The following is a 116,279-nucleotide window of genomic DNA, read 5'->3' on the forward strand; positions in this document are numbered from 1 at the left end:
ATCTCTCCCTCCACCTCAACCCCCCCCCCCCGCAAAGTAGCAAACTTTGATTTGTTTTACATAATCCGTGGTTTTGGATTACTTTTACTTCGATTTATTAATATGAGGTCAAACGTTACCAAAGATTGCAATGATGACCTTGACACACGTGGCATTCAGGATTAAGTGCTTCCCCTGTGGGAGACTTCAGTAGTGTGACCGATAATTTGGCTAAATATAGAATTCAAGTCCAAATTTCTTTCTCTTCGGCACTTGGAAGATATTGCTCTATTATTTTTATGCATCTAGTATTACAGTTAAATTATCTGTTACAAGTAGACTTCCAGCTCCTGAAATACGACGTTAATCCTGGTTTCAGGCGAAGCAGAATTAACATGGGCTACAGGATCCATCGGCCAAACGACGGTGAGGATGTCACAGAACTGAGACATAGAAGTGAAATTGTTGGAGAGCAGAAAATAACAAGAGTTGTGGGAAACCCCCAGTGAGACAGAAGGAGCCTGCAACCTGGTGACAGGAAGACAGACTAAGCGGGGATGAGGGCCAGGCATCTTCAGTAGGGGGTGGGGCTAGGGAGAATTTTCTACTTATGCCGTCCTCTCTGCAGGGACTGCAGGCAGGAAAACAGCCCCTCAAGGCCAACAGAAGTTTTCGAGAGTGGTGCTGGACCCTGGCCAGGTTCGGAAGTGGAAACAACAGGTTCTTTCCTCTGCCCTGAGGACCAGAGTACTATGACCTAAGGGGAAGTTCCTGCCTTGACAGAGGAACATGGAGACTCCCTAATGGGTAAGGACCCACGGTTGAGGGTAGGTAGGAAACAGAGAATGGATGAGTCCAGATTTTAACGTCGGAGTCTCTCTCCACTAAGGTATGAGTCTCCCACCATCCCCACCGCCCCCTTATCTTTGGCCGGTACACACCCCTTAACTCAACAAAAGGGGCACATCCTGGGGAATAGGCTTTCATCCCCCTCCCAGGTCATGACCAAGTAGAATTTATCCCAGGAAAGTAAAGTTGGTTTAATACTCCAAAATCAATCAATGAAATTTGCCATAACTAAGAAAAATGGTATGATCTCTCATTACATGCAGAAAGATCATCTGACAAAATCCAACCTCCATTATTGATTGATTATTTTTTTAAAAAAATGTGGAGAAAAGGGAACCCTCCAACACTGTTGGGGGGTGAGGGGGATGTAAACTGGTGCAGCCACTACGGAAAACAGTATGGAGGGTCCTTAAAAAACGAAGAATAGGGAATTCCCTGGCAGTCCAGCGGTTAGGACTCGGCGCTTTCACTGCCGGAGCCCAGTTCAATCCTGGGTCAGGGAACTAAGATCCCGCGAGCCTCGAAGTGCAGCCAAAAACAACAACAGCAACTAAAAATTGAGTTACCATATGATCCAGCAATTCCACTCCTGGGCATACATCCAGAGAAAACCATAATTCAAAAAGTTACATGCACCCCAATGTACATTGCAGCACTATTTAGAATAGACAAGACATGGAAGCAACCTAAATGTCCATCGACAGATGAATGGATAAAGAAGATGTGGTATAAATACACCACGGAATATTAGTCATAAAAAAGAATGAAATAATGCCATTTGCAGCAACATGGATAGATCTAGGGATTATCATACTAAGCCTGAAGTAAGTCAGACAGAGAAAGACAAATATCATATGATATCACTTATCTGCTGAATCTAAAATCTGATACAAATGAATTTATTTGCAAAACAGAAACAGACCCACAGACATAGAAAACAAACTTATGGTTACCAAAGGGGAAAGGGAAGAGAGGGATAAATTAGGAGTTTGGGATTAACCTATACACACTACTATATATAAAATAGATAACCAACAAGGTCTTACTGTATAGCACAGGGAACTATATTTAATATATTGTAATAAACCATAATGGAAAAGAATCCAAAAAAGAATGTATATATATATGTGTGTATATATATGTATATATATATATGTAACTGAATCACTTTGCTATACACCAGAAACTATTACGACATTGTAAATCAACTATACTTCAATTAAAAATAAATTAATGCTGATTCTTTTTTAAAATTTATTTATTTTTATTGAAGTATAGTTGATTTACAATGTCGTAATAGTTTCAGGTGTACAGCAAAGTGATTCAGTTATACATACATATATATCTATTTTTTTCAGATTCTTTTCCCTTATAGGTTATTACAAAATATTGAGTAGAGTTCCCTGTGCTATACAGTAGGTTGTAATTGATTATCTATTTTATGTATAGTAGTGTGTATAAGTTAATCCCAAACTCCTAATTTATCCTTCTCTCCCCTTTCCCCTTTGGTAACCACAAGTATGTTTTCTTTGTTTGTTTTTTTTTAAAATATATTTATTTATTTTTGGCTGCGTTGGGTCTTTGTTGCTGCGTACGGGCTTTCTCTAGCTGCGAGGAGCGGGGGCTACTCTTCATTGCAGTGCGCGGTCTTCTCACTGCGGTGGCTTCTCTTGTCGCGGAGAACAGGCTCTTGGCATGCGGACTTCAGTAGTTGTGGCTCGCGGGCTCTAGAGCGCAGGATCAGTAGTTGTGGTGCACGGGCTTAGTTGTTCCGCGGCATGTGGGATCTTCCCAGACCATGGCTTGAACCCGTGTCTCCTGCATGGCAGGCGGATTCTTAACCACTGCGCCAACAGGAAAGTCCCCATAAGTTTGTTTTCTACGTCTGTGAGTCTGTTTCTGTTTTGCAAATAAATTCATTTGTATCAAATTTTAGATTCGGCATATAAGTGATACCATATGATATTTGTCTTTGTCTGACTTACTTCAGGCTTAGAATAATAATCTCTAGGTCTATCCATGTTGCTGCAAATGGCATTATTTCATTCATTTTTATGACCAATATTCCATTGTGTATGTGTACCCCATCTTCTTTATCCATTCATCTGTTGATGGACATTTAGGTTGCTTCCATGTCTTGGCTACTGTAAATAGTGCTGCTGTGAACATTGGGGTGCATGTAACTTTTTGAATTATGGTTTTCTCTGGATGTATGCCCAGGAGTGGGATTGCAGGATCACATGGTAACTCTATTTTCGTTTTTTAAGGAACCTCCATACTGTTCTCCATAGTGGCTGCACCAATTTACATTCCCGACAGTGTAGGAAGGTTCCCTTTTCTCCACACCCTCTGCAGCATTTATTATTTGCAGACATTTTGATGGCCAGTCTGACCGATGTAAGGTGATACTTCATTGTAGTTTTGATTTAATGCTGATTCTCTTTAAAACAAACAAACAAAAAAAACCTCTCTACAAACGAGGGATAGAAGAGAACTTCCTCAAACCCAGCAAAGGGCATCTACCAAAAAAACCCTATCACTGACATCATAACAGTGAAAGACCGAATGCTTTCTCCCTAAGACCAGGAACAAAGCAAGTGTGTCCTTTCCTGTTATTTCTATTAAGCATTGTACTGGAAGTTCTATTGGTGCAGTGAGGCAAGAAAAAGAAATTAAAGGCATCAAAATTTGAAAGGAAGAAGTAAAACTGTCTTTGTTCATATACAATATGACCACATACGTAGAGAATTCTAAGGAATCCATAAAAAAGCTACTAGAACTAATAAGTGAGTTTAGTAAGGTTGCAGCATACAAGGCCAAAATACAAAAAACAGTTGTGTTTGTGGGACTTCCCTGGTGGCACAGTGGTTAAGAATCCGCCTGCGGGGTTTCCCTGGTGGCGCAGTGGTTGAGAATCTGCCTGCCGATGCAGGGGACACAGGTTCGAGCCCTGGTCCGGGGAAGATCCCACATGCCGCGGAGCAACTGGGCCCGTGAGCCACAATTACTGAGCCTGCGCGTCTGGAGCCTGTGCTCCGCAACAAGAGAGGCCGCGACGGTGAGAGGCCCGCGCACCGCGATGAAGAGTGGCCCCCGCTTGCCACAACTAGAGAAAGCCCTCTCACAGAAACGAAGACCCAACACAGCCAAAATTAAATAAATAAATAAAATAGGTTGCAGTTTCTTTAAAAAAAAAAAAAAAAAAAGAATCCGCCTGCCAGCGCAGGGGACATGGGTTCGATCCCTGGCCCGGGAAGATTCCACATGCCGCGGAGCAACTAAGCCCGTGATCCACAACTACTGAGCCCGCGTGCCACAACTACTGAAGCCCTTGCGCCTAGAGCCCGTCTGCAACAAGAGAAGCCACCGCAATGAGAAGCCCGCACACCGAAACGAGGAGTAGCCCCCGCTCACCACAACTAGAGAAAGCCCGCACACAGCAACAGAGACCCAACGCAGCCAAAAATTAATTAATTTAAAAAAGAAAAAAAAATCAGTTGTGTTTCTATAGTCTAATGACAAAGAATCAGAAATTGAAATTTAAAGTAATAATACCATTTATAATAGTATCAAAAATATGAACTAGTTAGGGATAAATCTGACAAAAGATGTACAAGATCTGTACTGAAAACTACAAAACATGGCTAAGAGAAATTAAAGACACAAGTAAATGGAGAGATAGACTTTGTTCATAGGTCCACATGGTTCAAATGTCAATTCTTCCCAAATTGATCTGTTTGTTGAGTCTTGTCTCCTTGCCTTAGTAGTTGAGAGTCCCTGCAAAACAGCTGGGTGGGTACTGCTGCTGACTTGGAGGGTTTCAGTAAGAGAGGGATGGGGGCACGCTGTGTTGCACTTTGACGGCTCCTCACCCGGGCAGTGATGCTTTTTGCTTTTGCCAGGTGTTGCCAGCCATTTAAAGTACCACCTGGTCTCTGATCCAAGCTGCCACTCCCACTGTTCTCATCTAAGGGCAGCCATCCTCACCTTTGCCCCTTGGCCCATGGAGAAAAGGAGAATGTGCAACCATCGGCCTGGTGGTTCCCCACATAGAACCCCAACTAATCACGCTGTCACGGCCCCTGTGGTCCTTCTGCTGTTTGTGCCACCTCTGGGCATGGAGCTCTGTGCAGAATTCTCCCACAGGTGTCCTGCTTTGATGTTTCTGAGTGCGATCTCCCATCTGTTTTCTGTCTTTTCTGAAATCCTGCTGTTTCTAGTCTATTGGGTGTCCCCCTTCTTCAAATGGAACTATGTATGTTGTTTATTTGCATGTTTGGCTGGGTTTTTTTACCTCTATTATTCCTATGAATTTGCCCCAGGAGAATCAAGATTGCAGTATGTCATCAGTTCAGTCCACCACCTTGAAACAGGTGCCTTCTCTCTTCCTGTCTCCCCACCCCCTTCCCAGGTCACTTTCCTCCTCCAGGACCCTGACCCAACTCCAAACACCTGGCCCTGCAACCAGGAACTCAGGAAGCTGCCAAACCTTCCTAGGAAGAGAATTCCAGAGCTGCTTGGTCTTCGTGGTGTTCATTAGTTTTACCCCAGTCACCCTCAGACGTTAACCTGTGGGTTCTAAGGTGGAGTCCAAAGCCGACCATGACCCGCCCCTCAGGAGTCCTTCATCCCAGGTAGAGCCCAGCATGGGTGTTGTGAAAATAGACTTTATTATAATAAAATGTCTCTTTAAACAAATGCCCCCACCATTCCACACCCCTGGGGACCAAGGTGGGGGGGGCATTCAGTCGAACAATCTCCCACCACAGCAAAGGAAACATGCAGAGACACTCACCCAGCCGGAGGGGGAGGGGGAGGGAGGTGGCTAGGGTAAGGGGGGAGAGCCCCCCACCCCAATCTGAACAGGGAATGTATGAAAATAGCTGCATAAATCCGTCCTCTTCCGCAGGCCCCCGACTCCAACAGGGGCCAGAGGAAAACGATGCAAAAGAGAAGTTGAATCTGATGAGCAAAATAAGGCAAACCCAACTCCTGCTTTCTGCCCGCTGGCCCGGGTCTCAGGCCAGGAGGGCAGCTGGCAGGAGGGGAGCGCTATGGGGCGGGGTCAGGCCCGCTTTGGCTTGGCCTTTCTCCTTCCTGGGCCTGTGCAGTGGAAGGGAGACGGAGGAAGCTGGGCTGAGGCACTGAGTATGTACATATATACACGGCTCCACCCCCCTGCCCGCCCCGGGGCTGGGGGGCTCGGCAGAATCCAGTGCAAACTCTCCTACTCGGAGGGAAGACTTGTTGAGGATGGCCAGCGCCGTGGAGGGAACAGGGTTCCCGGGCCAGGCGTGTGGAGGCCAAGAAGGGACTAGCATTGCATGCTGGACACCAGGCGGAGGTGGGAGAACCAGGAGTCACGAGTCCACACCCAGGCCTGGCTCTGTGACCCAGGTGCTCAGCCCTGTGGCCGACTCGCTTCCGCACGCTGCGGCTCAGGCTGCCCTCCTGTCAGAGGAAGATGCCCATCCAGAGGATTCATCCACAAGGGCTCATCTAGCTCTGACCTTCACCGAGTATAATTCCCTTCCGAGTGCCAGCGCGCTGGCTCGGGAGAACGAGAGTCCAGGGCCTTCCCCAAGCAGCCAGGACAGTGCGCCGGGGCCTCGGGCCTGCAGGACGGGCCACAGCGTCACTCCTTCTTCCCAGAGCCCAGTTTCCTGAGGAGCTGCCTCCCCTTGGAGAGGAGACCCCACACCGTCTTGCTCGGGCCCTGTGGCACCCCCCATTCAATCCCGGCGAAGCGGCCAGGGCCAGGAGCACAGGGCCAGCCTGGGGGCGCTGGGGGCCCTTGTGTTGAGCTGGCCCAGTGCTAGAATGGGAGAGAAAAGGGGCAAGGTCAGGGCCTGACCCCCAACCCAACCCGCCTCCGTTCCACCACAACCTCAGGAGCCTGCAGACCCCAGGTCACGGAACCACAGTCGCGAACCAAAACCCACCGCCTGGCTAGTGCCCCACACAGAGCACAGAGAGGCAAACGGGCACGATGATGCTGAGGGAGCACTAAGCTGGGAGTCGGAAGGGACAGACGTGGAGTCTCATTTCTGCTCTGCTCACTTGGACCTGGGCAAGCCCCTCCCCTTCTCTGGGTTTCTCTGTAGGATGCTGGGCTCAAGAGTCCTTGGACTTGACCCTCGGGTTGGGTGCTCCAAATCCCCCACGTCATCCCCTCCCAACCGAAGGGAGAGCGGGGACAGGGATGCTGGAGGGAGCCATACACTCCAGGAACGATGGTTCCTGCACCAGCGCACGGACGGAGGGAGCAGGTCCGCACAGGCCAGCAGACGTGGTGTCCGAGGGCCTTCAGGGAGTGGAGGAGCGCCCACCCCATGGGGAGGAGATGAAGACTCTTCCTTGAATGGCCCCTGAGAGGGCTGCAGGGAGCCTGGGGCCAGAGGGGACCCGCGGTCGGGCAGCGCTCAGCGCCCACCACAGCTCTGGAGGCTGCTGCCCCTCCCTTAGCACGTCTCCCTTGCAGAACCTCCTCCTCGCTCTCTTTGCCACCGTGAATGGCTCCCTCTGCCACAGGCCCACCCAAACTGTGCTGTTAGTGGCCTAAGAACAGCGGCTGGGCAAACAAGAGAGCCACGAGCAAGCCTCCCCACTACCCGCCAAATTCCCACATCCACTCTGCGACCTCCTGTGTCTGGTACAGCCCCACCAGCTCCCGCCAGCCTGTGTGTTCTCCATCCCCTGCCCCCCACTCCCTTCCTCAAACCCCCTCTTCCACCAGAGCCTGGCAGTCTGCTGGCAGGTGCTGGCTGCCCAGCCTGGGGCCCGCCCTCACCTAAGACCCTGGTGATGTGGCAGGGCCGCCCACAAAGAGCTCTGCTAGCACCCAGAGGTCAAAGAGTCTCTTGCCAACTAGCCAGGGCTGATGGCTGGCTGGGGTGGGGCGGAGGGGGGTAGGCCCTTCCCACGCGCTCCCAGGGCTCCCAGGAGGGAGGGGTTGCTGGGGAAACAAATGGAGGGAGCGTCTGAGCCCCAGAGATGAACGGTCTGGGGTTATCTACGGACTCCAACTGTTTAAGCCTCCCCTTTTATGCCCCCCCAGTGGAGAAAATGGAGAGTTGGACAGAAAATCATGCATCTGATTCCCTAACAGGCCATGATACAGAGGAGACTGTGTGGGGGAGACGGTTATTACTGGTGGCGTTAGTGTCATCCTTCTGCCACCAATAATAATCACCATATTATAATACCATAGTCATATAGTATCATAATATACTGATGAGCCATATGAATGTCACATAATATTCTATAAGCTGCATGTGCTATAGAATATGAGGACTCGGCTAATATGGGACATTATATCCTAGGATGACATGTATTCCTGTGGCAGCTGGCATTGCCCAGAGTAAGGCAAGGGGAGGGCCTGACCCTAGGCCCAAATCTGGCTCACGGCAAGAGCTCCCTCCCCGTTCCCTGGAAGAAGGTGGAAAAGCCAGGTCAGCTCCGGTGTCTGAGACAAAGGAGCGCCGTCTGATTATGGTGACACGAGGAGTAGGGTGACACGGACATAGGGGGTCAGTCCCCACTTACATGTCGCTTTCTCTACATATATCTATCTCCATCTAGCACTGGACTCTTCTCCTCCTCGTTCTCTGAAGAACAGGGAACAAAGAGAGGGGATGGGTTACGGCCAGACCATACGCTCTCCACCTGGTCACCAGGTCGCCCAGGTCACCAGGCCTCAGGGGCAGGTCCTGCTTTGCAGAGCCCCTGCCTTTGGAACGATTGCACATGGAGACCCAGGGCTTTCCCGTTGGCGCCTGGCCTCCTCACCCTCTCCCTGCCCCGTGAACCTGGAGCTTAATTGTACTCCACCCACCCAGGAAGCTGGGCCTTCCTGAGCATCTGGCTTTAAAAGGCACCTGGGAGACAGAGAGATGCAGCAGAGGGGTGGGGAGGGTCCCTGTACCCGGGGCTATGACGGCTAGAGGTGTGGGAGGCTTGAGGGTCCTTTTCCACAGGGCCCCTCACCCGCACTGGCCGGGGGTGTGGGCAGCTGGGATCAAGGTCTCGGCCTCACCCCACCGCACAGAGGGGCGCACACCGGGAGGGAGCCACCCCGGCTGGGCTCCCTCTGGCGGCAGCTCACAGCCCCGCCCTGGGCGCAGTGCGCACCTGGACCACTGCCCGGCTGCACTCCTCGCACGACGCCGTCCTGCCCACCCCTGCCCCCCTCCAACCACACCAGCAGCATAGAGACCCAACTGCTGAACCGGGAGCCCAGGTCCTCACTGACCTGCCCCTCGGCCTGGGGTGTCCCGGGCTCCCTGTCTGAGCCGCCTGCCTCAGGCCCAGGGCCCTCCAAGAAGTTGGATGGAACCAGGCCCCGCTGTCCATTCAGTTCCCCCTGGGGAGGAGATGCTGAGACTAAGACCAGGAGAGGCCTCACCCCCACCCCCTTGACCCTGAAGCCCCAGGGGACGGCCTGGGGTCAACGTCACTATCATGGGAGGCTACCTGGTCCATCCCTCCGGGCTTCGATCAGGAACCCTTGCTCATCCCCCTCCCTGGCTCTGGGAGAGCCCTCTTGGGCACACCCCCCCACCCCCATGTTCTCACATAGTAGAAACCATCATCGTCCATGCCCCCGAACACAGTGATGACGTCCCCTGCCCGGAAGGGCAGCTCTGCCTATGGAGAGACCAAGAGGCACGTGTCAGGGCCAGGGAGGCCCTGCCACCACCCAGCTTGGCTGGGCTCTATCTGAGGGTCCTCACCTCCACGTCCATGTTGGGGGAGCTCTCCCGGGGGTTGTAGTCAAATGCAGCCACCATGGAGCGGGGAGCTTTCAGGCCAGTAGAGGAGACCGGCTGGGGGGCGCCTGGAGGGGGAGGGGGAGAAGACTCAGGACTCTCTCTAGACCCTCCCCCACCCCCCTACTATCCTTGGCACTGGAGGCCTGCTGACCCCTATTCACCACCTCCCCGCTAGTTGTAGCCCCTGGGGAGAGGTCAGAGGGGCTGCCCCACCCCACCTCTCTCCCCAGTCTCCACTGCACAGGGATGGCCCCTCACCTGCACAGGGCTGGGCAGGGCCTTCCGACTCAGCTGTGGAGAGAATATGACTGTGAGCCCCGCCCCTCACATCCCTCTTCTTTGGGGGCAGGGGAGGGGGTGCTGGCGCAGGGCAGGCAGGATGCTCAGCCTCACACAAGGGATGCAAGAGAAGGACGCTCGGAGAGCACATCAGCCCAGCCCTTTGGTTTTCGTAGTGAACTAAGGCCCAGAAAGGATAAGTGACTCACTCCAGCTGGCATAGAACTTATAGTCGGGTGCTTTCTGGAACAGAGGTCCCAGCAAACCACTCCGCATCTCCATTAGAATGAAGCTGCCCACTGGAGGGGTGGCTGGGGATGAAGGTCTGGCCCGATTTCCTGAACCTGCTCAAGACCTCCCATGTGTCTCCCCAGGGAGCCACGTGGTGTCCCCACCCTCCCGTCCTCACAGGCCCCCGAGGGAGAAGGGGGTCTCACCCACCTTTCTTGGAGCGGCGGGGCTTGGGGGGAGGCCCAGCTGTGCGAGCTGTGGAGTAGACAAAGGGACCGTTCCCTGGTCCAGGAAGGCAAGCAGATGTTAGAGAGAAACCCAGGCGAGGGAGGGAGATGGACAGACTTCAGTCTTCTCTCGGGGCTGTACCAGGGCTCCTGCACTAGAGCGTCTAAGGGCGTTCCTCTCTCATCCCCCACCTCCCGGATCCAAAATACAGGGCCGGTCCCCTCGGCAGTGAACCCCCATTCCAGGAGGCAAGCTCACTGCCACGGCCACACTGGCCTCGGTCTCTGAGGGCCCCAGTGGCTCTGCCAGACTCTGGACCAAGCAGGCACCTCGGCCACTCCAGACATACAAACTGCTCTGGGCGCGGGTGGTGTTGGAGTTGGCACTGTGGTGGCAGGAAGTGGGTGGGGGACAGGAGCAGGTCATACCTGAACCCTCAACGAGAACATCTGGGAACAAATAGCCCCGCTGGAGCAGCTGCTGTCTCCCTGCAGGACTGTCCGCAGTCACCTCGGACACCATGTTGCAGGGGATGTAGCCCATCCGGCCCCCGCCTTCACCCCGATAGAAGCCATCGGCATCCTTGTCCCCAAACACCTGGACGCAAAGAAGACCCGTTGTGTCGGGAGGCCAGTTCAGCTTGCTCCCTGCACCCGAGGCCCCGAGCTCACAGCACCACACTTGGGACTGCAGAAGAATGCTCTACCTTTTGTGGAACAGGAGATAGGGGGAAATAGCCAAGAACACGGATCAGAGGGATGACAGAAGATAGCCCTTTCCGTGTGGTCGTCACCCACTATCTGCACATCCATCCCCCCAGTCCGGCCCAGACTAGATCTCCCTGACCTCAGAGCAATAGCCGAAAGCCTTCAATAAATACTTGGGAGGCACGATAAAAGTTACAATGCTAACAGCAGCAGTTGTCACATTGTGATATGCGCCAGGCAGTTTCAGGGCTCTATGGGTACTGAATCATTTCATCCTCAAACAACCCTGTGAGGTAGACACTTAACATTATCCCCATTTTACCAATGAGGCCCAGAGGAGTTAGCTAATCTACTCAAGGTTTCACAGCTAGATGTGGCAGAATCAGGACCCAACCCCACATCACCTGGCTCTAAAACCATCACCTGGTTCTCACCCACGCGCGGCTACCATACCCCCAGCGCAGGAAAGGAGGGAGGAAGGATGACCAGACAGTGAGTCAGTCACCTTCAGGATCTGGCCCTCCTGGAAGGGGAGCTCTTCTTCCCCGGCATCAGGGTTGGGAGACATCGACACGGGGTCATAGTCAAACAGAGCCACAAAGACCCTGACAGGTAGGTCCTGGTAAGCCAGTGCTTCTTCTGGAGGGCTCCTCGGAGGGGCTGTTGGGGAGAGCAGTGGCAATAAGCTCTGGCCAAGGGGGCAGGAAAGCCCCCTCAGCCTGGCCCAGCCCCCCACAGGTGCTCACCCAGCTCCGCGGAGCCTGGCCTGGGGGCCCGGCCCCCTCTCCGCTGGGGGCCCCTCCGCCCAGAGCCATCCTGCCCTCTGGGCTCCCCAGTCTCTGTTGCCTGCAAAGAGAGGGCAACAGACGGCAGAAGTGACACACCGCCCCTCTGGCGGGCACCTCAGCAGGGGCAGGACCCCGCAAGCGTTCCCCCAGCTCTGCCCCGTCAGCGAAAGCGGCACAGCAGAGCAGGGACACACGTTCCTCTCCTGGAGCCGTGGCCCAACCTCACTGGAGGCATCAGACACCCCCACGTGGGGAGGAAGGGCAGGAGGGGAGGCCCAGCTCTGGCCACCTTAGTAGAGGAGTGCAGTAGAGGGACTAAGGTTAGATCTGAGAGTTGGCCGAGGAGCGTGGGAGAGGAGTGCCTCTTCTCGGTGGCAGGGCTGGATGAGGCCGGACATCACGGTCAGTGTCCTGAAGTTGTAACTAGCTAAGCGGAGGAAGGGGCCCCCCGGCCCAGAGGCAGGGGGCTGGCTGGCGGCAATTGGCGACTTATGGCCACAGAATATTGTGCGTCCCAGTTCCGACTGGCAGAAGCAGCAAAGCAGTGGAATGTGGGTGGGAAGAGGCAGGTGAGGGAGCCCGGAGGCCCAGCCCCACCTCTGCTGATGGAGACGGCAGCGTGGAATGGGAGCGGCCGGTGGGCAGCAAGCAGGGCCACCAGGCGGCAGCAGGCAGGGGGCGGCCCAGGGTGGGGAGAGGGCACGGACCCGGGAGGGTGGCTCCTTGGCTCTGCCAGTTGCACTGCAGCCTCTCCGCTCTGGCTCCCCTTTCTCCCAGGCCGGGAGGCGTGGGTAGGGGTTGGGGCCTGAATTGGCCTTCGGAGGCCCCCTGGGCCTTCCCGTGGGTGCTGCGCCCCACGCCTCCCCATCTCCGAGGTAGCAGGAGCTGGTGACGCTGATGCCCCCGCCGCCCGTCTCTTGCTCATCCTCAGAATCATATTCGATGCTGATTTCCAAGCACTTGGGGGAGAGGCAGCTGGCCAGGCCTGATTCTGGGGCTGGGCCACGGGGGCACCTCCTCGAAGGGGCCGGCCGCCCTCTCCCACCAGCCTCTGGTCCAGCCCTGGTGCCCTCGCCCACGGGGGGGCCGCCCCTCTCCCGGGCGGGGCCTGGTCGTCCAGAGGCCTGGGACCCGCCGTTGCTGAGAAGTCGGCTGCAGTGTTCACGGGGATCTGGGGACCGCCTGCGGTTGGGGGGCTTCTCGGGGGAGCCACTTCCTTTTCTCCAGCTGCTTCCGCCAACTAGTCCAGGCATGTCCTCCAGGCGGTCCCCAGCCCTGGAGGGCTCGGGAGACAAAGGACAAAGGCCAGGTCCTCGGGGCCGACCGCTGTCACAGCCCAGCCCCAGGAAGGCAGGCTCAGGTGGGTCGGGGTCTCGGGAAGAAGAGCCCGCCCCTGGCCTCTTCCCGTCCTCCTCGTCCTCCTCGTCCTCTCCTTCCTCCTCCTCAGGGATGCTAAAGAGCTTCTTGCTGCAGAACTGCTGGAGAGGCAGCTCCAGGATCTGCTCCAAGACCTCCTCGTCGCTGTCAGTCTCACAGAAGGGGTCGGGCTGGGGCTGGGGGGAGGGGGGGAGGGCGGCAGGGAAGAGAGGTCCGTGGGAAAAGGACAGAGTTGTGACCTTTGCCCTCAAATGAGGGCAGGGGTTTCAGGTAACCCATAGCCCTCTCTCAGCTTCCTCCAAGAGGAAAGACCAGAGAGAGAGGCTGGCCCAAAGCCACACAGCATGTCCGGGGCAGAGCCAGAGGAAGGATTAGGGAGCACACCCAAGAACGGGCTGCCCAGATGCTGGGATCCCGAGCGGCAGAAGTGTCAGGGAACAGGCCATGCCTGTAACAGCAGGGAGGCCTCCCACCCCCTCCTTGGAAGCTCCCATCACGAGCTCTCAGATGGCCAGGGCGCTGCGTCTGGTGGGTTTGATGGGGAGAAGTTACAGAAAAGAGCGCCTCATTCTTCCCTTTCTTTCCAGGAGGGCAGAGGCCAAGCCTGAGTCACTTCCTATCTGCTGCTCAGGACAGGGCCCAGGCCACACACCTAGAATGTTGCTGGCACTCGGTGGCATTGGAGCAGCTGCTGACACGTGGGGCAGAGGCCCCCAGAACCCGAGGTCTAGGGCCCACCAGTCCCTCCTCACCCCGTTACCTTGGCCCCATCGTCCCTGAGGCTGTTGCCAGCGACCTGCTTCTGGAAAGAGCAAGTCCTGACACCCAGCTCCTCTTCCTCTTCCTCCTCCTCCTCTTGGATGTCTGACAGATCTGAGTTGCGGCCATGGTCCACAAGGGAGTTCCCCAGACGGACCCCAAGCTCGGCCGTGACCTCTCTCTGCAAGAGGCCAGACAAAGGAGGAGAACAGGGAGGTGAGGGAGGGCATACGGGGGGTGGGGGGTGTTGGGGGGGGCTTTGGCAGGGTCAGCCTCAGCCAGAATGAACGGGGTCCCTTGGCAGAGGGAGACAGGGTCATGCCCCAAACGGGGGGTGTGCATAGTAGGGGGTGGGGAAGAAGAAGGATGGCAGCCAAAAAGGAAAGAAACCTGGAAGACAAAGTGTGACAAAGAGCTGGCCAGACATACAGCACAGAGCCAGAGCAGAGCAGAGAACAAGCAGAGAGGACAGCCAGATCTGGGCTGGCAGAGGGCAGGGACGGGGGCCTCGATTCCTTGAGGTGGCCCAGTGTCCCCAACCCCGTACCTCAGCCCTGGGCCTCAGCCCAGGCCCTGTGTCTCCTCCACGGCAGGCCTCAGCACAGGGCAGCCTCTGGGCCAGTGTTCCCTGGGTGGAGCCAGGGGCCGGGCAGGCCTCTGCCGCGGTCCACTGAGCCTCCTCCTCGGCCAGGGAGGAAGCTGCAGGGCCAGGAACTCGCTCTCCCAAGGCTGGCTCACTGGCCTTGCTGTCCCCTGGGGCACCCAGCACAGCTGGCCCAGCCTCCTCCTGGAACGGCAGGCACTGAGGAAGCGCCCAAGCGCCAGACCCTTCTCCCAGTCTCCACCTGCTCCCCTTCTCCCCAGCAGGGTACCTGAGAGCCAGGCACTGGGGGCTCCTCTGAGGATCCTTTTGGTGTCTCTCCGGGAGAGCTTGCTGGGGAGCCCCCGGGGGGCTCTCGAGTTCCACGGGGGTTGGGGCACCGGAGGGGAGAGCTGGGGTCTCCAGGCCCCGGGGAGGCTGGAGCAAGGGGCGGTCTGGCCTCCGAGCCCAGTTGTGGGGAGGGGCAGGAGACCCTGGCTGGCGAGGAGGCTGCAGCCAGGGTGGGGGCGACGGGAGCCGGGATGGAGTCGGCCGACTCGCCGTGGGGCGACATGGTGCGCACAGCCACCGCGCGGCACGCCTGCAGCAACTGCAGCTGCGACAACTCCACCAGCACGCTGCCTGCCGTAGGGGAGGCCACCTCCATGATCTGCAGGGTGGAAGGAGCACAGCACAGGAAAGGGAGGCTGAGGTGGCCAGGTGTGAGGACTCCACGACTACCACAGTGACTGGCATCATGCCAGGCACGGCGCCCTTGGCGTGCCACATCTCATCTAAGCCTCCTGGCCACGTGCTTTCAGTGGTGGAATCCCAGTCATCTGCTACCAGAGCCCATGCTCTTAACCAATCTGCTACTTAGTGCCCAAATGCCAGGGCCAGGCAGCCTCTGTGCCAGGTTGGGGAGACTAGGCCTCTGCGCATGGCGAGGAGAGACCCACATCTCGATCCCAGGGTACAGGTGGGCAGTCCCTAGGCCATACCTTCTGCCCATCAGCATAAATGGCATAGCCTGTGACCCGGACGCCGTTGGAGGTGCCAGCAGCATCAATTGTTACCGGGAGCCAGCTGATGATCCAGATTCCAGGGGAGGGCCCTGGCTCAATCTGCACATCCAGGGGGGCATCAGGTGGGCCTAGGGGGAGGGGGCACAAGACCCAATAATGCAGCACACTCACTGCCAGACATAACAGACCACTTCGCCATTTCTCTAAAAACGCAAGTAGCAACAGCCTCCCCTTCGGCCGCCCTCCGTGGCCTGACCTCCCAGGTGTTAAAGACACCAGGTGCCCAAGCTCACCTACCTGCTGGGAGTGTGGTGAACTGCAAGGTGGCAGCCCGCTGCTCTGGCCTCTCCAAGCCTGGTTCCCAGGACCCTCGAGACGGGAGCTGAGCCTCCACTCGGGCCTGATAGACTGTACCAGGTCGCAGGTGGCAGAAGGTGGCCCAGTAGGTGCTAGGGCAGGCAGAGGGGCACTCTTCCCCATTGAGGTAGATGGCATGGGCCAAGTTGCTATTGCCGGGCGCCCAGGTGATCTCAGCGGACGTGGCTGTCAGTCGACGGACCCGCAGCTGGCTAGGTGCCACCCCGACCCGGGCCCCTAGCACCAAGCAACAGCGCAGAGGGTCAGAGCCGCCCCAGCTGGTCAGGGCCTGAACAGAGACACGGAGGGGCGCGGTCTGCAAGTCCAGATTCTCAAGCACAGCCGTGGGGGGTGTCCCGGGCCCCAGGGCCTGCCGCAGCTCCCCATTCACACAGACGTGGTAGCCGCACAGCTGCACGCGTTCAGGAGGCGGCTCCCAGGCCAGCACCACGCTGTGGGCCAGCTGCTTGAGGACAGCCAGACAGCGGGGGTAAGGCGCGGCCGGGGGCTCACCCAGGCCCTCGGGCGAGGGGCTCAGACTGAGCTCGTCCCCTGCAGCCTCTTCCTCTGCTCTGGGCTGGCTGCGTCCCCCGCTGCTCTGGCCCCCGCTACTGCTGCCGCCTGCGCCTCCACTCAGGAAACTGAGTTCAGGGCCTGAACTGTGGGACAGATCAGCCAGCTCTGGAGGCAGGGAGGTCAGGAGGTCGTCGTCGGACACACGCTCTACAAAATTGGAAGGGACCAGGCCCCTTCGGCCATCCATGAGCTCCCCTGGTGGAGGGAGGGCAGGGGAGGGGAAGACAGAGAGGACGTAGAGAAAAAGCAGTCCAATAAATGCATTTGAGCAATGGTTAGTGGGTGATCTTAAGCATCTGATTCAGATCCACATTTACCTGTCACCGCTTTTTAAAAGACAGGAGCAGTCAAGATCTGGATTAGGGAGTTACTGTTAATTCTCATTGGTGTGATAACAGTATTGTAGATACATAGGACAGGCATCTTAAATTTTAATGTGCATATGAATCACCTGGAGATTTGTTAAAATACGGATTCTAACTCAGCTAGGTCTGGATGGGGCTGAGATTTTGCATTTCTAACGAGCTCCCAGGTGATGCTGCAAGGATGTAGAAGAACGTCCTTAGAAGGAGATGCATGTTGAAGTATGTCTGGGTAAAATACCATCTGTCTACAACTTGCTTTTCAATCATCTTTTTAACCTGCATACAGAAAAGGCAATTATGGCAAAATGTTAACAACTGTTGAACCTAGGTGGTGAGTACATAGGTATTCACTGTACTACTTAATTTTTCCGTATGTTTGAAAACTGTCATTTTACACAGGCCTGAGGAGTGAGGGCGGGGGTGCCCCTCAACTTCCCTGGGTGGAAAACAGACATCCTCAAAGGGAGAGGGACGCCCATCTGGTCAGAGTAAGGGAAGGAATCTTTAGACACAAAAGACATACCTGCCAGAGAAAAGAATCCCCTGTGGGTTCTAGAAGGGGTTGAGACCCACAGCAGGCCTGGGTCCAGAAGCATACTGGCAGTCAGTTCAGACAGCGACTGAAGGTAAGTTCTGTTACCCTGTGCCAGTTCCCCTGAACACTTGGCAACAGAGTATCATAAAGCGTTTGTTTTTTGTTTGTGAGACATCAGAAAAACAAGAAATCGGACACACAGTTTGTCGCGCCACAGCTAATTTGGGAAAAGGAGAAAGATTCCTGGGGAACAGATGAGAGGGCAGCTGGTGTGCCTTACTGGGAGGAAGGAGGAGCAAGGGCCAGGGTTTAGGGGGGTGTAGGCAGGCCTGAGCTGCAGGAAGGCGTGTAAGTTTCCCCAACACCCTCTCTCTCTACTTATGCTAGGAGGGAAAAACAAAAAGTAAGGAAACTTGAAGAAGAAACAAAAGGGACTTTCAATAAATTAGATAACATGAGCACTGCAGTGGGTTGAAAGGTGGCCTCCCCAAAATATGTCCACATCCTAAACCCTGGATCCTACGAATATGACCATATTTGGGAAAAGTGTCTTTGCAAATGCAATTAAGTGAAGGAGCTTGAGATGAGATCATCCCGGATTATCTGGGTGGGTCCTAAATCCAATGACAAGTGTCCTTATAAGAGACACATAGGGAGAGACACTGAGAGAAGAAGAGGAGGAAATGTGACCACAGATGCAGAGACTGGAGTGATGTGGCCACAAGCAAGGGACACCTGGACCCACCAGAAACTGAAAGGGACAAGGAACAGACTCTCCCCTAGAGCCTCCAGGGGGAGTGTGGCCCTGCCAACAACTTGATTTCGGACTTCTGGCCTCCAGAATTGTGAGAGAACACATTTCTGTTGTTTTAAGCCACCCAGTTGGTGGAAATTTGTTACGGAAGCCCTAGGAGATTAATATAAGCACTAACACTATGGGGTGTGAGGTTAACGGTAGGAACCATCACACTAAGCAGATCCACAGCCCTGAGAGGCTGGTGCTGGAGCCTGGGCCAGAGTCAGTCTCGTGCTCCTGAAGCTTGAGCCACTGAGAGCAGCCCAGGTGGGACCAGACACAGATGAAGCAGTCACTTAGCTGAAGCATGGGGAGGAGGAATAGGGCATCCTACACCCAGTTGTCTACATGCCTTTCAATCTATCCCAAATTGCATAGTTCAAATTCTAGTAACCTGTGGTTAGTTAATATTTATGTTTTAGCTGCCCCCCTCCAAAAAAAGGTGTTGCTGTTTTTATTTTTATTTTTTTATTAAAAAAAGCGTTTTCCCGGGAGCTATTTAATCCTGCTCTCCATTATCCATCCTTATAGAGAATTTAGCTGTTTACCATCATCCCCAGCACCTACTCAAACAGCAGGCGTGGGGCCCAAGGAGGAGTTGCCCAGTCTCAGTAATGGGGCATCTGCCGCGGTTGCCCCATCCCACGGGCACTGTAGAACTGCCTTGAAGCTCACGCCCTGCCTGGGCCCTGACACCTGCTAACCACTCGTTAACACCCTTTCCTGGGCTCTGGACCCTGATTCCTCCTCCCCACACTGATTGGGGTCCAGCATCAGATCTATGCCACATGGCTGACCTCGAGGTCACTAGTGCTAAGCGCTGCCATGCCCTGTCTGCCAGCACAAGAGTGAACTTAGCCGAAATTCCCTGTGACATTCTGTCTGCCACCTGGACCGTCATAGGCCCTGTCTTGCTCTGGGCAGGTCTGGAGTCAGACCAGCTGCTCCCACAGCCCTTCCTTTCCCTTTCCCTTTCCCCGTGGGCTGCCGGGTCTCTGGATGCCTTTCAGCTGAGTCTGAGAAGTTACAGTGGGCTTAGAGGATACAGATGGGTGGAGGTCTTCAGGAAGAGGAGCTTAAAAGCAGGCGAATGGACAGAATGATCCCCACTACCTTCCTACCTTCAAAGAAGCCATCCTCGTCCATGTTGCCATAGATGTAGATGTACTCGCCAGCGGTAAGCGGAAGCTCTGCCTCTGGGTTCTCATTGGGGCCCTCGAAGGGGTTGTAGCTGTTGGGGGAGGTGCAGAGGAGGAGAAAGAGAAGGACAGCGACTGACGTTCCTCTCCGTGTCCTGTGTCCTCTCCCCCAGTGCACTCGGCCTCTACGGAGACTTGGTTGTCCCCCTTTAACCACGTGGAGCACCCACTGCACCCACCCCAGCCCAACGAGGCTAAGAGGACATGTCCCGCTGGGTCCCTGCTCCACCCCCATCGTCTCCAGAGGCCACGCTCTTCACCGGCCCCTCCTCCCTTACAGCCCAAGTGCTGGGGAAATGGGGAGCAGGGGTGAGGGCCCACCTGTAGCGAGCGAGGAAGACTTGGATCCTGGATCCCCCCCGGCTGCCCTCCGGTGCTGCTGGGGGCAGGGAGACGCTGTCTGCCTCCAGCTCCTCCACCTCGCTGGCTGTGTCCACCTGCGGACACGCAGAAAGGGCCAGTCCCCTCCAGGACCCAGGGGCCAAAGGCAAAGCAGGCAGAGGAGGACCCACCGTTTTGAGAAGAGAAACTGAGCAGATGCTGGGCAAGGCCGGCAGCGACGGGCCCCGATGTTTTCTAACTCAGCACCTGAGCCGGCAGGGCCTGGCGGAGCCCAGATGCCCTGGCTCAAGGGACGGGGGCGGGGGTGGTAAACTGGATCCCTCCCTGAGCCCCGGCCTCTTATCTGCACCAGCCCAGTAAATAAGACCACTTTCCCCATCGGAGAGAGGGCCAGCCACACCGGTGGGGTAGGGGCGGGGGAGGGTGTCCCACGACAGTCTGTCTCTTTAAGGTAAAAACGCCGCCAAGGGCTTCCCTGGTGGTGCAGTGGTTAAGAATCTGCCTGCCAATGCAGGGGACACGGGTTCGAGCCCTGGTCTGGGAAGATCCCACATGCCGCGGAGCAGCTGGGCCCGTGAGCCACAATTACTGAGCCTGCGCGTCTGGAGCCTGTGCTCCGCAACAACAGAGGCCGCGATAGTGAGAGGCCCGCGCACCGCGATGAAGAGTGGCCCCCGCTTGCCGCAACTAGAGAAAGCCCTCGCACAGAAACGAAGACCCAATACAGCCATAAATAAATAAATAGATAAATTTTTTTAAAAAAAACGCCGCCAAGCACTCCGATGGTGAAGAGCTGGAGGCCAGGAGGCAGACGGGGCTGAGAAGTCCGTGACGAGGGTACTGGGAGCGGAAACTGGGGCATCCAAAGCCAGCACCACCGCTCCATCCCACAAGGGGGCAGTAGAGGCCGTGGCCGGGTTCTACCCCTTGAAACAACCCGGGACGGCAGGGCTGCTCCTGACCACCCTCCCACCCCACGCACTTTCTGGGGTTTGGAAGGTAGAGAGAGGAATGAGGTGATCGGAGGGGTTGTGAGTGATACCAAAGAATTTGGTAGTAATAACAGCTGCCACACGTTAAGCGTCTACGGTGTGTCCGGCACTGAGAGAGGTACCACCCTTGTATTTTTTCACGTAATCCTCACAGCAGCCTCACGAGGCAGGGTTATTAGTTCCAAATGCAGACAAGGAAACCGAAGCCCAAGAAAGAGGCAGCGACTTGCCTAGGACAAAGCTGGGACCTGAATCCCGGAACCTGTGCTCCTCCTCACACGACCGCCTGCTTCAGCCACAGACACTCAGGACCAGCCTCATTAGGTGGATCCTGGCGCCAAAGTGTCTGCCTCCATCCAGCCCAGGACTCCAGGGCCTCTCTGGGCCCCAGAGGGGTGGGGCTGGGCGGCCCCAAGGGAGGGCTTGCAGGAGGGTGGGATGGGCCCCACCTGAGCTCCCCGCCCACCGGGAGGAATCCACGGGCCCCTCTCTCCCGCAGCCTGGCTCCACTTGGGACCCCACACGGGCCAGCGGCCACCCAACTCCTGGGTCACCTCCTCACCCCCCTCCCTCCAGGCCCCGCCCCAGCACTGACCTCGGGCGTAGGGCATGACTTGGGGCTGCTGTGGATGGACTCGGAACGAGAGGAGTTGGAGAGAGACTCTGCCTTCCTGGCCGTCCTTCGAGGGCCCCCAGCAAGGGTGGCAAGGGCAGGCTCGGAAGACTTTGGGGTGCAGCGCCCTGGGGAGCCTGGCGGGAGGTCAAGGTCTAAAGAAAAGATGACATGTAGCCTTGGGGTCTGTGGCCTGAGGAGCGACCAGGGACCAAGGGTCCTCTTGGATCTAGGGGTCAGGCCCTCCACGGCCAAGTTTCCTTACAAGAAGGGAAATACTGGGTGGGGGGGAACTTACTAAGTGGAGGTGGAGGTGATTTACATATATTATTTCATAGGCTCCTCAGAGCTGCTTGATGAGGTGCATTGGATGCTCCTGTCTTACAGCTTAGAACACACGGCCCACAGAGCATTAGCAGCATCGTGAACTGTTAAGTGAGTGGAGCTGGGACCACGAGATCTGACTGAAGCCCAGCTGGCTCTTCACCAGCCCATACTGCCTGCTACTGACTCCTAGTGCCCACCTCCCAGCCATGGCCACAGAGATCTTGTTGAAGGGGGAGGAGCAGCAGGTCGAGATGCTCCTGCGGGCTTGTTTTTTTCCCCATTGGAGCCTGGTTCAAGCCAGACCTGGCTCTAACTTGCTGTGTGATTTTGGGTGCGTTGCTAGCCTTCTCTGACCCTGAGTTCTGCTCTATACAAAAAAGCCCAGACCTGGGGATTCCAGGCTAATGTCACTGGGGTCTACCTCACCTTTGGGGCCAGACCGCCGGCAGGGCTGGGGGGTAGAGCAGCAGCATGGGGGTGGCGGGCGGTCCCCAAGGGTACTGTAGCCCAGGGCGGAGGTGAGCAGATCCAAGGGGCCCGGGTGCAGGCGGAAGGCCTGGAGCTCCTGCGCCAGGAGGCTGAAGCGCTCAGTCTGGCTGCGGCACTGCTCCTCCAGTTCTCGAACCCGGACCTGGGCCAAGACGCACGATAAGCCACAAGACCCACCAAAGCTGCCAGATCCAAACTGTGCCATCTCCACACAGCCCCGCACTAGGCTTCAGATCACATCTGCCCAGCCCCTAGGCCTGGGCACCAACCCTCAGCCTGGCTGCCCCACTGCCCCGAATAGCGTGCTGATGAGGGTAAAGACCGGGAGCTGTGGGCCAGCTTCACTCCCAGCCCTGCCTCTTGCAGCATGGCCTCGTGCCCCAGGCAGCGGCACTTCCTGCTTGTGGCTGCTTTCTAGGCCAAAAGGGGTCACCCTACCCCCATCACCACCACAGTATCACTTCAGGAGTTTTCTCAGCTCCGTGGCTTGTCACCCTGCCACAGTCAGTGACCCAAATCCCTGGCCTCAGAGAAGTCCCCAGAGAGATCCCACACAGGAGCCAGGGACATCTTTGTGACAGGAATGAGCCAATTCCCAGGAATTTTTCTCAAGGATCAGGAGAGTCCCCGTCAAGGGGATCATGGGTTAGACTGGTGAGGAACTTCCTCAAGGTCTCAGCGGCTAGGTTTTAGAGGAGGGCAGGGCCTGTTTCTGCCAAGCACAGTGGCAGATCTGGGACGAGGGGGTGGCCCACATATCCTGTGAGAATCCCAGCCCATCTACAGAGTCTCAGGTCTGCTACCAGTCGCACCCCCGTCGTTGGACATGAGGGTTGGAACCACTTAGACCTAAGGGAGGAGACGCAGCTCGGCCAGCCTGGAGAGGTGTTGGGGAGGCCCCCCCGCAGGGAGGTGGGGAATCAGGAGGACGTACCTGCATGGAATCCAGGGTAGACTGTGGCAGGAGGAAAGCACAGAGGAAAGGTTAGAACCCTTGCCCTGTAACAGGTCATTGCCCAGAGAGGGAGGGAAGGAAAGAGGGACCCAAGCGGACCCCGCCCAGTCAGCCCCCTAGACTGACTAAGCAATTGCTAAAGGGAAGGATATTTCAGGGCCAAAGGGGGAGGGGATCCCCCCAGGCCCCAGAGCACTTAAGGGCCCTTCCTGGGAGCCCACTCCCCACACACCCACGCCACCCATTCCAGCGCTCGCTGAACCTCCCCAGCCTCCCCGAAGCGGGCAGAGCTCATGGCCGTCCCCAGGGACCCACCTCCAGCAGCTGCACGGCCCCTTCGTGTTCCCTCTGGGCTTCTGCCTGGGCCTACAGGTGGGAGGAGGCAAAATGCTAGAGGAGAAGGATGAGGAATGGGGGTGGGATAGAGTGTGATGGAAGGGAGGAGGGTAGGGAGGGCGAAGGGAGAGAAGAAAGGGGAGGAGGGGGGAGGAGGGGAGAGGAGGGGGGAGAAAGAGGGAAGGGGGCTGGGAAGGGGCTGAGGGTTCCTCCCTCTGACTCCCACCCTGAATGGAGTCAGAAGGCAACAGGGTCAAGGAGAGGGACCTCCTGCCTCAGGGTTTCCCTCCTGTCACTCTTGACGCTCTTTCTCAGCCTCTCCTGCCGGCTCATCTTCTACCCCTCTGGAGTGTTAGGGCGCCGCAGGGCACAGTGCTGGGCCTGCTTTTACTCTCTCCCAAAGGGTCCCCTCTAGTCACACGACTAGACACACTGAATGCTCCAAAACCTGTCTCCAAGACCAGCGTCCCCAGGACTCAAGACTCATAAATCCAGCAGTCTATGGACATCTCCACTTGAGTGTTTAACACACAACCCAAACTTCGCCAAAACAGAACTCAGGATTCCCTGCCTCTCAAATCTGAGGCCCTTCATCCCTCACTCCTGGGGAGTGAAAAGCCTCGCCCTCCATTTAGTCAGCAAATGGGTGAAAGAACGGGCACTCAACTGGAATCCCGTGGTGAATCCTGTCAGTTCTACGCCCAAAATAATATTTCAAATCTATACACTTCTTTCCAGCTGTGTTGCCTACACCCTAATCCAGACAGCCATCATCTCCCACCTGGACCCCTGCAGCCACCCGACACCTGACTGCCCTGCTTCCGTGCCCACTCCCCCGTCCATCCTCCGCAGGGCTGCCAGTGTGATCCTCTAAAATGATGAATCAGATCATGCCACTCCCCTGCTCAGGACCTTTCAACAGCTTCTAACTACTCAGAGAGCAAAATATGCAAACTCTTCCCCTGACCTTTGAGGCCTGATGTGATCTGACTCTTGCCCACTCCGGCTGTTCTGTCCATCCTGCTACATTCTAGCCGCACTGGTCTGCACCCCCAAGCTCCTTCCTGCCGCAGGGCATTGGCACTTCTATTCCCCTTCCCTGGAGTGCTCATCAGCTGGCTCCTTCTGGGCCCTGAGGCATTAGAGGCCTTCCTTGCCGAGCTCTCTAAAGAGGCCACTCACCCCATCCCAGCCACTCTGTGTCACATCACGCCGGTCACTTCCCCCGCGGCACTTGGCCATGACTGGGATCATCTCACTCCTGGATCTGTTTACTTGCTGATCCGTCAGGGACCTGATCTTTGCCCCCTCCCGGTCCCTCCAGTGCCCGGCACAGTGCCTGGCACACAATGGGTTCTCAGTAAACACCCACTGGATGAGTGACGATAAAGCTGGGGTCCGGCAACCTACCATCTTTCCCCCACTCCGTCCCCGCCCCAACCCTGCCCACACCTGCTGCAGCCTCCGGACCTCCTCCTGCTTCTCCTGCAGGCTCAGCCGGGCCTGTTCGTGCTCCACCTCCAGCTGCTGCCTCCGCTGGGCCACCTCCCGCATGTGCTGAAACGCAAGAGCCCGCGTCAAGGCCCAAGCCCTGCTCTGCTGTTCCTACAGAAGATCTAAGATGAGGGTGCCTCAGACACCGTGTGTTCCACATACTCTCTGTCGAAAAGGAAACTGAGGCTACAGAAGGGAAGGGCCAGCGGCACCAGGACTCGGCCTACACCCCAGTGCCCCACAGAGTGCCACTGTCCCACTCTCTCCCTGTGCCAGGGACCGATGCCCCCCCACCCCGCCCCGGACAGTCCCCTCACCTTCAGCACCTGCTCCAGGCTCTCCAGCTTGCTCTGCAGGCCCCGGCTCTTGAGAAGGGCCGAGTCCCTCTCCTGCGTCACTCCCAGGAGCTGGCCCCTCAGCTCCACATTTTCCCATTCCACCTGGAGAGCGGGCAGCGCCAGGGAGCTCAGGGTGTGAGCCTCAACCCCCGGCATCCTCACCAGGGGTAAGAGTACGCTTCATACTCTAGCCCAGTCCGGGGTGGGCGGGTGGATGAGACAGCCCTTCGCCTGGAGACCAGGGGCCTAGCAGGACCTGGGCAGAGCTGCTACCTGCTCCTTCTCCGTGGCTCTCCCACTGAGCCGACAGTTCTCCTCCACGAGGCGGGCATTCTCGCTCTGGGCTTCCCTCAGCTGCAGTTCCTGCGAGACCAGAGGACCTCTGGGGAGGGTCCCAGCGCCCACCTTCCTCCTCTCCCCACACAGAGGACACTGCCCTCCCCCCCCACACCCGACCTGGACCCTGCATCAGCCAGGAAAGGGGAGCCCCGCAGAACGGGAGGAAAAGCACTCTCTGGGCAGGAGGGAAGGAAGCAGAGCTGAGGGGAGCCCACCACCTGGCTGGCCTGAGGGAAGGGAAGAGCTGGCCCCCCGGGAGGCCCGCCCGGCTGGGCGCTCACCAGCTCCTCACATCGCCTCTGCTTTTTCCGGGCTTCCTGCTCCAGGCTCTCGCATTTCTTCCGCTTCTTGCTGAGCTCTGATTCCTGTGAGGTCAGAATGGAGCTCCTCATGTGGGAAGGCAGATCCACCCAGAATGGGTCTCCTCCAGCCCTCGACCTGGGACTTACCAGCTGCTGCACCCTCTGCTGTTTCTCTGGCTCCCCTAGGACCACGGGTGGGTTTTCCACATCCTCCTGGGGCGTGGCCTGGAAATGGCCAGGGACAGAGGGCTGGCACCTGAGAAGAGGGCCTCAGGGCAGCCTACCCCCAGCCCCGCCTGTCTCAGGGAGGTTCCCACCCCATCTCATGGCCAGCAAAGAGATCCCTGCCCGGGAAGTAGGGGTGCTGTCTGCCCCCCACCGCATCCCCTCATCTCCAGCTGACGTGGAAGAGCAGAGGCTGCACCCCTGTGTCCTCCAGACATAGTGCTTTGAGATCCTGAGACCCATGCGTGCCCTGGGAGATGGGTCCCTTATCCAGGCCAAAGCTTTCCCTTTTTAGCTTCCAGCCCTGCTCTGCACTCAATAACTGTCCTGGGTGTCCTTCAGCGACTGGCAGATAAGTAGGAGGCTGCCTGGGCCCCCAGGGATGTGGTGTCCCCAGAGCTAAGGGTTATGGATCCATAGAATCTGGGCTCGGCCCAGAGCCTGCAGACCTGGCCAGACCCTCCTCCCAGCTTCCACCAAGCCCACCCTATTGCACGTCCCAGTTATCCGTGCAAACTCCGGAGGAGGACAGGTCTTGATGGGCGATGCATCTCCCTCTCTGGGCCAGGCAGAGGGGCAAAATCTGAGCAAGAAGCATCCCACACCCTGAGGCCTTGGTCGCCAGGAGGTCCCTTCTCCCTCCCCTCTTCCCGGAAGGAGGTGGACCTAAGTGCTGCCCAGTACAGAGGATGGAGAGGAGCCAGACCTCTAAGTTCTGGGGGTCCGGAGCGGGGTCCCTAGCCCTCGGACCAGGGGCCACCTCAGCCCGGCGCCCAGTGAGGGCCGCCCGTACCTGGAGCTGGGGGCGGACACACTGCCGCCCCCGAGTAGCCGGGCCGGGCCGGACGGACCAGGCGGGCGCTGAAGGGGGCGTCCCCGCGCTGCGGCGGCTGCGGCGGGAGGCAGCGGCGCGGGCTGGGCCCCGGGTGGCTGCCAGGGCAACCGGGGATTTGCAGCCGGGCCGTACCACTGGCGGCACGGCAGGGGCGGCGGGGCGGGCCGCGGGCCTCAGGCCTGCGGAGGGCAGACCCCGAGCCCCCGGGGGCGGGCGCGGCGCAGGTACGAGCCCCGGGAGGCCGGGCAGAGGACCCTGCTCCCAGCTGGGGACAGTCCCCCAAGCCCTTGCAGTGCGCACGCCGCCACCGCGTCGTCGGGGCCCTGAGCGCGGTACAGGGGGAGATCCCCCGAGCCGCTCCCACCCCCATCTCCGCACACCAACACACCTGCCCATGCGCCGGCGCTCACCTCTCCCGGGGCCCCGGGGGCGGGCGCCCCTGCTCTGGCCGGGGCGGCCCGGCCTGGGGGCCGAGGCGGCGGGGGCGTCTCCCTTTGGTTGCGCAGGGCGATCTGCCTCTGCAGCCGCAGCACCTCCCGTTGGGACTCCCGCAGCAGCCGGTCGAAGTCCCGCACGTGGAGCCACTGGGGGCCCTCCTGGAGTCGCGGGACAAGGAGGGGAGTCGGGCCTAACCCCTGCCCGCCCCACGCCATGCCCAGCAGAGCCCGCCCTCTGCCTGACTGGAGGGGCTCCGGCGCGGGGGAAAGTACACATCCCCCCATGCATACATGCCTGGTCATAGATGCATGCTTACAGAGCCACATGCTTCCGCTAGCCCGTGTGCAAATATTCCCAGGAACTCGTTTACTGGGCACTCACGGCGTACCCGGCACTGTGCTAAATGCCTTGAGAACATCTTTTCACACCAGTGTGAGGTATGTGTGGATTCATACAGTCAGACCCACTGGCATGCAGCCTGAAGGCTGGAGCACAGAAATTCCCAGGTCTGGGACTCATGGCTCCACCCCCCTTCGGTTCAGGCTCCTTCTCCCCGCTCCCACCTGGGCCGTTGCCAGGGGAACCTACTCCCCAGCAGCCTCCACCTTCTCGCTTTATTTGCATCTCATTAACATCTCAGTCCACATCCCACACTGCCGAGCAGGCGGCCTTGTGTAGGGCTGAGCTGGAAGGGGTGACCAAGGCCTCCTCGCACCTTGCCAGCCAGGGTGAGCCTGGCCTGCAGCTCCCTGCACTCCCGCTGCAAGGCAGCAATCTGCTTGTCCTTGGCCAGCAGGGCACTGGCTGTCTCACTGAGGTCCCGGGCTCGCTGGCGGGCCAGGGCCTTCCGGCACAACTCCAAGCTGGCCCCTGGACTGGGCATGGGAGCACTCACCTGGCCAGAGGAGGGGTAAGGCCAACGGTCATCTGAGGGCTGGGGCCCTCCTCCCAATCCTCAGCTCCTCTCACAGGAGGGGTTAGGATGAAAACCTAGAAGTGTGGCCTCCTGCTTCTACCCTGGATCTACCCTCAGGAGACCAACAGCCTCCCTTTGACCCAATCCCTGCAATCCTCAAGCGGGAGTGAAAGGGTTAACTGCACATCCTAGTTTAGGCCCAAAGCATGCTGCTAGTTGAGGGCTGCCACTGTGATGGGTTTTCATCCCTGCCCCCACCAGATCTGCACCCAGAGATGAGCTCAGCTGGAGGCTGCAGCCAGCACCAGCACGTGGTAATCCAGAATCTCGCTCCCTGCCTGCTCAGGAACTCCCCGCCCAGCCCTTCCCTCCCTCCTGTAGCTCCAGAAACCCTCAGCCTCCTAGCCTGGCTGGCATTTGCCCTTCCTACACCTCAGCCCCTGGGTTCCTGCTTTCCTAGGCGCTAAGAGTCCGTGACTCCCAAGCCTCACCCCCTCCGGCCCAGCCCTGGCGCCCCTCTTCCCTGGTCGCCCAGCCTCCATCCAGGGGCCTCCCATCCTCACCACCCGCAGGTTAGTCTCCTGCAGCTTCCGGGCTCTCTCCTCCAGGCGCTTGGCAATGACCGCCAGCTCTGCGTTCTTCCGCTTCAGCCTCCGCACCTTCTCCTCCGTCTCGGGGAAGCTGCTCTTCCTCTGACAAGGGGTCAGCCAGAATTGGGGCATGTGGGGAGCACCCCCCAGACCCAATCCTAAACAGCCCGGGCCTTGGGCTAGAGTCCTGGGCTCGCAGTGGGGTCCTTGGCAACTCTAGGTAGGGGTTCACTCTTTCCGGGTCTTGGGGTCATGTCAGCTCCATGGAGCTCCCACTTGGAGCGATGCTCATGGGACGAGAAGGACGCCGAGGCAGAGGCCCGGGGTGTCTGAGTCTGCCTCCCCCCAGCGCCAACCAGGACCCAGGACTCGCTTTCCAAGCCTCACCAGCATCTGGTTCTCCTCCTTAAGGATGGCACAGCGCTGCTGCAGCTCCCCCACGGCCCTCAGCAGCTCCAGATTGGGCCTGTCCCCAAAGCCCATTTTCAGCTTGCCCTGGCATGGGAAAGGACAGGGCACAGCGACTCAGGAACCCACCCTACCTGTGGAAATCAGAGCCCTCCATAGGGAAGCATTCCCCCTCCACAGTCCAAGGAGACATGGAGACGAGAAGCTTCTCCCACACAGTTCAGGCCTTCGGGGGGAGCACAGGAGGCCCAGGAGAAGGGCTTGTTTAGTCCTGCCTGCCGGCACTAGCATCCCCCAACCCTGGACCCTGTCTGCTAGTCCTCAATTCTTCCCATCCCTGCCCATCTTCCCCTCTTGGGAAATGCCAGCTCGAGCTCCCATCCCCACTCCTCCAGGCTCCTCAGGACCCCTGAGTCCCCCAAAGTCCTGGTCCCTCCATCTTCTACAGGAGACTGCTCGTACCGACCCCAAAACTTGTCCGCCCTGGCTCAGCCCAGCACTGAGCCCCCTCCCCTGAATCTGCTTCCTCTGGAGTCTGATTCCATCACACACCTCCACACGCCCCCAGTATCCTCCAGCCCCCAAGGACAGAGACTTGCAGAGGAGACAGACAGACATAGACAGACAGACGGTCAGAGAGAGACTCACAGAGGGAGAGGGAAGGGGGAGGGCCAGAGGTAGACAGAGAAGGCAGAGTCAGAAGGACAGACAGATGGCGAAAAACGGAGCCAGTGAGATTCCTGACCAAAGGGAGGACAGACAGTCACAGAGACGAGCCCACAGACAGAGATGGGCCCGGAGAAGAGAGGTGGGCCATGAAGTTGCGTGTCATGCCCAGGCTGGAGGGCATGGTGAGATCCCCGACCTCGCAGACCCCAACCGTCCACAGCGCCCTTACCTTAGAGAAAGCCTCCACCTCCTTGTCCTCCAGCCTCTGGCAGCTGGGTCCAGAGCTCAATGCTCCCGGCCCGGGGCTGGGCAGCCCAGTTTCTGTTCTTTCAGGCTGGATTCCACCCACAGGCCCGGGGCTTCGGGCTCCCTCGGGCTCGGAGCTCTCCTCAGGCCTCAGTTCTCCAACATGCAGAGCTGCCAGAGTATCGGCCATGCTTGGGGATGCACCTCCAGGTTCGCCCCCCTGGCCTGGAGTCCAGCTCTGCCAGGCAGGCAGTGCCCATGGCTCCATGTTTCCAGGGTCCCCCGGCCGTGGGAGGGGTGTCAGTTGCTCCATGGTTCTGCCAAGGGTCCCCAGGACCCGGGCAGGGGGACATCACCCAGCCAGGTGGAGGGGCTGGTGAGGGTCACGCCAGGCCAGACCCTTTCCTCTCTGAGCTCTTGGCTTCACCGCAGCTCCATCCAAGGTTGACTGAGTTCTTCCTCACCCACAAAGGAGGCTGCAGGAGTCGGGGCTGCCAGAGCTGAGCTGGGGGTATGCGAGCTGTGTTTGTTCGTGGCTGTGTGTGCGCGCAAGTGTGTGGAGGAGCAAGGGTGTCCCCGTGGGGGTGGGGAGGATGTGCGGAGGCCACCGACAGCAGTGCCCGGGTGAGGGTGTGCGTGTGTCTCCAGGTCTGCCTGTGCCGGTCAGCGCTGCTGTGTGTGTGTTTGGAGGATGGGTGCCCCCACTTGTGCGTGCCGGGGGTAGTGGTTCTGTGTGTCACTGTGTGTGCCTGTTTCAGAGTTACCAGTTGTTTCTGTGTGTGTGGCTGTCTGTATTGCAGGGCTGTGGCAGTGTGTGATGCTGTCACCGGTTGTATCTGAGTGTCTCAGTGCTGTGCTGCTGGGTGCATCGCTGTCATGGTGTGTCCGTCAGCGTCTGTGAGTCTGACCACCCATCACGACCCCTCAGCCTGGCTAGGGTCCACAGGAGCTGCTGGGGTGATCCCCAAAGGTCTGCCGTGGTCCTTTATCTCCTGCTCCTCTCCCCGCTGCTGCTCGCCAGCTTGCTGGGCGGCTGGGCTGGTCTTAAGGAGGCCTGGGTCGGTGGGCTGCTTGCCTCATAGTCTCTGTTCCTGCTGGCCTCGGCTCTGGGGACTGGAAGGGTCCCCTACAGTCCCGGAGCCCCGAAATGGTGGGCGCCGAGGAGGGCTGAGCCTCAGAATAAGGGGGTGAGCGAGGGAGAGCCAGCCCTCCCCTCCCCCCTCCCCTCCTGCCCACCAATAGGAAGTCGGCTGCTGGTTTCCATGGTGATGGCGCTGGACTGGTGGGCTGGACCGGCAGGCAGTGTCGGACAGAGGGAAGAGCAGGTTCCTTACAGGATCTCGGCCCAGTGCCCCCAACGTGTGACCTCCCACCCCTCCCACACACACACCCACATTTTCCAGGGTACAGAGACAGGGGGGCTGCAGACAGTTCTCCCCACATCAGTCCCAGCCCAAGCCAGGTAGAGACAGAGACAGGAGTTGGTATGACAGATAGACAAGGGATCCAGCCATGGAGAATGGCAGGAATAGAAAAGATGGGATTTGAGATGAAACAAAGAGAGAGACAGGGAAATCAAGGTAATGACAACAAGAAGATAGGAGTAAAGAGACAGAGGTGGAAATAGGCTGAGGGAATTGCTTTCACTTCCTCCTGGCAGGTTGCATTTTGGGGGCAACCTGGCCATCTCGGGCCAGCAGGGAAGGCCACGCGGCCTGTTGGGCTGGCTTAGCCCCAGACTGTCAGGAAGCTCATCTTCTGTCTAGTCTTGGGCCTTTTTGCTATGGGAAAATGGCATTTGGGGACAAGGATGTGGAACTCCCAGACCTGTAAGCCAGCCTCTATATGGGGGCAGAGCCTAGGTGGAGTCCCCAGAGACACGGATGTCGGCAAGGGCCTCAGGCCTCTGAACCTGAGACTCAGTCCACCTGAACCTGAGACTCAAGCCAGTCTTGCCTAAGGTCGGGGGCCCCCGTGTGGTGCCCCTGTGGAATAGCACCAGCCACACTGAGCCACAGAGCCGCGGACAGTGGGCTCCACCCAGGCCAGAGCTGATGGAACCGTTGGGGGGCAGGGGGGCGGGGCATGAGAAAGAGGTGTCCTCCTCACTTCCCTAAATCAGTGTACAGATCAATATGTGCACCACTGCATGATGTGTGTCGCTGATGTTTATGTCAGGGTGCATGTGTGTGTATAGTACACATATACAGGATAGACATAAATTTGTCTCAATATATGTGGGGGGACACTGTATTATTTTATATACATACTCACACAGATATATGTATGTATGCGTGTGTGCTATTATGTGTCTATGGGTCTCATTGGGTATATAGGTATGCATGTTTCTGTGTATGTGCCATTGTCTATATATCTCCTTGCCTCAGTGTCATGCGCTGGGATGTATATGTGAGGCTATGATTGTGTGAGTGTATAAATTACAACACGTATGTCATGATAAATGTATATGGATGACATTACACAATATATAATGGCACACTCTCATACAGTCATGAGAATATGTAATGACATAAATGACATGGTTTTACTGATATCTATATATCTAGATATATATATCACCATGTCTCTATTGTATATTTATCATGTATGAACGTGTCATTATATGCATATGTGTACGGAGCCAATGTGTTTATTATGTGAATGTCACCATGTGTGTATTCGTATGCTCTTTTATCTGTGACACACATCATATGTGTTTATATCACTGCGTGTGTGTGTACTATTGAAGATGTATGTGTCCTGAGTGTGGGTATATCCTGGGTGTCATTGTGTGACATGCCGGCCATGTCACGAGTATATATACCACTGTAAGTGTGTGTGTGTGTGTGTGTGTGTGTGTGTGTTTTCTCTTGGCCGCACCACGCAGCCTGTGGGATCTTAGTTCTCCGACTGGGGATCGAACCCGGGCCCCCAGCAGTGGAAGCACAGAGTCCTAACCAACGGACCACCAGGGAATTCCCTATACATGTGTTGATAGCTTATGTGTATGGGGTCCTCTGTGTAAATGCACTCATGTGCTGGTGTATGCTTTGCGTATTAGCAGCTGTGCCCTTGTCTACATATAAGATGCTTTTTGTGCGAGCCACGGTGAGTTTGTGCCCAATTCTTATACTAACAGGACCCCCTAGGGATAGGGAGGGTGGGCGGGAGACACAGGAGGGAGGAGATGTGGGGATGTATGTATATGTATAGCTGATTCACTTTGTTATACAGCAGAAACTAACACACCGTTGTAAAGCAATTACACTCCAATAAAGATGTTTAAAAAAAAAAAAAAAAAAACAGGACCCCCTAGACTTCCTAAGATTAGAACTTAGAGGTAGGCAGCCTTCAGTTTGGGGGTGTGAAAAGCAGGGGGAGAGCAGGGCAGGGCCAGAGCTAGGGTAAAAGGCGGGAGGGCCCCTCATAGCCCTGCCCCTCGAAGTCCTGCCCACTTTCCTCGGTTTGCAGGGAGGTCCTCGGCCCAGGCATGCCCTTCCTCCTCAGGCTGAGGCCCCACCAGGCCCAGAGCCCTCTTCTGGTCTCATAGGCAGAGCCAAACCCATTTCTCTCAGGAGAGAGAGTGGTTTTCCCCCCCAGCCCTTCTGTGTACCCACCGCATCCATGTGCCTGCTAAGCCCATTCATCCCACCCGCAACTCCAGCAACAGAGTCTCAGACAAAACAGCAGCAGAGTCCATTCTTTATTAGTGTTGGGGTCCCAGGCACGACCCCCCGCTCCCCTCCATCTCCCCTCCTTTCCCGCCTCTTCCTCATCCTGGCATCTGTCCTCTGGTGGCTGGGCCTGCACTGGGGCCTCTCCCCAGCTGCATCAGGTCCAGACGTCCACCCTGCCAGCCCTCGGGGCAGCCGAGGAGCTGACGCGGCATTTCCCGGGTTGGCCGGAACCAGGAGGGGCAGGCCATGGGGGGCAGTGGCGACCTTTCGGGGGTCTGGGAGGGGTGGGGAGGGCACCTGAGGGGCTCACCTGTCACACGCGGTCCCGAACGCGGAGGAATTCGGTGGCGGGCGGCGGCGGCGTGGTCTCTGAAGCCCACAGTACACTCATCCATAAAGTAGGAAACACTACACCCTCCAGTGCTGTTAGTAGTGCTTTCTACTTTATGGGTGACTGCACTGTCTGTCTGTCCGTCGGCAGGTACTCTTCAGGCCGCCCGCTCCTCCTCCTGACTCCTGCTTCGAGGGCCCCCAGCCCTGCCCGTGGCTCCCTGAGACCCCGCCGCCCTGCCCGCCCGGCCCGTGGCCCCGAGGTCCCGCCCTGGGCCCTGTGGGCGGTGACTCAGCATGGCGCCAGACCCGGCCTCCTCTACCTCCCTCCCCCCACTTCCTCTTTGGTTCCCTCTTCCCTCCCCTCCCCCCCCCACCCCGGGCTCCACCCCATCCCCCCACTTTCGGGGACGATCAGGTAGAGACCACGGCTACTCTGGAGGCCTCACCCTAGTCCCCAGTTCTGACCCCCTGGGTGACCCCTTCCAGCCATACCCGCCCTGCGCTCCAGAGTCAGACCCGAGGCCTGGGGCCCCAGCCTCCTCCGCAGCCCAGGGCCCGACTCCCTCACCACCCACCCCCGAGGCTCCCCAGCCAGGAGCCCAAGGCTCTCCTGACAGAGATGGAGACCACGTTGAGCGGAGGGAGGCGCTTAGCACCTCTCACTGACAGCGAGTCCCACTTTCCAGCCTCTGCCCCCCCTCTGCCATCCCCACCCTACTTTCCGGCCCTTGTCCCTTGAAACCTTGGACCCCTCTTTCTTCACTGGGGGCCTCCCCTTTTACCCTCCTTGTCTAGAGGGAAGTCAAGGCCCGGCATCCTGAGGGGCTGGCCCACCACAGAAGTCATAGAGCTGAGGGCTCTTGCACCTCTTTGCCTAGAGCTCTGCTAGTAAGCCTTGGCACCCAAGCTTCCGAAGTCCCTCCCGAGCACATCTCCACCCAGGGCCTGCGGCCCCAGCCCCTCATCGGCCCTTGAGGCCCAGAGTCAAGGAGCCCCAGCTGGGGCTGAAGTGAAGGTTCAGATCCTTACCTGACGCTGCCGGGCTGAAGGGAGCAAGCCCTGTGCTCCAGGCTCCCAAGTGGGGTTCCCTTCAGGGCGGGCAGGGCTTATAACCCCGAGGCCACGTGGGTCAGATCTCAGGGCGCCCAACGGTCCTGGAGCCCGCCTCCACACCGCGGTGCCGATTAGCCGCCCCTCCCCTCCCTGGGGAGGACAGACCGACAGGAAACCAGAGACGAGGCTGGGTATTGGCGGGAGGGGGGCTGAAGAGACATCGCACACACCCTGGGCAGGTGGCTTCCGGGACCCGAGGCCTGCCCTTCCCCCATGGCACCAGCTCCAGGGATAGTTTAGGAGTCTGGGACTGCCACAGGGGTGACCCCAGGACGTAAGGGCTCCTTTGGTGAGGACCCAAGACAGAGGCCTGAATTCCAGCACAAGAAAAGAACCCTCTCTCGGAGCCCTACCCTGCTGACCCCAGCCCAGAAGACTCCCTTCCCTTCGGGACAGCAGTGGCATTCAGACCAGGCCGTGGCTCCTCTAAATGTGCTGCCCAGAGAGGCCACAGAGGTGCAGATGTTTGACGGGGCTCTGGGCCAGCACATCACAGTACCCTCCAGGCAGTCGGTTGTCCTCAGCACCCCGCAAAGCCACCCCTCCGCCCAGCACCACCTGCAGGAGACCAGGCCTGCGCCCTCAGCATAGTCAGGGGGTCACACTTGGGCCCGGTGGGCCCATTGGCACTAGACTCGGTGTTCATGCTTCCCTCAGGGCCTGTAGGGATACGGGGGCAGGGCAGAGCAGTGGTGAGATCTAGGGTCTCGGGCAGGGCCTGGGTGCCATGGGGCTTGGAGGACTGGAGGGAAGGAGGCTCCGAGGTGGGGTTCTAAGCAGCTACCGGATGTGGGCACGGGGCCCGCCCACCTGCATGCCGCCCCCGCTTTCCCCATGGGGAAGGCAGGAAGCTGCCCATCCCAGGGCCCCTGGCTGGGGGGGTGGGAAACAGGGTGTGGGCCTGGGTGGGGGGCTGGGGTGAACTGGGTCCGGGTCACACATTTTCCCCAAGGCTCTCCAAGCCCCTCAGTGGGCTTGGCTCTGGAATCAAGACGAATGGATTGAGCCAGGGGTAAGGAGGTGGGGAAGCGGCGAGGAGTGGACGAGAATCACCCAGTGACTCCTTCCCAGAAGGCCACGGGCATCTTCTCTGGGTCCCCCATTCCGGGTCAGGCCCACAGAGACTGTGGGAACTCTCAGATTCAGAGGCCCAGAAGACGATTGGCATCGGGGGGAAGCAGCAGGGAGGAAAATCTCCCTGCATCCTTTCCTTCAGGACCGGCAGCCCTCAACCTGGAAAATTGTTATCCATCTCCCGGCCCCTAAATGGGACAGAGAACAGGGAACAGGGTCCTTCGCCTGCAGGGTCTGAAGAGACAGTGGTGAGGAAGGCGAGCTGGCCAGAAATGGGACAGTGCTCCTTTAACAGACCACTGCTCCAGACCCTGGGTGCAGGGGAAGTGGCTGCCCTAGGCGATAAGAAGATAAGGATATCAAAGTCGTGCAGTAACCTGGGTTCCTGGACCCTCACCCTTCAGGGCCCCTCCTCCGTGAGCATCTTGCCCGCCCTCCCCACCCCGACCTTCTGTCTAAAGCACCCCTAGAGTCACCACCGCAGACGTGTTTTGTCCCAGCAAACAAGAGTCACAGGCTGGGAGCCAGGGGGCCTGGCTTTGGGGCCCAGCTCTGCCACAGGCTCCCTCAGCATGTGACCTGCGGCAAGTCAGACCTGAGCTTCCTCCTGAGAGACACACTTGTCCCTCAACAGTCCCCAGCCCCAACCAGGCCTCTCTCCTGTCCTGAGCAGGGTGGGGCCATCCATGAGGCCTGCTCCTCTGTGACATCACAGGCTGCTTTTCCTCTGTTTGTCCTCAATGCCCTAGGCCAAGACCAACACTGATTTTTTTTTCCCCCCTAGGAGAGAGATTGAGGCCCAGCCTCTCCATCCACAGAGCTTCCAGGGTCAGGCGGTTTCTGGAAGGGCTGGGGCTTTCACTCGTTCCACCCTGACGCTGGGGTTGAGGAAGGGTGGAACTGGGGCAGGGACCGGGGACCGGGGGCCGGTGGCTGGGGGGGGGGGGGGGGGAGGGGGGCGGGTCAGGGCCTCCGTACCCTGGACTTGTCCCCCAGCCCTGCTGGGCCTCAAACCAAGAGAACAGGGACACCAGAAACAAAATCAAGGACGAGGAAGGGGCAGGGTCTGAGATAAGGACACAGAGAGAGTAAGAACCACCAGGTGAGTGGAACAGGAGCACTGGACTAGAAGCCCTGCTCGGGGCTGCATGACCCATAGGCGTGGCCTGGGTGACTGAGCAACGGGAACCTGAGGGACGAGCAGTGGATGCCTGTGCGTGGGCATGCCCCCCCCACACGCACATGCATACACACAGACACACACATGTGCATACACACAGACACACACACGTGCGTACACACACACACACACACATGTGCAGACACACAGACACACAGACACACAGATACACATACACACACACGTGCATACACACATACACACAGACACACGTGCATACACAGACACACACGCATACACACACATACATACACACAGACACAGACACATACACACACAGACACACATACATACACACAGACACACACATACATACACACAGATACACATACACACACACAGACACACACACATACATACACACAGACACACACACGTGCATACACACAGACACAGACACACATACACACATACATACACACAGACACACACATACATACACACACATACACACACACAGACACACATACATACACACATACACAGACACACATACACACACATACATACACACAGACACACACACAGACACACAGACACACACACACATACACACAGATACACATACAGACACACACACATACACACAGACACACATACACACACATACATACACACAGACACACATACATACACACAGATACACATACACACACATACATACACACACACATACACACACATACATACACACAGACACATACATACACACAGATACACATACACACACACACACATACACACACATACACACACACACACACACGCAGCGTGACGAGCCCAGAGGACTCACGGTCCCCATTCTAGAGAGGCACAGCAGGCCCAGAGCCATACACACACACTGGGGGCGACGCCCCAGCTCAGGCCTACAGATACGCTTTGTGGAAGGCCCGCTGCACACTCCTGGACACCCCTGCCTCTTCCCCGGAAACGCCCAGGAAGGCTCACTTGGGAATCTGAGGCCCGTGCTTGGGAGGGTGACTGGGGGGAGGTGGGAGTGGCTTCGGAACACAGGCGCCTCTGAGAGAGACACGGCTCCCACTCCTGCTTCCAGAGTTCCCCAGGATGAGAGAAACTAAACCTTGATGATGGCCGGTCACTGAGCGAGGAGGCGCCTGAGACAGGAGGCCTCTCTTTGTGGAGGAGAGAGGAGTTCAAGTCCATTCTTCAAACTCTGCCCCTTGGTGGCAGGTCTGGGCTCAGCCAGGTACTCAGTGGGCAGCCTGGGCTCACTTGGACTCTGCTAGAAAGTGTCCGCCGTGGTCCTTTCCAGTTCTGACACTCCTCGTACCTGCTCAGAGACAGCCAAAGGGGAGAAGGGATAGGGGCCACACTAAGAAGGGGTAGCGGTGGGGCAGCTGGCATCAGAAACAAAGTGGGACCAGAGCAGGGGGCTGAGGCTGCTGGGCCTGGGCTTGGCCTCCGGGAGGGCTCCGGGCTCCTAATCCCCAGCCTCACCCCACCTCACCGACCTTGGGGACAGCCACCTTTGTGTGCCAAGCTGGGGCTGTGGGCAGGTAAAGGTGAACCTGAGGAGAAAAGGACACAGCCCTGTCTTCAGGGCCCCCCAGTCTGATAGGCAAGACACAGATGCACGTGCAGGGCGTGGGAGCTTCGTTGGCTGGTGTGAGTGAGCAGCGCGTACCTAAAGCAGGTGCAAGGCTTCAGGCCTAATGGGGACGGGGGTTCTTACTGGAGCGAGCCCTGGATCAGACAGGTGATGCAGAGCACATGCCTACGCCTCCACACATCCGACAGCTCACAAAACTGTAGCAATAAGAGCATAGTAGTCCTGGGTGGGGTTGAGGGGCCTATGGGGCTAGACTAACAGATGCTGCAGTGGCGGCCTCAGAGTCACAGGGGTCCATCAGAGAGGGCTTCCTGGAGTACGGATGGAAGAGGGTTTTGAAGGAGAGGAGATAAAGAGGGCGGAAGCTGACCGGGCAAGGAGGAGAAACGGGGAGCAAATGGTCTTTTGAAGGCCTAACACTTGCAAGGGAGAGCAGGCCCAGAGGATGGGAGAAAGGCGAGGGTCTCGTCTGCACAGGAAGGTGGAGAAGAAAACGAAGCCTCCCCTCCAGCTGCACAGGCCTGGGGCCCGTACTCGGCAGGCAGGCGAAGATGGCAGCCCAGATAACCTGCCTGGTGTGGAGACAACAAGAGAGAAGCCGCAGGGCCCACCGCGCACAAACAGGAAGTCAGAGGCAGAGCGGCCCGCCCTGCAGCGAGCAAGGCTGGGGGACGGGCTTGGCCACAAAGGAGGTAAATTGAGCCCCCAGCACTACACAACGGGGCTAAGGACAATGGGAGTCGATAGCCCCAAACGTTAGGACCTTTGGCCGCCCTCCCTGGGAGGGGGGGGCCACCGAGGGAAGCAGGTGCTGAGAAATGGAAGCGCCTCAAGAACCTAAGACAGCCCGTGTCCCTGGCAGAGGTCATGTCGGCACCGAGGAAGACCCCTGCCTCATCCCAGAGCCTGGGGGGTGGTTGTGGGGTGGGCCCCAGGAATGCTGAGAGGCCTCCAGACAAGGAGGGTGGGCACGCTCTGCCCTCAGTCCTGCCTGCACTGCCCAGACACGCTCCAAGTTGAACCTCATGCTCTCCTGTGCTACCCCGGCAAGAGGCAGCTGCAGCGCACCCTGGGAGGCCAGCTCTGCTCTGGCACGGGGTCTGGCTCAGCTCTCTGGTTCATAGTATCCAAGGCCTTTTAAGCAGCAAGATCAGGCAGCAAACTGACCTGAGTCAGGAAGCTGAGCTGCAAGACCAGAGAGAGGCACAAGGCAGCCTGAGGTCACAAAGCAAGTTAGGGCCAGGTTCAGGGTTTTGTCCACAGCATCTAGAAAGAGGCAGGGTGGGCTGGGTAGGAAAGGGGGTGTGGGTGTGAGGAAGAAGACCACCCCGACCACTGCTGTGGGAGTGGCCATGAAACCAGAGGCGTCCTCCACTGGGATCTCCTAGGGACACAGGAAGGAAATGAGAGAAAACTCCCTCTTGGCTCCCTCCACACAAAGGTACAAATTTGCCTGGTTTAAGTTGCAGAGCTGCACCTGCTCCAGTTTTAACTGCTACAAATAAACTCTGTGTGTGTGTGTGTATGTGTGTGTCCCCCAAGAGTGGGACCAAGTCAGGTCATCCCTGCCTGGAACCCACTATGATCTCTCATCAGCCTAACTACCTACCCCCAACATCAGGACCACGAAACAGAGGGCAAAACTAGGAGGTAGGAGACTAGGAGTCCAGTCCCCACCCTACGGCTATTTACAGTGTAACTTTGGATCTGCTCCCCCAGCTCCCAGCCCTTACTTCTTCATCTATAAAACTGAAGAGGAGTTTGACCAAAGGACCTGTTTGTAGTCAGGAAGTCCCCAAGAGCAAGGGGCCCCAAGGATCTTGGAGGAGGAAGCAGCAAGGCCTATGTTCCAAGACCTTCCCATGGATTTCCCCAGCGGGCTCAAGGGCAGACCTCCCATAGCTCAGAGAAGGCAGGTGGCTGGGAAGAGATCTCCAGTAGAATCTGCCCCTCATCTTGGCTGGGAACAGGGACAAAGGGCTGGGGGATGCCTCTGTCTATCTGCCAGCATCCTGCTGCATCCTGCCCTCCACAGCAGTCCTCACATCCCAGGGGCACCTGGAAAAGCAGAAGGTGAGGGGTGGAAAGAACAGAGAGCAATGTGAGGACTGCTCCGTGAACTACCCTGAGCTGTTTCTTTATTCACCTCTATGTTCTACATGCTGAGCTGGGGTGGGGTGGGGAAGGACAGAAGCCAAGGCGTCTAGAGGACTTTATAAAACCTCGTTTGATCATCATGCTGACCCAGTGATGTAAACGATGGTATCCCCATCTCAGAGATGAGGAAACGGAAACTCAGTGAGGTTAAGTTTCACCCTCCTGAAAATCAGCCAACAGCCTGCAACCCATTTCTGTTTCCCTAAGGGACTCAGTCCAAAGTCCCCCAGAGGACCAGGCCTGGCAGACCTCATTGTGGATACTCAACAGACAGTGGAGATGCAGCCTTGTCTGCTCACAAGCCCAGTTGGAGAAGGGGGTTGGAAAAAGCAGTGGGAGGAGCTCAGGGCAGACTTCCCAGGCCCCAGGCTTGTGGGTGGGGGCAGCAGAGGTGTCTAAATGGGTAACCAAGTGGTCTGCAGAACCCAGCACTGAAGGGCCGCCCCAGCTCCTTCCCTCGGAGCCCATTAAGGCAGTCAGGTGGGGGAGGTGGCCAGGAAGGCTGGGGCCACGAAGGCTGGGGCCACGAAGGCTGGGGGCCACTTGTGCAGCAGCAGCCGCAGCAGCTCCCAGCACTGGAGCCGTTAAAAAGTGACTCAACCAGAAAGTGCGTTTGAAGCGATGCCCGCCAGGGCCCCATAGCCAAACCTCAAAAAGACGAAGTGAGAGAGACAAGCCTGCCTGGGCTGGGCTGGGGGTGGAGGCGGCCTGGAGCGGCCTGGCCAAATAAGGGCAAATGCTCCCGGGCCGGCCAATGGGGCGTGGGCAGCTGCGTCCTGGGGCCGCAGCTGGGGGGTTGGTGCTGGTGAGAGTCCGGGGGCAAAACGGGAGAGGGGACGGGGCCAGAGGCCCAGGTCCTCCAGGAAGGGTCCAAGGGTGAGTGAGCACGAGGAGTTGCTGAGACCTTCATCCCCAAAGTCCTTAGCGCTGCAGATGGCAGACCCGACCCCCAAGAGCCCCACCTGCAGGCGGGGGTCAAGGGGGCAAAAGGAAGAACTAGCTCTCACCCCTGCCCCAGTTATGGGCCCTGGATCCCCAGCTGCCACAGCGGAACCGAAGGGACGCCATAAGGGATGGCTGGGCCGAAACACCAGTCCAGACTTGCCTGGCCGCTGACCTTGGGCAAATGATGTAACTGAAACTCAGTTTTCTCATCTGTGAAAGGGAAATAATGCCCCACAGGATGGCACTGAGGATCAGATGCAATAATGGAGGTGGCCAGTTTTTGAACCTGGTAATTGTCATACTGATATAACAAATTATTATCGTGGAAGCACTAGCCCAAGGGCTGCTTCTCGCTCTACTCTTGCCTCCCAGTGGCTGTGAAAGATCCCTTTGCAGGGACACCACGTGGTTCCCAGTTCTGGCCTCTGGTAGGGGGAGGAGTGGTGCGGAGGCCAGAGGGGTCCTTCCAGTCTAAGCTTAGTCCCTCCTGCTGCAGAAGCAACAGACACGCTTTCCTCAGACTCAGTCATGGAAATGTGATGCAAAGCGCCCACCTCGACCTCCCCCATCTTCTCATCTTCCCGCCTGGCTCCACAGAACTCCAGACCCCGCCCCATCTCCCTGCTCCCCAGAGGTGCAGGGCTGAGGAAGTGAGTCTACTCGGCTGCCCAGAGAAAGTGCCAGTGCCCCGACGACGGCAGCTGCCTGCATGGGGCGGGGGTGGGGGTGGGGGGGGCAGCTGCTGGCTTCTCCCAGGGCCTGTGATCACTCCCTTGCCTCAGGCCTCCCCAGCGCCTGCTGGGCCCACAAGCCCCAGAGGAAGGCTGGGCCTTGGCTGCCACCCTCTTCCTCTCCGTGCAGTTCTTCTCTCTCCCAAGCATGGATTTGCATTTTCCCCTCTGCCCTCCGCCACTCAAGCCCCCAGGGACCAGGTGACAGTTAAACCCCCTCTTCCGGCTAGTGGCCCAGAGCACTCACTTCCTTCCAGGTATTTTCCGGGCTTGGGGGAGGGGTTGAAAGGGTGGCAGTTGCTGGGTTTGGGGAAGAAGGAATGAGGGCTCCATTTTGGATGGCAGCTGGGGTCTCCCCACCCTGGCATCTGAAGCTGTTCCTTATCTTCCCCCAAGTTCTCTCTGGAGCACGAGACTCAGTATGGAGGAAGGAGAGAGCACAGGCAGGAAGCAGCACAGGGTCTTGAAACGGGGCCTTCTGGCTCCCTGACTTCTAAGAGGCACAAGCCTCCCTCTGCTGTGGGACGGACCCCTGGGCCTCAAGTCCTCTGTCCGTGACCCCGTAATGCCTGCCCTCCACTTCGGGGGGAGTGTTGAGACTACGAATGCCAAGGTCTAGAGGGGAGACGTTTTCTCTCATATTCTCAGAGGATCTGGCATGTAGGAGCCGGCAGCCCAGGGCAGAGTTTTCTCTGCACTCAGTTCCCGCTTCCTGGGGTCTAAAAGCGAAGAGAAACACAAGCATCTGTAGGCAAAAGGCGCTAAGCCAGGCAGTGGAGGACATACAAAGTAGCAGTGACCCCCTCTTGAGGGCAGGCTGACCCCTGACTCTGGGGCTCAGTTTTCTCACCCATCAAGTGAGGGGCTGGCCTAAGTCATGACTCTCCCAGCCCTTGCATTCTCTGCAGGGTCTGCCTTCACTCTTTCCTCTGCCCCGACACTCCAGACCTCCCCCTCCCAATGGTGAAGGCCTCTGAGCCCCAAGGCCCAGGCAGACAGCCATGTGCTTTCTTCCTCAGTCCAAGACTTACTGGCTCACCCAACAGCAGTTTTTACCAGCATGGCTAATCTCCTGGTTCAGACAAGACCGGAAGGGGGACAGCCACACATGAGCAGCAGAAGTGACAGCTGACAGGCTGACATGAATCTAAGAGGTAGAGAAATAATTAGTCCCAGAACCATTTCACCACATGATACAAAAATGGAGGTTTTATAACAATGACTTTAAGCCAAGTAGAGGTTAAATCGCATTCACAATCTCATAGCCGAATAGAAAGGAAGTATATATTAAAAAAATAAATAAAACTTAGGTCATAAAAATGAAAGAACAGAAAGAGAGATTAAGATAAAAAGCCATGGTGCTTGAAGAAAAATGTTTCAGTTTTGATATATTGGCCAATGATAGATACATTTGAACATCTATTGCCCAAGAAGGCTAGAGTGATGACCTTCTTACCTAGAACTTATCTAGAGGGGGACAACTTTGAATGACAATCTCTTAGATAGACTTAGTAGTTTACAGCTTTCAAACTGCTTTTACCTAAATGACTGTATTTGATTCTCAAAACTATCCTAAGACAAGAACTGCCAACTGCATTTTTAAGCGAACTTTTTATTTCAGGTATAACGGACAAACAGAAAAGGGAACAAATCGTGAGTGTATAACTCAGTAAATCTCCAGAAAGTGAATCGACCTATGTAACTAGCATCCAGATCAAAAGCAGACCATAACCAGGGGCCCCTCATGCCCTTCTCCACCCCACCTTTCACAAGTAACCACTATCCTGTCAACTAACACCAGAGTTTTGTCAACTGCATTTTTTTTTGAAGAGGAAACTTCTTTTAGAGAAGTAAAGTGACTTAGAAAAGTCAGGGCTAGTGGGTGGTGGAAGCAGCAGGGCTGAGAGACAGGGACACTGCCCCTAGTTCCAGCGGAGTGTAAAGGGGCCATAACGGGGCTGCAGGTGGAGGAAGGTGGCAAGTAGAAAAAAAGCAGGAGAGGTTGGAGAGACCTGGCACAGGCCAGCAGGTACCCAAGAGCTGATGGAATGGAACAGAAGATGCAGCCAGGCAGGAATTGGAGTACTGGACCAGTTTCCCGATGCTCTGCACAGGGATCCTTGAGTAAATCCCGAGTTTCTCCTCTCTGGCCATTTCCCCACTCTGCCTCCCCCTCTCCGGCTAGTTTTAGACTTGAGACCTAGCGATTGTAGGTGGTGGGAGTAGGGGGGTTGGGGCGGCTCAGTGCGCAGGCACATGTAGCTTGCTGGTTCTGTGGAAAAATCATGAAGGGAGCAAAGCTGCTGCGTTTGGGGAGAACTATGTCAGAACGCAGCCCTAAACCGGGGGTGGGCAAGGCATGTCTTGAACTAAGCCTCCACTACTTGATCATGGCCAAGTCGCTTTAACTCTTTGAGCCTCAGCCTCTGCATCATTACCTAAGGATGTTAACTTTGGCACAGGGGTTTTTGGGGATCAAATAAGATAATGGATGTGAAAGCCCCCTTGTCAACCTGTAAAATGCTATTTAAATGAAAGGCTTTATGGATACCAAGCATGAACCAGACTTCCAGACAAAGTGAGATGTTATTAGTCTGTTCTTAAACATTTTCTACCTGTCTCTTTTACACACACACACCCCAGGTGTCAGGAAGGGGACTTGAGAATTAACAGCAGGTTATAGACAGGCTGGCACTATGAAGGCAATGGCCATGCCGTAGGAGTGAGGTCTCAGTCCCTAAACCGGAAGAGCCCAGCCTGAGTTTAGGCCCTCACCAGCCCGTCCCATTACTCTTGGGAAAACCGCTCCCTCCAAGACCAGAATGTTCTGACCCTTGTTCTATCAGCTACCAACCCCTGCTTTGGGCTGGAGGCTGCACGCACTGCCGGTTAGCCCCTCCGTTTTGGGGAGACCCTAACCCCACGGCCTGTGGTGGGCAGCGGGTGAAGAATGAGGAACAGGCAGGCAGGGGGAAGGCAGCCGGGCCACTACTGTTTGTGACTTGAGTCTGCCCTTGTTGAATCGGGGAGAGCCTCGCCTTGCTCAAGGAGAGAAGTCAGACTACTACGCAGGAGACTAAGAGCTTCGGGCAGATGTGGGACCTCAGCAGTCACAATGGGGCTGAGACTTCGACGGGCTCCCAGGCGGGGCGCAGCCCTCATGCACGGGGACGCCGGCGCCCGAAACCTCCCCTCGCCCACAGCGCCGCTCACTCGCGGGGAGTGAGGCAACGGTCCGTGCTTCAGCTTCTCAGGGTTCCCCGCAGGGGACAGGACTCCAGCGCCTCGGCGGCCGTCTGGACCGCCGAGCGCCCGGCACAGGCGGCGGGGCGCACGGAGCCTGAGACCCGGGCACTGCGGCCGGCCGCCCTCCCCAACAGCCGCCAGAGCCTGTCTTCCGCTTCCGGCGAGGCTGACAGTTGGGGCGCCGCCGGGTGTGGGGCTGAGGCGGCCTGACTGTGGTTATCTGCGCACAGCCCCTCTTGTCCCCGCCCCCCGCCCCCCGCAACTGTTTCCATTGTCGCCAAGCAGCCACGTCCGGGTCAGACGCGCGGGACGGCGGCTGGGGATTTCCAAGGGGCTTTCTGAGGAAGCCAGTGAAAGTTGGGTGTCGGCTGCGGGGCGCCGGCACTCTTGCTAACACCCACGTCTTCCCTCCGGGACGTAAACTCTGGCCCGGTGGGGTTGTTTCCCAAGGCTTCTTTCGGATTGAAACTGAACGACACAAACCGCCACCCCTGGAGCTCAGCGTGCCGGGCTGGGAAAGTCCTGGAAAAGCTCAGTTGGGACTGGGGTTAACAGACCCTCCCTGGGCTTGAAGGCGTCAGAGACAACGGTTCTGGTTTGACAGGACCCGTGAGTGGTGACACGAGCGCCTGCGCCAGTCCCAGCTTCCTCCCCTGGGCCTGGCAGGGTCACCGGAGGGGCAGCGTCTCTGCCTCCTTCCCACACCGTGCAGGTCACAGGTAACAGGAGACACTGACTCGCTAGCAACACCAGGCGGCTAAGACGCCAAAAGCCCCAGCGCAGGCGCCCCTGCCCGAGTCAGAGCTCCGCCTGCGCGCCGTTCCAGGCACTTCCCCCACTGTTTTGGCGGATTGTATGTATACCTGCTGCATATACTGAAGAATGACTGATAAAGGAGGGCAAATGAGTTTTACCTTTTATAAAACTTAAGTTACAGAATTTTCACATTGCTTTATTTTTATAATCACAAAAATCCTGAGGTAAACAGGATGTAATCACTTTCGTTTTGCAGACGGGGAACAAGAAACTTAGGGAAATAAAAATGGGGACACTTAACAGGAATTTCTGTGGAAATTTAAGTAAATGAGAATTTATGGTAAATATTTAATTCCAAAACAAATAACTCACCTTGGCCAATACCGTGACATCACTCAAGGCCCTCTTACTAGGCCAGAGAGAAAAGGAGAGGCACGAACTAGCCAGACCAAGACCCAGCAGCAACCTGAGGGTCTCCAGTTAGGGAAACGCAGGAAAGTAGGGGAGGGGCGGGTCATGGGCGTCACTGGTGGGCCTAAGGTATAGGAAGAATAGAAAAAAGAAGAAAACAAAGAAGGAAAAAAAAGGTTTTAAACATGGTCAAGGGCAAGTAATACGAAGAAGCCTCAGGATTTCTTCAAGGGACACCTGCTGCGCCAGGTCTAGAGGGCAGCAGGCTGCAACCACCAGACACCAGGACTACCAGGCTGACGGGGTTGCCTAGACTCAGGACAGCAGACCGCTGAGACCCAGGGAAGCTCACTAGAAAGGCTACAATCCTGGAAGCTCAGAGACAGATAAAGAGGAGCAGAAGGGCCTCTGCTGCTCTGGGACGATGCTTACTGGGCAACGAGTTCTTACTGTGCCCAGTTAAGACAAAGGAAGAGGGAGGCAAGGCATCTGTTACGGGCTTCAGAGCATTCCTAGGGGTTCATGTTTGCTGGCATCTGACCAAGAGTCCTGCCCATGCACAAGGGCGCAGCCCCGGGCTGTGGGTAGCAAGGCCAGCATCCTACTCCCCATGAATTCAGTCTCCGCTAATCCACCAACCCAAACCACTCCCACCCCACAGCAGTCCAGAGAAGGTAAAATGGCCCAGGGACACACTGTGCTGCTCTCTCAACAGTCTGCTGAATCTCAGAATCGGAGGGCGGCACATATTTGAAGTTCTGCCCATTTAGTTTCACAACAAAAAATAAGCAGAGGCAGAGACGAGGAGCAAAGACGCTGGCGGCCGTGCATCTTGCTAGGTCTTTATGGCTGTGTCTCTGGATTTGTAGGCCACTCCTCGACTCTTCAGCTCCCGCACAATTCCTGCAGCATGAAAAGAAACAGCTCTGTGAGGGAAGAAGACTCCAGAAGATAAGAAAGGTCCCTCGGGTACCACTTGGTGAGGGGAAGGGGTGGCGTGCTCTAAGCAAACTGGAGTTCCTGGACTGCTCATCAACCGAACTGCGTGGTTGACTTGTCACCCTTGAAGATCCAGGCAAGTGCTTGGCAATGACTTGGTTAAGAATGAGAAGAAAAAGAGAGACACATTGTAGTCATCAAAAGCAAGGGTTCTAGAGCCAGGATGCCTGGGTCCCCAAATTCTGGCTCGTTACTTACTAGCTGGGTGACCTTGGACAAGTTATTTAGCCTCTCTGAGATTTGCTTTCCCTCATAGAGTTGTGAGGACTGGCATTAATTCACATAAGAAACTTCCATAGAGCTTGGCGCAGTAAATGAACACTGGCCATTACTATGATTATTATTACCTTGGGGCAGGCGACCAGTGACTGACACTGCATACACACCTGGCTTAAAGTTACCTGAAAGAGAAGAAAAGAGACTGCAGTTTAAGAGTGAGTTACAACTAAAGACCAAATGGAAGCTTAAGCTAAAAAGGAAAGAAATGCCGCCAACTCCCAGAGAAGAGCAATCACTTCTTTTGGCTCTAAGTGTTAAATGACAGGACACAGGACACTATCCTTGGCTTTCCTCCAACCCCATCGTTCTCACTCTGGGGCCACCTACCCACTGATTGAAGACTCCCCCACCCGCACCCTGGCCCTGACAACACAACCAGGCCAAGATAAAGAGAAAGGGAGACACTTACTGACTCGCTGCCACTTGGAGACCCAGCTGTCCTCTGGACTCATCATCGCAATGATTCTATAAAGGGGAAAGAAACAAGAGAGTCAGCCTGAGTTGCCTCTACTAGAGAACAGAGAGACCAAGGGAACTGCCCCCTCCCCTGCTTTACTCTGTTCCCAGCCAGCACAACAGTTCTGGGAGAGGAAACCTAGGAAAAAGCCAAGTATTGAGTTTCTACCAGAAAGCTGGGGAAACTAACTTCTAGTGCTGGGAAGGGACTGACTCAGAGCTAGTACTGACAAAGGTCCTTTGCACTTATGTCCCTGGCCCACCACTCACAGGTCAGTCATCATCCCCCAAAGACTATCTCGCCATGCTCAAAAGCATCCTTCGCCTACCGATTCCCTGGGAAATGGGACAGCTTTTGAGGTAGATAGCATTACTGATTACAACCAACACAACCACTGAGCGCTGGAGCCTAGTGCAAAGGGGAGGGTGAGTCAAAACAATGGGTCCTCTTACTAGAAACAAGTTAGACTTAAGCAAGCTCTGCCTTTAATGAGCTGTACAGCCTGACACACATATGGAGACCTCCCTCAGAATTTCATCAATAAGGTGAAACTAGAAGGTTGAGCTAATACATGAAAAACCCTAGCACAGAGTAGGTGCTAAGTAAACATTAGCTCTCCTTTATTATCCTAATCATTCTTCTCAGGGTAGCTCTAATCCCAGAGCACAGGCAACAGAGGCTACGCAAGGGCCAGAGCCTGCTACTGAGCATGACAGGTAAGCTTCAGGTGCTTTCAGAAGCTAGAGGTCACTATACCCCAATTAAAAAAAAAAGAAGCTACAGAGGTCACTTTTGTCATTCCCCCATTCGATCAAATACTTACTGATTGCCTCCTGTGACAGATCTGTACTAGGCACTGGTGTTTGTTGACTGCCTCCTCAGTATCCATTCCCCCTTCTCTTGGTAGCAATCCTGGATTCTTATTTGGGAAGCCTCCCTCCCCATCCAAATCCTACATTCTCAGCCATATGCTTTGAGTGGAACTGACCCCACCTCCAGGGGTGGCAGGTAGGGTAATACTTGCCCTGGCCCGGCAGACCAACCTGGGGTAGGCACGTATGCAGGCTGTTCTCCTCACCAAAAGTATATTCTCCTCTGTCCTTCACAATCTACCCTTCCAGCCTTACAGTGTCTGTTATCCAACCTTATGATTTAACCTAAACAGAATTCCCACCGTTCTCCAAACATACCCTGGTTTTCCCACCCCATGCCTTTGCTCAGGTCAGTCCCTTTGTTTAGAATGCTTTTTCTACCTTTCTCTCATCTCAACCTCCTCAAAAATCCTGTACTTCTTTCCTTAATTAAGAGCCTGACTCATATGCTATCTCCTCCACTTCTGGCTGAGTTCATCAAGCCCTCCTCTGATCTCCTTTAGCCTTTGATATACTCACTCTTCAAATCCTAATATGCACCAGAATACATAAATAACTCCTACAGCTCAACAACAAAAAACCAAAAACCTCATTCAAAAATGGGCAAAAAACTCCACTTGCTCAGTTCTCATCATCAACTCAACTCTTAAGGAACTCGAAGACAATGACAGCTTAACCTGGACACGTGCAGCTATTATGCCCAGACTCTGATAAATGGTCATAACCTTTTGTTTTTTAACTGAACATAGCATGCTTCAGAACTCTCTGACAATCCTTTAGTAAGACACTAACAATATCAGAGTTGTCACTTAATGTAAAACCCAGAACCGTGGCCCAAAGATGGAGTCCTCAGACACTTCTTGCTTAGAAGCTGTAGTTATTTCCAAGTTTTTATAACTGAATTATATTTGAAGAGACTTTTTTCCAAAGAAGATATATAAATGGCCAATAAGCACATGAAAAAATGCTCAACATCATTAATCATTAAGGAAATGCAAATCAAAACCATAATAAGATACCACTTCACACCCAACAGGGCAGCTATTATCAAAAACAAAACAAAAAAGAAAGTAACAAGTGCTGACAAGGATGTGGCGCAACTGGAACCCTTGTACCCTGCTGGTGGGAATGTAAAATGCTGCTGCTATAGAAAACAGTATCGCAGTTCCTCAAAATGTTAAACATAGAATAATCCAGCAATTCCACTTCTGGATATATACCCCAAAGACGTGAAAGCAGGGACCTGAACAGGTATTTGTAAAGCCACGTTCATGGTAGCATTATTCCTAACGGCCAAAAGGTAGAAGCAATCCACGTGTCCATCAATAGATGCACAGATAAATAAAATTTGGTATATACATAAAATGGGATATTATTAAGCTTAAAAAGGAAATTCTAACACATGCTACAATATGGATAAACCTTTAAGACATTATGCTACGTGAAATGAGCCAATCACAAAAGGACAAATATTGTACGATTCCACTTACAGGAAGTACCTAGACTAATCAAATTCACAGGGAAAGTAAAATGGTGGTTGCCAGGGGCTGCGGGGAGGAGGAAATGAGAAGATGAAAAAAGTTCCAGAGGGACTTCCCTGGCGGTCCAGTGGTTAACATTCCACCCTTCCAATGCAGGGGGCGCAAGTTTGATCCCTAGTGGGGGAACTAAGATCCCACATGCCGTGTGGCAAAAAAAAAAAAAAAAAAAGTTCTGGAGATAGATGGTGGTAATAGTTGCACAAAAATATGAATATATTTAATGCCGTTGAATGAATTCTACACTTAAAAATGGCAAAAAAATTTTATGTATATTTTACCAGATTTTAAACAAAAAAAAACCAAAACCCTAACATATGAAACTTTACACAGTGTCTCTCTTACTTGTAAGTATCTCATTGTGTAACTCTTGCCGTCTCTCACAGCAGCCACAGATGGGAGTCCATTCATTTGTTAGCACTGGATGGTAACAGTGCTAACGAATGAAAGAACTGGAGTATCTGAGTGTGCACACGCATGTGTACATATGTACGAAGTAAAGGTTCCATGACAACATCTGTTTTGCTCAATCCTTTACTCTTCCCTAAAGGCAAACAAAGGAGGAATGAAGTTGGTCCACCTTGAAGGAACTTTAGCAAGCACTGGTTTGGGCCCAGTTTGCATGTAGACCCTTAATTGGCCTAGAAACCAAAAGAAACTTAACCCCCAAAGAATACTGCCCTCTAGCTCCTCCCTTGGGGAAGGAAAATTGAGACCTAGCCACTTACACTTCTCTCATTCCCCTTCCCCCCACTGGGCAATCTCACCAAGGGAAAACTTTTCTCTTAGGGCCTCTTAGAGATATCTAAAAGCATCAGCTTTGGGGCCAAAATTTACCCTTCATTTTTCAAAAAGGATCTTCATACATTCAACAAATGTGTATTAAGTATCCACCACCTTCCAGGCCCTATGCCAGGTCATGGTGCATGACATAAACAGTCCCTATCAGCAATGAGCTAATAGTCTAGTGAAGACCTGTCCAGTGGAAATATAATGAAAGCCATGCAAGTCATTTTTAAAATTTTCTGTAGCCATGTTAAAGGAGTAAAGACAAAAGGTGAAATTAACTTCAATAATATATTTCATTTAACCCAACATATTCAAAGTGTTATTATTCTGGCATGTGATTAAAACAAAAAAAGTCAAGACATTTTACATTCTTGTTCCTTGTGCTGAGTCTTTGAAATCCAGTGTACATATTACAGGTAAGCATATCTCAATTTGGACTAGCCACATTTCAGGTACTCAATGCCACACATGGCTAGTGGCTACTGTACTGGACAGCATAGGACTAGTGTGTCTCAAAATAACTTTGAGACCAACTAGGATTAGGGTCTCAAAAGTCTGTCCACATTTACTTGGTGGGATGCGGGTAATGTAAAAGAATGAATGCAGCAATCTAAAGGGCATACCCATCAAAGGAAGAGCTGGTGCAGTCATATACCATCTCTCGGTTACCCTTCATCTGAAGGTATGCATCACAATTGTCACAGCCATCATATTCAAACTGGTCTATAGTCTGGGAGGGGGAAAAAAGGAGAGAGGTGAGCATGAACAAGGCGAAAAGAAAAAACAGCTTTCTCCATACTTTTACCTGGTCAAGTACAAGACTCCCTATGTTGGTTCTGTCTCATCAGGTCCCCCACCCACCATTCCTACAGCCCCTTTCCTAAGTTCCACTCTCACAATCCTTCTTCTCTTGTTCCCAATTGCGTTTTACCTATTCCTTTCCCTAAATCTCCTTGGGGTCAGGTACCTTCTCCGACTACTCCCTCAGCTGCAGATCCCCACCCTCCTCCAATTCCTAATGTCCTTCGGCTCCAACAGAAGTTCACTGAACGTCTGTAAAGGGTCAGGCCTGTGCTCAGAGCTGAAGTTGCAAAGGCATGTGAGAACGCCCATGCCCACGGCTGCAAGACTTGCCTGCGTTCCTACCGACTTAAACGATGGCCTCCTGCTGCTTCCCACGTTCCCCTGCCACCCCCTGTGTCCTGGACCTGACTTCTCTCTTCACTGTTCCCGTAGCCCTGTTCCACCCAACCTTCCCCCAGCTTGGTCCCCCATCGCCCGTACAACCAGGTCCCCCACAGACACCTTGACCAGCGAACACAGCAAACAAGCCCGCAGATGCCGCAGGTCTTTCGGCACCGTCTCCAAGGCCATCTTCTCCCACGGAAGAACAGCGAATGAAGGAGCCACAACCTTCTCTCGCAGGAAGTAAATAGCAAATTACCCAGAATGCCCGCACTTCCGGTGTCCCAGACTTCCTCTTCCGGCGCGGGAGGCCGCCGGCCCCGCCTCTCCCCCCGCCTTAGGAGATGGTTTCTCCCGCCAGGAGGCGGGGCCGGCCGGGAGTCACCTGGGCCGGCGCGCGCCCCCGCCACCTGGGCCGGCGCGAGGGCGAGGCCGGGCGGCCGTTGGGCTTGTGGGCGGGGCCCGTGGGGGAGGTGCGGCGCGGTTGGCGCCTGCGCGGGAGCGCGCCGCGACCCGGGCGGAATCACGGCGCGCGGACCGTTTGATCTAGGCCGCTGGCACCGGGCCGCCGGTCCCCTGGAGGATCCTGGAAGACAGCGGAGATTCTTTTTTGTCTTCCCGTCTTAAAAGCGCAGGGCCAGCGAGTCCACTGTCTCCCTGTGGATTATCTTTGCAGAGACGAAAAGAAATCCAGGGGCCGCCCCCCTCCTTAACAGGGAGGGAGCGTGATTGGGTTTCCATTTGCGTCCACAGGAACGCTGGCCGGTGAGCGGAGGGCCAGAAAAATGCATATTTAATTATTTCTAAAAGCTCTTTATGTATGTTTCCACGTTCCAGCTGATAATTTACGCTTTGTGCAGCTTTTAGCATTTAGATACAGTTCCTTTACTTCAGATCATCTGTAGGAGATTGTGTCGTTTTTTGTTTTTTTTTAAATTTCACCCTATGGGATGCTAAATGCCTTTCTCTCTGGTTCAGAACTGGGCACCAGACAACGACCACCTCTAACATACCTTTCCTGGAGAAGCAGAAAGGGAAAATGTGCTTTGTGAGGAGGAGAGCAAAGGCCTCTCCAGGCCCTGTGGAATTCTTCATACCTACAGTAGCACCAGGTCTGTTGATCCTCACAATAGCCCCGTGTGTAGGCAGAGGACAGTCATTTGTGTTTATCTGAATTGGAGCTTTGGGATATAAATAGTTCCAGGCCCTGCTGCTCTCTCTTCCCAAGCAGGCCTCCTAAATTGAAACTGAGCTTCTTCAAGACCGGTCTGCTGCTGGTGCCCGTGCCATGTCGTGCTCAGATGGGCTCTGTGACTGGGGTTAGCATGTTCTCTATCACTGCATACTTTCTACCTTGGAACACAGTTCACTCTGTTGTCTCACGGGAGCTCTCTAACAACTCCGTGAAGTGGGCCCATTTCATGGGTGGAAAAAGGCACCAGGGTATTTGAGTATACTCAAATATATCTGAGTATTTGCCCAGGGTCACAAAGAAAGTCACTGAAGCATTATAGAGTGTGAAGTAAACAGTACAATAATAGTACAGATAACGCCCTGAACCACAATGAGGATCCAGTCATGCTTTCTCTTTCCCTGATCTCACTAAACCACGCTTTTAGGGGCTTACAAGCCAAGCCCACCACTGTACTCTGTCCTTTCATAAATCAGAGCCTAGCCTCTGATATCAGGAATAATTTATCTTTGCCCACGTAGAACACAAAGTTGTTACCTGAGTGACAGTCATGACAGAAGAAAACGACGAGACCAGATCGAATTTATGGATAAATATATTAGCAAATAAATACATTTCTCAACATAGTGCCTGATTCAAGCGTCTTTCTGTCTGTTTAGATATAAATACCCACGTGGGTGCCTAGGTGCTAGTTCCCCACTGACTTTGAGGGAAGAAGATTCCCAGGTGGGGTCCTGTGCCCACTTTGCTCCCACATTCACATTCCAAATGGGATAATGCCTGAGGGGCCAGCAATGGTCCAACTGCCCTGGGGTGCATGTCACCCTGAGGAGGCCCCTCAGCCCTTGCCCACTCGATACCAGCTGCCCAGGCCAGGCTTCCTGCTCCAACTCCACTCCTTCCTGTGTGTCTCTGGCCTGCATGGCTTATACTGGGAAGCCGGGCCTCTGGGCCATCTAATCCCAAGGGCCCCATATTACCTCTCCTTTGTTCTCCCGTTCCCTATCCCTGGTCTGAGAGAAAACACCCAGAGAAAACTTCCTTGTTCAGCTGTAATTTTGCCTTTTCTACCTTCATTCCTTCCTTCCTCTTCCTAAGTAAAGTCCAGCAGAAATCCTCTTCTTTCCGCCTACTTTGGGACTTTGAGATAGGCGGTCCCCAAGGAAGAGCTATTCCCTTCCCACTACCCTCACCCCGACCCCCAGAGGAACTGAGGCTGCTGGAGTGACAAGGGAGTTTGACGATCAGAGGCTTCGACCCAGTTTCTTCAAGGTGCTGTACCACCTCAGGGACAGAACTGCACACCCTGGCTTCCCCTCTGACTTAATATAGTGGATCTGACAAGTACGGACAAGGAGGGAAAAACATCCTCCCTTATGCACCAGGGGAGGCCCTGCCTGGTGAAGCTGCAAAGCCCCCCCTTTTTAGGGCTCAGGGCTCACCTATGCTCCTGAGCTTTTCGAAAAGAAGGAAAATGATAAAAACCAGGGTTGCCGCTGATGCAGCAGCCTTACCAAGGAGGAGCCAAAGCCGGTGTGCAGGACTCTCCCAAGGAAGGAGGTGAGAAGGGTCATGCATTCAGCTGGACCCGTTTGCTGGTATGAACATGAGGCTTGGAATGAGAGAGAGGAGACCTGCTGGGGCTGGGGAAGGAGCACCACCTTTATAACACCTATCTACCCGTACCTAGCTTCCTGCTCTCAAAAAGTCCCAGCCTGCAGGGGAGCCAACCCGCACAAGTGGTAGCTGGTTGCCTGGCTGGACACAGGCTTGCTGCACTGCAGATGGTTCTGCAGACAAGGTCTGGAGCTGGGAGCAGGAGACAGCACCTCCTGCCGCCCACCATCACCACCCCTCTGCCAGTGGCTCCAGGAAGTATGGCAAAGAAGAGGGGTGTTTTCTGAGGTCCTTTCTTTTCTCCGGAGCAGGACTCTGTGCCAGGTAGGGCCCTGAGTCGTCTGGCGAGCACTCTTGGTTGGAGCTTGGCCTGAACACCTCACACGGCCTGTTCACACAGCTCCTCGAGCTCCTCTTCTGAGCCTGCATTTAGAGAGAGAGGAGGAAAGAGGTCACTGAGGGTCAGGCCAGTCTTCTGCTTGTTCCACCGGCAAGAGAGTATGGCTGGGAGGGAACTACAGGGAGGCAGGAGCAGGGAATGGGTCCAGAAGGGTGATCAGACCGAAAGCTGAGAGGGGCCCCCGTTGGGACACAGGGGAGAGAAAAACGAATCTAGAGAAAGAGATACATAGATAGCAACCAGTGTATTACCAATACTTACTATTCATTCATTCGCCCAGTAAATATTTATTAAGCACTTGTGGATCTGGCCTGCTACCATGTGCCAAACAGAAGACCAAAAAGACTAAGCAGGGACCTGACAACCTTGTAGGAGAAAAGGTGTGCACGTAAGTGGCAATTATGCCACTGGGGGCAGGCCTGGGGTCATAAGAGATGAATCACGGAAGGAGAAAGATCATGTCCAAGTGGAGCATCAAGAAGGGCTTCCTGAAAGTGGAGATAAATGAGCTGGTCCTGCAGGAATAGGGAAGAATTAGATTTATGGGAACAGGAAGGCAGCAGAACCTTCTGGGCTGCAGAAACTGCAGGAAGTGTTTACCTAGTTTGGCTAAAGCTTGGAGCAGGGGAAGGGAAGGTGAAGAATGGAAAATAAGGTTGGGAAGGAAGATGGGGGCTAGCTGGTACTAGGGCCTTGAAGGCCAAACCAGGTTGGATTTTTCTTTACTCTGAACAAAACAGAACATTTGAAGATGTCTAGAGAGTTTGTTTGAGGAGGATGACGCCGGCAGCAGAATGGAGGGTAGGTGAGCAGGATCACGGTGCTGCGTGGCCCTGCAGGACACGACCCTGACGTGCAGTGCGCAGCCTTCAGGCCCTGTGAGAGGGAAGGGAGGAGCCAGGAGGCTTCCGCCCCGATCTGTAGGCTGCACCTAAGACATGGACAGGGGCCATCAGTACTGGAGGAGAATATGGTAAAGCTAGCGGAGACATGGTTAACAGAACCTGGCGTGGATTAGATCTGAAGAGCAGGGGAAAGGGAGGCACTGAAACCAGTTACGAGTTTGAGAGAGAGAGGGGAGGTAGCAGTCTGGCACCGGCAGCAATGAAAGTATACACATGACAGGATTCAAAAGGAACCATAAAACACGTGGCCAGATCTGCATTACATGGCCCTATGGAAGCAATTGTTTTCTATACTATAACAGCTTGCATGCCTATCTCTCCACAGACCTGGGTCTCCTGGTTGACAAGTTCCATGTCCTCAGAGCCTGGAACCTAGCACACAGCAAGCATACAACGCAGAAAGAAAAATGGAAGGAAGAAATGAATGGATGGATGATAGCAGCTCTCAGGTCCTGCCTGTAGGATTCCCAGACCCCGAAGTCTTATATTTCAGGACCTTTGAAGAGAGAGGGGTCCTCCTAGTGATGGCTGTAGGCAAAGAGCTGTGTCATCCACCCAATGGGAAAAGATGGGGAAGAGTAGGGGTTGGGGGATCCGGAAGAGGAAGAGGAGGATTTGAGCAAATAAACACCCAGTTAAAGTCAAGGATTTACATTATCACCATTGGCTGCAATACAGTAATAGGGATGCACTGAGCCCCCAAGAAAATGAAGTCAGTCTTACTAACAAAGATGCATAGAAGGGAACAACTTTTTGCATCATTCACATAGCTTTTCTCATATAGCCCAGAATTATGGTTATCTGTAGTTATTTCTCCTATAAGATCTCATGTGGCCTGGGATTATGGTTTTCGGTAACTATTTGTCCATGCTCTCCTCAAGAGCAAGGAACAGTTCTTGGCCTTCTTTGTATTTACAGCTAATACTGAGCTATATGCTCAGCTGTACCAATTTTTAAAATATTGAAACGCTCACGATTGAGCTGCTGCCCCAAGCCACCCCAAGTACTTTCTGGTGTCTCAGCCACACTGGTACCTCACCTGAGACCTCCCTAGGACCTGGCAACTAAAGGATCAACACCTGGCAGGGCCAGCATCCCACGCTATGCCACTTGTCCACTATTTTGAATGTCACCCCTGTTGGACCCTTCTCAGCTTCCATCAACCCTTTGGATGACTTCACCCGTTCTGCCATATCCAGCTCTAGTCTCCTGTCCCCACCAGACCCATTTCCCCTGAAAACTCACCAGGCTGGGCTGGCAGCACCTGGCAGTGTGGGTAAGGGCATGGCCTACCCTCTGGGGTGCCAGAACTCCATTCGGAAGGCCCCTCCCCAGATGGGTATGGTCCTGGGGGCTGGCGTGTAGTCAGACACAACCACACCGGCTGTGAACTTGGGTAAGTAGGGCCTGAGGTTTCTGGTAGCAGCCTCCTGTCCAGGCCCGGAGGTCCAAAGATCAATGGGTGGGCCTCTGGGGACCAAGGATATGCCAGGCTGGGGCCATAATGGGGAAGAATCTGGCACACTCGGTGTGCAGTCAAGTCCTGGGGTCGAGAGGCTGGGGAGGGCTCTGAGGGACTCCCCCGCCGTTTCCTCTGTGTGTGTCGGACAGAGAGGCTGGACTTCTGCAAGTGGAAGAGGCTGCTGGGACCAGGGCTGGGGCTGGAGGCGTCAGCTGGCCCAGGGGCTGGCTCGGTGAGGGCCCTGGGCCGTTGTGGGTTGGGGAGCTGTCCTGACGGGGCTGCTGGGTTGGGTCTGGCTGCTTGCGGATCGGGTGAAGGCAGCTCTGGCTGGAGTTGTGTCCGAGGAATGGCAGGCCTGGACTGCGGGACTCCAGTTTCTGGGCCAGACTTCCTGCCGTGCCACTGGAAACGCTTTTTGTAGTGGTGGTGCCGGTGGCGGTGGTAGTGGACATGGCTGGAAACCTGGGTTTCCCCTGTGGGCACCACTGAGTCCAAAGAACGAGGCCGAGAGGCCATGCTAGGCTGAGCCTCCTCCCCCCGGCGCTCCCCTTCAGGGCTGCAGTACACCAGGGGGTCAAAGTCACTGCTCAGGGAGCTGCGGAAGGTAGAACTGCTGCCGTGGATGCCCTGCAGGCTGATGTCCGTGCAGTTGACCACTGAGTCACTCGAAGAGCCGTGACAGGGCCCTGAACTGGAGTCACTGGCTGGCCCGTCTGCCAGGTAGCCGCTGTGTTCTGTGCAGTAGCTTTCTCCAGACCCGCTGCTGTCGTGAGGCCTGGCCCGGCGTGGGGGCATGGGGCAGGTGGCAGGGTGCTGCAAAGTGCACCGCAGGTGGCTCAGCCCCCAGCCCTGCGCAGAGGGGCTCTGGGCCACTGCCAGGCGCTGTGGCTCGCCTGGAGCCCGGGGATGTGCGCTTCTGGGGAGGCGGTGGTGCCGAGGGCCCACGCCTGGCTCCTGGGATGGTAGGAAGGGACCAGGCCGTGTGGGCCGAGCCGCTGCACTCCGGGAAGGGCCCGACAGGTAGGCAGCAGGCAGGTGGTAGTGGGCATGGCCGGGATGCTGGCGAATGAGGTGAAGTCTTCGGCCTGGTTCTTGGTAAGATCTAGACGGTCCCAGGGACTGAGAAAGCGAGTCTCCCTCTGGAAGAGAGAACCAAGAGCACAGGTGTTCGACTCCACAAACGGAAGGAGGTACATTCAGAAAAGAGAGGCTGTAGCCTACTTATTGAGCCTGCATCGCCCGCAAGCTCCATCAGAGTTTGGACGACCAAGGATGCTCCTACCCTGCCTGGGCCCTGGGATGCCCTTGCTCCCTCCAGCCAGTTGTCTCCTTGGGAGTCCCACTGTGCATGGCAAGCCCTGCTCCTCCCAGCAGCCCTTTGGGGACTTTCACCCAGGGCCACTGCTAGCCCACACTGCACCTTTGGGTGAATTAGAAAAAGGCTCTCTTTCCTCAAGATACTTCACTTTCATCTTTTAGAAGATTGTCATAATATCCTGGTTTTGTTCAAACAGGATACTTTATTGCCAGAAAAGTGAAATAATAAATATACAAATCTTGGACTTCCCAGGTGGCACAGTGGTTAAGAATCCGCCTGACAATGCAGGGGACACGGGTTTGAGCCCTGGTCTGGGAAGATCCCACATGCCACGGAGCAACTAAGCCCGTGCACCACAACTACTGAGCCTGAGCTCTAGAGCCCGCGAGCCACAACTACTGAGCTCGCGCCGCAACTACTGAAGCCCGTGCACCTAGAGCCTGTGCTCCGCAACAAGAGAAGCCACCGCAGTGAGAAGCCCACGCACTGCAACGAGAAGCCCGCGCAGCGCAACGAAGAGTAGCTCCCGCTCACCGCAAGTAGAGAAAAGCCCGCGCGCAGCAACAAAGACCCAACGCAGCCAAAAATAAATAAATAGATAAACAAACAAACAAATCAGTCAGATTTAAAATCAACAAAGTTGTCATGAAAATACATCATAAAGATGCCTGCAATGGAATGGCCGCCCCCTCAGATGAGGCCCCTTCGAGCAGTGCACAGCTTAAAGAACAACTGAGGCAGTCCTGCCTTCTCCTCAGCTTCAAGGCAAAACACTTGCCCAGAGGGAAGCCCCTTGTAGACCCATCTGCCTGCACACAGGGGAGTCCTTGGCCCACCTCCTACCTACGATGTTGAACATGCAGAGGGGGCAAGTGCGATGCTGATGCAGCCAGGGGTCCACACAGGTACGATGGAACTCATGGAGGCAGGAAATGACCCGTAGCTCCTGGAGAAAACAAGGGGTCTGAACCAGAGCTGTCTGTAGCTACAGCCGTGGCCAGGAAGCAGGGCATCCCCGACTCCCTCTGGCCTCTCCTTACTGCCGCCATCTGCTTTCAAAGACCTCACAGTAGGACAGAAACGGTATGGGCTTTGATATCAAGTAGACCTGGCTTTTGCCACTTAGCTGCATGACCTTGGGCAAGTTTCTTAACAGACAGTTTTCTGCTGTAAAATGAGGCTAAAAAACTAATCTACCCCCACCTCTCACTGTCACGAGGCTAAAACGAGACGATGCCTCTAGAGCACCCACTGCAGAGCCTGGCACGTGGTACACACTCAACAAACAGTAGTTCTCTTTCCCTGGAAAGCCAGGAAAATAACCCAACCTCAGGGCTGTCTGTGCAGGATACACAAGACATAGATGCAGCTCGAGCACTCACACCAGCCTTAAGTGCTTCCTCCCCCAAGCTCCAGCCTCCCTCCCCAGCCTGGTCATGGAGGTGAACCACGGCCCTGCCTTACCTGGCCCTCCGAGAACTCCTCCAGGCAGATGGCGCACACAGGGGCTGAACTGCAGCTGCTACCTGAGTCTGGCCACTCGGCCCGGGCCCTCCTGCAGCCGGGCTGGTACCTCCTGGTGGCCAGCTGGCTGATGGCCCAGGCTGTTCGCTGCTGAAGGGGATCCTGGGAAGAGGGGTGGGGCCAGAATGGGGCAAGGGCTCCTCTTCCCTCAGCCCTGGACTCCAGCTTGTACTCGGTTCCCAGCCACTCAATTAGATCCTGTGACCACTTGACCACTCTGAGGCGTCTGTATCCTCAGAGTTCATACATGGCTCTGCCAAGCAGGCTAAGCCCTCCCATCCCATTCCCCAACTCATACGACTGATCCCCTTCCCCACTCATACCATTGATCCCATTCCTCCACTCACACTATTGATCACATTCCCCACTCACACCACTGATCCCGTTCCCCACTCACACCACTGATCCCGTTCCCCACTCACACCACTGATCCCGTTCCCCACTCACACCACTGATCCCGTTCCCCACTCACACCACTGATCCCGTTCCCCACTCACACCACTGATCCCGTTCCCCACTCACACTACTGATCCCCTTCCCCACTCACACTACTGATCCCCTTCCCCACTCACACTACTGATCCCCTTCCCCACTCACACTACTGATCCCCTTCCCCACTCACACTACTGATCCCCTTCCCCACTCACACTACTGATCCCCTTCCCCACTCACACTACTGATCCCGTTCCCCACTCACACTACTGATCCCGTTCCCCACTCATACTATTCATCCCATTCCCCACTCATACCATTGATCCCATTCCCCACTCATCCTATTGATTTTCTTTCCCTCGATGACCCATGAGAGCAACTTTTTATCCAACTGCCTGCTTGACATCTCAACTTGGATATCTAACAGGCATGTCAAACTTGACAGGCCCCACGCTGAACTCCTAATCCCATGAACCGCCCAACCACACACCTGTCCTCCCGCAGTCTTCCCCACCTCAGTAAAGGCAATTCCATTCTTTTAATTGCTCAGACCAAAAATCTTGTTGCCATTCTTGACCCTTCTCTTGCACTCCATGATCAGTCCATTAGAAACCTGTCAGCTTTGCCTTCAAAGTGTGTGGAGAGTCCAACTAATCCTCACCACTTTCACTGCTACCTCCCTAATCCAAGCTACCACTACTGTCCCCTGGATTCCTGTAATAGCCTCTGAGCTGGTTTCTCACCACAGATCAGGTGAGGTCAGATCATGGCTCTCCTTCCGCTCAAAACCCTCCCATGAGCGAAAAATAAATCCTGACAACGGCCTTAACGGTCCCATACCACTGGGCCCCCATGAACTCTCTGTCCCCACCTCCTGCTCTGCTCTCTCACTCACTGGATTCCAGCCACAGGACCGTCTTGCTGTTCCTCAGACATACCGGGCACACTTCTGCCTCAAGGCCTTGGCACTTCCTGTTTTCTCGCCTCAATCACTTTCTCCCCAGGTATCTGCACAGATCACCCCCTCACCCATTGAGGGTCTTACCTGTAATGTCATCCTTTCAATGAGGCCTTCCCTGGCCTTGCTTTTAAAAATTAACCCTGTCCCCTTTCCATTCCCTCCCCTTTTCTATTTTATTTTTCTCCCTGGCACATGCCACCATCTAAATTATTGTATATTTTACTTATTTATTTACTCATTCATTTTACCTATTTATTGTCTGTCTCTTTCTACGAGAATGAAAGTTCCTCGAGGGGAGGAATCTTTTGTCTTTTTGTTCACTGCACTATCCCCAACACCTGGAACAGTGCCTGGCACAGAACAGGAGCTCACTTTATTTGTTGAATGAATTAACAAATGAGGACTCTTGTGGAGAGAGGCTGCTGGAAATCAACAAAGTCATTTGCCGGGGGATTTAGGTGTAAACTGTTTCACAGGCGTAAGAGCACCTTCTTTCCTCACTTTTCCCTTCCTGCTCCCCACCTTCCCCCACACATGCACTCGCCCACCTCCACCAGGGAGCCCACCCGGCTCACCGGTCTGCTGTGACGGGGGCGGCACCGGATGCGCAGCACGGAGGCCAGGATGACCACAAAGATGGTGCCCACCACCGTCAGGAGGATCCACACGTCATAATCTGGCTGGGGGAGCGAGCAGAGAGGGAAAGGGTCACACTTCTGGAAGGAGCGGGGCCAACCCGGGAGAAACACAGGAGCCCAGGAGACACACGGAGAACTGGAGGGCCCCTTGAGTCTTCCAGCAGAGGGGATGAGGTTGCAGGTGGGCTGAGGTGGTCCCTCTGCCCACGGGCACTCCTCCAAATGTCTGCTGTGAGAGGTACTATCTCAAGACCCGTGTGCTAGGGAAAAAGGGGACAGGGACCCCTCTACAAGGCGGAAGCTACCCAGCGAGCAGCTGGCCGAGCTTCCCAGTCGATGGAGAAATACCAGCCAGGCGTCAGGGGGCCTGGGGACCAGGGTTTCATTCTGGCTCTGCTACTCTGTGCCATGAAACCACGATGCTGAAAAACAACTTTAGAGCTCAGCTGGCCCAATCTGTTCATTCTGCAGAGGAAGCTCAGAGAGGGGAAGAAACTTGCCTAGAGATGCACAGCTGGTGGACAGAGTTGCGCTAGAGGGTTTCCAAGGTCTCTTTAGTTCCAGGAGTCTAAGGGCTTTTGGTGAGAGACACCGCAGGAAAAGGTGCGGGTGACAGCAGGTGCTGGGGCCGGGGCTGGAGACCTGGCGTGCTTACCCACGTCGGGGGCTCCTTCAGCTCAATCCTCACGTAGGCCTTTCGGTTCTTGTACACAAACTCCATCAGCTTCTCGGCATCATTACCCCAGATCAACACCACTGGCCGCGTCAGCCCCAGGGGCTGCTGCAGCTGCAGGAGGGAAAGTGCCCACAAGGGTGGCTGTGTCCTGACTTCTTCCCCGGCACATTTCTCTTTCTCCGTCCAGCCCCCTCCTCAAACACCCCACGTCCCGGGTACCTGTTCAGCAGCAGTGCGATCCTCCGTGATGTCAAAGAGGACGGCGCTGGCTCCCCGCTCCCCCGCCATCCGGGCCTGCAGAGACACACAGCAGAGGTCCCGCAGGGGTCAGACACACAGCCCATCCACGCCCTGGCCTCGCCCCCTCACATCCCTTCCTAGGATCTTGCACACACCACACCTCTGTACACTCCCACATATAACACATGCAAGGGGTCAGTGGGGTTAGGATCCCCTGCCCCGCCCCAGGCTCACCCAGGTCCACTGCCTTCCAGGACAACCTTCAGTCCTTCCTTTCGTAATGGGACAAACCCCTAACCGGGCTTAGTAGGTGCCAGGGGGTAGACTAGGCTCCTGGCCTAAGGACGAATAAGACACAGCCCCCGCCGTCAGGGTGCCCCCAGTCCGCCTTCACTAAGAAGTGTGAGGACCGAGAGCAGGGAGCGACCAGCACCCCCAGGGCCCGGGGGGGTGACCAGTCCCCAGTACAGAGAGGGGGACAGCTCAGGCAGAACAGAACTGGGCTTTCCAGGGGCCAGCCCTTCCTGACAAGAGGAGCCTGCAGAGCCTCCCGCCCCCCGCCTCAGGCCAAGTTCCAGGAGCCTGGGACGCCGCTCTCACCCAAGGCGTCTATGACAGCCCCAGGCTCAGCCCATCTCGCGGCTCTCTCTCCCTGCCACACTCTAGTCTGCCAACTCTTTCTCTGGCTCCAATTCAAGGACTTACTGGAGTCCCTGTCTGGTGCTTTATCCCTTCACCCCCTCCCTGAGGGTGGCAGTAGAGACTCGGGTTGGGAGGGACCCAAAGGGCTGTTCCCACAAGGATGCAAGTGTGCACACGTGCACAAGCACATGCACATGCGTGCTCGCCAAGGCTCTGAGAGGATCTAGCCAACCAGGCAAAGCAGAGAGCAGAGCCAGAAAGAGAACAAAAAGCAGGAATCTAGGGGCTCTGGGTGTGGGGTAAGACCAGGGAGATAAGAGCTGAGGGGGGGTGGAGGCACAAGGGCAAAGGACCGACAGACAGACCCTGTTCCGGCCTCACTGTCGCCTCTCTCCCGGGCGCCGATGCTCTCCAGCGCTCCTCCCTAGAGCAAAGGCTCACCTTGCGAAGGCATCGGGCTGGGACCTCAGGCCCCTGGGGACTGCTGATCCTTTCGGGCCTTCCTGCAGGCACTGAAGGAGTTAACCCTTCTGCAAGTAGTGCAGTCAGGAAGAGCAGCCCGTGCTGGGGCTTACACTCCGAGCGCTTTGATCTCTGCTTCCCTTCCTGGCGAGAGCCTGTTGGGGCAGGTCTCCTGCCAGGCAGGCCAGGGGAGCGGCTCCTGCTCCCCCTCCCAGATCCCTACTCCCCAGGCGGCCGCAGGGGGCAGGGGGCCCCTCAGAACAGGCAGCCTGCAGGCAGGAGAGCCCCAGGAGGGTGGTGGAGACCCTCAAGTGGGGCCTTTGCGGCCAGGAGGGCACCTTCCCTCTTCCCTTCCTCCTTCCCTGAGGAGCTGGGCTAGGCCCTCTACCAGCACCCAGGCCCAGCCCAGGCCCAGGCTCGCCAGGCTAATTGACTGGAAATTCACAGGACTCGAGAATGGAACTGCTGAAGAAATGGAGAGGTCACAGCCTTCATCCTCCTCTAGCCTGCTTAATCCCAGGAAGTCTCCCCCACCGAGGCGACCCCAGGCGAAAAGAAGCTGTCCAGTCTTCAGAGCCCTCCAAACCAGGGCATGGGAGCAGCCCTAGGGGAAAAGGAGAAGGACTCCTTCTGCTAATCTCATAGTCCCTGACTTAACCAAGGGGTGGGGAGGTCACCCCAGTAGTCACAGAACTGAGACTCCTGGATCCTCAGTGCTACCAGGGCCTCATGTTTCTCATCCCCAGAATGAGACCTTGAACCCAGCCCAGCCTGGAAGAGCAGGAGGGAAGGGCAGAGACTTCCTTCTCTGGAGATGTTCTTACTTCCCTACCCCTCTCTTTTTGAAGGGTTGGGGTAGGAACGGCGGAAAGTAATTACCCTGACGTTCAAACACCCCAGCCGATTACAGCCCATAATTACAAAGTTGTAAAAGTGATCAAAGAGAGAGGGTTGGCCAACAGGGGAAACAAACAGGCCTTTCAGACAGTGGGTGCCTGTGTCCAGAGTTCTAGGACTCAAAAGGCAAGATTTGGGGCCAGATGGCAGCCCACTCAGGGGCTACCCATGCTGCCCTGCAGTCCGCCTGCACCCAAGCAAGAGGGAGGGAGGGAGAGAGAGAAGCACTTCTTCCAGACCAGAACCTGGAAGACAGAGAGGACGGGCAGGCCCTCCAGACAGGAAGAATGGGCTTTAGAAAGACAACCCAGAGACCTCTTTGGGAGCTGCAAAGATTCAGCCAGCCCTCTAAGAACAGCGAGCAGCCTGCCCATGGCCTTTAGCAGTGGAAGCCAATACGTTCCAGGACTTCTGCACTTCTACACTCTGCACTTCCCTGCACCTTAGATTTTCCTCTCCAGACACAGTGACAGTCACTGTGTATCTCCTCCTCATCAAAGGTTGACTGAGCACCCACTGTGCTCAGGGCACCAAGCCAGGGAAGGCCAAGCCCTCCAGAACAACTCAATCTAGCTGCGGAGACAAAGCATATACGTACGATTATAATGCTGATAACATTCTAGAGTACAAATGAATGAAATAGACCAGTCGTTTCCAAACCCTTTTTTCACTGCAGAAAGCCCTTCCCTCCATTGTGCCCCCCACAATACACACACACGCGCGCGCGCACACACACACACACACACACACACACACAGAGACTGACACAAATCTTCAATACAAAACAGATAAAAGTGAGCTGAGGTTGAGGGTGGGATTAGGGGTAAGAAGGACCCTTGGCTTCCCCTCAACCCCAGCCCCTGCCAAGGCATCTCCATGAAACCTGGTGTGAAAAGCATGGCCAGAGACCCTGGCAGCATGCCAGGAGGGAAGGATTTCTGCTCCTAGTAGCCTAGCTGGGCTGAGCCAGTTAGGAAAGATTCAATACAAGAGGTGGGATTCACCTAGGCTTGAAAGCAAGGGGAGGAGGAAGGAGAGGGGATATAACCGTTATTGAGACCAACTCTGCCCAGACTGTTTAGGTTTGAGTACTAAATCTGCCATCAACCATTAGCTGTGAGACTTTGGGCAAGTCACTTAACTGCTCTGTGCCACAGTTTTCCTTTCTGTAAACTAGGGATAATAACAGGACCTACTTCACAGGGTTGTTCTGAGGACTATATAAGTTACTCCATGTAAAGCCTTGTAATATGCGCCTGGAACATAGTAAGTGTTCCTTAAGTATGTATGTATGTATGTATGTATGTATGTATTTATTTATTTATTTATTTGTATCTGTCATTAAGCCACTCCTGAGTATTAGTTATTATCATAACATCTATCGCCATGTGCTTTGCGTACATGATTTCATTTACTCCTCACAACAATTCTATAAGACAGGCATCAGCTCCACTTTTGAACTGAGGAAAAGACAGAGGCTCAGAGAGGCTGAACAACTTGCCCGGGGTCACACAGCTGATAAGCAGTGGAGGCAGAATTCCCACCCAGGACTTCAGCCTTCCGAGTACCTGGTTAGCAGGGAGTGTTCTCTGTGGTAAGAGAGGCAGGCCTTGTACCCAACTTTTTTGCCTCCAGAGCCAGCTCCTTCCACCAGGCAAAAGGCCACTGCTCCAGTCCAGGCATGAGGTGCTAAGGGCCTGGGGAATCACAAGGATGGCTGTGGAGGTGCTAATAAAGAAACAGAAACCAATCTGGGTGACTGGGTAGGGGGAGGAAGGTGGTATGCTGACAAGAATGAGAGTCCAGAAGAACTACAGTGAGGGTCAGAGATCAAAAGAGAGAACCGTGACAGAAAAAGGCCAACCTTGTTAACTATGAAAGCATAGGATGATGATGCCAATGACAAGGACAGCAGTGACAGCTGCAGTCATTTATTGAGTGATTGCTGTGCGCTTGGCATCTGTACTGTCTCCTCAACTCCTCATAACCACTATAAGATATGAGCCCTGTTATTGTTCCCCTTTCACAGATGGGGAAACAGAGGCTCAGACAGCTGAGCGCAAATGTCCAGGTCACACTGAGGGGCAGTGGAGAAGCCAGGCTCCAGACCTGGGGCTGCCTGGCTCAAGAGCCCCAGTTCCGGGGATGGGACAGCACCACTGACACTAATTGATTTGCCAGAGCAGAGCTGACTGAGGTCAGTGGTTTTCGAATTTCCTCACCAAAGACCCACCTTTCCCTTATGCCTCCCACAAGCCCTGTATTTAAATATGTTTTACCAAACTAACTGCATTTATTATGCACAATTCATTTTCCTATGAGATAACGTGTATTAACACATTGAACTGATAGAATTCAACCAAAAGCAAAAAAAATGAAGAGTTTAGTTAAGCCTGTGGGAAGTCTAAAATATTGGAAGTAGCCCAAAGATCCACATTACTACCTTCACAGACCTCCTTTGGGCCAGGGGATCCCAGGTAGGAGCTACTTGGTCAGGTCAAAGGATGAGAGATCCGAGGGATGCCTTGGACCTGACCCGCGGGAGAGCTTGGGGCCAGAGCAGTTCCGCAGAGTGATGGGGGGAGAAGACGGGCGAGGGGAAGCGGGGTGAGTATGGTGCGGGGGGTGGGGGGGTGGGCACGGGAAGCTCAGGCAGTGACCTCAGAAAGAAAAAAGGTCACAGGGCAGCAGCCAAGGTGCTTCTTCTGAACTCCTAATGGTTTTTTGATTTTGTGTTTCATTTAGCTCAGGGACTATTTGGCACTTGACGTACACTATTTTCATCCTCACAATGATCACTGGGGTAGGAAATAAAAGTCCCATTTTATGGTAGTGGAAACAAAGGCCCAGCAAGGTTAATTAAGTACCTCAAAGAGCACTGACCACATGTTCCTTGTCACCCAGTGTCTGTTCACATGGCTCATTTCTCCTACAGGAGAGTGGTCCTCTAGGGGCGAGAAGAAAACCTCCTATGTGGACACATCCCGGCGGGTTGCCGAGGACCCACACGCATGTGAAATCATACGCTGCTTCAGAGGGACAGCAGAGCTCTCAGAACTCGTTCTCCTCCATCTGTCTGTCTCCCTCCCCTCTCTCTAACTCACACTCACCTACCTCACACTGGGCACTCATCTACCAAATGAATAAATGAATGGCATTTGCCCATATTTTGTCAAGCAATGGAAATGAAATAGTCAGAGGTAGGGTAGCTTCAGCCTAACAAAATGCTGCTGCCAGTAGGACACTTACCGTCCTGCAGAGACACCACACCCTCCAGCTCCTCAGGTGTGTCCTGGACCCCATCTCCCACCTCCCCAGGGCCCCTTCTGCATCAGCACCAGGCTGGGAGAATATCTTCCCCTATCTGTGGGCACCACATTCCGAGTCCTGCCCGAGTCCCTGCCCCCTGGGGGATCACGTAAGAACCCAGGCTGTTTCCTTGAGACTCATGGCCCAGGAAACAGCCCTCGGGAGGATCACAAATCCCCTGGGCCAGAGTTCAAGGAGCAGGCGCATAGGGCGGGACTGTCACCCTCCTCTCCCACCACCCCTGGGAGCAGGACCCCCTCCCCCAAGTCTGCCTGACCATGCTACCCACAGTCTAACTACACTCTGGCTTGGCTCACCACGAGACTCTTTTCACCTATGTTCAGTTTTTCCAGCCAGAGTGGGAGGTAACAGCACAGAGATTAAAAGCTCAGGTTTGAGAAGTGGACAAGCCTCGGTTCAGATCTCAGCTCCGCCCCTTCCTATCCCTGTCACCCTGACAAGCTACTTAAGTTTTCTGATCCTCATTTGTCTTATATGTCAAATAGAGAATAACAATGTCTAGTTTTCCTGATTGTTGTGAAAAGCAAATGAGAATTAATATATATAAGAAGTATCTATCTCATGTCCCACCTGGCACATGACAAGCACAAAGAAAATAGTAACTAATGTTAAAGCAGGGGTCACGAATGCAAATGTTTACAGGCTCTATGAGGTAGCAGGCCAGTGGGGAGCATGGCAAACCAGAAAGCCCATGACAGTGGAAAGGTGGCAGCTGCTGCCAGCTCCAGCCAAAGGTGCCCCGAGGAAGTGCGGGGCTGACGGTTTGCAATCTCGGAGGAAGAGTGTTTTAATGGCTTCTGTTTCCACTCTTCTTACATAGCGCTCAGAGAATATTTCTGAAAGATGGAAAAGCCCTCCAGCTGACCCCCTCTTTGCTCTGATGCTAGGCAGGGGAAGGGGTGTAGGAATTTCCAGGTGATGGGGGAAGAGCTAGGATGGGGCACATGCCCTAGATGACAGCCAAAACGTTCTGCTGGCACATGGCTGGTGGGGAGAGGACAGCGGCCTGAATTTCCATGTCTCTCAGACCAGTCATGGGTTATAAAAACCTGAATTGAGCACATCATTCTCAGGAAACAAGCAGACAAGGAGCACAGGACCTCTCACAGCCCAGAGCTGGGCGCACAGGGGTTCAGGGTGTGCGGGTGTCAAGTGCGAATCTACCTTGCTGGCCAGTGACAGGCAGGGGCGGGGGGCCCGCTGGGGACTCTCCAGCTTGACAATGCTGATGAATCCAGGCTCCAGATTGTCGTCGTCACTGGCGTTGCACAGGTACAGGGGGTGGGACTGCAGAGAGAGAGAGAGAGAGAGACAGGTTAGGGGGCTCTAGGGGGCAGAAGGCATAGCTGGGAGAGCCAAGCATGTCCCCACTGTTCTCACAGGTACCTGGCAGGTCTCCTGGTGCCATGAAAGAGGGGGCCTTCTTATCAGATGGCCTCATGGTAAGCTAGGAGCCACCAGCTGTCATTTCAGGGGTGCCAGGGCCAAGGACACATGGCGGTGGGGGCAGACAGGAGCAAGGGGTGTGTAAATGAAGAGCCTGCTGCAAAGCCGTTCCAACAATCCTCAAGCCCTGCTTTTCCAAACTGGTCAGCTGCAAAAGGCTCTTCTCCTGGCGCCAGCCTCTCTCACCTCCTAATTCTGCTCCAAAAATCCCAGGCTGCGAGCCTATATCAGTGCCTTCAGAATCCTGCCTTCCCTCCTTGCTCCCCCAGGGCAGTGCTGGGTGCTGCTGGAGCCTCCTGTCTCCCCGGCAGCTGTTGCCATGGAGATTCCCATCTCTCCTGTGGCTTGGGTCTTCTCACTTGGTGCCATCTTGCTCCTCTCAACATCCCCCTTTGCTTATCCTGGGATTAAGCAGGGTGCTGATAGGGAGAAGGACTATTTTGGGATGAGGCTTGGCTAAGAGTTAAGCCTTGAATAGCACAATTCCTAGGAGCTCGTCCTGTCCTCAGGAATGATGTGGCCTGCTCAGCCCACCTGCTCTGAGGGTATGGCAGGTCCAGTCCGAGACCCTGAGCCTCTAGCCCGGCTGGTGCTGAGCAATGACTAAGGGGAAGTGGGCCTTATCCATGCTAACGGGACCAGAAGGCCCCTCATCAAAGGGATGAGACTGCCCTTCTATACACGCTCTTCTCCTTCAGGGTGATTCTGATACCCCCTTGAATCTAATTTTCCTAGAGTACTGTGAGAACAAAAGATAATCCTATGGGCCAGGGGTTCCCACATGGTGGAAACCCAGTGTATTCTGGCAAGAAAGGGAACTTCCTACAAGGGAGCTGCCCACGATTCCCTGGCTACTGCTGTTAGACTAAAGGACTTCCAGAAAGAACCATCAGAGGAACCAGAGAGAATTTTGAATTTATGAAGATGTTTATGAACATGATAATGTCAATGATGGACTTAAAAGCACAGTCAGGGCTTCCCTGGTGGTGCAGTGGTTAAGAATCCGCCTGCCAATGCAGGGGACACAGGTTCGAGCCCTGGTCCGGGAAGATCCCACATGCCGTGGAGCAACTAAGCCCGTGCGCCACAACTACTGAGCCTGCGCTCTAGAGCCCGTGCTCCGCAACAAGAGAAGCCACCGCAATGAGAAGCCCGCGCACCACAACAAATAGTAGCTCCCGCTCGCCGCAACTAGAGAAAGCGCGCATGCAGAAATGAAGACCCAACGCAGACAAAAAAAATAAAATAAAATAAATAAAAGCACGGTCACTTTTTTGAAAGCACTTTCAGGCTATTTCCTCCCACTGTATCACTGCAGTCCCTTGAACATAGTAGGTTCTCAATACATATGCACTACCTCACTTTGAATTGTATCCTTGTGAATAAAAATCTTTGGGCAGGGGGTGATGAGATGGGAGGGATGTCCATTCTTGCTCCCAGAAATTAAGGACTATTAGCCTGGTGGTGATCGAGGTTTAGTGTGGGAGAAAGGTTATATATCCCCCTAACCCCCAGAAATGGGCTGGGGCATGAGGTTGGGGGCTCTTGTGAAGCTGTAGCCCCCATCTCAACAAGCTCCATTAGTCTGTCCATCTGCCCATTCATTTCTTCACTCTACCAACACTGAAGGCCCTCTTGGTGCCAGGCACTGTTCAATGCAACGAGGAGTCAACAATGAATAAGACAGGCTCCTTGCCTTAAAGAAACTCAGAAGACAAGCGTGCAAACACTGTGTATTGTGATGTTACGATGCAGGTTCATTCAAGGGCCTGGGGGAGGGCCTGAGGAGGGGGCCCAACAATCCCATGCAGGAGGGCAGAGTGACCTCAGTGCTTCCTTGGGGACTAAATAGGTATGTGTTCACCCAGTGGACCAACAACCAGGGGGGAGGGTACGTTCCTGGCAGAGGAAGCGGCCTGTGCTGAGGGTTGGGCGGGGCAGTTAGGTCCGGCATGAAAGGTCGGCAAAAGCAGGGACCACAGATCTGTGTTTGAGAAGGATCTCCTGGTGACGGCAGAGGACAGATCGGTGTGGTGAGAAGTCAGGAGGCAGCTGCTCCAGCAGAACAAAAGATGTGAGACCTCCCTTCAGGAGCAGCCACAGAAGTCCACTGCTTTGCTTGCTCCCACACCCTACCCATGGTCCAGCTTTCTCAAGATAACTCCAAGATGCCTCTCACTGACCAGAGGGTCAATGGAGACAGGAGAAAGTCACTTTGGAGAAGAGTAGTCTTTAGAGAAGGATTTTCAAATACTTAACCACCACGCTGCCCCCAGGCCTTCGCGGGGGAACCAACGTGTACTGTGCTGCAGTGCCACATGGTAGGATGCTGAGATAGAGGGGAAAAAACGTGGTGCAGAGTCACCAGACTTCCGTGGTCCTGAACTAACTACTGTGGAAGAAGGAAGAGGAGGAAATGAACCATTAGTAAATGCCTTTGGCAGGCCAGAGCCTGTAGATGTTATCTCACTGTGAGGTAGGTGTGCTCATCCCCACTTAAAGAAGAGGAGGAAGCTTGAGCCTCAGAGAAATTAAGGTCACACAAGATTAGAACCCAGCTCTGACTCCACCCTCTGGAGTTATGCAACTCCAAATGAAACACACAGCAAACCCGCCACTGTCCATGCTAATGCTGATGATGACGATGAGCGTGTACATTTATTGAGTAAATATGGTGGGCCAGTGAGCGTTCTAAGTGCTTTTGTGTACTACCTCTTTTTATCCTCATAACAACCCTATAATTGTCTCCATTTTAAAAAAGAGGAAACTGAGGCACTGAACAGTTAAGTAACACGCCCAGGATTACACAGCTGAGAGCAGAAGATCAGAGGAAATGGAAAGAAGTAGGATAAAATAAAAATAAATAAATAGGGCTTCCCTGGTGGCGCAGTGGTTGAGAGTCTGCCTGCTAATGCAGGGGACACGGGTTCGCGCCCTGGTCTGGGAAGATCCCACATGCCGCGGAGCAACTAGACCCGTGAGCCACAACTACTGAGCCTGCGCGTCTGGAGCCCGTGCTCCGCAACAAGAGAGGCCACGATAGTGAGAGGCCCGCGCACCGCGATGAAGAGTGGCCCCCGCTTGCCGCAACTAGAGAAAGCCCTAGCACAGAAACGAAGACCCAACATAGCAGTCAAGCAATCAGTCAATCAATAAATTAAAACTTTAAAAATAAATAAATAAATAAATAAAAAATTAAGAACAATCTCCATTTGACTTTGAAAACATGATACCTTCCCCCAATTCATAACCAAGAAAATTTGCCTTCTTAATTATACATTCCTAAAGCATACAGGCCCAAACACAAGTCCCCGAAATATCGGTGGTAACTTCCAGGAATGTCCTAGGCCCTCTTCTCTTTTTACTTTCCATGGTCCCCCGGGTGACCCCAGCCAATCCCATGGCTTTGGTTTCCACGTAGAGGTGGTTAATTACATATGTGCACCCCAGACCTCTCTTGAGTTCCAGACCCCAGGAGGGGCCTGGATGCTTCTGCCTGAAGAACCTTAAATGAGACACCTCAAACTCAGCATGTTCAAAATTGAACTAATCATTTTATCCCTCAAAACTGTTCCTCCAGTGTTCCCTGTTTGAGGGGCTGGAACCACCAGCCACCTATCACCCAAGTCAGATGTTACCTTCCTCCTCTCCTCTATCTCCTTCACGCCCTACCACTACCACCAACAACCAAGCACCAAATTCTAACAATTCTATCTCCTAAACATTTCTCTTATTTGTCCTCCTTCTGCCATTCCCACCACGGCTACTCTGACACAGGTCACCATCACTGCTATCCCAATTTACTGAAATAACCGCTTAACTAGGGTCAACTCACTCCCCAGCCTCCCCCCCCCCACCCCCGCCCCCAGTTCCCTACACTGAAGCCAGAGTGGTCTAAGATGCTAATTGGGGAGTGTCACTCTTCCTCTCTAAGCACTGAAAAGGCTCCTCATAGCTCTTAGAGTGAAGTCTGCACTTTTAAACACAGCTTAAAAGGCCCTGCCTGCTCCAGTGCCTTCACGCCCCGCCTCACAGCTTACCATCCCTGTCAATACCTCTTCCCCCGGCAACCCACGCTCCAGAAAGACCTTGTTTCATGTCCCCAAACACTCTGGTGCTTGCTGCTCTGTCAGCGTGGGTTGGAGGCCCTCATCTGGGCCCCCCTTAGTACGCTGTATTTCCCCAGTCCTATACTCACCCCAGCGTGTTTCAGTTGTCTGTGTACATCCCTCCCTCTCTCCCCCAGCCTTGACAGACCTCCACTGCCCCTCCAGTGCCTGCTACATAGGTTTTAAAATTAAATATTGAATGTCTACAACCAAATACCTATAAAGACAGCACAATGCCCACCAAATCCCAACAACCGTGGCTTTGGGAGAGGAATTACAGAGGAAATGGTGAAGAGACTTTGGTGTTTTGCTTTGAGTACTTCGATCATAGGCTAATATGTGGAGATATTAATTTGAGTTTCATTTTGTGCTGTTGTGGAAGACTAAAAAAGAATGATAGCTATTTATATGTTGTTCCTGTCTTTTCCCTCCTCCCATTCCAAGAAGAGAGGCTCGCCTTCTATTTCCTTGCCTCAGGGGCATTGGCCAAAAGCAAATGTTGCTAAAGACCTATCTTCCTGACTTCCATGAAAGACTGAACTCATTGAGGAAATGTGAGTGTCCTGAAGGCAGAAAGGAGAGGTGGCTTGGGGTTGGGGGTGGGGAGCGGCGCAGGTGGTCAGAGTCCCTGGAATCTTGAGGGGGGTGGGGGTGGGAGGAGCCTGGAGATGTGCCCAGTTGTCAGAAGCTACAGCCTGTGCCCCAAAAGGGGTGGACCCCAGGAGGCTGGACCCCGGCAAAGATGCTGTGTCCACCTGGATTGTGCTCGGACAATGGGCATATTTGTGGAGACCAGTGTGAACAAGTATCAGAGATGTCCCTTAGCTATTTCAGTTTGGCTGCTCTATGAGGGGAGTTCCCATGAAAACAAATTTCCATTGGCCTAGTGGGATAGGACCTTGAAGTCAGGTTTAATTCAATTAAAAAAATAATAAAGTACCATGGTATTTCTTGTATAGTCATATTTGTGGCATGAAAATCATGCTCACTATACTTCTGTATGGTTTCTTTTACAATGAGAGTTTCTCAAGTACATATTCTCAGATTAAAAGCAAAAGCCAAGAAAAGGCCATTGAACCAGGGTGCTGTTCATTACCTAGCAAGGCAGTGTTAGTCTCCCTGGGGTGTAACACAGGGGCTGTCTTTGCCCCCTCCTCCAGGGAGTTTTCAGCTGGAAAGAGCGCTCCTGAGAAGAAAACAGATCTAAATGCATCTGCCTCCTTGGGATGCAAGGTGTCCTAATAACAAAGGTGCAAACATGATTTCTACATCGGCCACCCGTCCTCTCAGTGACACTAGGAGAGGGCCAAGAGAAATGGGCTTGCAGGATTCGGGGTGGATGTGGCTGGGGAGCGTTCCTGGAAAGTTGGTGAGCTTAAGGATTGGTTATTTGCGTATTCCTAAAAGGCCAGGAGATGCGACACCCCGACGCCCTGCTCCAGATGCTGCTATGAGAAGCAGATTAAGAGGACTTGCTCACAGTGTCCAGGCCACTCTGGCTGAGAACTCCGCTTTGCACACACATTTTAAACACCTATGTAAAGATGTAGGTCTTTAGTGGTGTGTGTTGTATTTCACGCTCTTGTGTCTGTTCTCCATGTCTCTGTCCTCCTCCTTAAACTTATTTGTTCTGATTTTTCCCTTCCCTCCCCAAACAGACCTTACGTACATTTTCTGACTCCATCATTTACCCGTGTGACCTGGGGCAGGTTGTTACTTAGCTTTTCTCAGCCTCATACTCCTCATCTTCAGAATGGGATAAAAAAAAAATGTCTCCTGATTATCACGAAGACTAGAGATAATGGCCATAAGCGCCTAGCCCAGAGCCCGACACTCAGTAGGTGCTCATTAAAATGGTAGCTGTTTTTATTATTGCATCTGCAATGGTAAAATCCCTCCTTATTCCTGGAAGGGACAAAGCCCTTTCTGACTACTTCTCCCTTGGCAGTCGTCACAGCGCCTCTGAATGCCAGTGTTCCACAAGGCACAGTCTGGGACAGCTCATTATCCACGGTCACTTCCCTCCTGGGCTCAGCCCTCCAAACCCCACTGAACAAGCTCTTCCAGTTCTCAGCCTGCCTCCTTCCCATGAAGGAGGCCATGTGATCTCATTACCTCCTCACAAAGGGCATTGCAGGGCTCAACTGAGCCCCGAACTTAACGCTGGTCTTATTTTATCCGTGGCATCTCCTCCTCTTGGGGTGTGTGCATTTGCAAGCAATTCTTTACTGTCTCCTGTTTCCCAGCCCAGCTCTGCCGCAGTAATCTCTCACTTCTCTGATTCCACTTACAGACCTTCACCCAGGCCTTGGACAGGTAACTTTACTGCCTGCTACAATTTTGCTTTTGTAATCAGGAACATTGGCCAGGCATCAAAGGCACCTTCTACCCATTTCCTCTTTTCAGATTTTATAATCATCCTCTCCTGTGCAACCTCCATTACCTGAACTTGGAACTACCTGACTTTTATCTCAGGCGGCAGGACACACCAGCTTCATAAAGTCAAGCTCCTGTAGCCGGAGGGTTGGGAAAAGCAGACAGGCCTGGAGTTGCTGCTTCTGGCTCCCAGTACCAGAACAGTCTCTGAGGTCCAGTTTGGTCATCTTGCCCTTTAGTTAAAGAGGTCAATGCTCACATCTACAGGTTAGATCCTAATGGCAATTGTTTAGGCTTTGGAATTGTTTAGGATTTGGAAGCTTCTAGACCTCATTCCCATCCATACCTTAGCCTGCATCTCTACCTCTTTGGGATGGCTGAGTTTCTTAATCAATTAAGTTGGGAGGCTGGGGAGTTGTCAAGAAAAGTTTCCCTTTATCGATTTTGTTAAAATGCTTTTACAAGGAAAATATATTCCTGCTTAACTGTGTAATTTTTTTAAGGTACAAAAGAAAATAATGTTGGTGGGATGAGAGAAGCATAACCCTGATGGAAAGGGACTAGCAAGAGAGAGGATGGATGACAGAGGCCTCCAGTATTTCTAACTTGATCCGGAAAAGCTTCCTGGGGGCAGGGGCGCTGGTGAGCAAGAGGGCTGTTAACAGAAGAGCTGAAAGGACCCGCCAGCTTCCAAGAGAAGGCAGGGCAACCGTCTGAGTGGAGGAGCTGAGCCCACCAAGGGTCCAGTCAGGGGGCTTTGCATGTTGTAGGCCCTTAGTATTTGGTGAAAGAATGAATAAGACTCAACTTGAATCCAATTGTCATACAGTTTATAAAAGAGATGTGAATTGCTAACAGCTGAGCCTGGTCCAGACCTGTAAGGGACCTTTAAAACTTGCTTTACACAGATGAGGAACGCGAGCCTCACCTTACAGATGGACCATGGTTACATACGGAGGCACTCAAAGGAAGCTGAGTTCTCCTAAATTCAATCCCAGCTCCCTGACTACTCCACCACGCCACCTCCAGGTCTACGTGTCGGGAAGTATTCTGTGTGGTACAGCAAACATCAGCCGAGTACTACAATGCCTGAACAGAAGGCTTCAGGAGGGCCTACATTTCTAGAATTTTCAAACTTGAATCAGTCTTAGCAACAAGACAGAGCCAAGTCTGTCTGCTCCTTCTCCCTCTGGGCCTAGGCTCTCTCTGCCCGGCATCCTCAGCTCCCTTCCTCTCCCCTAGGGCTTATCTCATCTCTTCTAGCCACAGCAAGGCAGCCAGACCCAGACACTGCTCAGAGGCGCTTTCCCAGTGAATAGTCTGTGTTTGTCTAGGATAAGAAAGGTGTGTCCTAAAATTAGAGGTCACAGAAGCTCAGACCCAGATAATGGACATTCAGCTAGACTGCCATCTCCCTCACTGTCTCCCCCCCACATTAGAGCCTCCATTCTTCAAGTTAAAAATTCACCTCTGCTTGTCTCAGATCGTGTCCAGGCTCCATGATGGAACTGGGCCTCTTTACCCTATGATGGCCCCGTGGTGGGGCTTTCCTGACCGCACACTCTGCCTGGCGTCTTTGTAAGGGTGGGTCACAGGGTCATAAGCAGAGCCACAAGCAGGAAGAAGAAAGGGTGGAGAAAGAAGAGAAAGCTAACCATCTGAGCTGTTTTTGAAATAAACTGATATCAGAGAAGAAACCTTATTTGGCAGTAACCAGAGAGAGAGAAGGAGAAAAATCACAACTACCCAAGAGGTAGACCTTTTGTCCACTATCTTCCCATATAGAAACAGGTTTTGCCCTGACTCAGTCCAGAATGACCTCTAGTTACAGGGGCACCAAGAAGCTACTCATGAAGTTAGGAGCAAAGGAGAGGGAGGAGCCCATCAAATACCATTTTAGTTACATCAGCACACTTTGGAAGGAAGGCTGTGAAATAGAATACCAAGGCTCTGAGGCCCACAAACGTCAAGACCTTAGAAGACACGCCAGTCACGTGGTTTGGACTCTCTCCCTCCACCAGGTGAGGCATTCACCTTGCCTCAAACTGCTAAGAATCCTACCAAGAGGTCCTGAAATGTCAGCTGAGTTCTGCCCTCAGTTAGTGACCACTGTCGTGGGAGATTCTGACGCCCGCCCTGACCTCCATCCTATTGGAGGCACCACTTTTGAGGCCCCTCATTTAGCCGGGTCTCGTTCAAAGAGGCCCCTGCAGAAAGGCTGAGGTCTTCACACAGGTGGCAGCATCGCGAGGGGTGATACCTGCTCCTCACACTTGCAGGCTAAGGGTCTAAGGAGGCTTTGGACAGGGCCCTTCCCAGGCATGGCCTTCACTCTTACCACAGTGAGAGAGTTCACTGAACTCTCACATTTAACCCAATGTGCTGTTTGCAAACAGCCTTGACACAGTTTGCTTTATTACTTTGTTATTCTTGTTCTAGCCAAACTCATGCCAGAGATGGTAGGAATTTAGAAACCTGCTGGAAGCAGGGACTGTTTGTTTTTAAGTAATTATTTAGGTTCAGATTTTAATGCTGAAAAGGCCAAAGACTAAAACCAGACAGTCCTTGTGAAAAAGACCAAAGAAATGAAACTTGAGGAAATCAGATTATTCACTTAAATATGCCAGAGGTGTATCAGGACTATCAGCAGAGCTACTCAAGCATTGCTAAGTTTGGTGATTTCAGTGCAAGAGTGTGAAATGGCTACATTAACCTGGTGGTTTCACACACACATTCCATGTCTTTCTGGCCTAGTCTCCTGCTCAGAGGCTGTAGGGATTTCAAGTTGCCCTGCAAACTCGGCTCCATACTGCTGTCTTCCACGACCGGCTCAGAAGCCCTTGGAGGGCAGACACTGTATCCAAATGGGCCAGCGCAACCAAATCGATGCCCAGGTTTTAACCGTCACATTGTGAGTGGGGATGGGGTGAAGCTATAGAGTTTGCTTGGCTGATCACAATCCCCAGCTCCTGGGCAGTAACATACTATTCCATTTACATTGCAAAGTGGAAAAAAATATGGAGCATGGGCCTGTGCTTCAATACAGAAACAACGGAGGAAATACAGGGATAGTTGCACTTAGAAATTACATCAGGAGGAGGAGGACAAAATGATTCAAGCCACAGCCAACACAGATGCCCAGAGTGTCTCCTCAAAAGCCACTGGGGTTTGAGATCAGGCCAAGGAGGCTTCTGTTCAGAAGAGGCAACTGTCAGGGGAGGCTTGTGCTGGAGACGGCCCAAGGGCTCCAGGCTGACTGCTGACAGCCCTTTGACCACAGGTCTGAACCCCTGTCCATGGGGTGGCCCTGGGGAAGAGGCCTGCTTTGGGGGGGCTGTTTAATGATTTGCCAGCAAAGAACAAGGCAAACAGACTGCTGGCAGCTGCCTGGATGCAACAGGAGAGTAGATTTTTATTCCCACCCATGGTGCAGCCTTCTAGGCAGGGGATAAAAGAAAAAGTAAGAGTTGGTGTTGTGAGAACCTAGGAGGTACTACCATTTTGGGCTCAGCATTTCACTGGCTCTCTGTGGATGGTGCCTGGATATCTTGGCATTTGTGCCATTGCTATTTCCATCCTCTGAATACTTTAGCAATCCCTAATAGCAGTAACTCTTGAGCTCCTAGGAACTAAAAAGTAAGACATCGAAGTGGCCTCCTATGGCAGCGTTCTAGGCATTAAAGAGAATGAGACCAGAAAAACACTGTCTTTGCTCTTAAGAAATCTTTTACAGGAAGTGTATAAGATGGGAAGCTAGTTTGGTTCGCTGCTATATTCCTTTTACTTTCTCTTCCTATGAACCTTTCCCCTATCTCCTTGGCTCTACAGAGATAAAAGTGGCACCTCCCCTTCCCCTGTGAGCCAGAGACTCCAAGATCTAAGTCCTACAGCTCCCCACCCCTTTTTGCCCTTGACCTCCCAGCCCAGCCCGAACTGGGTCCTTTTCTAATCCTCTCACCAGCCTTCAGTCCCCCAAATTAAATGCTTTCCCCCATATAGTCTCTTAAAGTGATATATTCAAAAGCCTTAGATGCCACTTACCTTTTACAGTTAGTTGTTTCAGTGTTCCACTGTGACCCACTCTCTTACCCATTTCCTGCAGGAGAACGCCTGGTTCTTAATAGATGTTCAACAAAACACTAGTCCTTTCCTCCTTCCTGTAAAGTAGATCCTGAGCTCCTTCAAGTCAGGGACTAGGTACTATTCATCCCTTAGTACATGGTAGATGTTAAGAAAAATATGCATGTTGATTTATCTGTTTTAATGAACAGATCGGAGATAAATAAGTTTGGTGGTTGCCTTGTTATTTGATCAGGATATGAATATTTTCAGATTTCTGCTTTCTCTTCAGAAACCTGTATATTCCCTATAAGTTTTAAAGTCAGCTTTATAGTATTTTGACCTCTTAGCAAGGGAGAGGTCTCTTCCTTCCCTTTTACATGACGCCTAAATCTTCTCCACAACCCTGAACAAAACTCACTTATTTTAGGAGGAACTTCCTACTTAATAACCCATCCCCAGATACTCTTATTTGTTGTCTTTCCTCAGTATCAATGTGCAGAGTCGAGCACAATCCATAACACATTTGCCTGCCAAAAAAAAAAAGGGAATAGCTCCTGCTCTCAAGAGACTAGAATCTAACAGTAGATCTATAGTCATGCATACACCCGCTCATGTAAAACAGTCCTAAGACCATCTGTGAAACAAGACATGGGGAATGCAAATTCACAAAGCACAGCACATACATACTAGGAGAACATGGAATGAACGGGTAGACTAACTTACTCTTGCTATGTCGCTTTGGAAGTGCTCTCTTGTCACTTTGGGTCCTTTAGTCTATCTCCTAGATCTGATGGGGAGCTCCTTCAGGGCAGGAGTCATTTAGAGACTATTAAAACAATTTTATTTATTTATCATCCCTATAGAATTGACTCAAAGAAAGTCTTGCTCCCCACTGGCTTTAGGCCATAGTGTTGGCTGAGTGTCTCAGGTGAACTTCAGTCCCTACCAAGATGTTATGAGGACTTGGACCAGTGATCTGCACGGAACAATTCAGAGCTGATTTACTCCCAACAGTATTCCATGCTTTTTCTGAGTGTGTTCTTTTAACTTACCTTTAGTGGAGCGAGCGATGAATTATATTTCTTTTCTCCATGCTTTATACCCTAAAAAGTTGATGTGTCTGAAGCCCAGAATTTAAAGACTTCAGCTGAGGGGCCATTTGATATCATCCCCTTGCCTTTGTTTCAGGTTCCCCGGCAGCCTGATCAGCTCGCCAGCTTACTCTGCCCTGAGTAGGGTGGTAGGGAGGCTACCTCACGCCAAATGTGACTGTATGCTCAAATATTCCAAACATCCCTTGACTTGCTCTTTGTGAACTATGAGTTCTTTGTTACTTCCTAATTGCCCAAACCCCTTTATTTTTCTTGCTAAGCGCAGATGGTAAGAGATACCAAAAGATAATCAAAGTGCTGATAAATGGAAGAGGAATCTTCTCAGTTACCAAGTTAGTTCTGCTGAATAGAAGTTCCTGTTTGCATTTGTCAGGAGATTCAGGGAGGTGTCATCATCAGACTTAGTGGGTGAGGGAAGTACTTAGAGAGTTAGGGAGAGGAGCCAAATTCCTGGGTTGAGAGTTCACAGGGCAATAAGGATCAATAGCAGCACTTTTGATTTGTACACTGTTATCAAGGTACAAAGCAACACTACCCTTTGTCCTTTTTATTTTTACTCTGCTAATGGAACCCTTCACCCTAAATTAAGACTATTATTCACCTTTGATGTTGCAGTTTATATTAGCAAAGTGCTTTATAATCCTTCATTAGCTATTTTATTCTCCTTTATTAGTACCACCCATATCACACATTAGGTTGAAGAAACAACGCAATGCATATTGGGCTTGCAACCAGGAATCCTGAATTCTGGGCGTGGATTTCATGTACTAAATATAATGAAAGGAGACTGCATGGACCACAGGAAGAATCACAGAGTCAAAGAACAGAAGCACCAAAATTATAAGAGCCTCCTTGGGAACTAAACCTCCAATGATTTAGCGCAAGACTTGAAAATTTTTACTTTATTTTGCTAGTACAAAAATTGAGAGCTTTCACTAGCTTAAATTTAAAAATGTGACCACCAAACGCATTTCTAATAGACAGTTCTCTTGATATCCTGATTTCCTCCATAACAGAGTTAAAAGCAGGGGGAAAAAAAAAAAAGGACATATCTGAACTTAATGGTGCCAGTTGTTTCCTAAGAAAAGGGACTGAGGCTAAAGGAAGACAAATTCCTAAATTCCTAAATTCCTTCTGATTTGTTGAATACCCATTCTTGACACCCTCCTCACCTGCGGTTCATGACATAATGCTACTTCTCTGACTGTCCCTCATCTGTTGCCTCTTTCTTTTTCTTCTCTTCTTCCTCTCATTTAAATATAAAGACATATTCTCTGATTTCTATTATTTCTCTCTGGTATTCTTATCACCCCAATATCTTTGATGATAATTCCCAAATTTGTCTACAAAGTCAAATTCTCCTGCACTTCAAAAGGCCTATTGGACATTTATTTCTTTGTCATCTTACTGGTACCTCAAACTCAAATATTGCAAACCTATAGACCATCTTCGTCCTCTACTCTACCCTAAACCAGTAAGCCCTCTTACCTTACCCATTTTTGTTAATGGGGACATCATTTTCCTAGAGATCTAGCCTGAGCATCTCAGAGTCATTATGATTCCTCCTCCCTGTATCCAATCACTTAAACTCCTATTTGGAAACCAACCTTCTCTATGTCTCTGGAGTCTGAACAATTACAATAGGCTTCTAACTAGCCTCCAATCTCTCACTATTCTAAATCTCTGTATATCTCTGCAAGAACAATCTCCTAAAGATAGCACTGATCATATCACTGTCCTGTTCAAATACCATGACTCTCCACTGCCTTCTGAATTAAACTCAAACTCAGCCTATCAAATCAGGGCTTTGGAATCAGACAACTTGGTTTCACATTTCAACTCTGTCACGTACAAGATGTGTGTGACTTTGAAGGGTGGCCTAACCTCTTGAGTCTTGGTTTCCTTATGGGTAAAAAAATGAGGGTACCACCACCCACCCAAGAAAATCATTGTACAGATTAAATGAAATAAACGCAATTAAAGTACCAGCCATTCCTGCACATAGTAGGCACTCAAAAAGTACTAATTCCTTTCTCTTCCCCTCTCCCTTTTCAGCTTTATCTCCATTTCCCTCCTAAATATACTATACTACTTGTCCAACCAAATTGTATTACTCACTATTCTCTTACATTCTCTTGGAATGCCTCTTACTCCTATCCTGTCACTTTAAAACATCCTACTTCTCTTTCAAGGACAAGTTTATACGCCACCTCTTTCATGAAGAATCTCTTCTTCAACTGAAATATCCCAATCAACTTGTTTGTATTTATTGTAAGGCACTTTTCATCTTCTGCTTTATATTCTCATCTACTACATTGAGGTCAAGGGGTTTCTTTATATCCCACATAACCCAGTGCCCTAACATAACAGGCAATCAATAAATGTGTATTGAATTATTACTTGAGCTTGAGCTTTTGGTCTCCCGAGACTCCATTCATCTGTGATTCATACTTCACACTGAGAACTCTTTAGAAACAATCTCTGGCGGGATATCAGAATTCCAAACAACTTTAACAGAGAAGCTGAGTCAGTCTAGGATTAAGTTCAGTCCTAGTTCAGCCAACAGGAATTGTCTGGACCCTGTTCCTGCTTGAGATATCATAATTTGGCAACCCGTGTGAGCCATAGGGGCTCATTCGAATACACTTAAATGAAAACATACATTTGTTTTAGGAAGAGGCAAGCAAAAATGCGTGATACCTATAAAAAGCAAACACTCTTAGGTTGACAATGACCATCGCTCCACTGGTATACAAAGGAGTCCCAAAGAGCCATTTGGCTTCATAGGTTTCGAATGTGGCTCAGCTAAGAGATAACTATACCTTACTCTGGCTTTCATCCAGTCCATTTCCTCTTGGCTCAGTTAGTAAATAGGTAATTATAAAACATCAGCCACCATGGGGTGGCTGGAACGTAAGGTGGCTTCACGGTGCCATATAATGTGGCACCAAGTTTCTGAATCACTAACCACAGGTGCATCAGCTCTTCCCCTCACCACCACCCCCCACATAAAAAAACCACCTTATCTGATATTGCTGTTGACACAGTGACTACACTGAGGTCCTGGGCACTTTCTTTTGCTTCTTCTTAGTGTCTGCTCGGGTGGGTACCTCTGGGCAGATGCCTATAAATGAGTTCTTACACTGCAGGAGTCATCGGGCCCCCAGTCATCGGGCCATGCTTTTGCCCTTAGGTAGGCTTACCTCAGAAAGTAGCAGCATATCTAATTGCTAAGCCCACACCCACCCGAAACGCTTCAGATGCTGAACTCCCTTCCTAGCCAAATACCTAACTAGCGGAGTTGCTGTCTGTCACTAAGTTTATTCTTAGCCTGGACATTATCAAGCCTGTTTCTGGAGCCATCTTTCTCCCTAAAATATAGCAACTGCTACAATTTCCCCCAAAACCCTTTATAACAGGGAAGATCAATAGCTCCCCAATGTTCCTTGTCAAGATATAGAGAGTCACGCGATGTCACTATTGAGTAGGAGGCTAGATGGGGACTCATGGAGATTTTCCCCATGGGCACTTCAGAATGGGCCTGAAATACGGCCTCTTAGTTGGCAAGTATTTGTAAACACCTATCTCCCTCCCAAAATTGTGTTAGGTCCTTCCCAGGAGTCACAGTTTTATTGGGGAGATAATACACACATATACACAAACTAAATGGTGGTAAAAAATGATTTATTATCGAGTGTCACATGGTGTGGTACAGCCAATAGGTCCTGTGGGCTTTGCGGAGGAGACAGATCTTAAGCCAGCCCTTCGAATAGGAGAAAAATAACTACGTAAGTAAAATAAGCAGGATCTGGTCCATTCGCGTCTGTCAAATGGATTTGGGGAACTTCCCAGCTACAGCCTTGAGAAAAAAACAAGGGCCCAAGTGAGAGGAAAAGTGGGGTTCCTGACCAGTTTTTCTCAAGTCTTCAAGGTACATGACTTGTATGACTAAAAAGCAGATCTGCAGAGATAGTTTGGATAGCTGAGGTAGGGTGTACCTGTGAAGGCCACTGAATGACAGGATAGGAGTTAGACCTTTTTGGCCATCTGTGAAAAAGGAATCATCCTAAATTCTGAAGCAAGGGGAGCTCATGATCAAAACAGTATTTTAAGCAGAACAATATAGTATCAGAGTAAAAACTACAGTGGAATGAAAGGAAAACTGGGGGTAGGAAAACCAATACGAGAGCTGTTCCAGTAACCTATTACTGGCATGATGAGAGCGTGAACTCTGGTGGTAACAGTTAAAAGGCAAAGGGATGAATCACAGAAATTATGAAGGAAGTGTTGAAAGTACTTGCTGACAGATTGAACTATAGGGATGAAGGAGTTAAAGTTTCTAAACCTGGAGAACTGGGGGGAAATGTTGCATCAACCAAAAGAGGAATATAGGAAAAAGATGTTAATTTTGAGCAGGGAAAATTTAATTCAGTCTTGGGAAGGCCGAATTCAAGATGAACATTTAAATCCTATAGGCAATTTGAAATAAGAATTGGAGTTTGAGTGAAAAGACAGGGCTGGAGCTACAGATTTGCCAAACACTGTTTATATCTTCAGATATAGTACTATTGATGTAACACATTAAATGTTAAGTTTAATGCATGAAAATACTTAAGGTTAAAATGGCTGCATAAATGAATCCTATTAAAAGTAGAGTTTGTGGCTGTTGGTTCACTTGAGCAGGTCCCACTGCAATAAACCCAGAAGGGAAGGAACTGTGCAGGCTGCTACACTAGAGTGAAACTCGAATCACTTAGCTGCTAAAATGATCTAATGTACAACCTAAGAGGTTCTGTAGTTCAGGGAACTGGAAGGAAGAAAAATGAGAATTCCTAAAGGCAAGGCAACCTTGGATCTTCTCTTTGAGGATGACACAGAAACTAATCAAAAGCATTGGTTTTACTCTCCTTATGTCATATTATTAGTTCTGTAGCCCAGCTAATAGGTTTTCCAAAAGCGAGCTCCCACCTGTTACCTGCTACCTGCTGCTTAAAAGAGTTCGTAAGCCATTTGCCAGGTGCCTGTAGGTAGACGTCCTAGCCTTCTGGCCATTTAATCTCTGCAAGTAGGACAAAATCTCTTGTACCTAACTGTCCACTTTCAGACAGTAAAGCCTCAGTCACTTCAAAACAAGTTGGATGCTCTGGCCCTGTGAAGATGGTCGGTACCTGTTAAAGTCATCATGGTTATAAAGTAGGCAGTAACCTCAAGCACTGGATCTCAAAATGTGGTCCCAAAGACCCAGCTACATCAACATCACCCGGGAATTTGTTAAAAATGCAAATATTCAGGGCTCACCTCAGTCACACTGTATCAGAAACTCTGGGGACAGGGCCCAGCAATCTGCGTCTTAGGAAGCTTTCTAAAACTGATTCTGATACACATTAAAATTTGTGAACCACTGATCTAGAGGGACCAAAATAATTGTAGGCAGCTTCCTTACTAACAGGTACAAGGAAAGGAATGAGGGTGGGGAGCCAGAATTTAAGACTGATCATTTCCCAAAAGACAGGCTATATTCAGGTGGAAGAGCAGGGGCTTCCTCTATTATTCTCCATCATATTAAACCTGTAAACGACCTCAAAATGAACCAAGGCATTGAATTGAGTGGATCAGATAGCATGCCTCAAAGCTTCCTTGTATAAGTACCTTATAAATTCTGCACTTCTACAATTCTACTGTATAAATGTGATTTAACACATCCTTTCAAATAACCACTATGTTTACCATGAACAAATAACAATGCTGAGCAATTGGTAAAAAAAACTTGATTTTGTTTGCTCTAGTGCCTCTTTTCTTCTAAAGGATTTCATTTCTTTCTTTAAGATTGAGCTGCTTTTTTCTATGAAGTATGGGAAAGTATTGTCATCCTAGGTAAAAGAAAGGATTTAGTGGAGTTCATCCTCAGCAGACTGGTAAATCAGAAGCAGAACACAGGATGGAGTTCAAGCTTGCACACCCTCAAGCCATGCCTTCTTTTTTATTTTATCCATGCTCTTCCAAAGCTACATTCAGAATCAGCACAGAAAACTTGGATGGTAGGATAGAGGCAAACCCCAAATCCAAAATATGAAAAGGGGATGAAAACTGACCCAGAAAGCTGAGCAAAATGGAAAATGAAACAAAGAAAATAAGAGGCATGAGATCAGAGCTTTCTCATAAGTCATGAGGACCCCAGTCAAGTTAATTATATAAGACAGCTCCCTCTCACCCCTCAAAACCCCTTTTTTTTTTCTGGAAGAATGTCTTATGGCTCTATCATTTTCCTTCAGTTGAAGGAAGTGGGGCAAGTGTTAAGATATTGCTTTGTAGAGGAAAAGAATCTAGCTCCTTTATACTTAGGATTCTGGTGTAAGGGGCATAACCTGGGGCTTTGATGCTCACCTTGATTATGGTGAGTATAGGATTTTATTTCACTTGTTTATTTAAAACTACAGCCTAATCTAAATTTTGCTCCAGTGCTATGTGGAATAAACCACTTCAGCAACAGTAGCCTTAAAACTAATCTGAACAACTTAAAATATATTCGTCAATAAAGGGTCCTCTGCAATTAAGATGCTTAGAATAAGTTGTGCTTGGTTTTCCTGCACCATCTTCTGGTACCAGAACGCTCAAAGGGAAGACAGGTCCATATCTCCACCTCTGCAAAATTCTACTTACCAGAATAATTCTAAAAGAGACTTACTGATTTCATTCACCAAACACCTAGAACACTCAGTATGTGCCTAGCAAAATTAGCAATTGAATGAAAAAGGCAAAAGACAATGGATGAGAAACATGAAGGAAAAGAGGTCAATTTTTTAAAAAGTTACTGAAAAAAGTTTTCTCACAGAATTGGAAAGGAGTTTCCCTGATCAGCCTTGTCCACACTGCTGTGAACTCCAGTAGGAACTCAGTGTACGCCATATTTGGCACTTATAAATGCTCATGGTGGTACTTATCTCTAGTATATGCCTGGTATTATCTTAAAAGTCTCAATTAGTAAGTACCTTGAGGGCAGGAATGTTTGTAATCTTTACGTTCCTTTGGGCTCAGCATTGTGTCTTGCACTTAGGGTCTAGTAATACTGAATAACTTTAAAGCTAGTTGGAGGCATGAGGTACACTGAGGACCAATCTTAAAATCAACTTGGAGCAAAGGGACAACAAAAAGGTGAATGGTTAGGTTGTAAAGCTTTCAAAACATGAATGTGGGTAGGAAAATTGAGCTGAAAAATGAAATTTCCGATCCCAGGTGATATAATTCCTTCCCCACTATTTATTCCTGGTCAGGGTTTGTTGGGTTTTCTTCTTTTTTTTTTTTTTTTTTTTTTTTTCCTTCCAGCATCTTCCAGGTGCGGAACAAAAGGAAATGAATGATTTAGTTATTGCTCCAATGCTGAAAGTTTGAAAGGCAGTCACTGGAGCAGGGTCCACTGTCCATCCCGGTGTGGCTTAGGCCTCGGTGGCTGTGCACAGAGCACCGTGGCTCCAGTGGCCCCAGTGGGGGCCAGTGCTGGACGCCTGGCTGCTAAGCAAGAGAGATGAAAGGCTTCTTCTAATATAATAACTGACGGCCTCTCAGTGCCGTTTGAACTGTTTACAGACTGAGTTAACGATTACAGGCAATGTGTGTCTTGGCTAGGTGCCCGAATTTGTTACCCACCCATCAGATATTATCAAAGAGCCCTTCCATGCCTGGTTGGAGTCCTTCCAAATCACCTCACAGAGATGCCGACACAAAAGCAGGAGTGTTCAGAATGTGCTCTCTCTCCTGAGGCCGGAGCAAGAAAGTTAAGAGTATCAGACATGAATTAGGTACTGAGGGGGCTGAGTTTCCAGGAGTGCTCAGGACTGGGAAAGGGTCAAGGTCAGCTCTGGGGCCAAGAGAAACAGATTCTTTTCTAAGCAGTTTAGGAGGTGTACAGCTGACAGCTAGAGGATAATGCCGTAGGGAAACAAGGCCTTGAGATGAAGCAGAAATCTGCACTACCACACGATACAGAAGCCTCGAAGACAGAAGATCTATAAGGCTGGATTTATTATTATGGGGTAGCACACAGAGGAGGGAGGACAGTATATTGTTTTTTTCTGAGAGCAATGTACAACTTGAAAAAGAACATCACCTAGAGACTAAGATAGAATGAGAGACTTCAAAAATGATAGTAAATAAAGTTAGGGGGAGCTAAGGGTGACCCTCGTTATTAGGGTGACTCCCAAGAGACTGGCGTCTGTTTGAACATTATCAAAATGTTTTTCACACAAGTACGTATGAGTTTCAATATGAGTATTAATCATAAAATACAATGGGAAACCAGCTAGCTTACGATAGAGAAATAGACTTAACACCAATAATGCCAGAAAAGCTTTTTGGGGTCAGCATATATTAAAGAGCACTCAAACCAGGGAACATTGAGTCTAATTATTATTTAATTATATGTTAACTTATGGATTCCAAAGGAAGAGAGTAGAAGTTTTGACTATTTCTTTTTTTTAATTATAAATAAATTTATTTATTTATTTATTTTTGGCTGCGTTGGGTCTTCGTTGCTGCGCGCGGGCTTTCTGTAGTTGTGTTGCACGGGCTTCTCATTGTGGTGGCTTCTTTTGTTGCGGGGCACAGGCTCTAGGTGCTTGGGCTTCAGTAGTTGTGGCACGTGGGCTCAGTAGTTGTGGCTCGCAGGCTCTAGAGCACAGGCTCGGTAGTTGTGGCGCACGGGCTTAGTTGCTCTGCGGCATGTGGGATCTTCCCGGACCAGGGCTCAAACCTGTGTCTCCTGCATTGGCAGGCGGATTCTTAACCACTGCTCCACCAGGGAAGCCCCTTGACTCTTTTTTTTTTTTTTCTTTTTAATTTATTTATGGCTGTGTTGGGTCTTCGTTGCTGCGTGAGGGCTTTCTCTAGTTGCGGTGAGCAGGGGCTACTCTTCGTTGCGGTGCATAGGCTTCTTACTGCAGTGGCTTCTCTTGTTGTGGAGCACAGGCTCTAGGCGCATGGGCTTCAGGAGTTGTGGCACGTGGGCTCAGTAGTTGTGGCTCGAGGGCTCAGTAGTTGTGGTTTGCGGGCTCTAGAGTGTAGGCTCAGTAGTTGTGGCTCACGGGCTTAGTTGCTCCGCTGCATGTGGGATCTTCCCGGACCAGGGCCTGAACCCGTGTCCCCTGCATTGGCAGGCGGATTCTTAACTACTGCGCCACCAGGGAAGTCCCTATTTCTTTATTAAGTACCTGTTGGCCTCTGAATACATTTGAAAGTAGAATAAATGGCAACTAAGACCTAGAAGTCTAAAGTCAATATATGATAGTTGCCCATTCACCCCAAACCTATTATCATTACTACAACTCTCTCAAAGAGGAATACCTGTCTTCAAAATCTAAGGAGGGGTTATATGGGTTTTTTATTTCCATACGTGGTCTGACACTGAGGGAACAGACAACATAAAACTTATCACAAAATGCTCTCACGAGAAAATTTGGGGACAGTGGATGCAATTCGTGCTCTTTTTTCCATGTATAATATTATAACAATATTATATATACATATATATATACACGTATATATATGAAATCATTATTACATTGTGTTTCCTTGAATTCCTTTGCTGCTTCTGTTGGCTATGGCTGTTTTCTTCTTCTGTCCTAACTTGCTGGTAATGTTGCTATTATGGAGCAACGAGTGACCCGCCCTGTGTAGTGGAGGACAGGCCTTCATGTTCAAAGACTATTCTTCAGACTACCTACCTTGAGGTGGAGATAAACTTGACATTACTATTTTGATTACAGTGTAGGTCAGGAAACTGACTGATTTGATTTTTGAGATTCATTGTAACGTTTTACATTTTCTACAAGACCACAACCCATGTGCATTTACTGGCACCATGCCTTGAATAGAAACACAATTGGATATTGTTGGGTTGCTCCTACCTACTGGGGATACCCTTCTCTCCTAGGGAAAGATTAGAGTTCATTTTGACTTTTAAAATACAAATCGAAATCTTGGTTGCACTGAAATTGTAGAAAGAATATGAGTCAGTAGTAACCTTGAGAGGTAACACTACAAAAGTATATCCTCTCAATTGATGGTGAATTTTATGAAGAAACTCCAGACAATCCCTTAGAATCTAGCCCCAAACACTTCTAGAAAAATAGCTTCAAGAGAGAAGAAAACATGTCTCTAGCCTCTCTGTATTGATGGTTATCAAAGACTTGACATCAGCTAGAATGAAGAAAAATAATGCATCGGATATTATACAAATGGAGAGAAATCATTTACAAAGTTATTAGAGAAACAGAAGAAATCAAGTGAGCAAGAACTTAGAGTTCTTTTGCAGTTTTGAAATATGCAGAACACGACAGTTCAACAATCCTTCTCACACAGCATAGGTGAAAGTCTACCTAGAGTGTTTACTATCCCCTGCTTAGAGCCCTCACTTCGTAAAGGAGATTAATACACAAGAAGTTCAAAGCAGCCAACAAAAGGAAAGAAGGACTTGAGGAGATGATTCACAGTGGAAGGGCCAGGGCCACCTAGATGAATACCTTAGAGGGTAACAACAGGAAGGCTACAGTGCAACAGTCACCTCCCCAGTAACTGGGCCGCTCCAGATGCACTGGCTCCATGGAACCCCAGCTGCATCTTTGAACTTTAGGACTCTTTGAGGAAATGGCCCCCTTTCATCTTCCCAATTCCTCTCGCCTTCAGGGTTTTGAAAATCTATGGAGGCTCAATGGTTCAGCTATTTTACAGATATTCCACCTTATCTAGAGAGCTGAAACTCTACCACAGGGTTCTCCAAAGTGGGGCACGGTGCTGAGCAGGCAAGTATAGCAAGAGGAAAACAATGTTCCTTATCAGGTTTCCATATAGTAGGTTTGTTTGGACAGACTGACAATATATGGAAAATAGATAAGAAACACTGATTTCCTTCTTCATGAGAATACTACTACTACCTCTCTGCCTCAGTACCTAGTAAAACTAGCAAATATTAAACAGGAACTGAAATTCCTTTGGGGAAAAATATAAAGTAATGGCTCTGAGGGAACCAAATAGTCTGTCAGGGCATGACCTACCTATCCAAAGATTATGGAAAGGGTATTGTCAATGTGAGGCAATACGTGATAGTAAGTTCCCTAGCTTTAAACAGACACATGACTCAGTTATTTCAGAGGTCTGGATCCATGGTTAAGATGCATCCAAACCTACTATCATAGCAACAGCTATGAAATTATTTCTCCTTTTGAGGGACAGTTTATTACAGTGTACACTTGAACTTCTACATAGTCACAGTTCCCTGATAAGTAAATCGACCATGGCAGTGAAATCAGAAAGCTATAAAGCACAAAAATCTGAGAAACATCCTTTTGCAAGGAAGATCATGTAACTAGTCTCTCACCATAAAGACCAAGTGTTAAACTCAAAAAATAAAAAGATGAGACTGGTTTTGCAGCTTGAGAAAGAAAAGAAATGTGGCTTCTCTAGCTAAAAGTTTTCTAGATGATGCAGGAACTGCTGCTTAGAAACTACTTTCTAAACAAACTGCAAAGGGATGACTATAAACATTTCATCAACATATTACAATAAAATCGTCTAGGAAGCTGCCTTACCATTAAGGATAGAGAAAACCGCAGATGCTGTGATTTCAGTTCTTCTCTTTCATTTTCTGTATTTTGTAATTTTCTCTAAAAACTAAGCTTTCGTTTGATAGGCAGGGGAAAAGGATCATTTTCTGATGGGAAGACACAGCTGTCAGCATGTAATCTGGCATGCAGTTGCCTGTTAATGCAGCCTGCAGAAAACAGATGAACAACGGCAGCAACACACCAACTTGTTCAATGAAATGATGGCTATTTGATCGCATTCACTGAACACATACAGTGAACCTGGTGCAGTACATGACATAGAAGGGAACAGACCTGGTCATCAAAATCCCAACTGAATAAGACCAACGTAATATGGAGGATACAAAAGTGGTAACCTTTCATAGTGAGAAGAGGCATTTTATCTGACAGTGGGCACAGATTTTTTTGGTGGTCCCAAAATGAAAATGAGAGAAAGAAAACAGAAGGAACATCATGTAGGTTAAAATTCTTAAGGAGAAAGACAGCCAACACAACTGAGGTGAGATGAGTGAGCAGAACACAAAAGAGAAGAAACTCAGCTCCAACATGCTAAATTTGAGACAAGTCTGAAACAGAAAGTTTGTGAAGAGATCAGACCTAATTTTTTTCTGCTAAGTGATATTAACTAAAATTATAAGTGGAAGAGGAAGCTTCTGGGAAGAGAATACAGAGGGGGGACTGTCCTAAAGTTATGCATTTTGCATGTGACCGTCCTCTCAATAGGCAAAATTTCAAAGGCCAGATAATTAATTTGGCTTAAGGGTCTCCAAAGGCAGCTGTTTTCAGAGATTGATCCAAGGTTTGCTTAAAGGAAGTCGTTTCCCCTAAAGGACTGAAAATGAGTGTTTATGTGTATATCATACAAACATATACATTACCATAGTAGCTTCAAGGGTGGTTGCTTTTGCATAAAGCTAAACATGATGTTAATGTCAAATAATTTTCTATTCATGGTTAACATGATATATACCACCCTCATCTTCAATTTCTGTTGAGTTCCTTTGGTTCTGATGGAAAATTTCAATTTTTTTTCCTACTTTACATTCATTTGGTGACATCTAAGCTGAGAAATTAAAAAATCTGTGTGTCTACGTATAGATGCTGAAATTGGGGTAGGAACTGAAAATAACAAACTCAATTGAAAACCTAGAGGGGAAAAATATATGTGTGTATGAGCAAATTTGACTGTAGGATAAGCATTTAAAATCTAAAACAAATAAACAATTCATTAACTAGAGTTATGAAGAATGTGCCCACTTTTTTTTTTTTTACAAAACAGCACAGTAACCCCACAAACTCAAAAAAAAAAAAAAAAAAAAAAGAGTGATAATTCTACTCAATTCTCAAATAGAACTGCCAGTCAGGGGACAGGATATTCTGATTAGCACAAGTCCTTGAATATAGAAGGCACAAAATAAAACGTTGTGATTTATTCAGACTTCCAAAGACCAGAAGGAAGTCCTTTTAAATTCAATCTGTACTATTGAAACCCTTTCTAAAATGTATTGGTACTGGGAATTCCCTGGTGGTCCAGTGGTTAGGACTCGGCGCTTTCACAGCCAGGGCCCAGGTTCAATCCCTGGTTGGGGAACTAAGATCCTGCAGGCCAAGGTGCACATAAGTAAAATGTATTGGTACACACTATCACTTAAATACATTATACTGAACATAATTTAGCCTTTATTTAGTATCTTTGGTATCTTGTAACACTACAAGGATATCATTATGGTCATTTTTAGCATGAAATAATTTACATTCTGATGTACAAGAAGCTGGAACTTATCGTGTCCCCAGGAAGTACCTATATTATTTCCAGAAGTTCTTACAGTATTTGTTTTTTAGATCCTTATATCTGCTTCATTCTTTCAATTTATCTCTAATTCATAAGCACAGTACAGAAAAAAATCCTAGTTAATTTGGCATTTATTCTATTTAATGAAAAATTTCCTTTAAAACTCTGGTTCCAAGGTAGGGAATAGAATTGGAAAAAAAAAAAATCAAATGATCAGATACTAAATTAAGTTTGCCACCAACATTGCCAAACTTGAACAACAGGTATCCAAAGATAGAAACCTCATCTGTTCATTTTAAACACATTTTCGGCATTCCATCCATGAAAAATGGAGGCTAGCAGTCATTCACTCTTAACACCATATTGCTTAGGATCTCAAGACTTTGTCCAACAGCCTCAATAAATGTATAAAGATATCAAGAGGTAAAGGTCAAAAAAGGAACTAAGAACATCAAACAAGACCGCTGGAAGTGACCCAAAACATCACATGCTGGGCTTTCCTTTTTAATGATAATGACAGTGATACTGAATGTTTATCCATGTCTTTATTTCAAAGAGCTTCAAATGCTTTGCAGACATCTCTCACTAATTTTTATTAGGCCTTGAGAAGAAAATAGTTTTCCCCAAGAAGTACGTTCAGAGAAGAAGGATGTTTCCCAAAACCAATAGAAGGGAAAACATTTGCCTCTCTCCATCTTCCCCCATACGCACTTGCCTGCTGACTCCCACTATGTCCCACTGTGACTGAAATGGATTATAATACCATGCAAGTGTTGAAAGGATAATAATGGTAATTGAGTTTGTTTCTAAAAGAGTTATAAGCTATGTGTGTTTAATCATAACAGGGAACAGGTAAGTAGAAAAGATGAGAAAACCCATAATTACCTTTATCCCATTATTTACCTTTTTTGGGGGAAGGCTTCAAATTGGTAAAGTTACAGTATGGAATACAGATTTTCCATACAGCATAATATTAGTCCCTGAGATGACTCAATGATGATCTTTACCTGAAAATGATTCCCAGGCCACAAATATTTGATAGGTGCTATGACTGAAACTATTTATTCTCATTTTGATCTAATACTTCTCAGATGGGGAACTGGGAGTCTCGGGGACTTGTGGGATAATTTCCAAGCAGGCTACAGAACCTAATCTGCTGAGCTTCAAAGAACAACATGTTGAGACCAGCACAATACAAGTATAATGAACTGGGTGAATTAGTTTCCCTGATAATCCCGAACTCCTTCCCTTCTAGCCCTTGGAAAATTGCTGCAAAGCTGGACAGCTGAAGCTTCAGCATTCTGAGCAATTGTTTCAGGGTAGCAGCCATTAAAGAAACACTCCAAAATTTCAAAAAATGAAAATGTAAAAGTGATGTGTAACATGGCTCTAGGATCCCTCTGACTCTGAGAAGTAAAAACTTAGAAAGTAGCTGTTTTGCGCTGTGTCGGCGATTATTACCTCATTGACCATGGAAGGAAGGTAATGGGCTTACCAATGTGCAAAGGTCCAGGGAGGGCAAGTGATTCACCACAGCACAAACAAGGCAGTTACAGAACTTAAGTTCCCACCCTAGAACCTCTACACTATTAGTCATTCTCTAAGTCACCAAGGCTACCTGTTATTACATTATGGTTAATTTAATCAGCTTTTTTGGCCCACAAAATTTTTAATCTAAAGCTTTGTCTTCTTAGCTACATAAAAAAACAAATAGCCTTGCTTAGTTATTTTAGGATAATGCCAAATTGAATTCAAACAGGTTAACTGAGCCTAAATCAACAACCCTCAAACCTAATAATATTTCTTACAGTAATTAGGTGAATAAGAAAGAGCTTGGGACTTCCCTGGTGGTACAGTGGTTAAGAATCTGCCTGCCACTGGAGGGGACATGGGTTTGAGCCCTGGTCTGGGAAGATTCCACATGCCGCAGAGCAACTAAGCCCGTGTGCCACAACTACTGAGCCCAGGCTTTAGAGCCAGCGAGCCACAACTACTGAGCCCATGCGCCTAGAGCCCATGCTCCGCAACAAGAGAAGCCACCGCAATGAGAAGTCGGCTCACTGAAACGAAGAGTAGCCCCCGCTCACTGCAACTAGAGAAAGCCCATATGCAGCAACGAAGACCCAACACAGCCGTAAACAAACAAACAAATAAATAAATAAGAACGAGTGTAAGGGACTTCCCTGGCCATCCAGTGGTTAAGACTTCACCTTCCAATGCAGGGGTGTGGGTTTTAACCCTGGTCGGGGAGCTAAGATCCCACATGCCTCGTGGCCAAAAAACCAAAACATAAAACAGAAGCAATATTGTAACAAATTCAATAAAGACATTAGAAGTGGTCCACATCAAAAAAAAATCTTTAAAAAAAAAAAAAGAAAGAGCTCAAGTCCAATTACCATTAATAACAACACTACCTTACATTTGCAATTTTCAAAGACAGTTCTCATACATTATTTCATTTCAGGTAGGCAGGCTATTTATTACTATTATCCCCATTTTACTCATGAGGACACAGACTCAAAGAGGTTAAGCAATTTTCCTTAAGGTCACAAAGCTAAGAAGGATCAGAGCTGAGACTGAAACACAGGACTACTGAGAGCTCTTTTCACTGCAGGATGCTGCCACTCATGCATTTTGTGCCTTATTATCATATCATCATATGTGGATACTGTACAGAGAGCACTATTTGGTGGGCATATTATCTTCAATTACCTGATTGGTGATAAAAATTATGTGCTTAGGCCAGAAGGCCTCCAGCTATACATAAAGTTAGAAGATAATGAAGTAACTCTACCCTAAGGGAACCCAAGAAACACTCTGATAATTCAAAAGGAGAAAAGTCCTCATCCAGGAAGTTAGATTGCTTCCACAACAGCTGCCTAATCAGAGAGCATTCAACTGGTAGCCCATAGGGTAACTTACATTTCTGGGAAAAGGAAAAAGAAGGAGGAACAATGGTGGCTTCTCACTCCTGGAAACGCTGCCTGGTGTTCTGACTTCAGAGACATGCTCCTGATCTCCTTTAGGTAGATCATGCTCTCCTTCATGCATACTAGGTGCATAACTGCACAGGACAATTTCCAAAGAATAAAATACCAAATGATTCATCATCATTAACAGAGTATCACAAAAATCTTGATAACCAAGTGGACCAGAAAGTTTCATCTCCTCCATTTGATAAATAGTAAAATAATCATTGAATGCGATGCAAAAGACTACCTTTGAAGTCAATGGGAGGGTTTCCCTGGTGGCACAGTGGTTAAGAATCCGCCTGCCAATGCAGGGGACCACGGGTTCGAGCCCTGGTCTGTGAAGATCTCACATGCCATGGAGCAACTAAGCCCATGCGCCACAACTACTGAGCCTGCTCTCTAGGGCCCACGAGCCACAACTACTGAGCCTGCGTGCCACAACTACTGAAGCCCGTGGGCCTAGAGCCCACGCTCTGCAACAAGAGAAGCCACTGCAATGAGAAGTCCGTGCACCGCAACTAGAGAAAGCCCGCGTGCAGCAACAAAGACCCAAGGCAGCCAAAAATAAATAAATAAATTTATAAATTAAAAAAAAAAAAAGTCAATGGGAGAACTAGTACTAGTACTGAACTAGTACTGAATTGGGACATCCAAGTCCCAATTTGGGTTGTATGCACCCACTGTTCGGGTGCCAACTACTATAGTTTCAGGGTAGAGCCTGGCAACAGGAGAAAATCAGATCTTCTGGCAGCACTTACAAGGCAGGTGCAGTCATAAAGAACTTGACTTTGGATTCCATTGTCTCTGTCAGGACAGGTGGTTTGGTAGAAGTATGGAATCCTGCCAGACAGGCTCCAATTCAAAATTCCCTTTAGAAAACAAAACAATAAAAATGGAAGCAAAATGCCAAATCCTGTTCCATACCTTGAAGATTGCTCTTGCTTGAAAAACTAGGGCATTTTCTTTAATAATGTTAATTTGGTTCAAGCATACACCAACTCAGGAGAAAGCAGATGACTAGAATGAAAGGTCAGTTTCAGGTTGTGCTCTTCCCTTATAGTTCAAGTTCCTATTTATTCCCGTATATAAGTTAAAGGGACACGCTTACATTTCAGTGAATTTTCTCCATATACTCTTAGTGTTTAAAAAACCTGAAAATTACAATCTAATATTTGCATAGGAGTAGCACAGGCAAGTTAGTACTACTGAGTGGAATAAAAACCTTTGGCAAATCCTGCCTACCCCACACGATCCTGACTTACTTTCCTAGCACTCTAAACAAGTGCACTTAAAGTTTTGTGAGCATCACCCGTTGATGAGTCCATCAAAGAGACTGTATTTCTCTAAAAAAACTATAGCGTGTTAGTTCAGAACACGGTCAAATATAAAGGATTGTTTCTGGCAGCAAGGACAGAAAACTGACATTTTTACCAGGTTTGTCTTCAGGACAAGCCTTTGTGATTGATGATGTAGGCTCCTAACCGCAAGGACACCACAGGAAGGCTCCAAGGAAGAGTACTCAGAGAATCCTTGCGGGGGCACTGTAGCTGCCACTATTGAAACTATGAGCATTTTTGGTGTTCCTGGAATTGTATTTCCAACCACTACTTTGTGGTTGCTATGAAGGGATAGAAAGAGATTGGAAGTCTTCTAGAGCACATACTCTTTTCTGTTCATAACCACAGAGCCAAGATCAAAATAACAAGAATGTTCTTTGCCCAGGGCATAATTCTGCCTAAATCTGCCCTATCCATCACTTTATTTTTCCTAATTCTTGTTTTTGTTGTTGTTAATCTGCCCTAGGAAGGAAAGTTAATGTATAAATGGATTCCAGAGAAACTTGAAAAAATTCGTGGATTCAGAGAAGGATATTTAAGAAGGAGCCATAATCTGAGAACAAGGCCCTATAAATGTCCCGAAGTGCAAGAACCAAAATATCAAGTGAATCATTGTTCTTACCCAGAAAATAATTTTTTGAAGTTACAGTCTTAATTCTCCCTAACTGATAAATTCTTCCTATTCAGGCCCAAGAGATAAGACTATGAAGCTGGTACTTAACATGGTTGTGCCTTTTTACGCCTGACTCAACCAAACAGTTTAAATCCAGAAGTAAGTTCCTCCTTCATTTACCTGCCAAGACCTGAGTTCAGGCCCTCAGGGTGCTGAGGGTTTCCTTTGTGGGAGAAAATGACACCAACAGCACCTCGGAGACAGTAGGGAATGTAGGGAATGTGGCTCCCAACATTGGTTATATATTATTAACTGCCCTGGGAGAAGCCCCAAATTCCCAAGAGTTGAAGTATTGAGGGTTAAAAAAGAGGTTTTTTGTTTGTTTCAATAGATTTTGATGTTCCCTAATATCAGGTTTTAAAAGGGTAGGTGGAGTACAGGTACCTCTTCCCTTGGTAAGAACCTCAAGAACCAAACATAACAGGAGTTAAGTCCAGATAGAGCTGCTCAACTCATTTGTATCTTACTGGGGTATATGCAACCAAGGAAAAATAGAGACTTAGTTATATTAGGCTCTCTCCCAGCTCTGAAATAAGTATATTCTTTGGGGGACTTGCTAATGTTGCAAGTTTGCATTCAAAATAAATTCTAGGCACTCACATAATCCCCCAGTCTCCTCCAAACTTTCTTTGATGTCCAACAACCAAGGACAAGGATCTTTGATTATAAAACAATTTCTTTGGTTGGAAGAAAATTCTTTGCAGGGCGTGAACAGCAGGAGAAAGAAAAGATTTTTCTGAAGTGCAAACTAGTTGGAAACCCCCTGGGGAAAGAATCTGATTCCCAGTCTTTGAGAGGAATGGGCCTGCCTGTACAAGCTGCCTCTGCTGCAGGCCTCTAAGAAGGCACTTTTGTGTCTACTGTATGGCCCTCAGCAACAGCACGGCAGCCCTTCTCTTTTTTTTTGCCAGCGGAAGTTTTCCAACTCTGGGGATACACAATGCAGAAAGTCACGGTTTAATAACAAGGCACAGTTACTAATCAGATGGCCCCATTTCCACTCTTCCCAGATGCCTCCAGATGCTTACTTACTGAAGCTCTAACCCTCAACTCCACACATGAACACCTATCAGCTTTTCTGAAATCTTATTTCTAATGTAACTATTCAACTTATTTCTAATAATTCAACTTTACAAATTATTTTAGGATCAGATTCATCATCCTCCTTCTACTACTACAGCTCTAGGTTACCTCTGGCTTCTTCAAGCCTTTCCAAAGGTTCAGATTCACTTAGATGTAGGTTCGTGATGGAAGTCAGTGTGGTTTGGTCACTGGGACGGACAGCCTTGATGAAGGATTTAGAATAAGGGTCCTCAATCCACTACACATATTTTAAAATATAAAACTCCAGAGAAAAAGTCCTTTTTGTGTGTGTTAATCGAATGTACACATAGTATAGGACCAAAGGACTAGAAGTGCAACTGAGTCTGGTGCTTAGTTTTCCTACTAATTTGTTGTGTGACTTTCAGGAATTTGGTCAGATTTTTTGTACCACCTACCAAATCAATTTTATCTCAGGGAAAAGAAATAAATAAGCAAGTTACATGTCCCTTTTGTATAATAAGTCTATTTCTGAAATAAGTATAACCTCTAAATGTCTACAGCTGGAAAGGAACTTAAAGATCATTTACTTACCCCACCAACCCTACCCCAACAGATGAAAAGTTAAGTGACTTGCTTTTACCTTTTAAATGGTCATGAGGCACCTATGGACTTTTCATATATCCAAAGGGAGACAACTAAATTTCAAATAATGTCCAATGACAATAAAAATATGTGACGTATACCATACAGTTTACTAACTTCACAGCAGGTAATAATCTAATGTTTTTGTCATAGCAGACAGGTATATTCTTCTTGAGTTGGTCTCTATAGCCCTCATATTATACTATAACCAACCCAAGAGAATGGGAACAACAGATAATAATGACTAAAGTCAATAATAATAATAATAATAAAAACCTTGGTACTGAAATAAGTTTTCTAAATAGAGAAGATATTCAAATACTTTTCACCTTCTACATAGTCTTAGTATTTATTTCTTCCTTTATGCAGTTTACAAAGAATTAAAACAAGCCAGTTAGATTATCAATTCAAACAGAACTCCCAATGTGTTCAATTCTGTTTAAAGCTAAATTTTCTGTTTTAATTTTACTACAACTTAACAGAAACTTCTCGTACATTTTAGAAAGTCAGTTTGCAATTTCAAAAGAAAGCCATGGTGTTTAGTTATTTGGACTTCTACAGAAAATGCTACTGATGAGTATTATGCATACAGGAATATTTTTACAGGCAATATTATAACCTATACTTAACTGATAAAAGTGAAAATTAGAAGGTATGACTGTTTGGGTTGTAGTTGTCCTCTAGATTCAAGCTCCTTGAAGTTGCCTGGGTTAAAATTTTACGGTTTTTGTTTATTTTTTCTTCAGTCATAGGGGATCTTGAGACAGAATCACCACAGTCATTTGAATGACTCCTGAGAAAATGAAAGTTGGCACTCTAATGCATTTATGCCTGCACTTCTTGTTTTGCATTCATCACATACTGATTTCCACTGTTGAAGGTGTATCTCCTCAGTTGGACTAGGCTAGGATGCTGTTCTTTGTATTCCCACAGGACCTGCCACAGCATTTGGTACACAGTAGGAGACCCACAGTATAAGACATGGAGATAACTCCAGTGCACCCCCCAATCTCGGTAAGTTTCCTGGCCTAGACTTTATAAAGAGCCTCTGTTGCTTTGAGGAGACAATCCAGGACAAAAGGCCACCTGGTGCAGTGAGTCTATGGCGTAAATTACTTTATGCATATGCACCATGTAAAGTAATGCTAAATTGCAGCAAGGTATTTTTTTGTTTGTTCCTTTGTTTTAAAGTATGCCTTCTAGTTGACTAGGGATCAAAGAGGAGAGAGACCCTACGGCACTCCATATCTTCTTAATGGAATGTTCAGGGGGAAAATCTCTGCCAACATCTTCTTTTTAATCTTCCTGCAATGACCAAAAAAAATTTAAAATAAATAAATAAGGTTTGCTAAAAATGCTGGCCAGTAAGATATGGTAGTAGATTGGCAGTTCTTTGACTGGCAAACCACTAATCTCTCTGGGTTTACTTCTTCATCTGTAAAATGAAATGATTGGATTAGGTGTTTTTCCTAGCTTGAAACTTGATGATTATATTTTACAAACGGAATAGCCTGTGCCTCTGCCCTCCCACCCAAAACTATATTTTACCCCAGGTATGGAAAACTGAAGAGGACCTAATTCCAGTAAAAGGCCAATAAAGTCCTTCACAAAATTAAAAAGAACTTGGCCACAAGATTCTTAAAGTCAGATAACCAATATGATTCTAAGTAGAAGATATAAAAGTGAAAGAACATGAAACCTGAACCATGTAAAAGATTTCTTTTTAAGAGTGGATAATTCATAAGACTGTAGAAAATAGTTTAGGTGCAAAAAGAATGGAAATCTGTAATCATTTTTTAGGAAATAGCAAGATCAGTAGGCATAAAACATAAGGCCTTCAGTCTCATCCAAATTATTCTACAGAAATAACAATAGCAACAGTGCTTCTCAATTATCATATATTTATATATGCACAATAGTACCCTTTTGATATAATAGCATGCACAAAATTGATAGGTACATGATAACTGAATATGCTATTTAAAATTACAGTAGTATATGGTTGATTTCCATCATAACAGAAGTACTCTAAATTTTTAAAAAACGAACAGGGGTCTTGAAGATAGTTACGCTGCCATCTTGAACAAGGACTACTGCTTTAGATTTAGGGATCAGAGTATCTAAATAATCTAATTATTATCCAGGAAAAATGTGATACATTGTGTTTACAATTTAAAAAACCCTAATTTAAATCACTTTGATTATTTTGGTGTTTTTGAATATGCAATTTAAACACAAACTCTAATATATTAAAAAGTATCAAACAAAACAAAATGAACTCTAATGTTTAAAACCCAGATAAAAATAAGAGTATGTAAAGTAGCTTATCTGTTATTTAAAAACAAACAATAAACTTTTTAAAAGAGATTCAAAGTTTTCTATTATAGCAAATAGAAGTTGAAGGGCCCAAGGACTCCTACACCTTAGGAGAAGCAATGGAGTCTAAAGGACAGAAGACAAACTGATGGAAAGTAACCAAAGTTAGCTCATTTTACAGCTTCTGTTCTCTGACCTCAGTAACCATATAAACACATAAAGCCACAATTGTTCTACTTACGTCAAAACAAATTAGGAAAATATCTTTTATTCTTGTGGGCCTTTCAGTGAAACCACCATGATGAAGGGCTGTAAGCATTTCTTGAGTTGATGCAGTTTCACCTAATATTTGGAGAGCACAATCCCTTTACTACACTATATATAAGCAGAGCTTTGTCAGATACCAATTTTTATATCTAAGGTCATCTTAGGTCAGGCTAACCTTCTTGTAATTGCACTGTAATATTGTTGTCTGCTTGACTTCTAGTAATGTACACAAATACTTTTTAAATTAAGTAAACTGAGGGTAAATTAGTTTTGAGCATTTGGTTTCATTTCTTGAAATAATTGGGATTATTCTAGGATAACAGCTCTTAATCTGGAGTCCTTAGATTCCTACATGTGTCTCAGAGATTCTCTCAACTCACTGAGATTTTACGCAAAATTGTACATTAAGTACATATGGTCAATAACGTTCAGCACATTCTCAAAGGGGCCAGTGACACCCCCGCCCCACCAAATAGTTTAGGGGAAAAAAGAATGGAAAAAAAAAGATTGAAAACCACTGTGTTAGGATATCTCAAAATTAGAATTGGGAATCACAGGCCTAAGGACTAAGAAGGTGAGGTCCTTTGGATACATGCTAATATCTTATAATCACAGATTTTAAATCGGTACCCCAATCCATTTTTCTTGGAAAATCAGAATTTTCTTTGTTTTTTAACATCTTTATTGGAGTATAATTGCTTTGCAATGGTGTGTTAGTTTCTGCTGTATAACAAAGTGAATCAGCATATACATATATCCCCATATCTCCTCCCTCTTGCTTCTCCCTCCCACCCTCCCTATCCCACCCTTCTTGGTGGACACAAAGCACCAAGCTGATCTCCCTGTGCTACGCGGCTGCTTCCCACTAGCTGTCTATTTTACATTTGGTAGTGTATATATGTCCATGCCACTCTCTCACTTCGTCCCAGCTTACCCTTCCCCATCCCTGTGTCCTCAAGTCCATTCTCTATGTCTGCGTCTTTAGAATTTTCTAAAAAGTAGGGGTTGGGCTAGTTATTAAACTAATTAAGTGCTCGGTAAAGGAGCGCCTCAAACATATTGATTATAGCCACATTTACAATTTGAAAATGACAATCAAGGAGACACTATGCTGTCAGTAAGTCAGAGAAATAAAGGAATACAGCATGCTCTATCAAACCCAAAGCACTCAAAATAATTGACTTCACAATATACTTTAAAAAATGTGATGAGATATAAATAAATCTGCTTCATCCTAGAGTTATGTCCAACCTATCACAGCCACTCAGCACCACCATAATTTCCTTATATTCATTCTATAAATATTTATTGAGTACCTACTGTGTCAAAGGCACTATCTAAGTAATACTAAAGCCCTATTCCCAAAAAGCTCTGAACTAAAGAGACAAAATCCCTGCTTTCACAGAGCTCATAGTCTACTGAGGGGAGGCAGACAACTATAAAAGTATGTCACATGGCAGTAAGTTTATAAAGAAAAATAAAGCAGGGAAGGAGAATATGAGCCCTAGGGGGAATAGGAAGGGTCCTTCGGAATTGGATGGTCTAAGAAGGCCTCACTGAGAAGGTATATTTGACATGGGGTTGACATTTGAGACTGAGAGAAGAAAATACCCAGGGTATAAGTGGGACTAGTAAGTGGAAAGGCCCTGAGGTGGTAATAGTCTTGGTTTAACTGAAGGACAACAAGGAGGTCAGGGTGACTGGAGTAGAGTGAGGGGAGAGGAGGTAAAAGGTGCAGGTGCCAGGCCAGATCCTGAAGGGCGTTATAGGTCACTGTAAAGACCCTGGCTTGTTCTCTAACAATTCTCAAAAGAACAATGAATGCAGGTCAGAGAGTTAGCTCAGAGGGCTTTTTGAGACATAAAGTTGGCAAACTGCTTCACCAATAGCTTTTAAACTGAATTGTCAAACTGAGCAACATCGGTCCAAATAGAGGATATCTCAGCCACTGACAATATTTTAGCTTTTGAGGATTTCCCTGAGAAATCCACATCCTTGGATAACTTAAAAAGTGGATTACTAGTCTATCTCCTGCAAAGCACACTGGGTCCATCTCTCTGCAACTTTCTTCTAAGATAATTAACTTGCTTTCTCTCTCCCATTAAGTTTCCTTTTCTATAAAATGGAGTGTCACCTGTATTTGGTTTGCAAGTATTTGTGAATCATTTTAAGCTTCTTGGAAGAACGTTTGCTACACAAATTCGATGGAACATCATCATCACACACTTCTCTGACAATACCCTGCTACCAATTCTGGTTCCTGACAGAACATTTATAATAGTACATTGCTCATTTATAACATCTGTTTTCCTCTGCTGTACTTTGTAACTTGAAGGGAGTTAAGAGGAGGGGAAAAAAAGCACACAAAAGTTCCAATAAACACTTTCCAGTGAATGAAATGTAAAGCCTTTTTATTAAGAACAAAAACAAAACCTTGAGTCCCAGGGATATCTTTAAAACTGTATAAAAAGCTAACTATGGCTAATTTGTAGATAAAGAAAATTACAACACACACACACACACACACACACACAGAGTTTACCACAAAAACCAAGGAAATGCATACCCCTAGAATCAGCTCAAAGGACACTAAATAGCCTGATAGGGGCAATAACCAAGGGCACAGCTCATTCATTACCTCCTATTAACCACAGAGATTAATGAATTTGAACTTACAACAATTTTGCTGGATTTCCACATGAAGTATGGAACTATTATATATACAAATTTGTCTGATAGGTACTTTTATATAAATGAGATACCTCCTTAACTTGAAAAATTATCATTAAAAATATTCTGCAGCTTCCTCCTCTCTTCTGGGTGCCATGCTTCTAACAACAAAGCCATATCAAGAAGGCTCTGAGCTGGGATCGTAGAAGGCAAGCACCTAAGATTGCTTGTGTGCACAGAGGATTTACATCTGATGGGGTACTTCTGACTACATTCCAAAGTCAATTATAAATTAGCTGAATTTTCTGCACCGCCATTAACATAAATAACCAAGGGTTGACTGTACCTTGAATATTTATACTTCTTTTAAAGGCTGGCCTCAAAGCAAAATCACAAAATCTTTGAACTCTCTGCTTCCAAGGAACTCTAACAGTTAGATGCATACTATGACAGTTAGATGCATACTATTTCAAAGTTTATTATTTCAGGTTCCCATATAAGATAACTTACCACAGACTGTTATAAAATGAAAAGAAAGGTAATGAAAGTTGTTCCACTCAAAGGGAAATACTAAGTAAATAAACATTCTGATTTGTAAATATCTTCGTAAATGAAACACAAATGAGAGAAATAGAAGAAACAGAGATTATTAGAAGTTAGCAGATTATTAGAAGTTAACTATATATTATATAGTTTGGATCAATTGCAGAGAATAGTACTCATCAGTTTCATTCCTTTCTATTCTGGAAATAAATTCATCATTTAGACAAAGCCTACACTGGTGTTTTGTTCATCTTTGGCATTCGTAGATGTACAGAATTTTATTTTTTTAAAGTCTTTATTGAATTTATTACAATATTGCTTCTGTTTTATGTTCTGGTTTTTTTGGCCACGAGGCATGTGGGATCTTAGCTCCCCGACCAGGGATCAAACCCACACCAACTTCGTTGGAAGGCAAAGTCTTAACCACTAGACCACCAGGGAAGTCCCTGTACAGAATTTTAGAGTTAGAAAAGCATGAGCTCTGGGGTTCAAGTTCCAGCTATGCCCCCTACTATTAGATCTTGGAAAATAGCTTTGAGCCTCACTTTGAGCCTCAGTTTCTTTACCTATAATATGTAAAAATAAAAGTACTGTATTTCTACTGTATGATATCACTTATATGTGGAATCTAAAAAATACAACAAACTAGTGAATATAACAAAAAAAAAAAAAGAAGCAGACTCACAGATACAGAGAACAAACTAGTGGCTACCAGTGGGGAGAGGGAAGGGGGGAGGGGCAGAATAGGGGTAGGGGATTAAGAGGTACAAACTGCTATGTATTATAAAATAAGCTACAAGGATATATTGTACAACACAGGGAATATAGCCAATATTTTATAATAACTATAAATGGAGTATAACCTTCAAAAATTGTGAATCACTATATTGTATACTTGTAACTTATATAATATTGTACATTAACTATACTTCAATTAAAAAACATCTGCCCTAATCTTAAAAAAAAAAAGTACTGTATTTCCCTCATGAAGGTATTACAAGGATTCAATGAGTTAATACATGTGAAGTGCATAGCACAAGTTCAGTTTTACAGATGGGAAATCTAAAGCCTAGAAAGGTAAAAAACTATTTTGTCCCAAATCACCCAACTACTTAGTGGCAGAGTCAAAGCTCAAAGTCAAGTCCCTTTAGTCACAGTGTAGTCACTTTGTCAACTGCAGTTTGCTATAAAGCATTGTCTCTCTGGCTTTGGCCAACACTTTAATTATAAAGTTTTCTCTTCCTCCCGAAATAATTAATTTCAGGCCCTGACTACAAATAAAGTGAAAATGGAAAGATGGGATAACTATGTGTTGACTAATAGGTAAATGAAGGGGCAAGCAGAGACACTGTGCGAGGGGGAATTTGTCCAGGAGGTGTTCACTGCTACTGGCCAAACGCTGCACTACCACAGCTCCCACTGTAGGTCTGAAGCCTCAGGGCAGCACATTCTAATCTTGATCATAACTTTAACCTGGAGTCTAAGAAAATCCAGGACAACCAGCTGAGCAGGAAGAGTGTGATAGTTAAAGAATCGGTGACCTCTCCTGCGCTACGCAAAGATCCTCTTGCTCTTTTGCTTCGAGAAGAAGGAAGATTAATTTGAGTTGTCCCTCTAAGTAACATTTATTAATAAAGAACAAGAATTGAGAAAGAAAATAGGACTGTAATCATTTTTAGAAGTGGCAGCAACAATATCACTTAGAAATAATATAAACAAATGTTGATAAGAGGTAAACAAACCAGAAAACTGGACAATGAGACAATGCATAAGCTCCAGCTCATTTTCCTTCTACAATGGTATAAACCAGGAGAAGAAGAATTAGTCAAATGAACAGTCAAAATAGTAAGAATAATAGTAAAATCACTATCATTTAGTCCTCTTTATCAGTCACTGCCAAGTAATTAGGAGATCCCTGAAAGTTTCCTTGACATGGATTTTTTTGTGTGTGTCTCCCACATTCTCTCTTTTTTTTCTTATTGAGATATAATTGACATATAACACTGTATTAGTTTTAGGTATATAACATGATTTGATATACATATACTATATATATATAGTGAAATGATCACCACAATAAGCTTAGTTAACATCCATCATTACTCATAATTACAAAAAAAATTTTTGGACATGGGTTTTTGAGGGCTAGTTAGGGAAATACTGAGGCAGAATAGTGGTGGAAGGTTATCCTAAATATAAAAATTCAATGGGAAACAAAGATTTAAAAAGTAGAAAGAAATCAGAGGAGAGGGAGAGACAGGATTTTGGCAAATGTAGGGGAAACCTAAGAAGTAGACACTTTAAAGACAATGGCAAAGCCGCACAGGGATTTGAAATGATATGGTAGTGCAAAGAAGGAGCTCTTGGGCAAAATAGAAAGGAAAGAAATATAATTTGGTCAGGGCTAAGATGGGGAGTTTTGAAATGGAAAAGAGAAGACTTGAGAAATGAAAGGAATACAGCCAAGGCAACATTTCCTCTTCTATTTTGACTTTCTTCTAGTACTTTAAAGAGAATATTATAATTTAAGACTCTGAACATATCTTGTACAATGGATGTAACTGTTGGTAAAGAGAAACCTAAGTACAAGGAGTGAGGAATAAGAATCAGGACAAAAATTCACCAAGGCCTGGCCTTGTATATACAGCCATCAGATGAAGCTGAGACAAGCAAAATTATTTTAGAGACACTTCTATGGCCTATTTTATTATTAAGCAAATTCGGGGCACATTGTCATGGGATGTTTCTCTTTGTCTACGGAAAATTAAAATTGTAATACAAATGAAAATCCAGTTAATTTGGTCCTTATGAAAAAGTACATACCCTGAAATAGTTGAACAAAGTGTAAAGAAATGTCAGATTTTCTGAAACTCTCTGGAAATTCCAGAAACCACAACAAGGTCATTATGATTTTTTTAAATCGCTGTTCTCATAACTTTACATTTCCCAATGCATAGCATGCCCAATTTTACAAAGACCTGACTGCATCTTTGAAGATAATCAAACTTAACAGGCAGCTAGAATAATTCATAGGTAGAAGGATACACAGAATTATCCAAAATTCTGCAAAGCCAACAGAGAAGATTGCCTTTAGTTCTGTGACACCAGGGGACAGATATCCATCAAGAAAGCTAAAGTGCAGCAAAGCACAGCTCTAGGACATTTAAACAGAACTTCAGTTGAGTGGAAGGCTTGGTTAACCACAGTTGAGTAAACCTGTGTTGCAGTGTAATCTGATAAGGAACAAACAGCATGGATTCTAGAAGTGTAAACCATGTGTCCCTAACATGCTAGACTTCTTTGAAAGAGTTAATCAAATAGTGGATAAAAATGAACTGAGACATAGCAGCCAAAAGTTTGTTTTTTTTTTTAAATAGAGTCTCTCATAAGAGGTTATTAAGAAAATTTAGTAATTACTGTAAATTAAAAATTGATTAATAGAAAATAAACCAGGACCAATACTGAAAGTCTCCAGAGATTAATACTAGGCTAGTGTACAAATTTATTAATGACCTAGAAGAAGCTTGTATGGAGAGAAAAGGTGAAGAAAGACTGAAAATTGCCAATGATGCAAACTATCTATTGGAAAGCCTGGAAAGGCCTTGCTAAATAATAGATACAATGAAATTCCCTCTTCACAAAGTAAAGAATCAATACTTAAAGTACACTGATAGATTCAAAGTTAATAGGTTAAAAAAAAAAAAAAAAAAAAGATTAAGCAACCCTTACCAGAGTGAGAAAAAGGGCAAAATAAGAGAAGATATGATACAGACTGACAAGGTAATAAATGGCAGAGAATGCCAGCTAGTATCTCTTATATACCTTTTCCTTTATGAATACACAGAAACTTTATGTGGAGTTTTATGATAATAGAAGACAAAACATTTAAAATAAAAGACACTATTTTATGCAGCATATAATTAACCCATTGAACATGCTGCCACAGGACATTAATAAGACACAAAGCTTAGCATGGTTCCCAAAGACCTCAGAGCCTCCAGAATATGGTTCTATAGTAAAATTACTTAGGGCAAAAAATTACAATGGAGCACATACCTCATGCCTCAAGGTATAAACTAGGCAAGGTCAGGATGGAAGTTTCCTTTCCAATTGTTGTATTCAAAATGATTTATGGTTTCAACTTTTAAATATTCCTAATTCTATCCTAAAGTTCAAATTAAGTGAATAGACTCTTATCCAAAAATTCTTACACTATTTTTTCCAGATATACTCTTTTTGCCTGTTTATTTTTCTAAATAGCAGAGCCTTCCTTTTCACCCAATTCTTCTTCCACTTCACTTATCCCAGCTTCAAAACATTGCCTAAGAAGTGATCATGAAGAGCCACTAAGTCATATATGTAAAAATCCGTGTTTGGCAAAGAGAGTTCTATAATCTGTTAAATTTTCTCATCTTTTTCCTCTCAGTGGACAAAAATTAAAATTCATACAATATTTTGGTTCTGTTTATGTCACAAAATAAAAATCTGAGCTTAGATGCTGAGATGAATGATATTTAACATTTTTCACCTGTGACTAAGAGCTACAGCAAGAAATGTCCTTTTATAAAATGAATTTTAATCAACAAGCAACATAATTTTATAGAGTAAGATACTAGAATGCCACATGAAAAAGGCAGAACCCTCAAGGCTCTATCTTCACCATGGGGAATGAGCAAGTCATCTATGAAATGTTATGGCCTCAGTCAGTTCATACACTAAACACATAAAGAGTAGGCTATGAATGAGTTATAGGCAAAATTCACAACCTGAAAGCCTAAGAAACTGTGTCTGAAAACCTTTGTGGGTCAATAAAAAACAGATGTTAAATTTAAAATTTTTGAAAATAATAAAATTATGTGTGGACAAGACCAAAGTGATCAGGAGGCAAGTTTACACCTTGTGTCCATTTTGTAATCTAGCCCTCTCCATTTTGGGTTTAGCAATAGGGTGCCACACGTGGTATAAGGCCAGCCGTAGCATTCAAGCTTGACTGAATTTTAAAAGTGACACACTGATCAAATCTGTTCCAAGGACATTCTAGAATTTCAGGGTGCTACTGACCATTAAAATCAACCTCCTCGGTGCTCACTTCAAATCTAAACATGATGTAAAGTACAATCCTCGAGTTAATTAAATACAAGCCCATATATTTCATCTATAAAAAAAATAGTGTCCAGAATATATCACTTGCAAAGAAAGGTCTTATTATGTAATGCAGTGTAGTACGAGAGTTAAAAATAAGCAGATGATCTTACAAAATACAGGATTTATATGTTTCTTCTCTAGTTTAAAATAAGAATTTGCTTTAGAAGGCCAATAAGGTAATATGCTTAACAAGATGAAACAAACAGAAAGCTAAGCAGCAGAGCCCTTGTATGGAATTTGGTTTGGCAGACAAAAGAAGAAAGGCATATTTCAAACAGATGGAAAGTGAAAAATAATAAAGTCATCCTTACCTGCATTAATTTTCCTTCTGCTGGAGTTATGTCAGCAACACCAGCAAACACACCTTCCAAAGTGAGATTCAGTTTTCCTGTGGGGTCCATTTTCAAGGGGATCACTCTGATAATAGCTTTCTGCTCAGCTGATCTTTCAGACTCCACTGCTGCTGCCAGGACCAGTCCTGTGCGTCCAAAGCCTGCCTGCAGGGTAGCCATCAGCAGCCAGGGCCAGAGGGCAGCCAGCTGTAGCTGGTGGCCACCACTCATGCTACCAGCTGCAGCAATGCACTTCGGCCATACATACTGCTTCCACTAGCTAACACCGAACACAGGTTCCTAGATCCAGACAAACGGAGGAAAAGAAACTTATGCTTCAGTTCCAGAAAGCTGAGTCGTGGTTTTGGCCCTTCCTTTCTCTAAAGTATATTCCCAAGAACAGGTGGTATTCCTGATCTGGCAGGGAAGAAGGTATTTTCAGCCTACTTCTGCTTCAGGTATGTCATTTTCTCCCATCTTCACTATGATTAGTAAAGATATTGCCGCTTCTCTTTGGAATTTTCAATTTTGCTTGAGGGTGAATGTCACATCCTGAATTTTAATTATGTCAGATCACTTGGTGCTGGTCTTCCATATGCATCAAGTTCTCGAGCCACTAAACCCAATGTTAATGAACAAAACAAGGCAAAGTAAACGACTAAGGCCATGCATCAAAGGTGAGAGTGAAAAACTCCAGCTCAGAAAACGAAGAGATGGTCCTTTAAAGCCACAAAATTCGTCAACGGTAAAAGACTAAGGATCACAGGAGAATTTTTTCTTAAAAAATGGGGAAGGAGAGGAAATAATATTTCAGGCCACACCTTGAGAGATGTCCAAAGATGCTACAACATGTATTCATAAAAGTTTCAACATTAAACTGTATTTCATTGTAGCCAAAGTTCCAGGCCCACTGAACTTACAATACTTTTCATGAACTTAAATATACGATTTTTAGATTTTCTACCTAGATTTGCCTGTAAACTAGGTGCGAATTTATATGTCTTCACATAGTCACAGGATAAACCTGAGCATCACAAGCTTTTCCAACTTTCATAATTAGAAGAATATTTGAAAAGGCTGGCTTTCCAATTATTTTTCCCAGTTGACATTCATATTTCTATCTTTATTTTCCCTTCTCTCTTAGGGATTCCAGCTTTTATGCTCCTGCTTGAGAATGCCAAGCACTTTGATTTCCCATGAGATGCTTTTGGAAACTACTTTATTATCCAGATCTTATAATCTGTAATTTTCTAGGTTCATAAGTAAAACAAAGGACTATTCCTAACACGCTTTCAAATTCCTTGAGGGGGTGGGGAATAAAAGGGGGAGTAAGGAGGTGATTAGTCTACAAGCTCTAAGTAGAACACCCTGAAAAAGTAAAAATAAACCTGAGTAGAGTAGATCTGTGCTATTTCTAGGCACACTTGAGAATTTGGGTCTTTGTACAAACAAAGTCTTATTCTAAGATTTCAAAATGTGCACCCTTAAGTAAATACAAATGCACTTCCAACCACAAAGCCCACTGTGTTCAGAGGTCAAGTTAAAAAATCTTATTAAGTCTTCAGAATAAGTGCTGAAAAGCCA

The 116,279-nt window shown here is 49.9% G+C and overlaps 3 protein-coding genes across 5 annotated transcripts; all 3 read right to left on the minus strand.

Annotated features, from left to right (window-relative positions):
- Window positions 1-6,593: 6,593 nt before the first annotated feature.
- Window positions 6,594-30,568, minus strand: TSPOAP1 (TSPO associated protein 1). Its single transcript, XM_068530223.1, has 32 exons — window positions 30,239-30,568; window positions 29,320-29,427; window positions 28,906-29,034; window positions 28,142-28,321; window positions 27,399-27,584; window positions 26,076-26,153; window positions 25,908-25,991; window positions 25,561-25,650; window positions 25,267-25,389; window positions 24,908-25,012; window positions 23,435-23,485; window positions 23,099-23,119; window positions 22,102-22,306; window positions 21,331-21,503; window positions 19,723-19,838; window positions 19,324-19,433; window positions 15,871-16,701; window positions 15,550-15,701; window positions 14,841-15,218; window positions 14,516-14,755; window positions 13,970-14,149; window positions 12,540-13,385; window positions 11,791-11,890; window positions 11,550-11,704; window positions 10,766-10,934; window positions 10,320-10,391; window positions 9,858-9,890; window positions 9,561-9,664; window positions 9,403-9,474; window positions 9,080-9,190; window positions 8,374-8,435; window positions 6,594-6,643 (listed from the first exon to the last, which is right to left on the minus strand). The coding sequence occupies exons 1-31, from the start codon at window positions 30,566-30,568 to the stop codon at window positions 8,406-8,408; spliced, it is 5,562 nt and encodes a 1,853-aa protein (XP_068386324.1). The 3' UTR covers window positions 6,594-6,643; window positions 8,374-8,405.
- A 16,639-nt stretch (window positions 30,569-47,207) lies between these two features.
- SUPT4H1 (SPT4 homolog, DSIF elongation factor subunit) lies at window positions 47,208-53,801 on the minus strand. Its single transcript, XM_068531184.1, has 5 exons — window positions 53,688-53,801; window positions 53,006-53,112; window positions 49,136-49,191; window positions 48,795-48,848; window positions 47,208-48,351 (listed from the first exon to the last, which is right to left on the minus strand). Exons 1-5 carry the CDS (start codon window positions 53,754-53,756, stop codon window positions 48,284-48,286), a joined length of 354 nt encoding a protein of 117 aa, XP_068387285.1. The 5' UTR covers window positions 53,757-53,801; the 3' UTR covers window positions 47,208-48,283.
- A 1,547-nt stretch (window positions 53,802-55,348) lies between these two features.
- RNF43 (ring finger protein 43) lies at window positions 55,349-114,926 on the minus strand. Of its 3 annotated transcripts, XM_068530595.1 has the most exons (10): window positions 114,675-114,926; window positions 71,428-71,550; window positions 69,801-69,902; window positions 64,912-64,986; window positions 64,672-64,803; window positions 63,954-64,058; window positions 61,926-62,087; window positions 61,305-61,407; window positions 58,927-60,282; window positions 55,349-56,799 (listed from the first exon to the last, which is right to left on the minus strand). In XM_068530595.1, the coding sequence occupies exons 1-10, from the start codon at window positions 114,924-114,926 to the stop codon at window positions 56,756-56,758; spliced, it is 2,454 nt and encodes an 817-aa protein (XP_068386696.1). In that variant the 3' UTR covers window positions 55,349-56,755. The 3 variants fall into 3 exon arrangements, with proteins under 3 accessions (XP_068386696.1, XP_068386697.1, XP_068386698.1); XM_068530596.1 differs by lacking the exon at window positions 69,801-69,902; XM_068530597.1 differs by lacking the exons at window positions 69,801-69,902; window positions 71,428-71,550.
- Window positions 114,927-116,279: the final 1,353 nt, after the last annotated feature.

This window comes from Eschrichtius robustus, chromosome 20 (assembly GCF_028021215.1).
Source record: "Eschrichtius robustus isolate mEscRob2 chromosome 20, mEscRob2.pri, whole genome shotgun sequence".
NCBI lineage: Eukaryota > Metazoa > Chordata > Mammalia > Artiodactyla > Eschrichtiidae > Eschrichtius > Eschrichtius robustus.

Bases quoted from the DNA above. Each gene is read 5' to 3' on its own strand.
- TSPOAP1 (XM_068530223.1), bottom strand. From the start codon at position 30,568: ATGGAGCAACTGACACCCCTCCCACGGCCGGGGGACCCTGGAAACATG. The intron at 28,322-28,905 runs GTGAGGATGGGA...TCCTCTGGCCAG, and splicing joins AGGAGACTAACCTGCGGGTG to GTGAGTGCTCCCATGCCCAG. The intron at 14,150-14,515 runs GTACGGGGTTGG...GGCCTCTTGCAG, and splicing joins GGCTGAGGCCCAGGGCTGAG to AGAGAGGTCACGGCCGAGCT.
- SUPT4H1 (XM_068531184.1), bottom strand. From the start codon at position 53,756: ATGGCCTTGGAGACGGTGCCGAAAGACCTGCGGCATCTGCGGGCTTGT. The intron at 49,192-53,005 runs GTATGCCCTTTA...TCCCCTTTATAG, and splicing joins ACCAGCTCTTCCTTTGATGG to AATCATTGCGATGATGAGTC. The intron at 48,849-49,135 runs GTAAGTGTCTCC...CTTCTCTTTCAG, and splicing joins CTCCAAGTGGCAGCGAGTCA to GTAACTTTAAGCCAGGTGTG.
- RNF43 (XM_068530595.1), bottom strand. From the start codon at position 114,926: ATGAGTGGTGGCCACCAGCTACAGCTGGCTGCCCTCTGGCCCTGGCTG. The intron at 64,804-64,911 runs GTACCCGGGACG...TCCCTCCTGCAG, and splicing joins ATCGCACTGCTGCTGAACAG to CTGCAGCAGCCCCTGGGGCT. The intron at 61,408-61,925 runs GTAAGGCAGGGC...TGTTTTCTCCAG, and splicing joins AGGAGTTCTCGGAGGGCCAG to GAGCTACGGGTCATTTCCTG.